This window comes from Herpailurus yagouaroundi, unplaced genomic scaffold (genome assembly GCF_014898765.1).
Source record: "Herpailurus yagouaroundi ecotype Mexico unplaced genomic scaffold, PumYag 210, whole genome shotgun sequence".
NCBI classification, from domain to species: domain Eukaryota; kingdom Metazoa; phylum Chordata; class Mammalia; order Carnivora; family Felidae; genus Herpailurus; species Herpailurus yagouaroundi.
Genome location: NW_024412441.1, coordinates 22,225,148 through 22,369,326, shown reverse-complemented (window position 1 = coordinate 22,369,326; position 144,179 = coordinate 22,225,148). Strand labels below are relative to the sequence as shown.

At 41.7% G+C, this 144,179-nt stretch overlaps 1 protein-coding gene, 2 long non-coding RNA genes and 1 other non-coding gene across 4 annotated transcripts; 2 read left to right on the top strand and 2 right to left on the bottom strand.

The window, feature by feature from the left end:
- Nucleotides 1-771: 771 nt before the first annotated feature.
- LOC121016448 (uncharacterized) lies at nt 772-35,326 on the bottom strand. Its single transcript, XR_005784275.1, has 4 exons — nt 35,272-35,326; nt 28,992-29,074; nt 28,183-28,265; nt 772-1,224 (listed from the first exon to the last, which is right to left on the bottom strand). It is a non-coding gene; the product is annotated as an uncharacterized LOC121016448 (long non-coding RNA).
- Nucleotides 18,749-18,853, top strand: LOC121016514 (U6 spliceosomal RNA). Its single transcript, XR_005784327.1, has one exon. It is a non-coding gene; the product is annotated as a U6 spliceosomal RNA (small nuclear RNA).
- Nucleotides 35,327-57,128: 21,802 nt separating the features above from the next.
- On the bottom strand, nt 57,129-128,750 carry SLC9A4 (solute carrier family 9 member A4). The gene is made up of 12 exons (XM_040454113.1): nt 128,006-128,750; nt 122,591-123,054; nt 94,945-95,204; nt 93,306-93,523; nt 90,156-90,358; nt 89,461-89,547; nt 86,002-86,072; nt 81,836-81,997; nt 76,281-76,377; nt 71,579-71,710; nt 69,790-69,877; nt 57,129-62,023 (listed from the first exon to the last, which is right to left on the bottom strand). The coding sequence occupies exons 1-12, from the start codon at nt 128,289-128,291 to the stop codon at nt 61,668-61,670; spliced, it is 2,424 nt and encodes an 807-aa protein (XP_040310047.1). The 5' UTR covers nt 128,292-128,750; the 3' UTR covers nt 57,129-61,667.
- LOC121016449 (uncharacterized) lies at nt 61,798-66,179 on the top strand. Its single transcript, XR_005784276.1, has 3 exons — nt 61,798-61,909; nt 62,028-62,260; nt 66,117-66,179. It is a non-coding gene; the product is annotated as an uncharacterized LOC121016449 (long non-coding RNA).
- Nucleotides 128,751-144,179: the final 15,429 nt, after the last annotated feature.

Below are 144,179 nucleotides of genomic sequence, written 5' to 3'. Positions count from 1 at the left end.
TTTTCTCACACTAGACCAAAAGCTCTGTGAAGGTAAGGGGGATCGCTTTGATTAACTTGCTTATCCTTAGCTCCTAGCACAGTGCCTAGAATAAATACCACTTAGTATGTATCCGATGAAGGCCAGCTCTCCTGCCTTAGGTGTATAGGCTGCAGTCCTTTTCCTGACTGTATCAGTCACAGGAAGGATATGAAGGGTTCCACATGAAATGTTTCCCTTCAATGATCCCTGGTTCATATTTTGGGATCTCACATCTCCTTTTTTTCTTTCTACCCAAATGATGTGAAAATCTGATCACACGGCAGGATATGTAAATATTTTCATACTTTGGGGTGCCTGGGTGGCTCAGTGGGTTAAATGTCTGACTATTGATTTCAGCTCAGGTAGGTCATGACCTCACGGTTTGCGAGTTCGAGCGCCAAATGGGGCTCTGCACTGAGAGTGCAGAGCCTGTTTGGGATTCTCTCTCTGCCCTTCCCCTGCTCACTCTCTCTCTCTCTCTCAAAATAAATGAATAAACATTTAAACAATATTTTCATGCAGGGTAACTCCCTGATTTGAGACTGACCTTCACATAGGAGCATATGAATCCTCCCCGAGAAACCGGTGAGGCTTTTTCTCTGCCCTTTGATCCGACGCGGTCGATTGGAATATTATAATCCTGTAACAGAAATAACTCCTGAACCATCCAGTCATCAAACTGGACAGTACCTCTGGCATCACTAACACTCACAAAGGACTTTGGAATTTAGCTCAAGAGAAAGTGCACCTTAAAAAATAGAAATGTGAGCCCTGCAGGGAAGATGAGGATCATCCTAGTGCAAGGCTGCTCTTAAATCCCCGCCTCGCCCTGGAAAGCTCGGGAGGATCTGGGATTTAACTGGCTGCCTTGCTACCCAGAGTTTGGAGCTCGGTGAAGTCGGTAAGAGTTGAACCCCAGGAACTTCTGTGTGAAGGAGAAGGCGGGGATCTCTATAGCCTAGCAGACAACTCCAGAAAGCCTGTGTATCACCCCGATTTTTCAGAGGTAGAGTGGAGGCTGACCAGAGGAAGGGATCCGTCTGCAGGTGGCAGTGGCTCCCCTGCACCACAGCGTGGCGCCCGTTCTCTCCCCACTGGCAAACTGGCGACAGCAACGTGGGCTGCAGTCTGCTGCGCATGCGTGCTCCGTGCTCCGGGGACAGGGGGCGGCGAAAGGCTCCGCTCTAGGGTGCCGCAGAGTCCCTAGTAAGAGAAAAGAGTTAGTACTGACATTTCACACTATTTTTTTTTACATATTTTTATAATATTCATATTTTAACTTCTCCTTCTTTGAAATCTGCATTGTACAACTTCAAACCCTTAATGTTGTAATGATATTTCAATTCCAAATCTTTGATTATAAAGTCAGCCCTCATAAGAGTGTTGACTTGATAATTTTATTATTATATTTGCAAGTCTTGAAGCCTGCACTAGCTTTGTTTGTTTGTTTAAAGACAGTTCTCAGCAAAAACCTAAAGCCCACTCCTTAAAGAGCCACCCTAGCAAGGATCATGCAGTAGTGTGAATGTTTTATTATGTGCACAGAATTAAATGCTTCTCCCTCTCTCTTTTTAGCCAGAGATACTTGTTTCATTTCAGCAGAGAAATGTTTTGGTGTCTGAAAAGCTGCAAATTGAAGGTAAATAAACAAGCGTGGTACTTTTCATATTGAAATCTCCTAGTGTATTTAAAAAGAAGATTCTGTCTTCAGATATTCAACCACTAAGCTTTGCAGAGCCTTGTTTTTCTTTAAAAAAAAAAAAAGACTTGTAATAATAAACTTTACGTTTCTTTCTAGAAGGCTTAAATAAAATCTAGGGTTTGAATCCAACACATTTGTGTAAAAGAGATACACACCTACATCCTATGTCACCCTCCTCGGCCCTGTGATGTCAGGTGTGGGGGGAGAGCCTCCTTCTCCTTTATCTTGCTATATCTTGGTTCTGAGGTGCAGAGCAATCAAAAAACCAAAGACAACCCACAGAAACCTCTCAGTAGTATCCCATGATTACATATAAGGCACACCCACTCACCAATTCAACAAATATTTATAAAGTAAACCTCTGAAGTTGCTAGGCACCTGCTACTAAAAGTCGTTTTGTACCTTTTTTTTTTTTGGTACCCTTCTGAGTTTTCAGCTGAGATTAACGAGAGAAAAACAGAAGCTTATTAACATGTGTGCCTATTATGTGCATACATGAGAGCTCTCCAGGGAAAAATGAGTATCTCTCCAGGGTGGCTTAGAATCCAGGATGAAATGCCATCTTTGTAGGGAAAGTAGAGGGAAGATGTAACCTCTTAGGGGAGGGTAAGGGAATAGATGGGAGAGGATAATGATGAGTGAGCAAAAGGCAAGCTGAGCACAAAGTACAAGCTGGCACCGACCCCTCCCCAGGTGGGATATGTATGATATTCCTCAGGCACTCCTGGCTGCCCAAGAACAAAGGAAAGGAAAGAAAACAAATGGTGGTTAACTGATAGAGAACACGGGTCTCCATCAGTTACAAATGTCTTAGTAAATGACAAGAAAAAGGCAATCTTATCAATAACCTAATCTCCAGAAACCTATAGGTTCACTTTTCTGGAGCCCCTAATATCCACCCTCCCCTCCGCAGTGATGTGGGGAACACAGGCAAGAGGAAATAGCAGGTGAAGTTAAATTTCTTTATAACCTGCAGCCCATTGACAAATACTTGAGGCATATGCGGAGTATAACCTTAGTCCAGGAACCCCCAACTGTCTTCATGTTAATGCCTTCCTGGAGGGAAAACTACCTTAGCGTGACTAATAGCAAGGCCTCAGTTATTTTAGGAATCCTCTTTAGCGTATCAAAGTCCTTCTGGAAACCTGCATTTGCCTTTACCTCCCCAGCTCCATAACATATAACCAGCCACTCTTCCTAACCCCAGTGCAGCCTTTCTGGGCGTGTCCTGTCCCCGTGCTCCAAAAAAATCACCTTTTTTGCACCAAAAACATCTTCAAGAATTCCTTCTTGGCTGTCAGCTTCGAGCCCCCACCATTCCAAAACACCGATAGTTCATGACACAGTGTGTCTCCTGTCAATTTCCTGTGACCAGTCCATCTTTCCTGGTTGCTGAAACTCCTAGGAAGATGTATAGCAGCCAACTTCCTTCTGGAGAATCTGTCTTTAGGCAGATAAAGGGAGTTCGGAGAAAGCCTCCCCCTGCGTCTGCTGTTTTTCAAATGTCCATGGCTCAAAATAATCAACATACCAAAGTGGCATGTTTTGGGGTAGTATATACCACTACTCTTCAGGATCATGGCGAAAATGCTTGTAGAAGCAGCTGGGAATGAGGAATCCCCTTGCAAATGTATATTTCGTTTAGCATTCTGGAAGTGAATCAACTGCTACCCTACTGGAGATGGAAATCTGCCCAAACCCTAACCTGGAAATAGAGGAAGCAGACTTTAAAACACCCATCTTCATCCCAGCGTCTTCAGTCACTTCCTCTTGCTCTTTGATCTGAAATAAGTCCTCAAAGCTTTTTGAGTTTTAATTTATCTCTCCAAAGGTCACTGTAAAGGCATGCTTGTGCAGATCTTATTTAATGAGAGTTCACTCTGAGAAAATCTCATCAGCTGCAACCAATGTGAACTCTGGCCCAGTCAGTTCACCAAGGGCTGTTTCTCTGGATTCTCGGTGCTTCTCCAAGGCGAAATCCAGTGTGTGTACCTCTGAATCTCCCTTCTCCCAACAGTCCCTGGCTTCTATAATTCTCTTTATCAGCCTTAAAACCTGAAAACATCTTGGGGTGCCTTGGTGGCTCAGTTGGTTGAGCGTCTGACTCCGGCTCAAGTCATGATCCCACAGCTTGTGGGGTTGAGCCCCGCGTCAGGCTCTGTGCTGACCACTTGGAGCCTGGAGTCTGCTTCAATTCTGTGCCTCCCTCTCTCTCTGTCCCTACCCTGCTTGTGCTCTCTGTCTCTCATAAATGAATAAATGTTGGGAAAAAAAATTAAAAAAAAAACAAACCTGAAAACATCTCAAGGAGATAACATTAGTTTAAAATTTAATGTGTGCTACATTATGCCCTGCCTATCTTTGACTTCTGTTTTTATTCATCCATCCATCCATTTATTTATTTATTTATACAACCAAACCTCTAGTATTTATTTAACTTTTTGCGACTCTACTGTGTGCTAAGTGTTCGTTCCTACAGGAAATACAGAGATAGACCATATGAATCTTTCCCTTGAGAATTATATACCCATGACAGAATAGATAGAATACCAATAGCTAACATTTACTGATCACATGAGGTGAGACAGACTCTTTTTCAAAGACTGCATCTATCATCTCATGGGTAAGATGAGAAGGAAGACAGGGCTTTTGGTTTAGAAACGTAGAGGTTTGGGGACCTGGAAAAGAACAATTTTTGTACAGCAGTGCCTGTGAAATTCTGACAGGTTGAAGAAGCGGGAGTTGGAGACAGTGAGTACAAACATCAATTTCAAGGATTTTACTGTATGGGGAAGAAAATAAATGGGACAATAGCTAGACGGAAACAGGTTCAAAGAAAAAAACATTTGTAAAGCCTGGAGAACCAACAGCATGTTTTCCTAGTAATGAGCATGATCCCATGAGATGGGGGAAAAAAGAGAAACAGAAAAATCGCTGATGCACTATCCTGGTTAGATGTGAGGGATGGTATCCGGTGTGCAGATGGAAGGATCCGGTGTGGCTAGGAGCAAGGGCAGTCTATCTGCGGCAACAGGAAAGAAGGCACAGACAGGTCGGTGAGCAGTTGTGATGACAGCACAAATTAACGCGTTCTGGTCTCACTGCTTCAATTCTTCAGTGAGAATGAGGTTAGGGAGTGAAGCATTGAGGATTTAAGGAGAAAAGTGAAAATATAAAATATTGGTTCAAGGACATTGGAAGAGTGAATGGCATGTAGGCATATAAATTATGAGTTACAAGCAGAATTAGAGCTCCTTTGAAGCTTATAACCAGGCATATAAAAAGGGACCAGTCATATAAATTGTGTCTTTTCTGTACGTACATTCTCTTGCATAGGTGCGGGCATGCAGTGGGCAGAGATCGGATTCACCTACGTTGCGGTTTCACCAGGCATGTAGGACAGAGGGAGGTGATTGAGTGCATACGCAAGGGAGTGGTACAATGGTCTAACGGCATTTAAGTCAGGTAGGACTGAGGGACTACAGGTGCCAGTGAAGGCAAGGATTGATAGCATTGGGGGTATTTGAAAGAGTGAACCAGAAAGATGTGGAGGGCACCAAAGTGTGGAGTGTTTAATATTTGAATTTATTAATGAATTTGTTTATTTTCATGTATACTTTGATTTATGAAAAAGGGCTGCAAAAGGTGAATGTAATTTGCGAAATGTGTTCAGATATTGATTTATTCATTCAACAAATGATTATTCAACTGAATTATTTTAGACTTTGTAACAGACTTTCATCATTGTACAATAGGAGATATTTTAACTAACGAAGCTCATTTTCTCGTGGATTGGCACAAATCTTAAACGGTAATTCAAGTTTAAAGACAGTCCTGCCTCGGGGCGCCTGGGTGGCTCAGTGGGTTAAGCATCCCACTCTTGATCTCAGCTCAGGTCATGATCTCACAGTTCATGAGTTCGAGCTCCACATGGGGCTTGGCACTGATGGTGTGGAGCTTGTTTGGGATTTTCTCTCTCCCTCTGTCTCTGAACCTCCCCAGCTTGTGCTCGCGCGCGCTCTCTCTCTCTCTCAAAATAAATAAATAAACTTAAAAAATTAAAAAAAAAAAAAAGGCAGTTCCTCCTCTAGAAGCAAATGAATAGCCCATGAGATACCGTCCTTATAGATTCAAGTTTACAAACCAATATAGATCACAATTGATTTTTGCACGGGGACATGGCCTGGAATTTCTTCAGAATTCTGTATTTGACTAAAATGGGCTATTTTGCGGGGCGCCTGGGTGGCGCAGTCGGTTAAGCGTCCGACTTCAGCCAGGTCACGATCTCGCGGTCCGTGAGTTCCAGCCCCGCGTCGGGCTCTGGGCTGGCTCAGAGCCTGGAGCCTGTTTCCGATTCTGTGTCTCCCTCTTTCTCTGCCCCTCTCCCGTTCATGCTCTGTCTCTCTCTGTCCCCAAAAAAATAAATAAAAAACGTTGAAAAAAAAAATTTAAAAAAATAAATAAATAAATAAAATGGGCTATTTTGTATTAAATAACAACTTATCCCTAATATGAGCATATAGATGTATGGTAAGAACTGTACAAATTTAGAGCAAGATTTAAATACCATAAAGTATTTCCAAATAATTTCCAATGCTTAATCTGAGCTAGAATTTACCCAGGCTGTTAAAAAAAATCAAAAGCCCTGATTTGTTCTGGGAGCCTACTTCCTTCTTGGTCAGAGAAATTACTTAGAGGTAGTTTTGTCAATTCTGGAATTCTGAGAATATTATACAGAGAAAAATCCTTACAGAAGACTTTATATGCCCCTTAATTAGTTGCTTATGTGATCATCTATGGTTCTCTTCCCTGTATTCATTTATTCCTGTCCCATTCTCCCCCTCTAGGAATGTGAGTTTCTAGTGAGCAGACCCCATGTAGATGCTCAGCCAGTGGTTGAAAGAGTGGGAAAAAATCAGCGAATGGCCTTGATTTGCTGCCTGGTCCTGTCCTACTTAATTCTTACAGAATTCTTTTTCATTCTGTCTGTCATTCTGTCAACTGTGTGCTCCTTGCGATTTCATCTAAACTCTCCCTCGGTCTTTCTTACATGCTTTTCTCATCCTTGTAAAGAGATGAGCCCCAAGATATGCAAGTCCTCGCTTGCAACTGGCTTTTTCTACTCAAGAGTCTGGGTAGCATCCTCCCAGATTGTAACATTCACTCATGGCTTCCTCCTGAGGTGAAAATGACTGTGTGGAATGCCAAGGACAGCTCACCCTGGTAGTTGACTTCTGGAGTTGTGGAACCAGTCTGCTTCGGAGCAATTGATGAGTTTTCCACAGTATCCTTTTTTTTTTTTTTTTCTTTTTCATATGGTTAGCAAATAATGGAAGTTTACAACATCTCATAGAATATGTTCCTCAAAGCAACACTGCTTGGTATGTCAGACTTGTCTGCAGTCGAAATCTATTGTTGGGCAAATGAACAGAATCATCTTGAGTAAAGGCTGAAGGCAAGCATACATTCAAGTCGGGTCCCTGCAGTCCTGATTCTCTGAATATGCTCTTCTGATCCCAAAATCAGTGCCTCAGCAGAGCACTGCTCTACTTAACCTCCTGAGGGAAACTTACCCTCAGCTCACTCCTGGGAGGGACAATGCTAAGGCATTGGTTTGAGATACCAATTAACAGGTCGCCTGGGTGGCTCAGTTGGTTGGGTATCTGGCTTTGGCTCAGGTCATGATCTCCTGGTTCATGGGTTCCGGCCCCAGGTTGGGATCTGTCCTGACAGCTCAGAGCCTGGAGCCTGCTTTGGATTCTGTGTCTCCCTCTCTCTGCCCCTCCCCCCCTCCTCAAAAATGAAGATTTTTTTTAAAAATAAAAAAAAGAAAAGATATCAGTTGACTAACTTGAAAGGAAATTAAAGAATCCATTTATGTGAAAACCTCAATGAAAAGTATAAAAGTAATTAGGTACAACAGATCAGGTGGATAGCAATGTGTTTGCTTCTCTGTATAGGTCACTCTTTCCAAAGGAGTTCTTGCAAATCCTCCTTCAACAAATGAAACATTTTCAATTCAAAATGTAGCCTTTCCTCTCCTTCTAAAATGAAACTGATAGCACAATCATCTCAACCCTACCTGAGTTCCAGAACTGAGCACTGCTGATCTCTGAGGCTAGGACATGGGAAGTCCTCTAAACGTTTCCAAATGAGTCAAAGCCTTGTATTTTATTTTATTTATTTTTTTAAATAGAGATTAACACATCTCTTTCTTTTTTTAATTTTTTTTTTAACATTTATTTATTTTTGGGACACAGAGAGACAGAGCATGAACGGGGGAGGGGCAGAGAGAGAGGGAGGCACAGAATCGGAAGCAGGCTCCAGGCTCTGAGCCATCAGCCCAGAGCCCGACGCGGGGCTTGAACTCACGGGCCGCGAGATCGTGACCTGAGCTGAAGTCGGACCCTTAACCGACTGAGCCACCCAGGCGCCCCAAAGCCTTGTATTTTAAACCTTAAATATACAACAACTCGATATCAAATTTGTTGTGACAGTGGGAGGTACAAAATGGATGAACCTGGTAAATAAGAATGATAAGAAACCAGGACAAAGACATTTCCTACCATCTCATTTAAGGGGGTTCCTTGTATCCCTTCTTGGAAAGAAAACTGGAAATTCATGCAGAACCAGACAGCGCTTCACTTCTAAGTTGATTAATACACTATTTGCCTTTCAAGTTTTACAATTTTAGAAAACAGTGTATATTTCCTGTTTATGCCACAATGTCAGAGAGAGAACATTTTCCTCCTTCTGGGTTTAGAGCATTGAGATTATCCAGATACACTGTTTGCAAAGATACTTGACATGGCTTCCACAGAAACCAAGTTTCCAATATCAAGAAAGTTTTACTCCCTGACACTAATTTTAAATGCATATTTTATGATATGCATCTAGTATACTGAATGCTCTTCTAGGTTAGAATAATTTTATGAAAAATAATGTAATAGCTTTAAAGAGATAAGTATAACTTAGGCCAACTAACAGGTATATATAAAAACATATACACTAAGTAGTTTCCTATATTAAAATAATGATGATAGTGGTAACAATAGAACTCTCTTATGTATTGTAACAATGTGTGACCGATAAAATAGACTAAAAACATGCAAAGAGAGATTCACTGATGAAGGGCAGTATGACTTCATCAATATGACTCACATGTGCATAATCACTATGCAAATTCCTAAAAATGGAATGCCATGTTGCATTGAGATTTCCTAAGAACTCTTTTTTTTTATTATTTATTTTTATATATTTACTATTTATTTAGAGAGCAGGGGGAGGGGGCAGAGGGAGAGAAGGAGATAATTTCAAGAATCTCTGCTGAGCACAGAGCCTGATGAGGGGCTCAATCCCAGGACCCTGGGATCATGACCTGAGCCAAAATCAAGAGTTGGACACTCATCCAAATGAGCCAATCAGGTGCCCCTCCTAAGAATTCTATTGAGGAAGTAAAATTACCCTTCTATAAATATTCCCTTCTCTAGAGTAGTTGACCAAATACTAGATTTAATTGTTTTTCAGTGTTTATTACTGTTGACATTCCTGTGATGGTTTCACATAAATTTTATACCCTTACTGATCATATGTCTATCTTGAATTGTTCTTTCATTTTATAAGTGTGAATACCTTTTCTATCCTAGAGTTAGTTGAAAAAAAGTGATATACACATGCAAATGTGTGAGTGGCAAAAAAAAAAACCCAAAAACCCACACTAATCATGAATGTGTTTGATACTTATGACAGGCCCTATGTAGGTACATTTTTACAACTTCACAGACCTCCATTTCTTTATTTCTTCATATATGAAATTAGAGTAATGGTGTCTACTTTGGAGAGCTGCTGTCAGGATTGATTGCAAAAATGGATGGTTAAGTACCCAGTGCAGTCTGAATAGAGCACACTCTAAATAAATATCAACTCTCTTCCCTACATAGTCCCTGGAGGGCCCTGGAAGCTCCAGTATCACATGGCATAGTGCCTGATGACCATTGATACTGCTAAATAACACTTGGGTCCTATCTGAATTCCAATGAATCCTAAGAATATATATATATATATATATATATATATATATATATACACACACACACACACACACACAGATATGTATACATTTACATATATATACATATATGTACATATATATGTACGTATATATGAATATACAAATACATATACGTATATATGTATGTATATATGAATATATATACACATATATATGTATGTATATATGTGTGTATATATACGTACATATATAGGTACATATATATGTATATACACACATATATATGCATACACACATATATGTACATATATATGTATATATACACACATATATATGTATATTCTTAGGATTCATTGGAATCCATATATATATATATATAATTTTAAATGTTTTATTTTGAGAGAGAAAGTATGCAAGTGGAGAAAAGGGCAGAGAGAGAGGAGAGACAGAATCTCAAGCAGTCTCTACGCTGTCACAGGGGAACCTGATGTTGGGCTCAGTCCCACAAACTGTACCTGAGCTAAAATCAAGAGCCAGATAGTCAACCAACCGAGCCAACCAGGCACTACAAGAATATATATTTAGACTTGGTATCATTTCACATACATAAATTATGCTGGTCTGAAATGGTGAAAATATAACCTCTTCACAGATGTGGTGAAGAAATGAAATTCTTTGCCTTTATAGATTTAAGGGACTTAAATTTTCAATGATTCAAAATCAGCTTGTGCTCTTACTTCCATTTTTCTAATTACTTAGGCACTTATGGAAATAACCAGAAGGAAATAAAAATAATGGGGTGAAGGGTGATTGGCCAAAGCACCAGTTTATATTGTGTTCTGAACCTACCATTTTCCTTTGAATGTACAGATACATTGGACATCGGGGTGCCTGGGTGGCTCAGTCAGTTAAGCATCTGACTTTCACCCAGGTCATGATCTCGCAGTTCATGGGTTCAAGCCCCACATGGGGCTCTGTGCTGACACGTTGGAGCCTGGAGCCTGCTTTGAGTTGATTCTGTGTCTCCCTTTCTCTCTGCCCCTCCCCTGCTCATGCTTTCTCTCTCTCTGTCTCTCTGTCTCTCTCTCTGTCTCTCTCTCTGTCTCTCTCTCTCTCTCTCTCTCACACACACACACACACACACACACACACACACACAAATAAATAAACATTAAAAGATACATTGGATATCAAGAATCACAAACTCGAGGGGCACCTGGGTGGCTCAGGCAGTTAAGCTTCTGACTCTTGGTTTCAGCACAGGTCATGATCTCAAGGTTGGTAAGATCAAGCCTCATGTGGGGCTGTGCGCTGACAGAGCAGAACCTGCTTGAGCCTTTCTCTCTCCCCTCTCTGTTCCTTCCCTGCTCTCTCTCTCTCAAAATAAATAAATAAACATTAAAAAAAAAAAAGAAGAATCGCTAACTTCAATTAGATCTGCAAATAAAATAGTTTAAGTTTTACTAAACTAAATTTTAGGCCTATTTAGATTTAAATTCAGGCCTATGCAGGTTTGAGTTTTAGATTAAATTCGTGCCTAATCGGATTCATTTCCAACTACTCAAAAACATGGACGCGGTTACCACGCTAAGGAGTTAACAGTTCAATTATTCAGGAACCCTGTGTAGTCCTTGAAACCAAACGTTAGCAGAAAGGACTTCCAACAAACATTTAATAGGAAAACATACATATGGCCACCAAAGCAGCTGCCTGTGCAAAGTTACACTGGCCTGGACCCTGTTTTCCCAGATGTTTGTGTTTAGTTGTTACATCACAGGTATGAGCCAGATGAATAAACTGAAGCCAGTCGAATCACTGAAACGGAAGGGGTCAGGTGCCTTTTCAGTAATGCTTGCAATGGGGGGGTGACAGTCCCCACAATGCTAAATAGTAGAAGGAGACACATAAGTGAAATGTCCATATGTCCATTCTTTTTTTTTTTTTTTTAATTTAAGTTTATTTATTTTTGAGAGAGTCAGAGAGAGCAAGCGGGACAGGGGTAAACAGAGAGGGAGAAAGAGAATCCCAAGCAGGCTTTGCGCTATGAGCTCAAAGCCTGACCTATGGCTCGAACTCACAAATCATGAGATCATGACCTGAGCCAAAACTAAGAGTCAGACGCTTACCCAACTGAGCCACCCCGGTTCCCCAATATGTCAGTTCTAAGGAATAGTATCTCCAATTTCCCTTCTTTCACTGACAAGTCTCTGGGTATCTGACCAGAAAAGGAAGGGTCTGAAAAAGAAAGAGCTGGGTCTTCCTCTTATGGGAAAAAAACTACACACACACATATAAACACACACACACACACACACACACACACACACACACACACACAGAGTCCAACGCCTGCATTTACAGAAGAGAATGAGTTCTTAAAAAAATGCACTGAATTAATAAAAAAAAAAAATCAGTGCCACATCCAAAAAAAGAATTCTGACCTCCTGACTTGTAGCTTCATCACTTCCCATTCAGCTTAATAATCCTGGTAGCATGATGGTCCAAGCAGTTTAACATACCTTGAACATTTCTGGGTATCTATCTGGGATTAACTGGAAATTTTCCTTATGAATGTGTCATCTAAATAAAGATATTACAGGGGCGCCTGGGTGGCGCAGTCGGTTAAGCGTCCGACTTCAGCCAGGTCACGATCTCGCGGTCCGTGAGTTCGAGCCCCGCGTCGGGCTCTGGGCTGATGGCTCAGAGCCTGGAGCCTGTTTCCGATTCTGTGTCTCCCTCTCTCTCTGCCCCTCCCCTGTTCATGCTCTGTCTCTCTCTGTCCCAAAAATAAATAAACGTTGAAAAAAAAAATTTAAATAAAGATATTACATGAATAAAACATAATCACAGATGTTGTTGAGACATAATGGGACTCCATACTACTGGACTGTCACTATGAAATATTATGTTTTTATCAAAGAGGGTGAGATTTCAGAGGACAGAATTAGCTAAGGACAGAGGAGAAGGTAGAATGAATTTTCTGATCCCAAAGAATACAGAACAGCCTGGTCTACCCTTCTACCTGCAGAGAAAGAATTGTGAAGTTATTGCTGATCTGCCGTGAAAATACAGGCTCACTCAGAAGTTGAAATCAAATCTGGCTAAATCCAAGAACTTGATTTCGTGACACATACACACACCCCTACATCAGCCATGGCCTGGATTCTCAGCAGGGAAAGCCAATAAGGGCCTGTATGGACCGCAGCACCTGCTGCCTTCTGTGCCCTATTTTCAAGACCCATAACCTTGCCTGCACCTCTTAGGGAAAACAGCTGTAGAATGGAGGCTTCAGTGCCCAAGGACGAGCGTTCCCACTTGGTAAAAGCATTGGAACAAAGGTCAGCTGGGATAAGAATCTCCATAGTTGTTGATAGGGAGGAAATAAAGTCAGAAAAGAAATCTCAACCCAGTTTTTTCCCCCATTCTGTATTTACTCACTTAATGATGTCCTTACTCTTTCTCAAACTTCAGGTAGCTGTCTCTTGACAAGTGGAAAATTTTGTAGTCATCTGGATGAATGAAGTAGGGCAGTCATGCTCCCATTTCTGTACGACTCTCTACTTGTATGTAAAGTCCATATTATGAATTGTATTTGCGTGTGTAATACACATGCTTAAATACAAGTCTATATGTTTATGTGTTTTGTCCTCCTCTTTATATCTCTGCAAAAGAGAGTGAGGAAACCAAAATCATGCCTTAGGACTGGCAGGGACTCTGCCATGTGCTTTTCATAGATTTTTCTCCTGATATATCTCTATTTTCCTTCTCTTTTCTCCTCCTTCTGTTTTTCCTTCTTTTCCTTTCCTTCTCCTCTTCCTTCTTCATCGTCCTTCTGCCTCTTCCCCTTCCCTCTTTCTAATCTGTCTTTCCTCTCAGATACACAGGTACACACATGCACACATATATGAAGCCATGTGTAAGAATTAAATGGCAATCCAGGGGTGCCTGGGTGGTTCAGTCGGTTAAGCATCCGACTTCCACTCGGGTCATGATCTCACGGTTCATGAGTTCGAGCCCCGCATGGGGTCTGCACTGAGGAGGAGCCTGCTTAGGATTCTCTCTTCCTCTCTTTCTCTCTGCCCCTCCCTGGCTCATGCTTTCTCTCTCAAAATAAATAAACAAACTTAAAACATTTCAATGACAATCTGATGACAACAAAACTTTATCTAACTTCTCTCTCTCTCTCTCTCTCTCTCCAGCCGCATAACTTTTCTGCATCTAAACAAAGGAGGCGTTGCTTTCCTTTATAATTTTCTTTATAATCCACTCCACATCCCCTGGCTCCAAGCTTTTATTGTATTTCATCTGGTCAGGAAGTGCCCTTGGATTCTTCTCAGCTTCTTCCTATCATAAGGCTCCCTTGCCACAGTCCTAGAGATATAATAGGATCCAGGCTTGTAAAAATGACAAGGAAAACCTGGAACTTAGCCATCAAAGGGGAAAAAAGGACATGTCCATTTACCTGAAACGAGTGGTCAAGCTGCGTTCACAAGAACACACTTTTTGGTTTATATCTAAATCATCCTTAACAATTGCCATGACTCACTGCCTGAGTCATAGATAAGTTGTGAAGCCAACCAAAATATATGAAATGGTCTGGCTCATTCCCCTTGTGTATATTCAACTCAAGGTGAGAGGTAGGTTACTCTTCAAGAATGCCTACGGTGCAATCCGGCTTTCACTGTTTAAGAACCAGTTTTTATAAACCTGTTTTTAAGACCTGTTGTTTAATTCATAGATGTCAAACAAAGCTGTAAAACCCGTTCCTCTATTCGGGCTGTACCAAGAGGAGCCTTCTGGTATACATCTTTTCATCAGATGATGTAGTTTCTCTGTAAGTAGACCTACATTCCTCTAGTGGTACTTGGGTTCTACCTTTTATACTTAAATTGCTGCCTGTGTAAATAACTCATGACTGTGGTTGATAAAGATGCTTTATCATAACTTATTAATTTAAAGGAATGCTCCTGTTTTCCACCAACATCTCAGTGTGTTTCTGTACTGAGATGTATTACACTCTACAAAGTGGGAATATCGGCTTGATCGTCAGGCATGGTTGTGCCTTGATCCAAAAGGCTGTGGTTGAAAGGACACCCATTTGAAGGTGTATCTCTTAATTAGATGACTTAACATAGTAAACATTGATCCATATGATTTTTTTTTTCAAAAATTTTTGCAGTATCACGGTAAATTAGCATATACACAGGATATGTCCCTAGGTATCAGACATAGAGAATAAGATCAGCAAATAAATTCACCATGGCCATTGAAGTCACCTGGACACAAACATAAGAATATCAACAAGAGACAGCAACTGAACATGCATTGTTATGGGAAACCCATTTTTTTCTTTCTTTACTATTGACCAAAGAGTTGATTATTTGGGGGAAGCTGATCAAAAATAACTAGAATTCTGGGGCTTCCTGAGTGGCTCAGTCAGTTCAGCATCTGACTTCAGCTCAGGTCATGGTCTCACGGTTCGCAGGTTCGAGCCCCGCATCGGGCGCTGTGCTGACAGCTCAGAGCCTGGAGCCTGCTTCGGATTCTGCGTCTCCCTCTCTCTCTCTGCTCCTTCCCTTGCTCATGCTCTCTCTTTCTCTCTCTCAAAAATAAATAAAACATTTAAAAAAGTAACTAAAATTCTGGTTTTTTTTCAATCGATTCCAAGAAAAATTTCAAAAATACAAAATAGGGAGTTGGTTTTGAGCAAAAGAAATCCAATATCCTCAAATCTCTTCTGGCAGGCACTGCACTTCACAGAGGGAGGCAAGGTAAGTACATTTTTTGTTCTGCGTGCTTAATGTTTAAAGTATCCCGGGCGCCTGGGTGGCGCAGTCGGTTAAGCATCCGACTTCAGCCAGGTCACGATCTCGCGGTCCGGGAGTTCAAGCCCCGCGTCGGGCTCTGGGCGGACGGCTCGGAGCCTGGAGCCGGTTTCCGATTCTGTGTCTCCCTCTCTCTCTCTGCCCCTCCCCGGTTCATGCTCTGTCTCTCTCTGTCCCCAAAATAAATAAACGTTGAAAAAAAAATTAAAAAAAAAAAAAGTATCCCCACTTCCCTCAGGAAACAGTATCATATCTAAAACACTTTGATGAACACTGAATATTAAAACATTATATGACACTACAGAAATCGAAAGAAGCAGACACAAATGCATGCTCTTCAATTTCTCAATATGTTCAGAATATACCACAGCATTGATAATATGAAGACAAATGTTTGGATTTTATTTTTAAACTGAAAATTCTTCTGGTTGTTCTTCACTGAGGGGCGTTAGCGGTGACGAGGAGATCAGCTTGCCGCTGAACGAAATGTGTCTGGCACGTTCTTGGTGTCTCCCCTCCACCTGAGTAAATCAAGCCGAATGTCTGCTTTTTCTTTGTGTGTTCCCAAGTTTGGTGGAAAACGGCAAAGGCATTAAGACGTGACACATGACAAATTCACAGTCCCCCACCATTCCTGGGACCTTAACCCTGCCGGGAGAACAATGAGGTTTTCTTCATTTTCTCTCCCAATTTTTGTTTTTGTTTTTGTTTTCAAACCTTTACTTTCCTAAAGAATAATGCTTCACCTCCTTCCCATACCACTCTATCCTCCTTAAAGAGAGAGAGAGAGAGAGAGAGAGAGAGAGAGAGAGAGAGAGAAACCATCAAGAACCCTCTCACCCACACCGTATCAATCATTCATTTGTTTCCATACTGTCTCTTTATCTTGTCTTACTGGGAGGTGGGGGTGGGGGGCAATTCCTACCCAAATTTTATTCTTGTATCTGAGCTTCAAATTTCCTTCCCTTGGGTCTTATCAGGACCATCACCATATTGATTTTTCTCTTGTTCTTTGCCATTTAGTCTCTCCCTCCCTGAAAGCAGGCATACACTCTTCCTCCATGATCTTCCTTCCTATGGCTTTGGCTGCACATTCTTAGCTTCCCTGGCAAGATCCCTTCTCCTGCCCACCCTTTCCTTGTTGAGCTGTTGGCGGATATCACTCCTCATTCCGCCCTCTTCGTGTATTCTCCATGAGCATTTTCACCTTCTCTGCTGGTGTCCAAGTCCGATATACCCGTGACACATAAATCTACCACCAGCCCTAAATTCTCTACTAAACTTCAGGCTCATGTTTACCTCTAACTGCAAGACAGTGCCTCCTGGATATCTCACAAGTGTGAAAAATAAGACAATAGGCCCCAAACAGAGGCACTTCTGCTAAATCCCATGTCACGGAAGCAAGACTTAATTTAATTACAGTCTCAGCTCTCCCAGAAATGGAATCTTAAACCAGTCCATCAGGAATCACCTAACCGGCACTAATCAGGTAATCTGCCAGAGAAAGCCCTGTCATCCCCCAAAGGAAAGTAACCCTGCCATAACTTTGCACACGCTAATGTGCCTCTTTCCCACCTTCCTTGTTCCAACTCCTTTCTGCCCATGTAAGTCTTCCATTTTGTAAGGTTCCTCAGAGCTTCTGTCTTTTAGATTGGATGCCACCTGATTTGAATTGACTTTTGCTTAAATAAGCTCTGAAAATATTTAACATACCTCAGCTTATCTTTTAACATAGGTAACTCAATATTTTAGAATAAAATTTGTTATCTATTCCCCCTGTCAATCCAACATGACCCTTTCCTCTAATTCTGATTTCATTAAGTGTAAAACCATCTGTTGGATTAGTCATGAGACTTGGGCACTATTCTTGATTTCTCACTCTCCCTCATCCTAGACAGAGTAAAACTCCAAGCCCTTCCCCTGGGGCTCCAAAATGTCACTGGAATCTATCCACATATCTCCACCTCTGCTGCGTCTACGCTGGTTGATGCCCTGCTTCCTCCGGCTTAGACATTGCAGTAGCCTCCCTGCCTCCTGTTTCCCTACATCTTCCATCCACTCTTCATTCTGGGCCACGGTCACCTCTCCACTGAAACTCCACTCAAACTGCATCTACCTACTGTCAGTTCTAAGTCAGCTTGCCCTCCATTTGTTGGTTAGGCTTTAGCTTAGATCTCATTTTCTTTGTAAAACCTTCACACCATGACTCTGGGTAAGGCTGTCCTTCCGATGGCCCCCTAAACCATCCTATTGAACTGAGATTTCCTACTCAGTTGTCTGTATCCAATGCTGAATTTCATAAGTTCTGCCTGTCTTGATCACTCTTGTGGTTCTAGAACCTGGCACCCAGTACCTGGCATAGAGGAAATATTCTAAATAATTATTGAATAAATTCCTGAATTCGCAAATAAATGGTTTTAGGACTAGTTGAATACTAAATGGAATAAGTTGGGCTGAGGGAGGGAAATCAAATACTCAGCAAGGCAGTTATGAGGGCAAAATGGTCGATGGATTATTCCTAATGTCTCTTTTCCATCATAAATTCTTTAAAAATGTGTTTACACACTTCTGACTTTTACATGTTTGCAACAGATTTCACTGAGTCTTATTCTTCACTTTTCCCTGTATCTATGCCACTTGTCAAGTAATTTTGCAAAGCTTACTAACCATGGGCAGGGCACGTTTCCCACCTCAGCTCTGATTTCAAGCATCTGTCATGGTTGAAATGTCACAGGTAGATGTGAAAGTAACACAGTGTTGGTCTAAGACCCAAGAGGTCTTGCGTGTTTCTGCTGGTCTCTTTGTGCCTCAGCCACCGCCATGAAAAGAATATGGCTGTGCCAATGCACTGGTCCCAGGAGGAGAGTATGAGACCCAGGGAGCAAAATGATGCAGCCAAGGTGCTGCAGCTGACCCCAGCCTAGGTCAGCTGACCCCAACTGACTTGTAGCCTTGGTTTCTATATAAATGCTTATTGTTTGAAGTCACTATGTTCTAGAATAGTTTTTTATACCAAACTTTTGTGGTGGCAGTAACTGCCTGGTCTATCTGCTACTTGAATGTTTGGGTATTCCAGAGATGGTTATGAAATGTACTTGCCATTGTCCATTAAAAAATAATCGTTTTGGAAAAAATATTTACGGTACATACATCTAACGAAAGAGTTGAATCCAAAATACATAAAGAACTGTGCTCACTTTGGCAGCACATCTACTAAATTGGAATGACGCAGAGTAGATTAGCATGACCCTGTACACGGATGACATGCAAATTTGCAAAACACATTAAAAAAACCCCTCATAATAAAAAGTACAAACAACCCAATTTAAAATGACACTCCCCCCACACTTGAACAAATATTTCACAAAACACGGTATGCAAATAGCCAGTAAGCAAATGAAAACGTGCTCAATGTCATTAACCGTAAGAGGATGCAAATTAAAACCATGGTGAGATACCTTTCACAGGTGCTAGTGGGCTATTCTCAAAACACCTAACAAAACAGACATTTGTGAGTATCTGAAGTGACTAGAAGTCTCATCTATTGTGGGTAGATGTCGAGGAATGTCCAACCACACGGAAGAACTCCTTTGCAATTTCTCGTAAAGTTAAACAGTTACTTTACGTAAAGTAAACAGTAAAGAAGTAAGGACGATGTGTACACAAAAAGACGTAGAGAAGAATGTTCATAGTAGCCTTACTCATAATTGCCTCAAACTCAAAATGGCCCAAATAACCATCAACAGGTGAATGGACAAACACATTGTGGTAAACTCATAGAGTAGAATGCTTCTTAGTAAAAAGAAATGAACTACTGACACACACAACAATTTGGATCAACTTCAGAAACATTATATCAAGCCCCCTCCACCAAAAAAGCACAAATTGTGTGATTCAATTCATATGACTTTCAGCATAAGCGAAACAAATCTATGTGCTAGAAACTAGAGTTGTTGTTGTTGTTGTTGTTGTTGTTGTTGTTGTTTTCCCTGACAGGAAATAGTGCAGAACTGACCAGAAAGAAGTTTGAGAGGATTTTCTGGGGCTTTGGAAATGTTTTCTATTTCCATAGGTTGTGGTTAAATGGGTGTATGCCATCAACAAAACTCTTCAGAATGAGTCCTTAAGATCTATGTATTGTACGTAAATTATACAGCTACATCCGTAAAAGATTGTTCTGGCCAAAGGGGATGGCGAAAATATATACATAGATGAGAAAGAAAGAGACACACATACAGAGAAACAAAGAGAAATAATCAAAACTCAAACTACACTTCAAGAGGGAAGTTGCAGTGTTTTGTAACCATTTGATAAGGGAAGGTGCTCTCCATACACACCGTTTAATAACAAAAGGAAACGGTGCTTTTTATGGAGGGCACGTAGTATTTGTGAAATGACGGCTGCTACAGATGGTCCTGAGGCCGCCACAGTGAGATCTCCTGGAGTAAGAAGAACGCTGAAGCCCACAGAGGATACAGGAGACTACAGTTTTGGTGGCAAGACATTGCTGTACAAGCTGGCGTGCCATAGGTAGACTCTTGAGACTCACTCGACGCTTTCCTGCCCAACCGGGTACACACTTAGAACTCTCGAGACTTCAGGTTTCCTTGAATCGAATGGCTTTCACCTGGGCTCTGCACCGGGGCTCAGAACATCGGACCATGGGCAGCTGCATCTACTCACGAGGCGCAGATATTTTTGTTTGGTACTGTCTTTGGTGCTAGTGTAAGCAAGGGAAAAAAAAGCCTCTTCCCCATCCCCTCCGAGGGTCTCCAGCTGGAGCCCGAAAATAGACTGACAAAGGACCGATGAACGAGAGAAGAACAGAGCTTGTTAACGTGGGCAGCATGCACGCATGTGGGAGAAACTCAGTGATGGGTAATTCAAAGAGGTGGTTTGAACTTGCACCTAAATGGCATCTTAACAAAGAAGGACAAATTTGTAGGGAAGTGAAAAGACACAGGGAAAGGGTTTCTGGCTTCTAGGGACTTCCAACTGTGGGAAGGCAACGTGGGAGAAACCAGTGGAAAGGAAGGGCCACTTTAGCAAGGTTTGGTTGCACAGGTCCACTTCGGTGCTGATTTTCCTTCTTCTGCGTGACCATAGAGCTTCTCCGGGAGAGGGGATTTGGGGCAGTTTTCATTTTCAGAAATTTCTGCTTTGAGTCAGATAAGAGAAGTTCTGAAAAGGCTTCTTTCTGCATCTCTTGATTCTCCGTCGTACCAAAGCTGCACATTTGGGGATGGCACGTTCTGATCCTCCGCACTAGCTAATCAACTGAAATGAAAAGTATTCCTATGCCACTGACCTTGGAACCCGGAGATCGACAAGCTTCAGTTCTCCTTCCTATGTTCCAGAGTGGAAAGAGGGAATCCCAAGCAGGCTCCTTGCTGTCAGCACAAAGCATGATGCAGGGCTGGACCCCACAAACCGTGAGATTATGACCTGAGCCGAAGTCAGACGCTTAACCGACAGAGCCACCCAGGAGCCCCCTTAACGAGAGCCGATACTACTGCCTTCTAGATGGGTCCACTTTGATCATTCTCCTTTTGTAATTTAGATTGAGTACTTTGCGTAATACCATAGGTGAATTCCTGAGGAAATTGTACATAAGCCATGATCAAATCATTTTCATGCACTGGGAAGACTCACTATTTAACAGATTCACTATTTAGAGGAAAATTAGATGGAACCTGTCTCTACAATTGTGCCAGCGTTCCTGGTTTCAAGCAGAAGGAATACATTGATTTCCTCAAAGAGGAAATGGATGCATTGGAGAGACAGCTGGCGCTCGAGTGGTTAACAGCTTATATTCCAAACTGGACCATGGCCACCAAGCTCTGAGGTGCTGTGTGGTAAGAACCACAGTCAGAGTCACAGCATAGGTATGGGACACTGACACAGCAGCTGCCCCCATGATGGCTATGGCTTCAACCAGCGCTCTTGCTCGTGGGTCATTCTCCCAAGTATTAGCATCCCCCAGAGGGTCCAAATGTCCCAAGGACTGTCCCCTGCATGGGACCCCCCCAGCTTTTCTGAGTGGGGAGTTGGGTGATTTGGACCCCACAGTTTCCATAGGAAGACTTACACTCTACATCCTAACCCAAAGATGCAGGGAGGTGCAGTTCTCCAAAGGATAATCCTTGGGTGTCTGGGAAGGATGAAAAGGACTGACAGTGGGAGCTGGCAGCCCAAAATTGACAAGTGTCAACCAGAACTTCATTCTTAATTGAGGAATATCAAATTGATTCGGCGAGGAGATGTAGTTTCTTTTAGGTATAGGACTGGCAAAAAAAAGTTACAGCATCCATAGTGAGTATTGTTACTAAGGGTGTGGAAAGCATTCTCCTATCTGTGGGTTAGCATGTAAACTGATATAATGTATTTAGGGGACAATTTGGCAATTTCTATCAAAATTAAAAAAAAATGTAATGTTTTTTATTTATTTTGAGATAGACAGAGCACGAGCCGTGGAGGGGCAGAGAGAGAGGGAGACATAGAATCTGAAGCAGGCTCCAGGTTCTGAGCTGTCAGCATGGAGCCTAACGCAGGGCTCAGATTTGTGAACCGTGAGATCATGACCTGGGCTGAGGTTGGACACTCAACCAGCTGAGCCATCCAGGTGCCCCTACAATTTCTATCAAATTTAAGACTAAGTAATCTCTTTGAACCCACAATTGACCTTCCAAGACTGAAAAGCAGTCTTAATGCATACCTGCAAAAGGGATTTACGGTGTTGGCAAAGTTGTTTATAAAGAAGATAGAGAAGAAACAACTTAAATTAAGTGTTCATCAATAGAAACATTGTCGGGGAGCCTGGGTGGCTCAGTGGCTTGAGCGTCTGACTTCGGCTCAGGTCATGACCTCACGGTTCCTGGGTTCAAGCCCTGTGTGGGACACTGTGCTGACAGCTCAGAGCCTGGAGCCTGCTTCAGATGCTGTGTCTCCCTCTCTCTGTCCCTCTCCCTCTCACACTCTGTCTCTCTCTCAAAAATAAATAAACATCAAAAAAAATTATTTTTAAATAGAAACATTGTCAAATAAATTATGGTACCTCCAAACAGTTAAACAATGCATAGCTTTTAAAAACTTTGTAGATATGAAAAGACTGCATTCGTTAAAGTAAAAATGTTAAAAACAAGGGGCGCCTGGGTGGCTCAGTCGGTTAAGCAGCTGACTTCGGCTCAGGTCACGATCTCGCGCTCCGTGATCTAGCCCCGCGTCGGGCTCTGTGCTGACAGCTCAGAGCCTGGAGCCTGTTTCAGATTCTGTGTCTCCCTCTCTCTCTGACCCTCCCCTGTTCGTGCTCTGTCTCTCTCTGTCTCAAAAATAAATAAACGTTAAAAAAAAATTAAAAATGTTAAAAACAAAAGGTTTAATAAAAGGGACGCATATGTAACATCTATGCTTGTATACATGAGTAGAATTTCCTTACAGGATTCACAAGAACCTGAGTTGGGTGAGTTAAATTTGAATCACAGACAAACAATGAGTAATTGTTTAGTGAGAGTATGTCTGACTTGTTTATCTGAAATTCAAATTAAACTGGGCACCCTATCCAGAGGAGTATTTTAAGGAAAAGTTCCATGAAACTTTGTGTCAAGGTATTGCTGAGGACAGGGATGCCTGTGTGGCTCAGTCAGTTAAGCGTCTGACTCTTGGTTTCAGCTCAGGTCGCGATCTCACAGTTCTTGAGTTTGAGCCCCTCATCGGGCTCTGTGCAGTTAGCTTGGGATCCTCTCTCTCCTCTCTGCCCCTCCCCTGCCAGTGTTCTCTCTCTCTCTGTCTCTGTCTGTTTCTCTCTCTCTCTCTCAAAATAAATAAACTTAAAAAAAAAAAAAAGATATTGTTGAGGACATTGTTTATTCTATCATGTAGCTTCTTTTTCAAAAAGAGACCAAACATAAGCGTTTTGGTTTTTTTGGTTGTTGTTCGGGTCTAAATGCCAGGAAGAATCTTCTGTGAAATGCGTTTATTTCTATCTTAGAGTCTGAGCGGGAGCACATGACCAGGTTACTGTCTTCACTGTGGCTGCTGGCAGGTTCCAGCCACATTTGTCGCCCAGACACGTGGAAGAGAGCACATCAATACTTGGTTTATGCAAACGTTTAGGCTTTTTTATGGCTCCATTTTCTGGCCCTCTCTTTAGTCTCCTTTATTCTGTTGCTTCTGCTTTATGATTGTTATCCTCTTGGGTTTTGTATCATTTTTAGCACTTTTTAAAAGTCTTGGAGACAGGGTGTGTGAAGAAAAATAAATACGCTAACCCTGAAGTCTTACAAAAATAGTTTGGTAATTTGATAGGGAATTCTTTGTGTTGGGTTCCATCTACAATGGTTTTGTGGCTAAAGGTTTATTTACCATTATTAGGGGATCTACAACATAGGCCCATTTTGAAGGTGGTCCCATGGTCGAATCCCCCAGACCCTCAATGGAGTGAGAATCCAGCACGTTTTCATTCTTCATTCGGGGAAGAAAATGTTCTCTTTCTTCACCTGGCTGCTGTATACCCTTTCCTCTATTGCCACCACTAAAATTATCTTTTTGTTTAAAGAACATTTGTGCTAATATCATATTTCTATTCAAATAAACACTCTACCTCCTGTTTCTTCTTTAACCTCTAAGTTATCAGTATGCAGATAAACAACTTTATACCTTGTTGTTAGAGGGGGAAATGGGGCCACTGTCCATATGGGATGCTTTACATGGAGCCCCATCTGAGAGCCGAGTTAATTAGGCAGAATGTTAATTGATTCGGTCGGTGCAAAGGTTGAAAGTGAACACTTAGTTTAGCGCTAGTCTCCAAGTTAACTCTTAGCCTGCTGCTCCCCTGTAGCATAAGTGTTTATGATTTGGTGACAGTAATCCCATTTGTACTTGCTTCATGGGATCAAGTTTTCTCACCTCTAATTTCTTAAGTAGTTGTCACCTTGACTGTGGCATTAAAGGCAGTGTCTTTCATTTCTTCTTCCCTCTGAGTTTACACCAAGCGTGCATCAGGACATAAACAATAAGAACAAATACAAACTAAAAGTGAGAAGAGGTTTTTTTTTTAAGTTTGTTTTTTTGAGAGAGAGAAGGGGGGGTGGGAAGGGCAGAGAGAGAGGGAGACACAGAATCCGAAGCAGGCTCCAGGCTCTGAGCTGTCAGCACAGAGCCCGATGCAGGGCTCAAACTAATGTGCCATGAGATCATGACCTGAGCCAAAGTCAGACACTTAACCGACTGAGCCACTCAAGCACCCCAAGAAGGGTTTTTAAAATCTACCCTAAAGCCCTGTGACTTTGTCTTCTAAAATGCAGTGTGGGGTTCTTTTTAATTGCCTTGATTGGAACGCCTTGGTGGCTCCTGAAAAATCCATCTGTAGCATAAAACATTGCAATCTTTGCATGTTGAAAAACTAGTAAAATCATTCAAAAGAGTGAATTTAAGCTTATGTCTCTGGTCTCTGGACACGAAGAACCAAAAGAATCAGAGGAGTTAACGAAAGTGCCGGGACGGGCTCCTCGCAGAGACAGACCCATAGTGCTGTTCTGCTTCCCATTTGCCCCAAGCTCCTCTGACATTATTTCCTCCTCGGTTTCGTCCGAGCCTGGGACCGGCTCACATTCCACCCCCAACGTGACTGTTGTTCCAAGAGCTCCTTCTGGAATTCCCCGCTGCACTTTCTGGTTTCATCGAGAGAGGTCACTGTGGCACTGCTACTGATAGAGTAGCCTCCCCAGCTGGCAGAACAAGGGGAAAATGCAGTCAGTCAACAACCACGTATTGGATGTTATCAGGCACCACTGCCAGGCGGCAGGAACGAAGAGGCGCAGAAAGGAGGCGATCCGCGTGGCCCCGGAAGGGAGGGGAGTCGGAAAAGAGGACGCGTGGAAATACGCTCCAACAACGGATATGTGCCCGGCCTCAGTGGCAAAAACATCCATGTCCTGTTTACATTTGGTAGGTTTTGCCTTGAACTGCATTCCGGCAAAGTCTTATGCACGAAGAACTGCTTTTAAGAGGTTCGATAACTTGCGTCATGTTAATTCTGTATCGCAAAATACCTTGGAGTCGTGTCTTCAAAGAAGCAAGTCAGCCACAGCAACAAAAATCCCACAGATCTCTTTTTTTGAGAAATACACTAGGCTGGGTTAGTATTACCTTTCACCATCGGTGGTTTGTAAGCAGGTGACAGCGAAACTCTCTATCCATTGCTTTCCCCTGAGCAGTGAGGTGGAGGCTCTTTTAAAAATCCCCATCCCTAGGCTTCATCTTAGGCCAATTACATCAGAACTTTTGGCACAGGGGGCAACACTGGGGTCTTTGAAAGCTCCAGGAGACTCCAGTGCACAGCCACGACTGAGAGCCAGGGCCCTAGGAGGTCCTCAGCTCTGGTCATCAAACTAGGTTCTTGTCCAACACTGAGAAGGAGATTTTAGAAATGATTTTTTAAAGTCTATTTCATGGAAACTGCTTGACAAATGAAGGGTCGTTTGGTTCTAAAATGTTATAAAATTGCACAAACTAAAAGTAGGGCTGTGGCCACAGTTAGTTTCAAGGAAACGATGGAGTTGTGAGCGGGTAACCCTTCTGAAGGTTGCCAATGATTATCTGTGGGTCATGTGAAATGAGTTTTATGTCAATACAGTAGAAGCTGTTTTGTGTGGTTAAGTACTTTTGCCTGGTTAAATAAGCAAACAAAGGTGGAATCAGGAAAGGAACAGAGTCTGATTTGCTTTGTGCTACCCAGATAAGTGGCCTCCCTTTCTCTGGGTTTGGTCTAGAATAGAAACTGTCTCTCCTGCCTCCGCCCCTGGTCTGTAATGAACAGATGCTGATTGTTAGACAGAACTTAAGATCTAGCGTATTAGTTTGTGTCACAAGTACGGGTCCATGGCTTGACTTTTATGACTTCTCTCTTGAGCAGTGGCTATCCTTCTCACTGAAGTGAGCTTTGAGCTCTGCAAACACTGCCTGATTAGAATTGGTATCATTAAAAAAGATTGTTTTAAACATTTGTTTATTGAAATCTGTAGTGATTTATTTTTTCATATTTTTTAATGTTTATTTATTTTTGAGACAGAGAGAGACAGAGCATGAGTGGGGGAGGGGCAGAAAGAGGGGGAGACACAGAATCCGAAGCAGGCTTCAGGTCCGTAGCTGTCAGCACAGAGCCCAACACAGGTCTCAAACTCACAAGCTGTGATATCATGACCTGAGCCGAAGTCGGACGCTTAACCGACTCAGTCACCCAGACGCCCCTGTAGTGATTATTTTTAATGCATAAAAGTTGCTAAAATATTTTTCCACTACATTATGGACACAGTATGTGAAGAGTAAGAGGAAGTAAGGATGTCTGAGTAAATTGAAAATTGTTCAATTCCATTCATAGTGAAAGATCTCAAGTGAAAGCAGTAATGAAGTTCATTTCCTCTATTAAGTTGTTTTTAAAGTTACAGTATGTAGTACAGGTGAAAATATAAATGGAACTGGTATATCTGTCTAATCCTGAAGACCATATAGTGTGGCAGAAAATGTTTGAAAAATAATTTGACAATACTTATAACAGCTTTAAAATAATTTGACATTACTTATAACAGCTTTAAAAATAGCTATACCTGGGGCGCCTGGGTGGCGCAGTCGGTTAAGCGTCCGACTTCAGCCAGGTCACGATCTCGCGGTCCATGAGTTCGAGCCCCGCGTCAGGCTCTGGGCTGATGGCTCAGAGCCTGGAGCCTGTTTCCGATTCTGTGTCTCCCTCTCTCTCTGCCCCTCCCCCGTTCATGCTCTGTCTCTCTCTGTCCCAAAAATAAATAAACGTTGAAAAAAAAAAAAGCTATACGTAAGTAATAGGAATCAAATAATATTAATATAATATACAATTTTTTTTAAAGATTACAAACAAATTTTTTAAATTTATTTTTAGAGAGAGAGAGAAAGCATGAGTTGGGGAGCAGCACAGAGAGGGAGAGATAGAGAGGGAGACAGAGAATCCCAAGCAGGCTCCGTGCTGTCAGTAACAGAGCCCAGCACGAGGCTTGATCTCACAAACCATGAGTATGGATAGTTAACCAACTGAGCCATCCGGGTGCCCCTCCCCACACTGTTTTTAATATTGTGGTTAAATACTATGGAGGAATAGTAAATTTTATGACATACGTGATGTTCACTGACGGGAAACTACCTTATAAACTGGAAAACGGTAAGTTAAAAAAAAATTAAAAAAAAAAAAAGGTGGGTGCCTGGGTGGCTCAGTCAGTTGAGCGTCAGACTTCAGCTCAGGTCATGATCTCACAGTTTGTGAGTTTGAGCCCCGCCTCGGGCTCTGTGCTGACAGCTCAGAGCCTGGAGCGTGCTTCGGGTTCTGTGTCTCCCTCTCTCTCTGCCCCACCCCCGCCCCATTCATGCTCTGTCTCTCTCTGTCTCAAACATAAATAAACATTAAAGAAAAAAAAAATTTTAACTGGAAAATGGAGAATAAGGGAAGTAAACTAAGTGAAACATCAGAACCAGTTCAAATTATAGAACCACTTTAAAACATAATAAATACAAAAATACATAAGGTAATATGTAATATGTAAATTATAATATAAATATAAAAAATAAAAAGTCATTTTAAAATTCACACAAAGTAATACCTTTTCTGGTGACAGATGGTAACTACACTCCCTGTGTGAACACTGTGTAATGTATGTAATTGTTGCATCACTGTGTTGTGAACCTAAAGGGAAAAAATTAAAATTAGGAAATAGAGAAAGGGTGTATTTTTATTTAAGTATCCACCAATGAAAATATTTGGAAAATAATTGAATCTAAATGCCTACCAATATATTATGTAAGTCATATCTACATATAAGTCATATCTACATATTAACATCTACATCTAGATATGTAGATGTTATGTATTAACATTTACATCTACATCTAGATATGTAAGTCATATCTACATATTATTGAGATATATTGATATGTGAAAGCCATTACTTTTATAATGTAAAAATTCTCTGTGAAGCAACAGAGCAAAAGCTCGTGCCGTATGTGTGATCGAGAATGAGTTGACACAAAGCTCAAGGAACAAAAATGAGTTACTTGAGATCCGGATAAGGGTGAGAAAAAGTCAAGCAGCATGCAAGCTTTGCTATAAAAGAGGTGACAATTATTACCGGACTTGAGTTGCAGAGGCAATAATTTATATTGGGGGATCGATAAAGTTCTGGAATGAAGGAGGAAGCATCTCAAATGAATTCTGAGAGGATGCTATCAAGCAGGTGGATATTTGCGTATGTAAAGTTTGTTAACAAGCTGTAGAACATAGGTCAGTCGAAGGGAGAAATATCTGTGTGCAGAAGGCACATGGGAGAAGAGTAAACTATTTTATTGAGGAAGAAAGTTCATTCCATCTTATTCATTCATTCAATCAATCTACCAATATTTATTGAGCAGTTACTTGGAAATCACACTTTCAGGTGTTCTGGTTACAATGGTGAAAGAGACACAGTCCTTGCATTTCATGGGGTTATATTCCAGAGCCTGAGACAGGAAAGAAGTGTTGGATTAACAAAAGTGCTATGAATGTATATTGGGTACACTAATATTGGGTAACTCTGCTTCCAAACATTTATTATTACATTTAATGGCAATAATAACCTTACAAAGTGGAAATTCTATGTCCAGCTCCTTTAAATTAGCTTGATGAAGGAGTTACAATCTAGATATCAACACCCAAACTAAAACTGCATCCTGTAAGTAAATTTCCAACAGAAGAATAAGGACCCGCAGGATGAGGGGATTATAACCTCTTTGCAGATGCATATAAACAAATGGTTTTTCAGTCATGAGACTTTGGACCCCTCCTGTGTCTGACCTTTAGGAATTTACCTGGACTTTGAGAGTTAGTATGAAGTCCTGCCTTCCCTATTTAAGAAAAACCATTTCATTTAATGAAGAACTATTTTTTGGTACCAACAATAGGTTGAGCATGTTGTTAAGCCCCGGAAACACCAGTAAAATAAATCCTGCTCTGTCTTCAAAGAGCATGGAGTCTAGTGGAGAAGACCCAAGACTGAGTGGTCAGTGCTGATAACAGTGCTCTCCAAAACCAAATCAGGGAACCAGAGCCAGCTTCCTGAGGAGGTATGATTTGAATAGGGTTTTGAGGGGTGAGTAAGAGTTAGCCAGATTAAAACAAAGTGTGGCGTGGTATAAAACATCACAGAGCCTGAAGCAGGGCTCGAACCCAGGAATGATGAGATCATGACCTTAGCTGAAATCAAGAGTCAGACCCTTAACGGAGCCACCCAGGCACCCTGAGTGATTTTTTTAAGAAAAGCAAAGTGGGGCCCCTGGGTGGCTCAGTGGGTTGAGCATCTGGCTCTTGGTTTTGGCTCAGGTCATAATGTCACAGTCAGCGGGTTCAAGTCTGGTGTCAGGCTCTGTGCTGACAGCACGGAGTCTGCTTGGGATTTTCTCTCTCTCCCTCTCTCTCTGCCCATCCCCTGCTCATGCACAAGCTCTCTCTCTCTCTTTCTCTGTCTCTTTCTTTCTCTGTCTCTCTCTCTCTCAAAATAAGTAAATACACTTTTTAAAAAATTTAAAAATTAAAAGAAAAAGAAATGTCTTTGGATGAGATTATACTGGTCTCTTTCAAATGTTAGAGAGAGGTTAATGATGTTAGTGTCTGAACATTTAATTTTCTTTAATTATTTCTTCATATAGCCAACATGCATCAATGTCTCAAGAATGTTCTTTTGCATGAATTACTTGCTAATAATAAATCGTCTATATTTAATCTATAACTTGTTAGGTAATATATTTACTTTACCTTGCAATATGATCTCCTCCAAGTTATGATAGGTCTTTTTTTCTTTAGGAGATAAGGTCACGTTGTTTTGCTTTTATGCACATGTTTTTCAGTGACTCTGAATCGAGAAGCTAGCACTCAGTGATCCCTATGGTGCCAACTGGCTCTCAGACTATGGCCCTACTGGGGAATTTTTGACTTTCCAGATATATAGAATCTAATTATTTATTGTGCCTTCTGTGAAACCTTCTGAACTGTTTTAATTTCTGCAGTTTCTTTTCCAGATCTGCTATGTTTTCCTTAAAGTGTGGTAACCAGCTCCACATGACATACTTCTAGAGGGCCATTTCCCCAAGGGTACAAAGCCTATCTTTGAGAAACGAAGGCAGAACAAGTGAGAGTTTGTTTGCCGTGTGACCAACACTCTCCCAAAGGATCTAAGTCACCACCAGGGATTCAGTGCATGGTGCCCCAGAGCTTAGCTTCCCTCGGGAGGTGGGGGAGGAGGCAGCACAGGCAAAGGGGAGAAAGAAAGAAAGAAAAAGGGGGCTGAGCACAGGCAAGGCCAGGAAAGAGGGTGAGCATCCAAATCAGAATTAGCTATGTAGTCCTGCAGGTTACACAGAACCCTCCGGTTTACCCAAGATCAGATTTATCGTATACTTCTCAAAACGTAGATTACTGGGCCCCAGCACAGACCTGTTGGATCATCTGGGGAGAAGTGAGAGAGAATGTGCAGAAATCTGTGCTTTAGACAAATTCCCCAGGTAATTTTCATGCACAGTCAAGACTGAGAATCATTAAGACAAAATGGTGGTACATTTTACAGGTGATCACCCTTGCTCTTAAGAAAACATTTAGAATGTGCAAATGTCCAGAAAATGACCTTTAAACTTTTCTATGTGTCCAATCGCTTCTATTTGAAAGACCTTCCTGAGAAAAAAGGCGATTTAAAATGGCATGGCCAAGGGGCGCCTGGGTGGCGCAGTCGGTTAAGCGTCCGACTTCAGCCAGGTCACGATCTCACGGTCCGTGAGTTCGAGCCCCGCGTCAGGCTCTGGGCTGATGGCTCGGAGCCTGGAGCCTGTTTCCGATTCTGTGTCTCCCTGTCTCTCTGCCCCTCCCCCGTTCATGCTCTGTCTCTCTCTGTCCCAAAAATAAATAAACATTGAAAAAAAAAAATTTAAAATGGCATGGCCAAAACAAGATGGCACATTATCACATTCCTTTCAACTAAGCTTAAAGATACACTTGTAAGTGCTTTCTAGTTTTCATTTCAGAAGATTGCGCTCAACGTGGTTGCTTCAAGTCAGTTCAAGTTCAGCTAACGCACCAGTGCAGACCAATCTTTTTTTTTTTTTTGGTCTGGAGTCCTACACAGATCTTAGCACATCACATTTCTGTTTCAGAAGTCCTCCTTTCTTATAAAGTGAGAGGGAAGTCCCCTTTTTCCCTAAAAACCCTTTGCAACCACTTTGATGCCTGAAATTCGTTTTCCTTAAATGAGGCTCCAAACTAGGTCTCTGAGAGATCTAACACACCAAAATGTAAGGTGCTTATCCTGAACTTTGCCTAAGAAGGCATTTTGATAAAGTAGGGGTTGGTGGGGCGGGGGGGAGGGGTGGTTGGTGGGCAGCATGAGGGCCTGGAGGGGAGGGACGAGCACAGCAACAAGGGGCTGGATTGGAAGACCTTGACCTCATCATCACTTTCCAGGACCATCCCTGCCCTGTTATACTTATCTTCCTTAGAGTAGGGAACAGCCATTTGAAGACAATGGCTGGTGCTCCCAGAAGCATAGCTATTTGGAGCTAAAGGACCCACTAGCTCAAAATCTGGCCCCTTGTCTACAAGGAACAGAGGAAAGATTGTTTCACTTTACCCAGATAATAGATCAAACCAGGGAAAACTGATTAGTCCATAAAAGCCTTTCAGCCAGACTATATTTGCTATACAGAAAAAAGAAAGGAGTTCTATTTTAGCTACTCTGTGCCTCCTCCCTGAGCTGCCTTAATTAAGGGTCACTCCAGGATTTTCAGAGTTTTCTTTGGTGGCTTCAGAAGAGAAAGATAGGAGGTGGCTTTGAACAAACAGGAACCTCACCCATAAAGCCAATCTCAAATTTCAACCTCAGTTCTTTTGCCAGCTAAAGCATCCACATAGAGAAGGGAGGGGGCCATTGTGCCAGGGAATTCACCCTCAGGGAAAGACAAAACCCCAACAAGCAAGGACTAACAAAAGATAATCTCAGACACAACCCTTCACCCTGGCTTTCAGAGAGAAAACACACTGTGGGTCTTAATTCCTTTATCGTTGGAGATAACAAGGCCAAACATTGGGACCTGGATCCCTATGGTGGAAGGGTACAGCACGTACTTCCGGTCTAAAACTTAGTGTTCTCCAAATTGTGGTCAATGGGTCAGCTGAAGTCTCTTGAAAACTTTCTGATGACTCCCCACATCTCCTCTGGTTCTCTTAGTTTACAGCCTGGCAATGCTTCCCCATCAGACAACTCTTCGTGATCCTGGTGGTCACCTAGTGACTCTGTCCCCAGCTCCCACGCTGCCATTCCTCAGCCTGAAGGCATTTTCCAGGAAGATTTGAAGAAGAGCCAAATGGAAAGTCAAACAGGCAGAAACCTTACCGAGAGATTAACTCACAATAGGTATGTGTGTTTTGGTGCCCTGTAGGGCAGTATTGTGCATGGAAAAGCTATTCAGAGGTTTACTTTGGTTTTAAAAAAAGTTAATACAGGTATCCCCTGATTTTCAAAGGTGACATTGCATCACTTTGCCATGCAAAAAGACCTTCACTAGTACCTGCTTCCGCTAACCAAAAGAAACCCAAAAAGGATTTTCACTTTTATGAAATAAGTTGAGAAGCAAAAATGGCATTCATTGTTGGTTTTGCAGTGAGCCACTGGAGAGGTTGGGGGGCCCGTGAGTCCCTTCCCCGGAGCTACACTCCTGCCAGAGCTCTGACCTGTGTCTGTGACCTGGGCTTCATCTTGATTTGTTCTGTGCATCTGTTGGCAAGATGTGTCCTCATGTATCAGAAAAATATAAGAGAGGTTATTTTGGGGGTCTACGAAAGCTCAAAACTTTTTCCATGTAAATGAAATTGCTCTTTACTTTATGCCACTTTATGCCGGCTCAGGAAAGATTTCACGGGAACACTCTTGGGTGGCAGAAGAAACCTATAATAAATTTACTGAAGTTATAAATTTAAAATTCATACCCTCAGCTGTTTCTCTAACCTTTTAAAGTCAGTTCACATTTGATGAATCAGACTTATAATTCCATTGCTATTTGTAATCTTACTAAGATGGCTAGTTAAAAATCATGGGACTATTTCAAATGCTTAAATATTCATCTTATACTGCATTTGTAAGGCTAATCTTGTCTCTATCAGTTGAAAGTCTGGAACAATACAAATACATAAAGTATCAATCATATACAGATTTCTTAACTCAAAGACATCAATACCAATGATTAGATCTCACCAAATATTTCCTACATTAACTTTTAAGTCTTCTCATCATTGAAAGACAGGTATCCATTAAGGAAAGAATTATGGTAGCAGCGCTTGGGTGGCTCTATCGGTTAAGCGTCTGACTTTGGCTCAGGTCATGATCTTGTGGTTCGTGAGTTTGAGCCCCATGTCGGGCTCTGTGCTGACAGCTTAGAGCCTGGAGCCTGCTTTGGATTCTGTGTCTCCCTCTGTCTCTGTTCCTCCCCTGCTTGCACTCTCTCTTTCTCTCAAAAATAGATAAAGATTTAAAAAAAATTATTTTTAAAGAAAGGAATTATGGCATTTCACACAATTCAGGAATTATTTTCCTGTACAATTTTAGGGAGTGCCTTCTCAACCTGGTAAGCTTCTTAAGGTCCAGAGATTTCAAGCAGGACATGACTGATCCTTGTCTCTGACCCTGAGGGTTATTATACCTGACTGTATTTGTGGTGGCTAGTTGGATGACTCCATTACTCAGAAAGAAGCAGTCAGGTAGTCCCAGAGCTAGAATTAGTTACACAGGGACTAATTATTTGGGAATGACCCCCCCCCCCCCGGGAAATTGCAACACAATGCAGAGGGCTCATTAGTGTGCTTCTTTAGGTCTTAATATATATAATATCTTTCCATTTTACTCTGAAGATCTATGGACCTGATGAAATCTTCTATTCTTTTTTTCAAATACTTCTCTCTTACTGATATTAAATGATACCTGCTTGAATAGTGACTCTCCTCTGGCGATTTTGAGTACCTGATCACAATTTTCAGTCATTCTGTTAACTGAGATCAGCTTCAGAATGGTATTGAGAGGCTGTCTGGAGGGCTATTTGAGTCTGATTCTTGGGAACATATGTGGACCATAAACTAGGCAGTTCCTTTGCTATGAGCTGAACAAGTTTCCCATGTACCTTAACTGGGGATTTCCACCCTCATTCTTCCTCCCTACAATCCTTGCTATTGCCAGAAATAACCGTAATAAGGCCAGTGATAATGCAGACCATATAATAATGAAGCTCAAAACAGAAGAGTCCATTGTTTGGTTTCACGGGGAGGATTTGCGATATATTGAAAAGCCAGGTAGGTAATGGGATGTGTCCATTGGGAGCCAAAATGTACTGCTCATATAATCAGAGAAGAGTTTGGGAGATGTCCAAAGATGGGGTAGAACTCGATGGTAGGATGTACTTGCCATATAAAATGGAAGGAAACAACACTAAGCAAGCAACCAACCAACCAACCAAAATTCTAGCACAAAATGAAAAATAAAGTAAAACACTAATGAGCTTCATCTCAAATGACTGAATTACCTGGGCTCCAGTTCTTACTCTGCCACTTACCAACTGTGTGATGTTAGACAGGTGATAACTGCTCTGATCCTTAGTTAATTTATTTGTTAAATGGAAACAAAACCTACCTCCCAGACAGAGATGTGTATTCCAATAGGAAGACTTGTTCCATGCTTAGAGCACCAGTATTAAAAAAAAAAAAAAAAAATGCTTCATTAATGTGACAATTGCTACTTCAGAAGAAAAATGATCAGTATTTTATTAAGGAATCATAATTCTGCTGCATTTCCTTACATATATTTTGCAATGAGTATTATTTTAATTTTCGTCTTGTGTTCACCAGAATTTTTTTTAGCCCATAAGGCCATTAAACGCCATTACGTGGCTCCGTTTCCAGAGTTATTATGAGAATTACATATATGTGAAAATGAAAAGTTTGGTAAATATAACAGGTGGCTGATGATTTTTAGTGTGAGAGGGACAAAAATTTAAAATAAAACAAGTTTCATAGGCAGTCCCTCCCTGCTATGGAAAATTTTCTTTGGCTGGTGGCATTCAAGCCTCCCTCAGCTATACCAGCCTTATCCAATTGATTGCTGGGAAGAAAACCTTAAAAAGGGAAACAGATCCCTTCTTGCGGAGAAAGAAGATTGCATGTGAAAAGAAAAGAGAGAAAGCATGAAAAAAGAATCTAGACCTTGCATGGTGACTGCTTTTGAAAACTTCCCGGAGCCTTGAATAAAAAGATGACTTCGGACACCAGCACACTGTGGTGGGCCCTCGGAGCAAGAGAGATGTGAAATTTATTTTTAAGGAGTTTAGGACATTTGTCTCTGAATATTCTTCATATCTGGCCTTTTCACAAGAGAAAAGTAAAGAACTAATTTTTTTTCTTTTTTTTTTTAGTTCTTTGTTTTACTGATGGTCTTTCACTCCATGTCTGTGAAGTGTTGAGTTTTGAGGTCAGAAGAAGTCATTTTGCTTTTGTGCCGATTATATTATTGTCATCATCATCACCATCGTTACTCTCATTATTGAATTCCAGCTACAGAGAGAAAAGCAAGAGGGTATCAAGGAGTCCATCCGGCAAAGAAAGTGAGTTCAGCCAGTGAAGAACAGAGCATCTGAATGAAAAGCACGCAAAACAAGGCACAAACCAGTTCATCACACATGTATTGAGCGCCTTCTTTGTTCCAGGCATGGTGATAGCGCTTGCCAAGTTTATGAACAAAGGTCGCTCCTTTAAGAGGATCGCAGTCTTGTGGACGAAATATTTAAACATCCTGGGCATGCTAGAAGTGCCACAACACAGAAAAAGCATAACAAAGTTAAACTGTTATATAAAGGATGGAATGATTCATTGTGGATAGTAGAATTGAGATCAAATTCATGAAAGAGATAGAACAGTTCGACTGAACCTTGAGGTAGACATTGGATTTAGGCTGGTGTTGCTGGAGAGAAGGGGAAAGGACACAACTTCATTTTGAAGCATAATATACTTGTGATAATGTTCTGCTATATATGAGTGAGTTATAATTATATGTATCATATATCATACGTCTGTGGTGAACACAGATGTAAAATTTCTACGGACGTAGAATTTCTATCATACGTCTGTGGTGAACACAGATGAGTTCATACTTGTGATAATATCTTGTGATATAATATACTTGTGATATAATATACTATAATATACTTGTGATATATACACACATATACTTGTGATATAATAATATACTTGTGATAATGTTCTGCTACATATGAGTGAGTTATAATTATATGTATCATATATCATACGTCTGTGGTGAACACAGATGTAAAATTTCTACGGACGTAAAATTTCTATCATATGTCTGTGGTGAACACAGATGTAAAAATTCTAACAAAATAAACAAAAATAAAAATTCATCAACAATTAAAAGATAATATGTAACAACAAGTTTGGTTTATGAGCAACATGCAAGGTTGGCTTAATATTAGGAAATCAATCAATATAATTGATCAATATCCTTTAATCTCCTTTAAAGATAAATAAATATTAAAAATTTTTTATAAAAAAAGAAGTGGAAATTATAGAAGTGAAAAATACATTCACAGGGAAAAAAATTATAAAATTGACTGAAGGGGAGATAAGACACTGTATAAGGAAGGATCACTAAGCTCTAAAACAAGTCAACAATCATCCAAACTGAACTTCAAGAGGAAAAAAGAATGACACACACACACACACACACACACACACACACACACACAAACAGACCCTGGGTGGTCAATGGGAAAATATGAGGCAGTCTAATATTTGTGTAATTGAAGACTCTGAAGAAGAAGGGGGTGAGGGAAGTGCAGAGAAAATATCTGAATAAATATGGCTAGAAGTTTCTTGAATTTGGGTAAAAAATGAATATACAGGTCCAAAAATCTCAGTGAAACTAAGCAGCATAAAAATAAAGAGAAACATACACAGTGGATAAACCATAGTAAAATTGCTGCAAATCAGTAGTAAAGGGAAATTCTTAAAAGAGAATATAGAAAAAAAGACATATTAAATACAAAGATGCAACAATAAAAGTATGGCTGACTTTTTATTAGAAACCTCCAGAAAACAATTGAATTGTGTCTTTAAAGTGCTGAAAAGAAAAAAAAATGTCAACCTAGAATTCTTTGTTCAATGAAAATGTCCTTACACAATGGAGGCAAATGATGACTTTTTTTTTTTTCCAGTTAAACTAAAATTAGAGAATTTGACTTCAGAGACCCTGAGTATATTGAAAAATATTAAAAGTTCTTTAAGTTGAGAGGAACTGATGTCCGATGGAATCTTGGGTCCTTATAAAGGAATCAAGAGGACAGGAAATTAAGACAGTGATATTGGCAATAGGGTAGATAATAATTCAGTGCAGCAGAAGGGAAGTTCCAGGGATAGACTCACATATCTAGTCAGTGATTTGTGATTTCCCTATTCAAGATCAAGTAGGTCAAAGTGGAATCTGAAAGTCCGAACTTACAAATTCAAAGTTACAGAGTTATGGAAGCCCCACCCAAACCGTGAGCGCTTGACATTTGGAAGTGTGAAAATGTGTTTAAGTGACAGGCAACAATGTCATTACATGGGATGGGTAGAAGGTAAGGAGCCAAGAAAAGTCTGGGTTTTTAGAGTTTGCCCAACAGAAAACTACTTTCTGACCGAACTGTACTGCATCTTTTACTGAAAGTGGTTCTATCATTCTCTTGGACGAAAGGAGTCCATTGCATTTCACTTTAGATTGGAGAATACTTTTAAAAATGACAGTGTACTAGTTATCAGTATTATTGAAAGGCCGAAGGATGTTTGAATGAGGTTCATATTTTGCTTGGAAATAAACATAGCAATTAACATGTGCTGAGCTGCCACCATTGACAAGCAGTATTTTAAATACTTTCCAAGAATTCTGTTTCCATGTCCTAATAGCTCACATGACCATTATCATCGTATTTGAGATGAGAAAATGAAGATCACTTGCCCAGCATCATAAATCTAATCAATGTAAAAAACCCAGGTAGTTGGGCTCCAAAGCCCACACTCTTAACCACTAGTCTGTGCCTCCCCGCCAAACAAACACGTTGGCACCTTCTTTTCTTGGGACCTATTTACCTACATCTGGTCATTACAATTTCTGTTACATTTCCTACCTGGCATACCACTTTCAGATAAGCCCCAGCAGCCATAATGTTTATGTGTTTATGTATCTGAGGCAGCTTTCATCAGATTCTGTCCAAATGTATTCTGCATTCATACTCTACAAAGGGTGTGTGTAACTGGACTATTTGCAAAATACTGAGGCACAAGTTCTCTTGACATCACACTAATACTACAAACAGCGTTCTCATTTTTTTCCAATCTCCTTTAACAAACACTTCCCCACCCTGTAACCCAACGTATATGCTTTCCTTGTTACAGGTCTGTGCAGGGACGGCTTGCTCCATTCTCTGAATATGGGTTGTTGCCTCTCTTTCCGAGTCATGTTTGTCATTACTATTTTTTGGTTTCCTTATTCCCCTTTGTATGAGATATCTAAGTTTCAGAGAAACTCATGCTCGTTTCCTTATCTTACACCAAACCAAACACTCTCAGAAAACCCACAAAACTCTTATAGTTAACCAACACTGTTGAAGCAAGAACTTGATATGTGTGACTCCATTATTTGAGTATGTTTAAGGTAAAGATGAAAATCATTTTGCTAAGTGTGTTAGATACGTACCAGGCTTTAGAGAAATAAAGATGAATTAAGACTTGGTAACTGCCCTCAAAAGCTGATGACTCAGTGGCAGACCTGTTAATGGACCTTTGTTTATTCCGTGGATATAGAGAAATCCTAGAGAAGAAAACCCAGCCAGAGGGACACCTGGGTGGCTCAGTCGGTTAAGCGTCTGACTTCAGCTCAGGTCATGATCTCACACTCCATGAGTTCAAGCCGCGTGTCAGGCGCTGTGCTGACAGCTCAGAGCCTGGAGCTGCTTCAGATTCTGTGTCTCCCTCTCTCTCTGCCCCTCCCCCTGCTTGCACTCTGTCTCTCTCAAAATAAAATAAAGACATAAAAAAATATTAAAAACAAAAAAAAAAAAAGAAAGAAAAGAAAACCCAGAGAAGCAAGATCCCTGACATCCAGAGATCCTACAGCTGCAGAAATAACATCTCTATACATGATGATTGAATGAATTGGCTATTTGTAAAAATAATAAATAGCCTTTGAATACCCACTATATGACAGATATTGTTTTAGTATATTTTTTTAAATACGCCACAGTCTTGGGGCGCCTGGGAGGCTCGGTTGGTTAAGCGTCTGACTCTTGATTTTGGCTCAGGTCACGACCTCACGGTACATGAATTCAAGTCCATGTCGGGCTTTGAGCTGACAGTGCAGACCCTGCTTGGGATCCTGTCTCCGTCTCTTTCTGCCCCCCCTCCCCCACTCATACTCTCTCCCCCTCTCCTTTTCTAAATAAATAAATTGAAAAACATTAAAAAAATCCCCACAATCTTATGAAGTTGATTTCTATTATTACTCTCCTTTCATAGATAAGGAAATTGAGGCACAGAGAAATAGAGTAACTTGCCGAAGGTCACCCAGATGTCAGGAGCGGAATTTGCATTTTTAACACGAAAACCACGTCTCTACTAACTGGTTAGTCTCGGGCAAGTTATTTCCTTAAACGTCAAACAATAGTATTTGTTCAACTTCAAAATATTGAGTGCAATTAACTGAGTGGCTATTATATTTCAAACACCATTTTAGACTCTAAACAACAATAGTAAGCCTTATATTCATTGGTGTGCAACATTCAGGCCATATATTGAGAAGCCTAGCTAGATAGAAACATATCTATTTATTTCTTAATCCATTCAGTAATTGTTCACTGTCTATTTATTCTGGTTTAGACTCTTGTCCTAGCTCAAGCCGGCACATACATCCATGTACAGGAAACTTTTAGGCCTCAAGAGGTTTACACTACCGACAGAAGAAACAACCAATAAATACATAAATAAGCACACGAATGAAGCCAACTTCTTACAGTATACTCTGCTTTTCTACAACTATCACCAGTTTTTTTTTCATGCTGTAAAGATGTAATGGATCTTTTTATTTTATTTTTTTAATACTTGAGGATATACATCACCCTTTGAAAATCCTTTGTATACTGGAGTACATTCCCTTATTATGGTATCTTCCCTCCTGTGTCATAGATACAATTCAATCTGCACTTCTTGCTGTAACCCAGGTGCATGTGGGCTCTTCCAAACAGGTGTACTGCCATTGGATTGGAGTTGGAAGGGGCAAAGGAAGTTGGTTCTGCGCACCCTCCTGTTTGCTAGTCAGGGTGGAGGTAAGGCACCTGTCTTAGGGATTGTCAAGGCCAGTCCCTGATACAGAAGCAACAGCAGGGCCAATAGAGTTTCTGGCATTACAATGGAGTTTCTGGCATCCGGTGCTGCTGTCCATGAAGGCAGCAAGTAGGAACAGCAACTTTTAATTTTTTTTTTTTTCAACGTTTATTTATTTTTGGGACAGAGAGAGAGACAGAGCATGAACGGGGGAGGGGCAGAGAGAGAGGGAGACACAGAATCGGAAACAGGCTCCAGGCTCTGAGCCATCAGCCCAGAGCCCGACGCGGGGCTCGAACTCACGGACCGTGAGATCGTGACCTGGCTGAAGTTGGACGCTTAACCGACTGCGCCACCCAGGCGCCCCTTTTTTTTTTTTTTAATTTTTTTTTTCTTTTTTTTTTTTTTTTGGAACAGCAACTTTTAAACAGGCCAGCTCTTGGGGCTCCTGGGTGGCTCTGTCCATTAAGCGTCCAACTTCTGCTCAGGCCATGATCTCGCGGTCCGTGAGTTCGAGCCCCGGGTCGGGCTCTGTGCTGATGGTTCGGAGCCTGGAGCCTGCTTTGGATTCTGTGTCTCCCTCTCTCTCTCTGCCCTTCCCCCACTTATGCTCTCTCTCTCTCTCTCTCTCTCTCTCTCTCTCTCTCTGTCAAAAATAAATAAACATTAAAAAAAATTTAAAAAACAAAAACAAAAAAACAGGCCAGCTCTGTGGTGACTTTAGGCATTCTATGTGGACATTTAACACCAGACCCATTTCTCCTTCTCTCCCAATGATACTATGAGCTGCTGAATGTCAGTTAATATATTTCCTGGAAACTAGATAGTGGATTCTGTTGCTTATGACTGAGATCCTAAACCTATTCAGTAATTGTTACCAGCGCTGGGTGCAGGGACAAGCCTTGCTTAAATAAGAAACTTGTCTGGCCTGGTCTGAAACAGAAAGTAAGAAAATGGGGTTCTGGTAGTCCATTTCACTCAATGCTGGAAACATTTTTTTAAGAAAAAAATTTTTAATGTTTATTTATTTTTGAGAGAGAGAGAGACAGACAGAGAATGAGCGGGTGAAGGGCAGAGAGAGAGAGAGAGAGAGAGAGACATAGAATCCAAAGCAGGCTCCAGGCTCCAAGTTGTCAGCACAGAGCCCGAAGTGAGGTTCAAAACACAAACCATGAGATCATGACCTGAACCGAAGTCAGATGCTTCACTGACTGAGCCACCCAGGTGTCCCTGGAAGAATTTCTTCTAAGGCCATCAGTGCTCACCCTGAATAACATGCCCATTACAGACAGGCCTTGGAGGACTAAGTGGGCCCTGCCTTAGGGCAGAGAGGAAGGCCTGAGGAAGGCCATAATAGGTGGGCTGCTACTTCCAACTGTGCTGGAGAATGTAAAGGAAAACAAGGTTAGGTTTACATTTTAAATTTTCTGAATACAGCATATTCTGTCCTAAGAAAATGTTTTGGACATAAAGACCTACAACAGTAAACACAGCTGAAAACTACAAACTCCTTGACCATGTTAAGATGCAAAATTCAAGTGAGTAAATTTTTAAAATCTTATTGGCTTTATTCAATGATTCATGAATCAGGTGGCATCCAGTCGAGCTGATAGAGAGGTGTTTCCAAGGAATTGTACAAAGGAACACTTCCACAGGCAGAAGGGAACAGGAACAAAGAAGTTATATTAGGCAAAAAATTAAATTGGTTCTAGTAAGGTCATTTTGCTTTACATGAGAGCAGGGGTCTGTCAGGCAAATTACCTAATTAGTGCTGATCAAGGGATTCCTGATTAAGTGATATAAGATTCCATTTCTGGGAGAGCTGAAAGTGTAATTTAGCTAAGTCTCAGTTTGGTGATGTGGGGCTTAGCATGAGCGGCTCTACATGGGGCCTATTGTCTTATTTTTAACAACTATATGAATTATTTAATGAACACGTCACTTGAATTCACAACTCACAAGTTTTATTATGTGAGACCGTAGACTTTGCTTGGGAAAGAGTGAGATGCAGAAAATTTAAATGGGCATAGCAAGGAATATTTGAGTCATTCAAAATGCCCCAAACTACAAAACTCCATTGAATCTCCTAGACAGAAGAGGCAATTCCTTCCATTCTGCATGATAAAGGCCTACTAGGTTTGAAGATCATACAATGATCTAACTGGGGTAGGTGTTTTGCAAAGGAGAGCCACCTTTATCACCACAGGATTTTATCATGTCCTAGCATCGCACAGGGGGCCAATCTTAAGAGATTTCCTCCCTAAGTAATCACAAGATATATTCTAGTTTACATTGATTAAATGTGAAAAGTATTTCCATGGCCATAAATTCACAGGGTTCCAGATTAGGGAGGAAGAAATACAATTTTAGATCAAGATGACTTTGATACAGATGCACTTTTCCAGAGATTCTAGATTCAATGTACTTGCTTGAGCGCTATTTGCTCATTGCATTGGCTGACATCTGAATTCATTCATGGTCTACACTGAATGAAGTTCGGAGGACAGAAATTCACTGGTACCTACGAAAGGATTCCAAAGACAGTCAGTGTTGTGGACGTACCTGTGTTACTTTTTACCCCATCCATAGCTCTGTCCCTGAAAGAAAACTCTGAAGTTCTTCTCTTCACCATGATGAAGGGAACACCAGCATCCTTAAAAAGCAGTGCAATGGCCATTTCCATAGGCCATAGATATGTTTGGGAGATATTGGCTTTCAGATGGGCTTCCAGAGGTCAAAGTGGGTGATGAACTCTTGAAATGACAGAGACCAAAGAGCAGTGCTTACTAACCACACACAGGGTAGCTGCTGTTACCGTGATCATCAGATTGGTTGGTGTCGTTATGAGAACAGTCCGATCTTCAGAGGTCTTTGGCAGTCATTGATTGATGATTGGGTTCCTAGGTTGAATTAGTAGGGAAACCTGCTAATTTCCTTTGTGATCCCTTCAAACTCTGAGTCTATTAGATCACCACAGTAGATTCATGGCCACTTACGAATTTTCAGAGTTAACTCAGTTCACAAACCCAGAGGCCCTTGAATAAAGGGGAGACCAGGTACACTTGAGTGTCCTGTGAGAAATCGAAGCCACACACACATTAAACTTCCACCTAATATTTCCCAAAGAAAGTTGTAGGTATTCTTCTTATGATTGTGTCGGAGAGAAAGAAAAATGTAGGGAATTGTTGGACATGGGTCCTTGAGACAACTTTCATTCCTGCAAATTTCAAATTCCACAGTGGAAAACTAGTCAAAATAGGGGCTTATGAGGTAAAGCAAGACGTGGAATTTTTGTCAGACTCCAATGATTGATGACCCACTAGATCTATGAATCTATCGTGGTTAGTTTTCCAGATCCTGAATGAACAATTAAAATACTGGGGCGCCTGGGTGGCGCAGTCGGTTAAGCGTCCGACTTCAGCCAGGTCACGATCTCGCGGTCCGTGAGTTCGAGCCCCGTGTCAGGCTCTGGGCTGATGGCTCAGAGCCTGGAGCCTGTTTCCGATTCTGTGTCTCCCTCTCTCTCTGCCCCTCCCCCGTTCATGCTCTGTCTCTCTCTGTCCCAAAAAAAATAAATAAACGTTGGGAAAAAAAAATTAAAAAAAAAATACAATTGGCTCCTTGATTCATCAAGTGGGGGCCACTACATCATGAGAGAGCATGATAGGTGCTTCTCCTCCTGTCCAAAATTGTCAACTGATATTAACACTATATTCCTAGGGGAAATCACAAATATTAGTGCCATTTTCAAAGCTTAAAACGTGCAAGGATGGTGATTTCTTTCATTTCCCCATTTCGCTCGTCTTCTTAGACTGTTTGAGAGCTTTGTGGACATGGTAGGCACTGTGTGCACCCTTCAGAACCTCCTTCAGGACAGAGGCATGGCTATCACCTGCTGAAGGTTTGCAGTTATTCCTTCCAGAGAAACACCCTTAGTTAAGAAAGTTGCCTCCTCCAAGGTTATGACCTCTTTTCAGGGCAGCCCACCTCTAGTGATGGGTCTTAGCGGAGATATAACAGCCTGGCCCTCTTGCTTTAGTTCAGGTCATCTCTCAAGAGCTATCTCAGCTTAAGACTCCCTCGTGACTTTGGCAAAGGCCCTGGTTGCAATTCTATCACAGTTAAATGTCTCCTTCTGCCCAATCCCTATCTTTTCTTACTCCTTCACAGGTGTTCCTGGGAACACTCTATTAAGATTCCTCTATGCAAATCTGCTTTTCAGAGTCCATTTCTTAGGGAACCAGGCATATGACAGTTGGTGCCAGGATTGGTCCTAGGAATTAGACTCAAAATGAGACTTTGGAGCTGTATCACCCATCAGTTGGCAATAAAGTCCTCATACATGATGGTGGCATAGCCCTTGGCATGCTGTTATTGTGTAGCTATTAAAACTTTCAATGGTCATGTACTGGGACTGTATACCAGTGGAAGGAGACACACAGGCAGGGGCAATAGTTTAGGTATTTCAGGGGCATAGGGAAGTAGTAATTATAAGGAAAATGAGATTAGATGGCAATTTCTGAATGCCATTTGTGAATTAGGAAGAAGTAGTGAAATTCCGAGGGTAATTACCAATTTAATACAAAATATGAAACCAGAAGCCTCCTTGGAAGGCTCTAAAGACATTCTTACCTCCTGCAGCTAGACAGCAGAAAAAGCTGAGGCTCAGACTCAGAATTTAATAATAGAAATAGCAGAACTCCACAGAGTTTGAATTCTCAATCCCAGGAATCCCCAAGATCGGGGTCCCGATAAAGAAATGTTGGCTCTGAGACATCAGGGTTTGTGAACCTGAACGTCTTGAGTGGCAGATTCTCTGAATTCTGAGCCTATTGGAATGGCCCACTATTCTCTCCCAAATGCCAGTGCCACCCCGCCCCACCTTTGGTTGAAGATGGTATTGAGGCCTCTGCTTTGTAAGACTACATGTGCTCCCTCATGAGCTACCTTCATCTCTCCTTCTGGCCACCGCACCAGTAGGTAGTATTAGTTCTCAACACTGCCCAGCTGGGGAAGTGCTAGACCTGAGAAAGCGGAAAGCGAGCACACCCCAAGTGAGCAGCAGGACCTAGACCTCATGCACTGGTAGGAGCCAGTGGAGTATGCATGGGACCAGGTCCCGAGGGTGCTGCATCAGGGAGGTGAGGGGTGCATAAAGTTTGATCAAAGAGGTTTATAAATATAGGAGCACTCTCCTGTCATTCAGGATTTAACATCCTAGCAAGAGTTTGGGAGATGGTGCTAAGAAGCAAGCAGGTTAGCTCCTAAAATCCTAGAGAAAGTGATGTTCCATATTAAGTCAAGTAAAAATGCCCAAACTTCTATGGCAAGTGATAAAAGCCCAGGGGGGTTGGGGGCGGGGATCAAAAGGCTCAAAGAATTGGCAATGTTTGAATGGATCGATCATGAAAAGCCAGAAACCAACCACCAGCCAACTTGGTTCTCTGTTGGAGCTTCTGCAAGACACTCCATCTACTCAACAATAAAGAATGTCCTGTTGAGAGGGCAACAGCACCACTGAGAAGCTCAGTGGTCATTATCCTTTACAGGGAAGCCTGATGAGAGAAGACTCATGAATGACAATGAGGAGGAAACGATCCCAAACCAGGAGAGACAAGTGGAAGAAATGTGATGAGCATGAAGACTGGAGTGGCAGGCTGTGGGTCTGGCCTGCAGAGAGCTACAGAGAAGGCATTTAGAAGGGAATCTATCTTGCTTTGGGGTCTGATGGGGGGGGGAGGGGGGCAATGAACAAAGGTACCGTTCAATATCTCTAACCAAATATTAAGGATGAATGATTCAGGAGTCTGATGGAAGCTGCTCGTATTAGATTCTTACTGCTGCTGTAACAGATTACCACCAATTTAATGGATTGAACAAATGTTAATTCATTCTCCTATAATTTTAAAAGTCAGAAGTCTGAAATGGGTCTCACTGAGTCAAAATCAAGGTGTTGGCAGTGGTAGTTCTCTCTGGAGGCTCTAAGGGAGAATCATTTCCTTGCCTTTTCCAATTTCTAGAGGCCACATGCATCCCTTGGCTCATGGTCCCTTCTATCTTCAAAGCCAGCACCATAGCATCCTCAAATCTCTCTCTGATTTTGATCCTCCAGCCTCTCATCTGTTCCTCTGAGTCTGACCCTCCTGCCTCCCTCTATAAAGACCCTTGTGATTATATTAGGTCCACTTGAACAATCCAGGATAATCTCCCAGTATCAATATCCTTAACTTGATCATATTGGCAAAAAGGGTAACACATTCACAGGTTTTGGGGATCAGGATGTGGACACCTTTGGGAGTCATTACTCAGTTTATCACACTACCCAAATAAACATGACCATTACTTGCCAGTTTTCAGAACTGAGCCAGATTTCAGAACAAGAACCCAAGGACTAAAGTAGAGGTCAGATCCCCCAAATCAATTATTTTGTAACCCTGGAGCAAGTATACATGGGATGATTTCCTAGTCCTTCTGTAAAGGGACCTATAGTCGTTTACTCAGGGAACCATCCACTGGGAACAGAAGGGTACCCAGATATTTCAAGGACTGTTGGACACAGGCAGGGTCTGATTTGACCTTAATACCCAGAGATCTGAAGGATCATCATGACTTACCTGTTAAAGTGGGGATATACAGGAGCAAAGTAATAAATTGATTCCTAACCCATGTTCATCTTCCTATGGGTCCATTGTCTCCATAGACCCACCCAGTGGCCATTTCCATAATCGCCTAATCTATAATTAAAGCATATGTGTTGGAGGTTGGCAGAACCCCACACTTTTTCCTGGACCCATGCTAGCATAGCTTGGAAATCCAAGCTGAAGCTTCTAACACCCCCCTCTGTGGCCAAGATATTAAATTAAAAACCCATGGTACATGGCAGAGATTAATTCCACCCTTAAACACCTAAGTGATATGGTGAGTGTGGTCCCAATAATATTCCACTTAATTCACCAATCTGGTTCCTATAAAAAGCATATAAATACTGGAGGTTAATAGTGGATTATTGCAAATTCACACAAAGAGTTGCCCCAATTGCAACTGCTACTTGTATGTGGTACTATCTGTTAGAGCTGATAACATGGACTCAGGTACAATATAGGCAGCCATCCACTGTTGGATGTGTATATTTTCAACCCTACTCGGAAGGAGAACCAAAAACCAGTTTGTATTCTCATGGGATGGACATCAGTATATCTATATGGTCTTGCCCCAAGACTATGTTAACTATTCCTCTGTCATAATCTGAAGAGAGCTGGGTCTTATAATCTTATGATTATGGGTCTTATGTATAAAACATCATAATGACATCGTTCTAATTGGTTGGATGAGCAAGAAGTGGCATGTTTTTGGAAGCCTCGATAAGATGCATGGACAGCAGAAGTTGGGAGATGAAACAATACGAAGGTTCAGGGATCTGCCACATCAGTGAAGTATTTATGCCCCAAAGATCTGGGGCATACCGAGACAATCCCTTCCAACTGAAAGGACAGAATGTTTTGTTTTGTACCTCTCATCACTAAGAAGCCACCTCAAGGTCTGGTAGGCTTCTCTGGGTTTCCGAGGCAGTGTATTCCACACTTGGGAATGTGTCTCTGATCCAGTTATCAAGTAACACAGAAGGCTGCCAGCTTTGAGTGGGACTCAGGTCAGAAGGGCTCTTCAACAGCTCCAGGCAGTGGGATAAGCAGCCTTGCTACATCAGCAGACCCTGTGGCATTAGAGATACCTAGTGATAAAAGATGCTCTATAGGTTTTACGGCAGGATGGTGTAGAAGAATCACACCATGTGCCACACAAAACGACACATCGTTTTAAAAACAGCTTTTAAAAATGTTGGCGTGCTGCTGGGACCTCATAGCTTCTCACCACAAGACATCAAGTGACTATGTTGCCAAATTGTCTATCATGAGCTGAGTTCTTTCTGACCCCATTGAACCAGAAGTTTAGGTAGGCCAAGCAACGAGCAAAATATCGGATTGGTACATCTGGGATCAGGCAGGACAGGGCCAAAGAGCATAAGTAAACTGCACAAGCAGGTGGCATGGACCCTTTATTTCTAGAAGCCTTTAGTCTAGGGATAGAGAAGACTTCCGTCCTTTGGTAGCCCAAGGGTACTTCACCATCCCTTGTTGATATTCCTAACTTTGTCTTCACCTTTCTAAATAGATTCCTCATTAAGAAATCCTTACTTACCAATATTTGAGGATTTCGTGGTTTCTTGATAGGACCCTGATGAATGTAAGAACGAATAACCTGCCTGAGACTACTGACCTGAGAAACTGCACTGGCCTGTAGGACCCTTAAATTTTCATTGCTTGAGTCACCTGTTCTCTTACACATGTATGTCTTAACAAGACATCAATGTTCCTTGATATTTTCTGGTCACCTAACCTTATCAGCATGCCATGTAATCGCCAACGTATCCAGTCAAATGGCAAAATAACCAAAATCCTTGTAGTTACAATACATGTGTTTGATGACTCAAGCTTTCAATGCTCAGGCAGTTTATAAGTCTGCCTTACACTTTATTTCCTGCTTGTGTAGGTATTTAAAGATAGCTGGCGGTAACCAGGACTGTCTCGTGTCTATTCTGCACATGTGTGAGGACTTGTAAATCCCCAGGAATAGGTCATAGCCTTTTTAAGTTTCTATGGATATCTCATTTCCCAGATTTTCCTTTCAAATTGTTGGCTAGTAATTGCTTACTGTGGCTGGTATCTCAGAGCCTTAGGAAGCTGTGATATTGAACAATTCCTGCTGATTGTATTTGACAAACACACTGAAAATAGAGTTTTTCCCACTGAACAAGGACTGAATCAGGCCAAATAACACAAGCCCTATGAATCGGACTTTTCCAAGGAGCTGTCAGACAATTCTCTGGTCATGGAGCTTTTTGAGAATGGGAGTAAGCCCTATGAAACCCCACAAAATCTGCTATTCTTGCCAAGAACTAGTAGTTTTTCTTGGATAAACAAATGATCGTCAGATTGTTGTAAGCTTTCAGCCCATTGTCAGAGCTCTGAAGATAATTTTGATAATTTTGCCAGTATTTTCATTGTTTTTTATGAAGGGAAAGATTTATGCAGCTTCTCCCTCGGCCATTCCCTAGTCATTTATCCTGGAATGAATTTATTTACCTTGATTTGCATCCTTCTAGAAGCCATGCTATTTATTTATAGTCATGGTATTTACTTATTTATAATCACAATATTTCACAAAACACTGTCCTGACAAAACTCATTAGAGTAAAATAAATGATACAGTATGCTGAAACCAACAGAATTCACCAATTTTATCATATATCCCACTACCCAGAAGCAGAATAGTGGAATAGTCAATTGAAGACTCAGTTATGGAGCCAGCTGGGAGAAACCACTTTGCGAATTTGGGTTACTTAATAGTCTTAAGATTGTGTGGTACAGAGGCTGAACTAATCATCAATATGTGACTTTGTGATAATTGTTACTTGAATACATGGATCCAGGAATCAGAGATAGGAGTGGGAGTGGTTCCTTGTCTCTCTTTTTTTAATGTTTATTCATTTTTGAGAGAGAGAGAGAGAGAGAGCATGCACGAGTGGGGGGAGGGGAGAGGAGGGAGGGAGACACAGAATCTGAAGCAGGCTCCAGGCTCTGAGCTGTCAGCACAGAACCTGATGTAAGGCTTGAACCCATGAACCATGAGAGTCTCAAACCAGGCCATATTTACCCTGGGCTGCTCTCAATGAGTGAGCACAGCAGATGTATTTGAAAAGTCATTTTCACATATGATGAAAGATGGCAGTTATCTCAGGATCATTTATTGATAGTATGTTTCCAAGTATGTGTGAGTTCATTTCTGGAGTCTTTTGGTGTTGTCCTAGTGGTCAGTGTATCTATCCCTTCACTAATACTCCCTTAATTGCTACAGATTTATAAAAAGATTTGAGACATGATTTGACTAGTCCTTCAAATCTTCTCCTCCATCCTCCTCCTTTACAAAAAAAAAAAAATAAAAATAAAAATAAATAAATAAAAATTAAGTTTATTTATTTTGAGAGAGTGAGCAAGTGGGATGGGGCAGAGAGAAAGGGGAGAGAAAGAATCCCAAGCAGGCTCCACAGTGTCAGCGTCGAGCCCCATGCAGGGCTTGAACTCATGAGCCACGAGATCATGACCTGATCTGAAGCCAAGAGTTGGATGCTTCCCTGACTGAGCCACTCAGGCACCCCTCCTTCTACTTCTTCTTTGTCTTCGTCTTTGTCTGGTCTATCCTGAGACTGCACTTCTATATACATTTATAAATAGTCTTTTAAATTTAAAATTTTTAAGTCTTGAGAAATTCCACATTAGGACATGTTCATATTTTAATTTAAATTTTATTAAATATAGATACATTCAGGGAGAATTACTGTATGATGTTGGGTCTTCCTATCTATCCTCTCACCTTAATTGTTGTCTTCATTAATATCTTCCCCAAAACTTAGTAATTTTCTCCCAAATGGTCTGGAATGCTACTTTTTAAAGGAAAAAAAAAAATCCAACGATGCCAAATCATGGTGTAAGTATGGAATAACCACGCACACATTCTTCCTGGATAAATGGAGGATAGGGGAGCTCTTTTTTTTTTTCTTTTCTTCTTTTTTTTTTCATTAGGGCCTGCTATATACTCTTTGCCTGGGGTTTTACATGCATTATTTTATTTATTTCTCACCTCAGTGGAAATATTTTTGCTTCCATTTTGTATATCAATAAACAAGGTTCAAAGAGTTATGGTAGTGTGTCTAAGTTCCCACAGTTGGAATGTTACACAGCTGTAATTGGATACAACATTAACACACCCTACACCGATGCTTTTTCCAACATACCAAATGAAACGAACAGTCAATAATGAAATAGGAGAAAACTTTGTAATCTTAGGACAGTTTTGCAAAAGCTGGGAGTAGCTTAAAAACAAACATAGAGATAACTCATGGGGTGAGAAAGTTTTAAACAGGCAATAAGACAAACTATAGCCTAAGACATTGGCTGTCACAATCAGGAATAATCACATGAAGGCCACTGAGCTGGATCAGTATACCACATGGGTTCGTTAAGTGTCAAATCTATTGAAAGCATAAGATGGGGGCACCTGGGTGGCTCAGTCGGTTAAGCGTCCAACTTCCACTCAGGTCGTGATCTCGCGGTCCGTGGGTTCGAGCCCCACACTGGGCTCTGTGCTGACAGCTCAGAGCCTGCAGCCTGCTTCGGATTCTGTGTCTCCTTCTCTTTCTGTCTCTCCCCTGCTGGTGCTCTGTCTCTCTCTCCTTCAAAAATAAATAAACATTAACATTTTTTTTTAAAAGCCTAAGACAAAGGAGTCAGATTTGAATTAGTTGCAAATCTGAACGGTAGGCAGTAATGTAGATGAGGCTTATCAAGAAACTGGAATTTTCTCGGTTATAGCGTTTCCCGTGAGTTTTTAGCAAATGGGAATTTAAGTTCACAATATTCAGGTGCAAAAAAATATGTCATTTTGTTTCTAGATTAACTTCAACCTGCTCCAAGCACTACCGTTTTAGGCTTTCATTGTCTTTGAATTATTTTGTTGTCTGTCAGCTCATCTCAATTCTGTGAACTGTAGAAAACTGATAGCATTGAAAATAATTCGTGTCTGTAGACATGCAAGTGCATTCTGTCAGGTGAAAAGATGACTGATTTTTCTTCCCACCATGTCAAAAACTTATTTTGCATCTAGCCGTTCATTTTTGTATTCCTGACTGCCTCTTAAATGTGTGGTGTTTGGAATTCTTTAGAGACATTGTATTGGTTCCCTCATGAACTAAGGAGTTAAATATATCTTTAACAAGTGTGCATTTTATTTCTGAGAGTTGTGACGTTACTTCTTAAAAAAACATTTGCCCCTTTCCAGGGTCTAGGTCATCTGACTCCAGCGCCTACATGTTTCACCATAAAACTATGCTAACTCCTTCGTTATGGTAACAGGTAAAGTTTTTAGTGCAGTAACTGCATCAGACACTCCGCTAACAGCTTGGAGAACATAAGCATGTTGCCTAAGTAAAGTTTTGCAAAACCACAGGAAAGGATTCAGATTCGTTTTACTCCTGCACTCCAGCTCTTTTTTCTTTTTAAAAAAATTTTTTTAAAGGTTTATTTATTATTGAGAGACAGAGCATGTGCATGGGAGGAGCAGAGAGAGGGGAGGCACAACATCCAAAGCAGGCTCCAGGCTCTGAGCTGTCAGCACAGAGCCAGACCAGGGGCTCGAACTCACAAACCGTGAGATCAAGACCTGAGCCGAAGTCGGACACTTAACCGACTGAGCCACCTAGACGCCCTTCCTATACTCCAGCTCTTAAACATGGTCTTAGATTTCCTCCTCCAGCTCTTTCATAACCCCCCAGATTTTCTGCTTGATCAAGACTGATGCAGGGATCCATATTTCAGAGTTGGCCTCATTCCAGAGTCGCACTGCCTTCACGGGGTAGGTAGAGTAGATGTCTTTGCTCTTTATTTAGTGATGTGGAACTAACTGGGGAAGTTAAAGGGCTTGATCAGCATCACGTAAGTACTGAGGGAAGCAATCCGAACCTTCCAATTCTGAGATTCTGAATCTATGTTGCTCTGTTGGAGGAGGAGGCTGTCAGGTCAGGTGGTACCCCAGGCAGGTGGTAATGCCCAGCACGAGAGCCGACTTCCGGGTGACCCGTCTCAACGTAACAATCCTGGAGTGTTCAGCAGCCCTGGAAGGACTGATCCTGTGGTGTTAAGCCAACATTTGACCACTGCTCTAAGATTTTTATATCTTACCATTTATTAGGGACACATCGATGCAGCAACATTTCCCAAGGCTCTCTTTATATCTGACATCCAAAGAGTTTATGGTCTAGAAGAGAACAGTGGGCGGTACACCAAGCCTTGCAAATAATCTATCAAATTCAAAGTTACCTTTCTGTGAATGAAAGTTTCCTGAGTCTACCCTAAATGCGAGGAAGGGTCTAATGTGATACAACCATAATCCTATCTTTTTTTCCCCCGACAAATTCATCCTACCTCTTCAAGCCATTGTGAAACTTCTAGCCTGCTTGAAGGTACTCTCCAAATAACTATTTCCTTTCATCCTGCCTGGAAGAATTCCTGCCAACTCACCGTAGATGTCTTTTCCTTTTCAAATATTCATTTTCGTTCTTGCAATGTGTGTCCAGATATTTTTAACAAGAGCTGCCCGGAGCTGCCCGGAGCCCCGAGTGTCACGGAGTGACACTGCAGAAATTCCAGCTGTATTGTCTAAATTCAGAACTTGAAATTCAGCTCCAGCGGCGTGGGTGGAGTACAGCAACCATTGTTTGCTAAGCCTCGTGCTCTCACGACTGCTGGTTTGGACCGCCCTGCTCTGTGTGCCTTTCCCGTGGGCGTGGGCGTAGCCCTGGTGAGGACCTGTCCTTTGTCCTCCTGTTTTAAGACTCTCTCTATTTTGGAGGACAGAACATTTAGCCTCCCTTTCCTTTTTCAGATTGGTGTTTTTACTTCTGCATTCGTAACACTGGGACATCCCCCCTGCCCATACACACAACCCCTTTGGAAGATGGCACAGTTAGATAATAGGGCTGCCTCCTGAGCCAGGTCTAGGACAAGCACAAACTCCAAACAAGGGCAGCCTTCACCGGTGAAACAGTATGCCAGTGAAACCCAGAGTCCGAGTTTCACTCGCTCTTAGTTACCCAGAGAAATTCCTGTGAGGAAACAAAATAAATGAACCACTGTGGGGCCCTTCCTTCCCTTTCCACGGGTCCAGGGCCACGGTGCTAGGTGACCCCTTATTTTGAAAGTTTCTATCTGGCTCGATTGGATAAAGTCCAATAGGAATAAAAATATTGGAATTATAAAAATCAGCTAAAAGATAATTCGCGTTCTCATGTCATTAGACTTAATCTAAGATACAGACTCCCGGAAGCAACGATTTGGCCACAGGCACTGTTAGCTTCAATTAGCACTTGAACAGCAAGCCAAACAGCAAGGAAACTTGTGGTTGTGGAAGCAGTGCGTAAACAAGACCAGAACCATTACCCGATATAGTGAAGTGACCTTAAGAATTCAAATGATGGTGGCCAACAGCGAATTCATTTTTTAGGTTACTCAGTGTTTTAGGTTACCCAATGCTGTTGCAAGCTATGAAGGTGCTACTATAGTTTAGTGGATAAAATTAGTGCCTTTGGGGGGCGCCTGGGAGGCTCAGTCGGTTAAGCCTCCGACTTCAGCTCAGGTCAAGGTTCGTGAGTTCGAGCCCCGTGTCGGGCTTTGTGCTGACAGCTCAGAGCCTGGAGCCTGCTTCAGATTCTGTGTCTCCCTCTCTCTCTCAAAAATAAACATTAAAAAAAAAAAATTAGTGGCTTTGGAGTCAGACAGCTCTAAGTGCCATTTGTGTCTTTGATGAACACTCGGATCAGCTGTGTGCCCTTGATGAAAGAAAGCTTTTCTGAGACTCTGTTTCTTCACCTGTAAAATGGGGGTAATAATCATAATACTTATTTCATAAGACTGTTATGAGAATTAAATTTTTAAAAATGTATATGAAAAGTTCCTAGTAAAAGCCAGACACATAATTTGTTTCCAATCAATGGTATGCTTACCAAGCATATGTGTACCTCTTTAACTACTAAAGTTGTTTAGCAGTTTAACAGTAGTTGGTCATTCTCCCAACCCCTTCCCACCCTCTCAGTGGGTTGCTGGTTTGTATTTCCATCACGGGTAAGCAGCATGTGGAGACTGCTTGGTTGGGACCTCATTTGGGAATCAAGAACAAAGTTCTTTGGAAACAACTTATAATTGATATTCAAAAAAGCTCAATGTAAAATCAGACACAAAACATTTTAATTGTTATCAGAAAACAATCTCAATGCCAAAAATGATCAATTCTTCTCATGATATAATCATCCATTAAGTTTGTAAAAACAGATTTTCAAACACATCACCTTCCACTGTATTTATTTGTCCATTTTAAAGCCAAGTTCTTTTTTGGTAGGATGAAGTGAAAGGGCGGGCCTACGCCAGCCGACTCCATCTTGTTCTGTGTCCTTCACCTTGACCACACCTCCTCCCCTTGAGTAACCCCCCTCACCTGCCTAACAGGACTCGGACCCTTCCCCAGGACCCTTCCCCAGCCAATCGGCTGAGGCCATAGCCATTACCTCACCAACTGCCCCCAGGCCCCAATAAAACCTTTGTCCTTTTGAAACTCGCTCTCTTGGGGCGCCTGGGTGGCGCAGTCGTTTGAGCCTCCGACTTCAGCCAGGTCACGATCTTGCGATCCGTGAGTTCGAGCCCTGCGTCAGGCTCTGGGCTGATGGCTCAGAGCCTGGAGCCTGTTTCCGATTCTGTGTCTCCCTCTCTCTCTGCCCCTCCCCCGTTCATGCTCTGTCTCTCTCTGTCCCAAAAATAAATAAACGTTGAAAAAAAAATTAAAAAAAAAAAAAAAAAGAAACTCGCTCTCTTTCCCTGGTATCTCACCACTGCGTCGGTGCAGGTAGGGGATTGAGCTGGAGCTAGCTCGAATAAAGGCTCTTTGCTTTTGCATCGGACTCGGCTCCCTAGTGGTCTTTGGGGATCACGAATTCTGGGCATAACAGAAGGTCCTCTGTTTCTTTCCATTGGATCTTTCCCCAGTGAGAAAAAGTTAAATTCTTAATTCTCCTCAGGGAGAAAGTTTAGGTCAATGGTTACAAACCAAATAGACCTGGTTCCCAAGGTCTTTGTTGGAAGCAGGGAGACCTTGGACCTGTTACTCTATCTCTCTGAACCTTGTTTTAAGATGGGACGACACTGCATCTATGTAGGTAAAGTACTTTGAATACTACCTGAAGTACAGTAAGCACTCTATGAATATAGGCTATTATTACTGTTCTATTCAAGACTGATCTCTTAGAACACAGGGTATATACCTTGATTTTAGGACCACCCATTTTAATTCAAGATCTGTATCACTATGTCTGGAAACAGAGTAGTGACTGTCTTGGTTCAGTTTACAACGTGGCTCCGATTACTTTGTTGAATAAGCCCTAACCGGAAGAAGGTTGGGCAATGGAAATTTCGATTTCAAACCCATCATACTCACTTTGAGCACCCTGGGCTCAGAAGCTGGTTAGACTCTCAGAAAGAAAAAGAATTTATTCAATCAAATATCGTGCGCAGAGAAACAACATATCACTTGTTAATTACAGAAGTGACTAGCGCTGATCCAGGCATCTCTTTTATTCCCTTCGGCTTATGGCCCAATTAACAATTAGCAGTGACTGATGTCCTAAAAGGAAGCTTTCTGTCTGCACTACTGGCTTTTCTCAGGAGGAGTTACAAATAGGAAACTTGACAGAGTTTAGTCATGAAAAAAAAAAAAAAATTAAAACTACAAGAAACCACCTGTATTACTCATACATGAAATATATTTGCAAAAATTCTAGATAACACCAACACACTCACTGACTTTATTTATAAAGAGAAAAACAAAACAACTACTCTCCCTAATTTCAGAAAGTTATCAAACGTAACAGAAACTACTTTTTTCCATGCTGAAAATCCTTAAACACTTATTTAACTAGTTAATATTTATAAGTTCAAATAATCACTCCTTCGGAGAGGAGGTCTCTTATGGAAAAGACTCCAAGCTGAGGAATTAAACCGCATTGAATGTTTCCCCGACAAAGAGCAATTTTTCCTTTTTGCACAGGGTGCCTGTCATGATAAACAGAGGTAGGTCTTCTAAATTCACTGTCTCTTTGAGGATAAACCGCGATTTGGATTGGACACCATGGTAACCATCCTCCAAACAAGAAAACACAATAATTTTGAGGTAATGACAAAAAAATTCAATAAGCTTTGCCGGAAAACCATGAATCCATATCCAGATCTGATCTCTGGTTTTGCTCTTGATTGATGGATAGCCCCAAATATCCTCTATAATGTCATTCAAACTACTTCTCAGAAAAGTCTCAGGTGTCCATTATTTATACCTCTTTATGTAATTAATTGAATGTATGTCCCCTGTCACGCACGAGTACATACATTTTGGCCTAAATTAGCATAGCTGTTAGTGATCAAGCTCTTCCTACAAAACAAGCACTAAGCTAAGAATTTTACAAATACTATCTCATTTGACCCTCATGATCATTCTCTGAGGTAGATAAGATTATCACCTTATTTATCAATCAGTACATTTCAGCTTAGGGAAGATAACCAGGCTGCCCACAGCCCCACAGCTAAAAGTGGTCTGACTTCAGAGCCTGAGCTCTGAACTACACTGATTTAAAAATCGAAATGATCTCAGTGGCAGGCATCCAGATAGGCAAGGAAGTGTTCTAGAAGCTTCCCTGCAGGCTGAAACCAAAATGGTAGGCTAAAGAGCCGAGCAGTAGTAGTCACTTCTTACATATAGGAATGATAATTCTATCACTGAATTCCGGTGGCATTTCCAGACCTACTTCCCATGACCCTTTAACTTTTTCTAAGAAGAGAAGCACAAAAGTATATGGCCTTCATGAAAGAGAGGCAAAAGCATGCAGGGAAGCACGACAAAGTGTCTGGAATGTCATCACTACTCGACCATGGCGCATTCCCATCTACAGCCAATGTTTGTTTCTCTGGTAGGAGGCTGATAAAGACCGGGGAGGTCCCATGGCATCATGTCAGGTTTGGGCAGGGTGAATAAACATATCTGCCACATCCCAAACACCAGCAAACATGTGGAAAACCTTTCAGGTAGAAAGCTGCCATATAGGATACATGAAAGGAAATGCGACTTTACCCTATTTCGGAAGTTACTGAAACCTAAAGACCACTGAGGCACACAATAGGAGCAGGTTTGAGAAAGTAAGAAAAAAAAGAAAAAAAAAAAAACTTATGGAGGGAAAATAGGATTCTGGGGTTGTGTGTTGGCTTCTCCGAGGTTGAAGATAAGAGGGCAAACTGCGAGGCTCAGTGGACCAGCGGCCAGGCCCAGGAGAGCCCCTCTGAGGGACTCCAACCTCTCCCCGAGCTGAGTCGGGAGTAAGCAGCAGAGCTCCCTCAGCACTCCAGAGGGAACTTTCTCTGCTGCGCGGCTTGGTGCCTGTTGGAAAAATTCATGATGTGAAACTGATACCCAAGAGCATTTTTGGGGCACCTATCACACGCTCAACCAAACCCCAGCATGGGCTGTCGCCAGGAAATGAAGATCAGATCACACTGCATTTTGAAACGATCCTGGGTGACTAAGCAAAGAGGCCATGTCCACCATGAGCTCTCCAAGCTACCAGAGCCACCAGGACCACAAGGGCCCTCAACCTACGATACGTTTCGGGAAGGCGTTCCAGGGCCAATTTCTAGACTCAGGCAGCGAGGGCCAGATGCTGTCTAGATGAACTGACGGCCTCGGGGCAAATGACTCATTTTGGCTTCTACCAATTAAAAGGGCAAGTTCCCTTCTATTCACTAAGTCCCACCATCCCTCTCCCACAGGGCACCAGCATCTCAGAGAAAAACGGAAGAATCAGATAATTCCACTAATCCTTAGACTTTGCTGTCTGCTCTGGGAAGGGGCCTTCACAGTTTGGATTTCTTTTGTTATATGGAGAATCCAGCAAGGAATACAGTGTTCTCTACCTCGCAGGAATTGGCTTTGCACATGGCTTTGTAAAGGTGATTTCTGACGCCACCGTTCTGTCACTGTATCTTCATCTATAGTGTGAGGATAACGACTCCATGACTCCCTCTCATGGGTCATAAGGTTTTTCCGTTGCTTTGCCTGCTTGTTTGTTTAAGCAATAATGGGAAAACAAAAACGAAAAACAAAAACAAGAAACAAAAAACCAAACCCAGCGATCCCTGAGTTTTATAAATACTTCTGTCCCTTTGGGCGGATTACTACTATCTGGTAGTAGATAATTTAAAACATTGAGACAACTTAGAAGCAGGCTTATATTTCAGATTCAGAAAAGGAGAAACAAGTGGGCTCTTTTGAATGGCATTTCTACCACTACAGCAGTGACCACTGGCAGTTAAATGCCCTTCACAAACTATAAGTCCAGGGAAGGCCGTATATCCTTTGTCAGGCAATGGTGTCCACGGATTACACTAGAGAATAAGCCCACACCCTTTAAACCCCTGAAGCGGCACCAGCCAGTTTCTCAACACTTCATCTTTGTAACCTGGAAAATAAGAACGTCTGACCATATCTTCTCCGACCTCCTTTTCAGCTGTAAAAAAAGGGCACTGTTGCCCCAACATTTATAGACGATCTACCATGAACAAGGCACTGTAACAACTAAGACAAAAAATGGATAAAAGCTAAAAAAAAAAAAAACCCGCAAAAAAACAAAAAACAAAACTTGAAAAAGGGTAAGGCCAAGAGATAAGAAACACAACTGATGAATGGATAAAGTTTAAAATGGACAGACTATCCTCCCTGTCCTGCAGACCTGGGTAGTTACACACACGTGTATAAGTGTAATTACCAGATAAGTTCTGTGACACACCCAGTGCGGTGTGGGCACAGCCAGGAGGAAGGGGATCACTTCATTGCTTCTGATTAAGGGGATCAAAGCTGGTCTAGGCAGCCGGGTGCATTGGAAAACAACCTTGAAAGATGCATGGGATTGAATCAGTTGGGGATGGCTAGAGAAGTCAAAAATAGTAATGATAAAGGATATTATGGTTAATTGTTATAGATCAGCCACTTGGCACAATAAATAGCACTTAATAAATATGTGTTCATCTATCGGTGGCCACCAGAGAGAAAAGAGGAAGAGAGGGCAAGAAGGGAAGAAAGATAAAGTCATCTAGCAAAGTCAGTGAGCTGGAGTGTGAGAGGTTCAAGGTCAAGTCTGGGGGAATGATTTAATTTCCTGATGGAAATTAAACGGGGAAAGAGTTTCAAAATCTAGGGCACAGTACCGCAGCCTACAAATGCACATTTAATAAATACCTGTTGTTCGTGTCGTTGCTATTACATCCTGTTTATGGCTATTTTGTTTTTAAAATAAATATTCCAGGTATAAAATAGATTACAAGCCCATTGTTCACAAATTAATCCACTACTACATATCACATCTGTCTATTATTGCTACTGATTAAATATAGCATCGTTATGGCAAATTTTACCTTTCCCCAGAAAAATAATTATCGCATAGTGCATATCAAAATCAAAACTGAATACATTCTCTTGGGAGGGAGGACAACCAGCTTGTGAAAGCAGCAACTCACCACACGACCTTGGGAAAGGTGTCCTTAGGTCCTTATTTGTAAACACAGAGGGTTGGGCCAGATGATTTCCCAGGCCTTTCCCAGTTATAACTTGATTATAAGCTGCACAGGCATACAGTTAAGGTGAATTACTGACCAGTCATACTTGTATCACAATACAGTTCATGGATCACAGACTTTTAGGAATTTTAGTATTAATTCCTGTGATGATTAACATTTATCACCCTTGGGGACTTCATCTACAAAGTACACCAGCTAAGAATACAGCAGAGCCTGCAAGTTTGTTCCACGTTTTTCTCCAAAAAAAAATCTCCGTGCCTCTTATAGATGTATGGCTCATAGGCTCCAAAAAATAAACTCAGTAGCTCTCTTCGTAACTCTGAAACTCCTTCTTCCACAACAATAGGAAAATGGACTCTTGAAATACATGGAGACTACTGTGTGGATGATGAAACTATTTTCTTTGGAGCAAAGGACTGTGGGACCTGTGATGTTGCCTAGTGGGTCTGTGCTCCCCCGACCATCTGGATCTGATTGCTGAGGTCTCCTCTCCACTCTCCTCTCCAGATTCAAACTCCTCATCTACCGCGTGGAACAGCGGTTTGGGCCGTAGCGCCTCCCTTCTGCCCCTGCCATCATGCTCTTCTTGGCTGGTGTTTCTCTGATAACCGAAGTGGGATGGTTTCCCTCCTCTGGGTAAGCTCTTCATTGGGATTATCTCTTGCGTCAGCCGTCTTTCCTGAAGTATCCCTGCTCGAGAGTGTGCCTTGAACATGATGGATGGGAGTTCTGAATCGCTGCTGTCATTGTCTAGGAAAATATGACAAGAGGAGGAAAGAACACAACTTAAGATCCGAGAGAAGACTTCATATCTGCATGGCAAGAACTCAGAGTGAAGAAGAGTCCTTCTTGATGTTCTAACTCTCACATTCACCTGGCTGATCTTCTCTGCCCCAAGGAGGGCACCCAAAAGAAGCCCTGTTGTGGGCCGTGTTATAAATAAATAGAAATGCCTGGAAACCTGTGTATCAGGCTAGACTCCTGCAGGTAAGTAAGAGAGTTTTTTTTTTTTTTTTTACAAAAGCAGATCAAGTGGCCAGTAGGCGCAAAGATGCATTGCACTGTCAAAGACCAACACTAAACCGAAGGTTCCATGGCTAACAATGATATGAAAAATTTTTTTAAGTTTATTTCTTTATTTCTAGAGACACAGAGAGAGAGAGTGAGAGATCGAGCAGGGGCAGGGGCAGGGAGAGAGAGAATCCCAACCAGGCTCTGCACTGTCAGCACGGAGGCTCAAACTCATGAACCATGAGATTATGATCTGAGCCCAAACCAAGAGACAGCCACCTAACCAACTGAGTCACCCATGAGCTTCTAAACGGTTGGTTTGTTTTTTAATCAGTGCTTACCGGAAAGCATGAGATCTGAGTTTCATCCCTTTGACCTTGAAATAGCCAATCATGGAACAGGGAGAGCAGAGAGCCACAGCAGAGAGTCATGTGTGGCACAACAAGAGTGATTAGATGTCCTCCTTTCAAGAGAGGTAAGAGGGTGCACAGATTTCCACTGGCACGTGACAGCAACGACAGTGGTAGGAATGTCCATGTATTGAGAACTCATCATGCACCTGTCATTGTGCTAACCACTTTACATCTGTTGTGCCATTTAGTCCTTATCGTATTTGTTGGAGATGAGTGAATTTAGCATCCTTATTTCAGAGGTAAAGCGGCTGAGGTTTCGCGATGTTAAATGACTTTCAGTATCACACAGTGAAGAAGATGGGACTGCCGTGTGCACAGAGTCTGTCCCACTGTGCATCTGCTCTCTGCCAGGCTGTGCCTGGCTCCCTGATACATGCCCTATGCGGGTCGGAAGGGTACACCAAGAGCGGAGGGAAGCCATTGGGTATCTACATGACATCCCCTCTCCGATGACCTTCCGAAGGGCCTCCTCGATGCCTAGGACATTGCCTTTTCCCTATTTCCCTGTGCACCCATCTTCAAGGGAGTATTTTTCACAAATCTCGTTGATTCTCATTTCCTCAAGTTGTAACCTTATAAACTTGTCTTTCCTTTATTTTTTTTTTTTAATTTTTTTTTCAACGTTTTTTATTTATTTTTGGGACAGAGAGAGACAGAGCATGAACGGGCGAGGGGCAGAGAGAGAGGGAGACACAGAATCGGAAACAGGCTCCAGGCTCTGAGCCATAGGCCCAGAGTCCGACGCGGGGCTCGAACTCACGGACCGCGAGATCGTGACCTGGCCGAAGTCGGACGCTTAACCGACTGCGCCACCCAGGCGCCCCTGTCTTTCCTTTAAATATTCTCTCGAGACTCTAAGTATTTTAAGAACTTTAAATCTGAAAGCAGGGTTCTTTGCCCCACTCTCCATTCCCTCCTAAAAAAACAAAACACAACACAAAAGAAGAACCCCACAGTAATATGCTCAGAGGTTTACACATGACAAAAGGTATTTAGTCATCGGAAAAATTTAAAAAAACCTGTTCAATTGATGTTTTTCTAAATGTGATTGAATTATCCTGAGAAGGTAGCCTGGAAGTTGAGGGGGATAGGGGACAGGAATCAACTGCTTTGAATTAAAAAAAAAAAAAAAATTAGTTAAGTGTATTTGTCCATTTTTTTTATTACTTCCCTTTAATTTGTGCTCTACCATCTGGCCTGGAACACGAGTTCCTCTTGATTCTTTGCTGCTTGGAATATTACTTAAGAAAACAATGGCCTGGATGCTTCTGCCCTCAAGAGCAGTTCTTTGGCTCACTTTCATCTGCCCTGTCCTGGTTTCCAACCCCTCCTTCTGAGTGTATGCTCCCCTCAGCCCAAAGATCATAGCCGATGCTTCCTGACCACCTCTGCTTATTGAAAAGTGGGTTCCAGGGTGCCTGGGTGGCGCAGTCGGTTAAGCGGCCGACTTCGGCTCAGGTCATGATCTCGCGGTCCGTGAATTCGAGCCCCGCGTCGGGCTCTGTGCTGACAGCTCAGAGCCTGGAGCCTGTTTCAGATTCTGTGTCTCCCTCTCTCTGACCCTCCCCCATTCATGCTCTGTCTCTCTCTGTCTCAAAAGTAAATAAATGTTGAAAAAAATTAAAAAAAAAAAAAAAAAAGAAAAGTGGGTTCCAAGCACTGAGAAGGGTTTTGAGCAGGTGACTTGCAAGATTCCACTCATCTCAAGTCAGTAGATCTGTCCAAAAGGGGAGGAAGAGGGCAGCTGAAAGTGGAAGAGGAAGGAGGAAGAGTGGGGGCTGGGCTCTGTCCCAACTGCACAACCTCCCACAGGTCAGCACTCAGGCCGGCAGTTCCAGGGAGAGATCAATGGAGACCTTGCAGCAAAATCTGCGTATCTGTTATTTTATCTTGCATTTTAACATTTGGACTTGGGCACCCGGGGGCAAGGTGAAGGAGAAGCAGAACAGTGCTTCTGCATAGGGCAAGGCAGAGCCTGATACCCAGGGGTTGACACTGGACTACCTCATACAATGTGTGCTCTTTAGAGACCCGGATCTGGGGTATAGCCCCCTCTCTTGCCTCTCCTCATGGTTTTGTTTTAATTCTGTTTAATTAATAATGGTACTTTAGGGGCGCCTGGGTGGTGCAGTCGGTTGAGCGTCCGACTTCAGCCAGGTCACGATCTCGCGGTCCGTGAGTTCGAGCCCCGCGTCAGGCTCTGGGCTGATGGCTCGGAGCCTGGAGCCTGTTTCCGATTCTGTGTCTCCCTCTCTCTCTGCCCCTCCCCCGTTCATGCTCTGTCTCTCTCTGTCCCAAAAATAAATAAAAACGTTGGAAAAAAAAAATAATAATGGTACTTTACAATTTACCATTTTAATCTTTCCCCCCCATTGTAACCATTTTGAAGCATCCAGTTCTGTGGCATCAAGTACATTCACAGAGTTATGCAGTCAATACCACCGTCTTCATTTTTTCCCAATCCACATGGATTGTAAGCTGTCTCAGAGCAGAGGAGGGGTGTCTAGGAAGGCCATCTCTGCTTATAACACCAAGTGAGCCTCGGCTCCTTGAAAAAGAGCATTGCAAGAGTATGTGGAGCCCCCAGACATTTAGAGTAAGGAATGCTCCAACACTGGAGAGCAGGGGACAGTGAGGAAGGCAAATGCTCCCCAAGTCACAGCCTGGTTAGTCAGGGACTGCCTGCTGGATGCCAACACTCCCTCCGTGTTCTCCCCTAGAGGCCCTCTGGCCATTCCTTGACTTGTCCAGGTGCAGAAGGACTTCAAATTTGGGGAGAATGTGGATTCAAATAATTGTGCCCGGAGACACATTAAGAACTATCTCAGTCTAACCCTGATTATTATAATTCTTGAAAACTTATTAGGGATAAGTGATCAAATAAGTGCCACTTTGAAAGGATGTACGCACCCCTATGTTTACTGCAATGTTATTTACAATAGCCAAACTATGGAAGCAGCCCAAGTGACCATCGATTGATGAATGGATAAAGAAGATGTGGTGTATATACACGCAATGGAATATTCAAATCCTTTATGATTCACTCGTATGTGGAAATTGAGAAACAAAACAAATTAACAAAGGAAAAAAAGAGAGAGAAACCAAGAAGCAGACTCTTAGTTATAGAGAACAAACTGATGGGTACCAGAAGGGAGGTGGGTGGAAGAATGGGTGAAAAAGGTGAAAAGGATTAAGAGTACACATATCTTAAAGAGCACTGAGTCATGTATAGACTTATTGAATCACTATATCATGCACTTGAAACTAATAATAGTGTATGTTAGTTATACTGGAATTAAAATTAAAAACTTAATGAAATAAAAAAATAAGTTTGACTTCATTACTTACTCTTCTCATATCTCTAGGTGAACAACTATTTAAAAAAATTTTTTTTTAAATCTTTATTATTTATTTTTGAGAGAGAGACAGCGTGTGAGCAGGGGAGGACCACAGAGAGAGGGAGACACAGAATCTGAAGCAGGCTCCAGGCTCCGAGATGTCAGCACAGATCCTGACGCGGGGCTCGAACCCATGAACCGTGAGATCATGACCTGAGCCGAAGTTGGATGCTTAACCGACTGAGCCACCCAGGCACCCCTGTTAACAACTATTTTTTGATAACCTAATAAAATTTTGAACCAGTTATGCACATTTGAAAGAAAAAAAGTGCATTGGGACTAAGACTTCATTCCATGCCTAGTTTAATTCACGTAGAACCAACGTTTCTGAAGTGTTGTCTTTTCTTTCCAAGAATACCTCTATCTACCCATGTCAAGCCTTCTTTGATGTTCTTCAATAGTATTAATTGTCAATGGCTAATATTTCCTGAATATTTACTTGGTTCCAGGCACTGTTCTAAGAGTTTTGCATGCATTGTCTGGCTTCAGCTTGAAGCAGAACTGTTGTATGTGGGAGGTACCAATATTCACCCCTTTACAGAGAGGAAATGGAGAAGTGGACTTTTATGTTTTCTTCATATAAGTCCTATATATATTTTCCTAGGGTTTTATTATGTTTACAGAAAATAAGAGTGAGATGCCTTTTAAGGCATCTATCTGAAGAATAGAATCCTTTGACCTAGTCATTTGATGAGTAACGTAAACACATTTCCAAATGTTAAACAGCCTCCACTTCTGGAATGAATCCCACTTTGTAAGGTGTAGTATTTCTTTAATGTCCTGCCATATTTTATTTATAATGCTTTACTTAAGATTTGCACATGTGTGCTCATGTGAGTTTGCTATGTGGTAATCTCCTGCTATGGGAGCATGTGATATTGAAACGACATCATAAGAAATGACCATGAGAATTTCACATTTTCTATTCATTCAAGCAATGTAAATAGCAGCAGATTACTTGTAGCAGGAAGGTTTTTAGAAATTAATTATTATAGGGGCGCCTGGGTGGCGCAGTCGGTTAAGCGTCCGACTTCAGCCAGGTCACGATCTCGCGGTCCGTGAGTTCGAGCCCTGCGTCAGGCTCTGGGCTGATGGCTCAGAGCCTGGAGCCTGTTTCCGATTCTGTGTCTCCCACTCTCTCTGCTCCTCCCCCGTTCATGCTCTGTCTCTCTCTGTCCCAAAAATAAATAAACGTTGAAAAAAAAAATTAAAAAAAAAAAAGAAATTAATTATTATAAACCCTACAATGGTGCTCTTTTGTTTGTTCATTTGCTTTTGTTTGTGGATTAGCTCTTTTATGACATAAAATGACACTAGTTCCAAGAGTGTGATCTAGGAATAGATGGCTAGATCAATGAAACACAACTGGAGTCCAAAACTCTCTCAAGATAAATGACTGTAGCACAGCAAAGGTAGCATCTCCTCTTGGAGGAAAAGATGGGTTTGGGACAGGTGCATGGCCACTGAAAAACAATCTGAAGTGTGTGTGTGTCTAAATCTATGCAAAGAGAAGTCTCAGAGGGTTTGAGATATAAAGGGGATAATTAAACTATTAAAGTTCTAGGGAAAAACATTGGGTAAATCGTATTCTAATTTTTCTGTGGAAGACTGAGCAGGCTTGACTAATCAGAATGCATATCTGATGGCAAGTATATCTAAAAACTAAAAGATAAATGTGAAACTGGAAGAGAAACCATTAGCAAAAATATGAGACAATGGATGATATCCTTGTTATACAGTGTTCTTCCAGTTCATTGTAAGAAAACAAACAACGGAATAGACCAAAAAAAAAAAAAAAAAAAAAAAAGTGGCCAAAGGCAGAAACAGAAACTTCCCAAGAAGTAATAGCTGCTTCCAAGAATGTGAAAGATGTTCAACCTCACTAAAAATCAGACTCAGATTAAAATTAATATGATATAAAAATGTTATCTTATTCCATCATAGATTACTCAAAAGTTTGACAATAGCCCAGTGATGGTTAAAATGATTGAAAGCAACCTTTCTCACAGACTGTTGTGAGAGTAAATTTAAATGTATTTCATTTTTGACCCCCAAATCTTGGTTCCAAGAAAACACACTAAGGGAATAATCATTTGTGCAAAAATCACAAAGTGATTCACAAGTGAGCCAAGGTGCTTATTAAATAAATATCATTGCTTACATTCTATAAAAAGTCATAATACCTTAATATTTGTTAATAAGCATTTAGCGAAATAAGCTAAGATTATTTTATATAATTAGCTATTATTCAATCATAAAAGTGATTATTAACATTATATATATTGACATGGAAATATGTCCACAGTAGATGGTTGAATAAACTAGACAATTTATAAAAATTCCAAAACAATGATGATACTATGATTTTGATGATGCTGGGTGTTTTTTTTTTTTCTTTCTTATATCAGATACAGGTGGGATAGGGATTAGGATAGTGCAGAGAGAATTATAGAAGAATGTTTACCAAAATGTTCTATAGTAATTATATCTTGGTATTGGGGTTTCACGTGCTTTTAACTTTCTTATTTTATGCTTTTTATCTACTGATTAGTTTTTATTTTATATCTAATATTAGTTTTTATTTTATGTTATTTTATATCTACTGATTTAGTTATTTTATTTTATTAGTTTTATTTTATTTTATTTTTTTTTTACATTTTTAAATCAGAAGTAAATAAAGTTCCATTTTAAAGAATAATTATATTCACTCTTCAAAGATTTAATTCCAAAATCCTGAGTTTAGTTTATTTGAATTTCCAATGTATTTTTGTCTTAAAAATTTGAAAAAAATTAAAATAGATAATATGGCATATTATATATTACATATCACCTTTTGCTAATAGAAAAATTATTTTATATATACATTTGAAAAATAATAATGGCTTTTACTAGAACAAAAGGCAGTTTCAATAAATCTAAGAATTCTACTTAAGAATTAGATATTAAATTGGAAACATTTAATCAGTAAATTTGGTAAATCATTTTATTTATTTATTTATTTATTTATTTATGAAATCATTTTAGTAAAATCTAACCAACTTTGGAGAATCTTGCTAACTTTTAAACCTTGGGTGAACCCCAAATATTTCAAAAAAGTGCCCATTTACATCAGCAAATTATGACCCCTAAGCTATACCCAGCCTGTAACTCTTTTCCTATGGCCTGTGAGCTAAGAATAGTTGCTACATTTTTATTTTTTTTATTTTTTATTTTTTATTATTATTTTTTTTTTTCAACGTTCATCCATTTTTGGGACAGAGAGAGACAGAGCATGAACAGGGGAGGGGCAGAGAGAGAGGGAGACACAGAATCTGAAACAGGCTCCAGGCTCCGAGCCATCAGCCCAGAGCCTGACGCGGGGCTCGAACTCACGGACCGCGAGATCGTGACCTGGCTGAAGTCGGACGCTTAACCGACTGCGCCACCCAGGCGCCCCAGTTGCTACATTTTTAAATGGCTGAAAAAAAATTAAAAGAATATATTATGTCAGGGAAAAATTACGTGAAATTCAAATTTCAATGTTCATACATCAAGTTCTGAATTAGATTTAATGAAAACGTTGTTTTCTCTTTTTCTCGTCATGTAAGTACCTACGTGATATTCTCGGGTTTGCTTTTGGGCCCACAAGCCCCCAAATATCTGCCCTCTGACCCTTTACAGGAAAAGAGGAAGAAGAGCCAGGCAGGCAGATTACCTGTGAGTTCAGCAACCCTCGTGTCTCTTCCTGCCGGCTGAGGGTGGCCATAGGGAAAGGAGAGGTAACGAATGTTTTTGGTACCAGCCTGTGGGCAGCAAGTGGAAAGAAAAAGCAGAATTAGGCCTGTGGTCCCGAGTGTGACGTGGAAAACAAAGTAACGGGTTAAGACTCACACCGGGCACCTCATTTGGATCACAGGTTCTCCTGTACTCCTACTACTCTGGTTTAAACAACGTAGAATGCTATAGCCTTCAATATGTGTTTCCTTCCCCTCTCATGATCAAAGAGACCATTATGAACCCCTCAAAGTGACTTTTTGTTTTGAGAAAAGCATTTGTTTTTTAATTTTTTTTTTAGTTTTTAGTTTACATGTTTATTTTTTTAGGGCAAGAGAGAGAGAGGGAGAGACAGAATCCCAAGCAGGCTCTGCCCCATCAATGCAGAGCCCGATGTGGAGCTCCAACCCACAAGACCACGAGATCGCGACCGGAGCTGAAAAGACGCTTAAGCGACTGAGCCACCCAGGCCCCCAAGCATTTGTTTTTTAATAAGGAATCCAGAATTATGGATTGTTGACATATATATTTTTACAGGAAAAAAAAATATTTAGTCCATGGTCAGGAGATGGTCTGCGTTCTATTCACTGATAACGGGGATAATTATAATTAAGGGGGATAAGCCAATTAGCCTTTTTGTGTGAGTTTCACTGTCTAGAAAAAGGGGATAAAATGCCTGTGCTACACTGTTCACAGGAATAGTTTGAGGACAAAGTAAAACACTAGAGAGCACTTTTATTCTTTGAAAACACGATATGAATGCTATGCCATGATATTGTTAATAATTTCCCAGGTACCTTTTAAATTTTTTTTTTTTCAACGTTTATTTATTTTTGGGACAGAGAGAGACAGAGCATGAACGGGGGAGGAGCAGAGAGAGAGGGAGACACAGAATCGGAAACAGGCTCCAGGCTCTGAGCCATCAGCCCAGAGCCCGACGCAGGGCTCGAACTCCCGGACCGCGAGATCGTGACCTGGCTGAAGTCGGACGCTTAACCGACTGCGCCACCCAGGCGCCCCTCCCAGGTACCTTTTAATGTGACCCAGTCAGATGCATACCTGAGGTAGGCTTCACTACAAGACCACAGGTCGACTATTTAGTTTGATTTTATTTTGAAAGTAACAAATCGCAAAACTAAAATCTTTGAACAAGGTCACTTAACCCATCTCCTCAGGTGGTTGTTTACTATTATTACTACTGGCATTGTTATTATTACATTTGAGCCACTGAGGTTAGGGTAGAAATTAGAATCTGCTCCAGACCTACCCTTCGTCCAGACGTTCCAGTGAGATTGGTGGGATATGGCCTCAAAGAGAATAGTTCAGATGCACAGTGGGTGATACGAAAGATGAGGCCCACGCGTCTTGGCAAGAACATATTCTTCCCTATATCTTCCTGGGAGAGAACTAAGCTTCCTAGAGCCCGGTGCCCCAGTCCAGGGAGGTTTCCCTGGACTGCTCAGTACCTGGCCGCCATGGCATCTGGTCTAGACGCACAGTCCAGTGAGCATGTTCCAGTCACTGACCCATCCTGGAGGCTCAACCTGACCAACCGACCCCGAGGCTCTGGCCCCAGAGGCAGGTTGTCTAGTGTCCGACAGCCTCTTAGTTTTGTATTCCTCTGGCCACAAGGTGGTGGTTTTGTCTCACTGCCGCTGGCAGTCACCCGAGGAGGAGGCCCTGTGAGGGGCTGGCCCAGCTCCCAGAGCGATTCTACAGACCCCACTTACCGGCTTTCCCCATGGCAGGCTGTGGCCTTTCCTCATGCTCTCCCTTAAGGTATTCTGGCGACGGATCAGAATCTCTTTAGCCTGCTTCTCGCTCGTTTGGGGTTTGAGGTTGTATTTGTTGTAGGACAAGGTCTGCAGAGAGAAGGGCATGTCAAATACGTAAGGACATCTGCGTACAACCTTCAGCTTTAGGAGGCCATGGAAATGTCGCAGAATAAGATGACCCAAAAAAGAAGACACCGAAGACGCCACCTGAGCGTCCGCCTCAATTACAGAGGAGCGAGCTGCGGCCCCGAGAAGAAAGGTCTGTGAGCGAGGCCACCCTCATCAGGATGGAACTGTGGTTGGAGCCTGTGCTTTCCCAGCTCGCGGAGCATTGTCCACCTGCACTGCCCCTCTGGTGTCCTTGCAGGAGTCCCGCCCCGACGGGCTCATGGACTTTGGCTGCTCCATACCCACCCTCTTTCGCAGGTTGTGTTCTTTATGCTCGGACGGTGGTGTCTGCGTGTTTGGATCGAAGGGATCAGAAAAATGTCAAAACTCCATTGGAAATCTCATTAAGTTTGCTATTCTTAAATTTTGCCGATGGAAGATGCATTCAAGATGTCAGCCAATGACCATCACCATTACCAGTTCAGAAAGGAAGAGGTCTTTTAACCAAACTGTAGGAAGGACGTAATCCATAAGCTCTGATAAAGAGCAGTCCTTTAAATGGAATCAATTATCTTTATAAAAAATTTCTTCCTTATTGCTTTTTTTTTTTTTCAAGAAAGAGAGAGACAGGGCACAAGTGAGTGAGAGGCAGAGAGAGAGAGAGAGAGAGAGAGAGAGAGAATCCTATGAGGGGGAGAGAGAGAGAGAGAGAAGAGAAGCAGGGCTCACCCATAACAGGGATCCTGTTTTTAACCTAAGTGGGGCCCATGTTCAACTGAAGAGGGGCTCGAGCTCACCCCAAGCAGGGCATGAGTTCCCCCAAAGCAGAGCATGAGCTCACCCAAAGTGGGCCTGTGCTCACCAGACGCAGGGCTCGAACTCACCAACCTTGAGATCATGACCTGAGCCAAAGTCAGATGCTTAACCGACCCAGCCACCCAGACACCTCATCTTCTTTACTGTTATCAGGCCACTGAAAACCTGTCTTGAACCACAGACCAACCTTGGTCCTCAGATGTTTACAAAGTGCTTAGCTGGAGTTTCGTCTCTCCTTTCTTTTCAGTCAAAGTGCAGCAGTGAATATACTGTTTCCCCTGGGTCAGTGGGTCCCACTGGATAACAGAGTCAGGGCTACAGGCATTACCACTCCTGGTTAATGGATGCTGTAATAAGCATTTTCAATTCAACAGCAAAACAGCAGATGCTCTACGTGCCAGGTGCCATGGTAGGTGCAGGGTTTTAAAAAAATGGATACATTTGAATTATGGTCTTCAAAAGGCTCATGGTCTACTTGGGGAGTCCGACAAGCATATACTGTTTTGTGCTCAGGAAGTAAGATTTTGGAGTCTGCAGGGACTTAAAGAGTATAGGCAAAGGACACTCATCCAGTCTTGGGGGGTGGGGGAAGGTGCATTGCACTGAGCTGTGTCTTGAAAGACAAGTGGATGTTTCCTCCAAGAAGAGGGAACACATGAAACAATACATAGCTATAAAAAATATGTGACGGGAGGTAGGAGGACTTGCTGGAGACAAGCTGGGAATTTATTTTCTACCTCAAGAGAATTTAGTATTTTATTCAAAGTATGGTGAGAAGTGAGACAGGTACAGGAAGGGGCTGGGGACAATTTGCCAAGGAGATATTAAAAAATGACATACGACACTATCAAAACATATTTTAAAATTAGGCATCTATAACACCAGGACAGACTTACAATTTTTCATCAATATGCAAAAGTGAATTCGGGGTGCATGGATGTTTGTATACACACACTCATATACGTGTATCTGTACATATATATGTATATGTATACGTTGCTGTTAGGAATTTCCCACACCTTGACTTGAGGGCTGTACTTTAAGGAACACTTGGACACTTTTTGTTCTATTTTGTCTCATATCACATCACCCATGTGCTTATTCTTGCCTATCTGCAGGGACCGTAGTTGGTCCTATGCATATAATGTATATGCAAGCTTCTTCCCTCTGTTCCTTCCATTTCAGCCTTTTAATGAAGGAGCTGGTGATTGTTTAAAGACCGTATTTCCCCCTAAAACTTGAGCTCTATGGGACAAAGTGCTAGAAGTGCATTAAATATTTGCGGAAGGGAACTCAAGTTGCATAAATGGTTTTCCTCCTTTGAAAGTGTGTGGGAATTCTGCGTGTGACCTGATCATTTAGGCCACATCAGGGGACTGCCCATCAATCTCTAAGTTATCTTTAGAGTCTGAGCTGAGGTCAGTCTCTTCCCTTGTAGGTTTAAAGAGAACTTTTCTGGGGCGCCTGGGTGGCGCAGTCGGTTAAGCGTCCGGCTTCAGCCAGGTCACGATCTCGCGGTCCGTGAGTTCGAGCCCCGCGTCAGGCTCTGGGCTGATGGCTCGGAGCCTGGAGCCTGTTTCAGATTCTGTGTCTCCCTCTCTCTCTGCCCCTCCCCCGTTCATGCTCTGTCTCTCTCTGTCCCCAAAATAAATAAAAACGTTGAAAAAAAATTAAAAAAAAAAAAAAAAAAAGAGAACTTTTCTCAATTCCCATCCCCACTGTGTTCCAGAGGGCTTCTGTGTCCCAGAGGGCTGTCTCATTGGAAACCTCTAGAAGCTAGTTCTTCAGCTTGCTCAGCAGTGACAATCTGCTGAGGGGAGTGGCTTCAAACAGGAGTGGCTGGAGCCCTCCCAGGTGCAATAGACCCGGCAGGACCAGCTCAGCTTCAGATCAACTATATATCAGGATCCCCTAGAGTCAAACTGTGCACTCATTCCAGCCTTGCTCTGAAATGACTCCTGACTCCCAAGATGGCCTCTTCTGAGGTGTGGACTGTGAGAAATGTTCCAGCCACCAGCCCCACACCACATGAGGCCCACTGACCTATCACCCAGGCTAGAGACTACAGCCGTCACCTTTTGTGACAATCTTCAAAACCGTAGATTGCCCACTAGAAACAAAGGAGACAAACAGCTGTCCTGCATTGCATCTCTAGAGCAGCTTTTCCTTCAAGAGGGCAAGAGGACCACAGGGAAAAGAGGAGTCACAAGACCTACGTAAAAGATGGTGAAGAAAGGAGACAGGAAGGGGAAGGACTGGTGAATTTCACTCTCTCAAAGGAACAAAAGTGGAGGCAAAAGCCATCTCAGGAGCTTGAAACTCCCTTTCATTTATTATTTACGTTCTCCCCATGTAACCTTCATGACCTACAGACTGAATAAGCACCCTTATAAAAGAAGAAAGGTGGCTATCTGGGAACCTGCATAAAAGGGAATAAAGACAGAATGGGTATTTGGCCTCATTTTAAGCTGGGTTGGAGTCCCAGGATCTCCATCTCCATTTCTGGGCCTTTCCTTAAATTCAACCTTCATAAACACGGGGAAAAGGCTGCTTTAGTCAGCCTTCATCGAGCTCTGGCCCTCACTAAGCTAGCCGACCTTCTTCAAACCAGGAAGTTCTTAACAATTTATCTATTTATCAGAATGTGATAGTCTTACTGAAACAGTTTCGCTTGGAATGATTTGAAAGCTCTTGCATTTACTCTAAGCTTGCTATGATTGATGCTGACCTATATTCCCTCAGCAGGTGCAGAGTCTTTGCTGACACATTCCCCTTAATCACTGACCTTTCCAAAACGGGAAGCCAGAAAACATTCCCTTTAACTGGATCGCATAAGTCTGGAGTCATGGAAAGAGCACTGGGTAGACTGCTGGAAGACCTAGGTTCTTAACTCGGATTTTGTGTGTGTGGCCTTCAACAGGTCAGATAAACAACTCTCCTAACCTCAGCATCTTTTACTTGAAAACGAGGGGCTTTCACCTGATGGCTTTTTTGGTCCCATCAAGACTATGATCTATAACCAAGGGCTTCACAATGACTTTACTTATAATCATATCGTAAGAATTGGGATAGTCAAACTTAAAAAAAAATTAAAAACAAACAAACAACAACAACAACTCCTAAGTAGAGTTCACAGGCTTAAATGTCATTTGACTAAATCAAAATTTCAGAAGGACTCACCCACCGCCCCCGGGAATGTTCTGACTATACACTTGGCACCAGTTCCCAAGTGGTAGTATAGACTCCATACCTTTATCCAGAATTGAAAAATAATATGCCAAGTACATCTGCTTTGATGTAGGCGTTCAGCATTGTAGTTGCAACAACCACCTCAATTTTCTAAGCTCTATTACAGTCAATCAGATCAGGACAACTTGACTACCATTGGCATCCCGCTGCCATCTTTCTCTGTGGGGCGGTGAGTGAGATCCACTGCTTGTTCATCTCCGGAGGCAGAGGGAGGCCTGTTGCTTCTGGAAAGTACCAGGCTGCAGGGCTAGGGCAGCCTGACCCCTAGGGCCAGCAGTTGGATTTGCATTCTTTTCTACACCACACGTGCCAATTTTTTTTTTTAGCAGAAAAGTAACAATTAACTTTCTGTTCTTGCAATTAAGCAGAAAGAAGTCGTTTAGCAAGAAGGCTGCTGCAGAGGAGATAATGTGAATAAGAACTGATTCTTCAATGACCGGTTCCAAGGACAGGCCCGGGAACAAGGCAGATAGTTTATACACACCCTTTGTCGAACTTGGTACATATTGCGCGTCAGGATGTCCCTCATGGATTCCACGTCTTCAGGGGAAAGCCTTTTGATTCTGTGTATCCTCTGGGCCCTGCAAACATCATTGGAGGGAAGCCAAGCATTATTCTTGCATCTTGGCAAGAGTGCCACAGAAGTATCAACACACGTGTGGGCATTCTAAGTTCCAGAACCCCTATTTTTACATCATTTTTTTCTATTGTTTTAGTCAATTCATGTGAAATGTCGGTACGTGTGTCATGACTTACATTTTGAAGATAAGGTTTCCTCCCTATAGCTTTTATGTGGGAATTATTCTAATCCCTTTATTTAAAAGGGGTTTAAGGTGGTTACAAATCTGTTATTTTTTCCTCCATATTCATTACAAAGAGATATGTTGGTTAAATACAACGGTCAATTGTTAGAATATAAATTTTTAAAAAGATACTATAAAATTAAAATCGAATGTTTTACTGTTAGAGTCCACAGCAATAAGATTACTCAGTCAAGGCTGTACTTCTCTCATTTCAAACAGGTGACAAACAGCTCACGGACATCATCTGCACACCACGTTTTGGATAGCTCTGATCTAAGGGAGTGTTAAAATTTGGAATTGGCCCTTCAGAGATTTTATATTTGGTTAAAGAACAGTTGTAAGAAACTAGAATCATATTTAGGCCATTTATATTCTGAAAGCCAGGCGAGCTCTGAGACACTGGGCACTCTGTGAGACTCTAGAAGCAGTTGACCGCTCCCGGCCTCCGCATGAACAGCTCCCCAGGGCTTCCTTCACCATGAGCCCTCCCCCTGCCGCACCCCCGAAAGGATTTAAAAATCAAGTCATGTCCAGGTTATCAGTCAATGCACAATTGTCTTCTGAGGATGTCAAAGGCATGACATCGCTATGTGTGGAATTCTCATGTGACAAATATATTTGATTTCAATCATTTCAATCCGCTGGCAGGAATTTCTAAAAAATGTTTCAGCGAATAAATAATGTATGTTCACTATAGAAAGTAAGAACAAAAAAGAGAAAACTGAGGAAAATTAAATCTGTCTTTTAATACTATCCCTTCCATTAATATCTTGGTATAAAACCTTACAGACTATTGATTTCTTTTTCGTTCCTTACCGCAGCTCTTCTCAGTGCATAAGGGCGCTGAGATGCCACTATCACCATGCAGAGGTCTTAGGATAATTGATCATGAAGATAAGTAGTTATTGGTTTCAATACAAGCCACTTTTAAAGTATTTTTTCCCAAACGTTAGTAGCAATAGAGCCATAAATAGCAAGGACATTTTGCAAGTAAGTATTTTGGTACACTTTGTAAGTACATTTTGTAAGAACATTTTAAAAGTACAATTGGTAAAATGTCTTTAAGGACTTGGATACCAGATATCACAGTATGCCAGAATTTATTTAGCAATACTATTTGTAGACTGACTAATGCCCTTTCTACAAAATCCTTGAAATCAGAGTTTCTGTATCTCAGAGCTGCAAATGTCAACACTATTGATATTCGGTTACCACCCTTGGTGATCTAAACAGTCTTATCAGGGCATTTCAACCTAACTGTTTAAAAGTCCTTGAAATAAAATCTATTCTGATTGAGGTACACCTACACATTCCCACAATCTGGGCACATTCTTTTGTTATAATGGAAGCAATCTCTTGCCAAGCAGAAACAACAGCTAATCAAAAAGTTACATTCCTATGTTCATAATGAGATTCACAACCAACTAGGAAAAAGTCATAAGATGGTCAAATTAAAGTTGAGATAGCAGGAGATCTAACTTGGCACTCTCCCCGGTTTGTAATTGCCCACTTTGGGAAAGACCAGACTTAATTAAGGTCCATTCAGGCTGTTGGCTGGTGTGTAATACAGGTATCCCAAAACCACTATCTTTCATTGACCCACACTGGGAAGTTACAGATATGAAATTATACAGAGGAATTATTAATTTAGGCAAGGGGATACCTGGAGTTTTCTACATGCCACTCATTAGCAAAATCATCCCTGAAATGATCTTATTATGAGTACAGGAAAGGAACAATCCTTAGAAAAACAGAATGTTAATAATCTCTAGATCAAATAAGTTAAATTATAAGCTGAAAGACTTGTCACTGGAACATTTATTCATTATCCATAAAGGAAATTTCCATCATCTTAAATGAAAGCCCGGTGGTAATTTCATAGCTATTGAATCAAACTGGGAAAATCTGAACCTAAGTGTATTTCAATAAAAGCTTCATAATTCTCTTAACTTTTAAGTTTATTTATTTATTTTGAGAAAGAGTGTATGTGCGCATGCAGGAGAGGGGCTGAGAGAGAGAGAGAGAGGGAGAGCGAGAATCCCAGGCAGGCTCTACGCTCAGCTTGGAGCCTGACACGGGGCTAAATCCCATGACCATGAGATCACCACGTGGGCCAAAATCAAAGAGTCGGATGCTCAACCAACTGAGCCACCCAGGCACCCTTCTCTTAACTTTTCTAAATCAGATGCTATAATAATGTAAAAAGAGGCTTCAGTTCTAAACACAGCAATATAGATATGAACTCGTAGATGTTCTTATTCATGCCATAATATGAATTCGTAAAAGATCAAATATTATCCCCTGATTCGTTTGTAAGAACCCATTCTCTTGTGATAGCTTTACACGTGAAATCCATGAGAAACATATGCTAAGGTGACTGGAGAATGTGCCCACTGATCAACTAATGGCACCTAACTGCTCTTCTCTAGTGTGGGTTCCTTGTGTCTTTGTAGAAAGGTCACGAAGATGACCAACATTTAGAATGAGTGAAGAGTGGCACAGAAGAGGGCCCAGCTCTGCACAACACCATGTTCCATTATGGAGGTGAAAATGGCACCATTATCGTCATCCCAGAATCTTTGGTATAAGAACGCAGAAATGCAAACCTATACCTGTCAGCGTGTGATCGATTCAAAAATCCTTAAACTACAATAAATTAATTTGTGCTTTTTTGCAGACGACATGTTAGAATTATTTGGGAGTTTTTAAGTATGATGTTTTGAAGTTGTACAGTTGTAGTGTGCTATGCCTATAAATGTATTTACTTTAATATCTCTTTAATATTGACCACATATTTTTGAAAGCTTTGACACTTTCAAGAGGTTGAGCCTTTATCGTCTGATATTTCTAAAAGCTTACCACTCCTTGGTAAAACGAGGTGCCTCGTATTGAAGCCAATAATCCCAGTACATACTCTACCTATCCCATGGGGTTGTTTTGAGGGTCAAATAACATAATGCACGTAAAAGTAAGGGCATTTCGTAGAGTTAACACCATCTGCACCATGCTATTGACAGCTTCTGGTGGCGGTGTTCTCCTGAAGACTTTGCAAAGCTAAACCTCTTGCAGAACAATTGCTTCAACTTCTAAAGACACAAATGTATCTGCGTTTTGTTGTTATCGTCTAATACAGAATAATAAAAAGTGAGCTGGGTACACACTTCTTTTTCCTATTATTGTACGAAGGTTTGTTTTGAAGAAATTGGCTGCTTTGATCTCAGGAGAGGAATTCCTTCTGCTTGATGTCGTCCAGATTTCTGATGAGATCAAATAAATGCGATTTAAATACAGTTTAACTTGCATTAAATATCAGTTAAAAGAATCTCCTCTCCTACCCCAGTTTACTAACTGGTTTGGGCAACAGGAGGAAAAAAAAAGTCTCTAACTTATAAGTCTCTCTTCCTAATCTTGAATCAGTGTCTAAAAAATAAGTGACTCGACAGACAGGATCCCTCCCAATAAAACTGGCTTGAAAACTGTCTTGAGGTTAGAAACAGGGGCAATTGCTTGCAACCGGTGCAGTGTAATACAGAGATTCAAAATATGGTTTAACACATGATAGATTGCATTTGAGATAAGTGCCCCTACATTCTTAGACCGAGAGCTCACATAACTAGTAAGCAAACCAACTGAGGAAGTCCCTAATGGTCTAAAGCACCTGAACTTATCCAGGCCTCCTGCAATGCATTAACTCCCATTAGAGCAAGCCAAATGCCTGGACACCAGAGGGTCACCTCTTATACTCTCATAGCTTCCTAGCTTTTATGATTATGTGTTTGTAAGGCCTTTAAAAGAAAAAAAGTTTATTTATTTATTTTGAGAGACAGCAAGCACACTCGGGGGAGGGGCAGAGAGCAAGACGGACAGAGGACCCTAAGCAAGGCTGCCAAGAGATGTCATGACCTGTCAAATCATGACCTGGGCCCAAATCAAGAATCGGATGCTTAACCAACTGAGCTACCCAGGTGGCCCAGACCTTTTTTATTAATGCCATGACCCTGCTAGGGTATGAGCTCCGTGACGTGTTTGTTTTACAGTCCCTGGCCCATAATAAGTGCCCAAGGAACAGGTTTGGGCCTAAGGTGATGCCAAAAATGTTCAGTCAAGTTAAGTAGGATTGAAATGCAATCATTTAGAAAACAAAGGTCAATGCAAAGAGGAAAAAAGTCACGATGAATTAAATGTCAGCACTTTAAATAAAGACAGAATCAATATTCCTGATTTTTTCCTCTGCCTTAGGCTCTAATACGGCTCCGCATGGCATTGCTGATAAATATTGTTAGCCCACGGCCGTTTTAATATCAGAAGTTTCCTTAAAGCAAGCCACGCAGTGGGCAGCACCGAAACCAACCAACCAACCACAAAAAGAGTCTCACTGAGAAATAAGGCAGAAAGCTTTCTGTTCATACCAAGATGCCTTCCAGGATGCTACTTTAGATTTTTTCCAGGCCATGGAAGAAAGGTGAGGGTGTTTCTGATTCATTAGCAAGTAAGGGATGTGAGATAACACTCAGGCATGAGTGAAAATTTTATTGCTACCTGTTCTTCACCTGCTTTTCAAACATGAAGATACAGTTGAAGCTCACGATCAAGTGACTTTACCTACAGAAGATGACAGAATGCAGGTGTTCCTTATCTTAAATATGTTGTGAGTAGTTTACTCAATTCATAAACTGCTTCTTGGAAGAAACCTGGAGATCCTTGACGGGGTGGGGGAGGGTGGTAAATTTAAGTAGCCCACCAACCACCACACCTCCGGTTTCCACCGCTCATCCCCGAATCCCAGCTAGCGTCACAAGGTGCTGACCAGGTCTCTCCTCATACGAGGATGGAAGAGAAATGACTTATGAGAGAAATGCATATAATTTTTACTATAGGATTAGCAGAATCAAAAGAACAGCAGCTAAAGGGTAGCAATTAATCAAAAAGAGAAAGAAAGAGTCTTGTAAACCATGCCATAATTCTGTAAGTTCACTTGCCCCTCCTTCCCAAAGAAAGGTGTCATACAACCGTCGCACACAACTTTTGCTAGAAAGTACTTTTCAAAAACTGGGTGACGTAGGTTGAGCGTGGGCCAGACTACAAGCTGCCAAGACTCAGGTCATCCTTTTTTCACAATTCCTTTCTTTCAATTTCTGCCTCTCTGATCCTAGTATTATCTCTCAGCTGAACAATGAATGTGTGCCCTTGGAATTCTGACATGTAAAGTCCAGATCAAAGGGCATAGAGAACTTACTGGCACGGTACGGAAAAGGCTGTGGTACTGAGGATCCCAGTTTCTACCATCTCAATAGCTTGCTTCATTTCCAGCTTCTTGTACAAAGAGACAATGCTTGATTTGGGCTGGTTCTTTCGGATCAGGATTTTCCGTAAATATCTGTGATCAAACTTCTTAAACCTAAAAACAAAGACCAACAGTTTGACGATCTTTGATCTCTGTATGTGTTATGGAAGTATATATTTTTCTTAAAACAGACTAACTGTATTCTGAACACGAGGACAGGGCTGAGAATTCAGTCTTTGGACATATTAAAAAAAATCATAGAATATATATATATATATATGTACATATATATATATATATTTTTTTTTTTTTTTTTTAAGTAAAGGAAGAATAGCCTACTGGCCTGAATACATTGAAAATCAACTAAACAAAAGGAGGGGACAAGCTGCAATCAGGGCAGAAAAGTATGCATAAGTGGGGAGCGGGGGAGGCCCAGCCCAGCCCAGCTCCAATTGTAAAAGAAGAAATGAGGGGTTGAGGCTTTTGAACAAATGTTTCATTCTAATAGCCTCCTAACAGTGGCAGCTGCTCTTACAGTAATACTGGCCTATTCAACCAGAACCCAATAAATTTAAATGGCCTGGTAGTTACAGTAGTTTTGCCCATTATGCTGCAGATCATTTTGAATCCTGACAATTAAGGAGGGGCTGGGGGGAGACCCCACATCTATCCTGACAGTCTGAATGATGGAGAATCTTGAATAGGCTAGGCGCTGATGGCCGCCGACTATTGTAGCAAACCTCTGGCTGGCCCATTAGACTGAGCTGCACGTATGCATATGGTGCCTTCAGAGTTGGCCATTTGTTTGGGGTAGACATTGTCAACACTTCCAATCATTTTACATTCAAAGAGTAATTTGTCTGCCTGCTTTATTTTCTGGAAGGGAACATAACTCCCTGAGCTGCTGGCTTATTATCTGGTGATTGGTTTCCTGGCCTGTGAGGCGGATGGATGCTTTATCACTCAAGTCTCCTCCGGGGTTAGCAGGCTGTGATACCTTATGATCTGTGTTTAGCTCGTGCCTGCTCTTGCTCCAAATGGGTCAAACCCTCAGCCTTCTTGTTTTCTCTCTTTCGTCACAAGAGGCTGTTGTTCCTATTTATTGCTCAATCTACCGACATTGCTCCCCACCCATCAGGACTTCTCTGACACTCTTCACACTGAGCTCACCTTGACGTTTACTGTTCAATGCTGGTTGGTGCTGTTGCCCTTGCCTTACTTGCCCCATGGCTTCTCCTGATGTGCCACGGGGTCATTTCCTCTGTGCCTTCCACTTCCTGATTCACACACGCTTCCCTTCCAGCCTCCCTAAAGACTTCTTCCAAATCTCTTCCTCTTCCTTACCTGCTCCAGAGGAATGGAAACTTCTCAGAGTCCTGTCCTCAGCTTCCCCTCTTCACACCCATGTCGTTACCTCACCTAGCTATTATTTAATTAAACATTCTTCTATGGTCTATACATTTAACCATGGCATTGTTAGTCCCCTAGACTCGCTATCTGGAAATCTGAAAGTCATTCTTATTGCCTCTTTCCTAGCCCTCCTGGTTATATCCATAGCCAGTCACCATTTCCACCTCAGAAATATTTCAGTGCTCTTTCTGCTAATTCCTCATCCTTATGATTCTGAAAGCTCTATGGTTCATTGAAATCAGAAGAGGTCCTAAGGCCAGACCTGAATTCAATCAAGGTTCCACTGTAGAATAGGTTAGTTGATCTCTTGGAGTTGGTTTCTTTATCTTCAAGGAGAAAAATAGCGCTAACGCAGGAGATTCAGGATGTCAGGTAAGATACCATATATGAAACAGATAGCACAGTACCTGAGGCTTATTTTATGCTTGCAAGATGAAACTCTTACATCCACGTGAACATCCCTTACAGGTCTCCCTCCCCACAGGATCTGTTTCAAACCCAGCTTCCATATCTCTGTTGTTGTTTGCCTCCCCAAAGCCAAGTATGGTCATGTTATTCTCATATTTAAAAGCCTTTTGATCTGACTATTAAAGGTCAAATAGAATTGTATAGGATTAATGGCTCTCTAGGACTCCTTAGCATTGTGCCACAGAAGCGTAACTCTGCCTTTCCAAGCTCTTGTCTTACCATGTTCCTTTCTCGGACTGTGTCCAAACCATGCTATGCTCTTTGTTGCCTTTACATTTGGAAATACTCTGCTGTTACTGCTATTGCTTGGCATTTTTTCCATTCTTCTTTGCCTGTAGAACACCTCATTTATTTTCAAAATGCACTCTTGTTTCTGTATTATAGTAATTCCGTGCATTTACCTCCGTTATAGTGTTTCTTATACAGATCATCAGTATCTGTTGGAGCTCTTTCTCTCTTTGTTCCCCCAGGATCCTGTCTACCAAGATGTGAGGCTCTTGAGTGCATTGGGTGCATCTTACTGCTCTCAATATCTGCCTTGGGGTCTAGAAAATTTGGTACCGATTTGGCTAAATAGAATAATATTAAATGATTTTTCACTGGAAGAACTATAGGATTTAAACTTAAAAAATCCATGACCTAGGTTCTAGATTGGTGAACATTCCCATGACTTAAGTTCTATTTTAACACTAGGAGGACTGCTAAAACTATAGTTTTTATCTCATAAAGAAAGCCCACTCAGAATGCAAACTGGTGCAGCCACTGTGGAAAACAGCATGGAGGTTCCTTTAAAAGTTAAAAATAGAACTATGCTCTGATCGCAGAATTGCACTAACTTACCCCCAAAACACAAAAACACTAATTCAAAGGGATACATGCACCCCGGTTTATAGCAGCATTATTTGCAATAGTCAAACTATAGAAGCAGCCCCACTGTCTATCGAATGATGAATGGATAAAGAAGATGTGGCATATATACGTGTATATATAATGGAATATTCATCCACCATAAAAAAGAAAGAAATCTTTCCATTTGAAACAACATCGATGGAGCTAGAGAGTATAATGCTAAGCGAAATAAAAAAGAGAAAAACAAATATCCTATGATTTCCCTCATATGTGGAATTTAAGAAACAAAACAAATGAGCAAAGGAAAAAAAAGAGAAAGAGAGACAAACCAAGAGACTCTTAACTATAGAGAACTAACAGATGGTTACCAGAGGAGGGGGGGGAAGGGCGAAATTGGTGATGGTCATTAAAGAGTACACTTGTTGTGATGAGCACAGGGTATTATTGTATGGAAGTGTTGAAATCACTATATTGTGCACCTGAAACTAATAATAACACTGTATGCTAACTGGAATTAAAATTAAAAAGTAGATTAACCACACACACACACACACACACACACACACACACACAATAAATAAATAAATAATAAAATAAAATGTAAAAAGCCCACCCATAAGCTCCCAGTTTCTCATGTAGGTGCCACTACTCCTTGACAGCCAGAACTTTCAAGGTCTAGTTTCTCTTGGAATCACCAACATTAATATGTTGGCAATCCCTAGAAAGAAGACATCTACCATTCGGTTAATTCAACTACTGCTAACTCCTACGTTTGCTGAATAGCTATGTTTAACTTACAAACTCTTATTTTCCTTATCCTGAGTGAAATTCTCCTCGGGGCCACAGAAGAAATATGCTGTAGACTAAATCCAGGGAGAGAATGTGTTCTGAAATGTGAGATGGTGGCAGAGGAGAGGGACATTTAACATTCTTACGGAATCATATGTGGAAAGGACCCTTGAAGGTCTTCCTCCAACACCTCCCTCCCCAGGGGAGGACTCTCCTTCCCAGGACCCTGACGATTCACCAAACTCCCTTTATAGCCTTATGAAGTCATGGTTGAGCTTCTCTTCTCACTGGGGAACTTCTTGTTTTAAACTTAGATTCGACTTGTCTCCTTTCAATCTGAAAGTTGTTCTCTAGTCTAGTTCTGACACAGCCTCGGCTAAGTCAGCAGCCCCTTCCCCCTGAGCGCTCTCCTTTTTACAGGCTGGGCATTCCCAGTGCCCCCACCTGCCCCTTCTGTGCCATGGCTCCCAGGCCCTTCATATTCTTGGTCCCATTCCTCTGGATTCTTTCTAGTCAACTGCTCAGTTTTCAGTGTAACGTTTTGAGGTTCCCCAGGCCACAAATAATCCTTCCTAAGTCAGCGAAACTGCCGGCCTCCTTACTTGTCTCTCACTTGGTAGTGGCTCCAGTGCCCACACACATCTTCAATTCCAGCTTTCAGGTGATCCATCAGCTGCCAAGCCAAATACAGGAAAATGATTGCTAGTGAAACGTTAACCCTAAAAGACACACAAGGAAAGCTAACACACTTCAGAAAACAAAGGAGGCTTTAATTTCCTGGAGTGTAGCCTCTTTTCTATCACCCCATTCATGTAACTGAAACTTATAGTGCCTTCCATCGTAATTCAACTGAGTTTCAGGATTCACAGATCCCGTCGATAAGCTCCTTAATAATGTGCCTAACTTTCAATGAAAACAGGATACCTGCCATTTGCTTTGAATAATATTTTTCTAGAATGATTTAGAAAATGTTTCATTACTGAAATCACATGAATGTCATAACTAATTGTTCCTTTTAATTTCACCGCAAACATTGTCAGTATCCAATTTATAGTTTCTGAAGATATAATTCTACAGATATCTTATAATAATAAAAATAATAATAATAATAATAATATATAACAACAAAATTTATCTATCTGCCTCATTTTTACCTGATTATTTTGCCTCAGTATTTATATTTCACCATGCAAGCCAATTGTACTAAATTTGCTTTACCCAAATTGCTTATAGGAATTTCATAAAAAAAAGATAATCTCTTCAAAACTTATGAATTAGTCTTTATAATTTAAATTTGCAATCAATGAAATTTATGCTGACTTCTAAAATTTGTTTTGCAAAGCACATTAAAATACTAAATTAATTCTGAAATACTTAATTGATGTACTCTCAACCAATAATTGTAACTTTATTTGAGAAAAAATAAGAAAAGAGGGAATATCTATGTTCTATTGTCTTAGGTATACTATTTAATTTCTAAAAATAACGAACAGAAGGGATAAAGACAGAAACAAAAATCTTCAATCAAGTTAAATCATTTCTTATTTTAAAACACTCACTCCCTATCCCTTCTGTCGAGTATTTTCAAATGGTCTTGAAAATTTTGGGTTTAGATTTGGATGACTTTGGCCATAAAATTCAGGGCTGATTTTGAAAGGCTTCATCAGTTTCTCCAGCATTAGAACCATGAACTTTCAGGGATAAAAGAAACCTAAAGATTATCTGGGTCAATAATCCCCTAAAAGCCTGAATCTCCTGTTCAGCAGCTATGCCAAGCGTTCCCAGTCATTGTTTGTACACATCCATTTCACCTTTGGGTACGCCATAGCTATTTCCAGGATGCTCTTCATTAACTGAGCTGAAGTCTCTTTCCTTCTGTCTTCCATGTATTCCCTCTCATTTTTATTCCCTGGAGCCATACAAAATGGCAGGCCTCCAACATTGTGTTGAACTTAAACCAATAGGTAGAAGCTGTGCCCAACTTCATTTTCATCTTTGTCAGGGTTGAATGTTTTCATTGAAAACTGCCACTAGGCTGTTCCTGCAGAAGTAGTAGAAGCCTTTACCCTTTCGTAATTAAAAATTCCGAAAGAGCAGAGGATCCCATATTCCATTGGAACAATTATTTCAGAAGTACATAGGACAATTCATAATATTAGTCACCATGATAGTTTTTTGAGGTGTCACTTTGGCAAGGCTTGTCCCCAAGTATTATTAACAGTAATCTAGATGTTGGTGTAACAATATTTAGTAGATATGATTAAAGTCCATAATCAGTTATCTAAAAGTGAGGAAAACTATCCTAGATGATCTTGGTGGGTCTAATTTGCTCAGTTATAAGGCCTGAAGAGTAGAGCTGAAGCTTCTCCGATAAAGAACATTCACAACTGCATAGCAGTTGTGGCTCATGCCTGAAGGTTCTGGTCTACCCTCCTTGAAGGCTTGTCCTACAGATTCTGGACTTGCCTAGTGAGCCAATTCCTTACAACAAAGCTCTTAACATCTATATCTATATCTATATCTATATCTATATCTATATCTATGTATATGTGTATGTATATTGATATCTATATCTATATAATCTATCTACATCTACATCTATATGTATGTGTATATGTATGTGTATATGTATATGTATATGTATATCTATATTTATATCTATATCTATGTATATGTGTATGTATATTGATATCTATATCTATATAATCTACCTACATCTACATCTATATGTATGTGTATATGTATATGTTTATGTATATGTATATGTATATGTATATGTATATGTATATCTATATCTATATCTATCTCCTACTTGTTCTGCTTCCCTGTTGAAACCAGACAGAAACACTGCTAACTTGGATGAAAAGGGACAGAGAAAAGACAAAATGAAAGGGGATGGTTGGACCCCAACATTCTGCAGGCAAGAAACAAGCTGATCAAAGGAATGAGCTGAAAACGTAGGCTATAGGCTATAGGGTGGAAGCTGAGAACCCAAAGAGTGGAACCCAGATTGGACTTCTAATCTGGTGGAACAGAGGTTATTCCTAGCCCTTGAAACCAAGTGGACTTAGAAATTTGGATATGAATCCTTTTTCCCTTTAATTTCCCCCTTTTTTTGAAAAGGAATATCTATAACCATTACTCTGTGAGTGCTCAACCAGTGTATTTTGGGAGCAGACAACTTGTTTCTCGAGTTCCACAGGTTTGGCATTAAAGAGGAGCTGTGCTTCTGGATGGATTATACCCAGAGGATCACTCCTCTTCCCTCATTTAGATGACTGGGATGCTGAGATTTGGGGCTTTTGAACTGATAAAATTTAGATGAGATTGTGGCCTTTGAGGTGACACTATAATGGGTTGAGACTTTGGGGATGTCAGGATAGAGTTCATGTATTTTGCATGTGGAATAGATGTGAATCTTTGAGGGGCAGAAGATGTGATAGGCAGAATAATTGTTCCCAAAGATGTCCATGTTCTAATCCCCAGAACCTGTGAATATGTTAGTTTATATGCAAAGAAAAATTAAGATAGTAGGTAGATTAAGGGTTGCTAACCTTAAGACAGAAAGAATATCCTAAATTATCCACATGGGCCTAATATAATCATAAAGGTCTTTAATGTGGGCATGGAAGGCAGAAAAGTCAGTATCAGAGTGATGCAGCATGAGAAAAGACCTGACCGGCCATTGCTAGCTTTGAAGATGGAAGGAGTCCATGAACCAAGGAATTGTAGAAGCCTCTAGAAGCTGGAGGATGCAAGAAAACAGATTCTTGCCTAGGACCTCCAGAAAGACATGCAGCCCTGCAACATCTTGATTTTAGCCTACTGAGACCATTTTGAATTTGTGATCTCCAGAACTATAAGATAATAACTTTGTGGGTTTTTTTTAAGCCACTAAATTTATGGTAATTTCCTACAGCAGCAATCAGAAACTAGCACAAGCAAGGAAAGAGGCTATGTTCAGCGACATGGACACAACACTGCACCAAAGCTCTAGATTACTCCTACCAGTGGCAAAGGAAAACATCCTATTAAGTTGCTAATTATGATAGAAAACTTACACGAATATGAAGCTCTTCGTTGATGGATTCTTTTTTATTGGTCTTTTTAACATCCAGGTACCTGACCAGTGGGCCAATTGTAATTCCCTAGATCACAAATGGCAAAATAAACAATATTATTGTAGTGAAGATTCTCATTAAAGAGAGCAAATCTATTAGCAAAACTATTAGAGCTTCTAATGTTCATATCTGTGTTTTGTACTACCTGCTACTAGATAAATGCTCTACTGTTTACTTTAATTCTTATTTAATTAGTTCTGATTTAATTTTTTCAGTGAAGCAATGAAAAAAAGCAATGAAAATGGGCATTGCTTTAAAACAGGAATTTAGTGCCATCCCTTAAAATAACCTCTCGCTAGTTTACTCAGAGATATCTCCACCTAAAACAAAAACTTGTACTATCTAGTACTAATTGGAATCTTGTTTTCAGCAAAATACAGTAGAATAACTATCATTTGCCCGTTACCCAGGAATACTTTGATTAATATGTTTTATTGATTAAAAAGAAACATATTTTAGAGGTTAAAAGATGAACAAACATGATCTAGAAATATTTAAGAATTTAGCTGGAGTAATTGAGCACACGTTGAAAATTAGAGTGTCCCTTTTTTGGGACACTATACTATTACTATACTAATTTAATGCATAATCCTGAAAGAATCTACTTATTTCAAATATGAAAGAAGTCTACCAACCTGAATAAATACAGTAAAATATATAACTACAAGAGTAGCAGTGACAAACATTTTCTTCCTAGGAAAAAGAGACAGAGGCAGCAAAAATGCAAGTGAAAAACTTCCAGCTCCTCGGACACCACTGTAGAAAATTATGCACTGGTCCTTGATGGAGAAGGGGAAAGTCCGAAACTGGTTACTGACATAGAAGAGAGCAAATACGCCTAGAAAGGGAGAAATATATATTAGAGCAGAAGGTTATGAATACGTAGATATTCAGTACTAGGGAACCCAAGTCTTGTGCGTGCGCCCACAAAACAAGGCAACCTAATTCCATCATACCCATGACTGTCCATCCCAAATAGAATATCTTACAAAAGTTTTCACTTTTTGAGTAGTTGTGAACAATAGTGCTTCAGAGTGTTACTTTCCTACCTTGTGTGTGTGTGTGTGTGTGTGTGTGTGTGTGTGTTTAACGAAATAAAATCTTGATACTTTCTCATATAAGAAATATCATATATTTTCTAATCTATACTCATAGATTTTGCTCTGCCTTTCAAAACTAGGTAAAGCAAGGGTATTGCTTTGGGGACAGAAACATTTTTATCATCTCGTGTTCTCAATGAGTAACCAAAGGAGGTGTATAATTTTAAACATAAGAAGACTCTCTTAGTGATTGTGGTCTCTTCCGGGTAAGCAAAACTTTTGTGGTTGGTTTGGTTCTTCCTGAGGTTCAGTGCAAACAAGAAAGTTGGCAAGGGCTCAAAGGGGGGTTCTTACTGTCATTAAGTGGAAGGTGGAGGATGGCAGAGCTTGTTTAAAACACAGAGGTGTTTTCTACCACACTGACTTTCCATCCCCTTGTGGCCACATGTCCTAGCTTACCACCAACACAGCGCTTCCTGGTGGGAAAGGTCCCTTCACTAAAGCTCTGGCTAAAGAGGAGGTTTTACTGTGGAACAAAGCTCTCGGTATCCTCCCATGACTTCTAATCACACATGCCTCACAGCAAGCAAAACTTTTTGAATTTTTTTAAAAAATTCATTTATTATTTGAGAGAGAGAATGAACAGGGGGAGGGCTGGGGGGGGGGGGCAGGGGCGAAGGGGAGAGAGAGAATCCCAAGCAGCCTCCTTGCTGTCAGCATGGAGCCCAACAGGAGCTCAATCTCACGAACCCTGAGATCATGACCAGAGCCGAAATCAAGAGTCAGACGCTTAAGTGACTGAGCCACCCAGGTGCCCCACAGCAAGCAACCTGTGATACCCAGCACATGGACAGTGTGAGAGACAGTAGAATTTAACATCTTTCACTGTGTTTTGTTTGTCCGGGCTTCTCCACAGACTAGTCATGTGACCTTGGCTAAGGTTCTTATCTTTTGATGTGCTGAGTCTCTTTATCTGCTCAACAGAGGTAATGGTAGTATTCCTCTCAGAAGATAGATGGAAGATTTAGATAAATTTACTATCTGTAAACCATAGGAAACAGGGACTTACAATGTTATAAGCCTTCCTGAGTGTGAACTACTATTAGCCACAAGGAGTCAGGCTGGGATGCTGGGAGGGGGAATTAGGTTCTGACAGCTGGCTTTGTCCCTCACTGTGTCATGGCCAAGTCAGCCATTCTCTCGATGACTCTTCCACCAGCTAGAACATGAAGGAATTGGGTTGGATTGTCACCAAAGGCCAACAATATTGAGGTATCCATAATATTAACACTCTCTCAGATGGTTTATATTCCCGTAGGCTGGGCTGAAGCTTGGTGGTGTTACTTCTCTTGACATTAGAGAGTATTAGAGTATTAGAACTGAAGGGAACTCAAGAAATTTGTTCATGCCTACCATTTTGTGGCTGAGGAAGAAGATTTGGAGCAGTTAAATGTCCATCCAAGGTCAAATAGCTAGTTAGTAACAGTGCCATGATTTGATTTGAAATTATAAGTTTACCTAATTACATAACATAGTTTTCTTAATTCTTTCTCCCCTGGCACTCTAACAGGCATATATATTCAGAGTAAGTTTTATGACTATTTTAATATTTCTGCATTCTTGTTATTCTTTCCTAGATTCTAAAACCCACCTGGGATTAATTTAAAATTGATATGTTCAAGGTAAGTTCTCAGTCATTTCCCATAATTTATCTTTCATTATAATTGGTTTGAAAATGTTAGTCAAAGTCAATTAAGAAAATGCTTCAAATCCTGGTCAAAATCATTTTAAAATCAAACTGCTTCTAATCAAAAGGCAGCACATATAATGTGGTCCCGAACTTAATGTTCTTGCTAGCCCCAGAAACATGAATGTTCAAGGTAAATAAGTAGCCTTTGGTCAAGAGATCTCATTTTGGGGGGCACCTGGGTGGCTCAGTTGGTTAAGCATCTCATTTTGGCTCAGGTCATTATCTCATGGGTGGTGAGTTCGAGCCCCACATCAGGCTCCACACTGACAGCACAGAGACTGCTTGGGATTCTCTCCCTCCCCCTTTTTCTCTGCCTCTCCCCACTCATGCTTTCTTTCTCTCTCAAAATAAATAAATAAACTTAAAAAAAAGATTTTTTAAAATTAGGCATATTTCATAGGGGTGATGCCAGTTACACGACAGAGTTGCCTTCATTAGTTAAAGTAAACACTTTTAAAAATAAAGATTTACTTTCTGATCCTTGCGTTTTTCTACATCAAACACAACCTTCAACCAAAACCACCTGTATTATTTAGGGGAAGGTTTCCTAACAGTACCTGCCTTCCATAAAATACACTTAGTGAGATCTCACTTTTCCTGTAATAAAAGTGTAAATGCTCACAGTTTATAATCTATATCTGATTGAAGGTGCAAGAGGGGAAAATTGACAAAGCAGTGAAGAGCAAGGGAGAAATTCATTGAGTTATATTTAAACGTGTAGATGCGAAAGTTCTCTCCTCAAATAAGCAAGAAAAACAAATTCCTTGCTCCAGCCTTGCTGCAGTGCACAACCTTATCAGCCACTAATTGCTCTAAACTGATTGGGGGAGCAAACAGACACCATTCCAGGTCCCTACAAGGTGCCTATACTCCCTTAACCAGTAAAACCAGTTCGCTTCACCTCACTCCTTAGGCCATTACACTGCATAAAGCAAGAAGAGAAATAAACAAAAAGCAGCAGGCAGGAGCCCCTTGGGGGCCCTACTGCCTCTTACTAATGGCTCTCCAGATCTGGCAGAAGACCAGGGTGAAACAGATGAAGGCCCAGTTCCACTCGTGGTTCTTTCCAACGGTGGATACGCCCATGAAGATGAAGATCAGGGTCTCGCTGACGCTGCTCAGCATCTTCATGAAATACTTGATGGTCGTGTAGGACGTCTGAGACACGTTTTCCTCTACATACTTCTTCATTGTTACCGCGCAGGCCGTGATCCTGCAGAAGGAGCAGAGTCTTAGGAGCAGCCACAAGATTTTGCCCCTCCACGAATAACTCCCTACTGGTAATGCCACAGATACACTCTTCCCGTTTTTACCCAGAGAAAGCATCTTCTCCATTCCCCTTTCTGGGTGCATTTTCCCCATGGGGTTTTCTTTCTTACTCTTCTCCCCCCCCCAAGGGGCTTGCGCCAGTGGAGGGTGTTGGCGAAGGTGGGCGTGGCACGACTTCCTCACAAGAGCACGGCATCAACCATGCACCAACCCGAAGCAGAACTGTTTCTGGTATAAGAAATGATCCAGCGAGGCTGTCGTTTCCTCCACCTGAGCAACGTTTCTTACAAGAATTTAATGAGAAATTTTTCATTTAAAATGTTTTTGTTGGGGCGCCTGGGTGGCTCAGTCGGTTAAGCGGCCAACTTCGGCTCAGGTCACGATCTCACACTCCGTGAGTTCGAGCCCCGCGTCGGGCTCTGTGCTGACTGCTCAGAGCCTGGAGCCTGTTTCCGATTCTGTGTCTCCCTCTCTCTGACCCTCCCCCATTCACGCTCTGTCTCTCTCTGTCTCAAAAATAAATAAACGTTAAAAAAAAATTAAAAAATAAATAAATAAATAAAATGTTTTTGTTCTAGAGCCACTAAGAAGTCCGGGGTGGGCGGCAGTTGGGGGCGGGAGAGGAGATACAACTTTGCCTTGTCTAAGTAGTAGGTGGGGCAATAGTGAATCTAGATTTTACACTATTATACTTAATTGAAATAGATATTTCTATACACTAAAATTAAATATTTCTGCCTGAGTAGCTGGGTATGAGGATAATGCCATAGAGAAAACAACATGACCAGATGTGGCGAGCCAAGTTAAGAAGCCTCATTCCGAGATCTACGGAAGGATAAACATTTACAAATATTTTCATTAGGAAAAAGAAATCTGGACTTCTGGTCTTATCCCATCTACCTAGTTTCATTCCACACTGATAAGTCCTGGAGCTGTGGTGTGATTTAAGGGAAACAGCAGAAGGCAGAGCTCAGGAATGACAGTCCTTCATGGCATGCTTCCCTCTACCCTTTAAAATAATGAATTTTTCAAGGAAAAAAGAAAAAGAACTATTGAAATAAGACTTTAACCTTGAACTTCTAGTTCTTCCCTGGATCAGCTCTTCTGAGCCTTTGAAATTGACCTTATAATTGCCATGCTCTGCTATGCTAAGGTAATTCAGGAAAAGAGCAAGTACAAATGCTCAGAGAACATATTTGTTTGGCAAAGGACCTGAATCCGATTGTACAAAAGCTAAAAAAGCCTGAATCCAGCAATACCTTTAAGGATGTGCCCAAAGCCCTGCCTTTTCAGATGCAAGTGCACACAATGTGGTCCTAAATTCTCTTTTATTGCTGTGAGAGTCGGTCCTTGGTTTATACTCACGCCAGGATGCCAGAGAGGTAGAGTGTCTCGGCGGCTAAGTAAGACAGGTAGCTGAACATGAAGACGATGAGTGGTTCGATTGCAGAGATATTCTGAGTGAAACGTGTGATAAACGCAGAAATGAACCCAAAAATGACGCCAAAAAAGACTCCCCCAACCCCCACAATAACGAATCGGGCACATCCAGCCAAAATGTCGACAGGCTCAATGTCTTCAAATTTATGCATCTTTGTGAAGGCAATTAATATATTGTATAAGACCTAGGCAAAAAGAAAATTAAAGAAAAGAAACAAATTAGAAATGAGAAATACTTGACACAGATTCTTAACTTCGTGTCTACTTAAATAACACATAGCAATGAGTTACACAGCCATGAATATCAACAGGGCTAAAAGCTAACTTTTAAATGTATTCCAAATAATTTAAATGTATTCGGTGACACTGGATAATTGTCTAACACAGCTTTCAATCACTGAACACCCACTCTGTGCCAGTCTCTTCGCTCAACACTCTGTGTCAGTTACCAGTTTATTCCCTCCCCGCTCCGAGGGCACCTTTCTATACGGGCTCTGTGACAAACAATGGAATTCCTTCAGCAAAATTTCTTTCTCCTTTCAAGAGAGCACCATGTCACAGGTTTCTCAGTAGAGGGCGCTGAAGGGACCCTGCGGGAGGTAGGAGCTTCCAGCAACTTCCGGTGGGAGGGGCAAGAGTCTGTCATGTGACTGGGAGGACTTCCTGTGGGTCCTGTCGGGGCCAAAGGGCATGGAAGCGGTTCCTCTGTCATCTTACACCGCTGGCTGAAGACAATCTGGCATGGCCCTCCTGCGGCATGGCTGTGGTCACGGGTCCGTGTGAGCAGCCCTCTGTCTGTAAACCCTCTCCCGGACCCCTGTCCACACAGCTTGCTCCTCTGACCTCCCTGTGCCCCGGCCTGAGCCCAGCTCGCACTGCATGCCGTGCGCCACCCACTGCTGATGCCTGCTCCCTGCCTGCCCTCCTGATGGTGACTTGTTGTTTGCCCAGCAGCTCCATACCACCTCCCCTGGCGAAACCACCCAGCTTCTCTGCTGCCCAGTGGCCCATCCACACCTTCCCCGGTGAGAACTGAACCCCTTCCGAGTCTGTCCTTCCTTAGGGAAGCCATCCCTCAGTCCTAGCATGCCAGGGAGCGTCCCCTTATATCTTACAGCTATTCCTTTATTAGCGTTAACATGTTGATATTAAAATCTCTGCTTAACCTACTGTGTGGTTTCTATTTCTCAGTCGGGCCTCACCTGCTACACTTTCTGTACATGGCGTCTCACTGAATCCTCCAAAGGACTTGAGCGCCCATGTGATACACGCTTCCAATTTGCCTGCTAGGTCTCTACTCACGTCAACACTTATTTGAAATTACAGTGATCTAGGGATCACTAATTCATGTACTTGACAGCCCAGAAGTTAGACTGAGCTTCTGAAAAGAGGCGGCTGCCACACAGTTAATGAGACACACAGAACAGATAAAGTAAGATCTCTGCAGAAAACGAAGGCCTTTGAGACTATCAGGCCCTGAAGAGTCCTGATAAACCATAGCACCTACCTATACTAGAAAAAAAAATAAAATAAAATAAAATAAAAAATATATATATATATATATATATGTATATCAGAGCAGGAGCAGAAGGTATAACTCAAGGAAACAGGGTCAGTGATTATATTCTGTGTGCAGAATCACAGGAGTGGGCAGTCCCTCAGTCTATATCCCATTCATTTCCCAGCTCACACTCTGTTCTCGCCTGACCTCTGGAATGATCCCCCACTCTGCAAATTGCAAGACTTGCCCAAGCTTGTGCCTTCTGCTTCACTCTGACCTGTCCATCCCCCCAATTGGTCTTGGTCTGTCCTTACTGAAACACTCAGTGTCCTTCAAGGTTCCCCGACAGCTTTTGCATTCTGGCTTTGGCTTCACCCACAGGGCTTACCAGAACTCCTGGCTGCTTTGTGTACACGCTGACCCCCTGCCCGTGGTCTTCACTCTGCCGTTCCTTCCCCAGCCCTTTTCCCAGTCCCGGCCCTTCCAGGTCTGCTTTGCCCCCCACCCCAGTGACATCACCTTTATGATAAAAGATTGTTGTTATCTGACAGAGATGGGCAATGAAGAAGCCTAGGCTGGCTTCTTGTTAGGTTCACAATCATAAACCATCAAGGTATATTTAAAGCAAAGCCCCATTTCATCTTATTTGCATTTTTTTTTTCTAAGGAGTGCCTCACATTTGTTTGAGTGAGGTCATTCTCCAGTAGCAGAAACAGAAGGAGCAGCTGGACTACAACGAGTATCTCTGTCCATGGGCACCCTAGGGTCACCATGTAAACTGCTAATACATTTTGTTGTCCATTTCTGTGTGGAGATAAAACATCTTATCCAGATTTACTTGACAGTATATGTCAATTATATCTCAATAAAGTTGGAAGGAGAAAGAAAAAAAAATGGGATCGACAAACAGGTTTTTTAATTTTTTTTTTTAACATTTATTTATTTTTGAGAGAGAGAGAGACAGAGCATGAACAGGGGAGGCGCAGAGAGAGAGGAAGACACAGAAGCTGAAACAGGCTCCAGGCTCTGAGCTGTCAGCACAGAGCCCGACTCGGGGCTCGAACTCACCGACTGTGAGATCATGACCTGAGCTGAAGTCAGACGCTTAACCGACCAAGCCACCCAGGCACCCCGACAAACAGGTTTTAAATTTCGGTTGATATATCTGAAAACTTTTGCAGCAGAATTGTTTAAAAATGTGTGGCCTGTGGGGCACCTGGGTGGTTCAGTCGGTTAAACATCCGACTCAGTTTTTGGCTCAGGTCACAATTTCACGGTTCGTGGGTTTTGGCCCTGAGTCGGGCTCTGCAATGGCAGCACAGAGCCTGCTTGGGATTCTCTCTCTCTCCCTCTCTCTCTGCCCCTCCCCTGTTTGCATACATGCTCTCTCTTTCAAAATGGTGTAGACACTATTCTTCTCTGGAGTCCAGTTGTTAACAAGTAATTTCTCCTACTTTTATACTTAAGTCTATTTCTTGAGATAAGAGGTAGGAGTTGGGGCGGGAGCCAATGACACCTGGGGTAGGGTGGGTCCTTGTGCCCATATCATGTCCTTTCCTGGAAGTCTATAAAATGTACCATTGTACTACATCTCTGAATGATGAATTGGTGTTCTTTATCTAAGAAGAGTTTAATTATTCCATTCTTTCAAGTTTTACATATTTAGCTGATTACTGCGATAACTATGGGCATTCCACAGAACACCACACAACTTGCTTATGCTGTAACCAGTACTTAAATACTGTTCTCTGGATGCTGCCCATCCCCCCTTCCAGGTCCCCTCCCCTGGCAAAAAAAAACCACACACAGGGTGCACCTCATTGGACCAAGTGTGGAGAGATTCCTTCCTACAATGATACCTCAGATCTTGCTCCCTGCCTACTTCTCTTGGAAATCCATTCCATTCTTCCTTAACCTGGTTTGGACCTTTGGGTGCCAAATATAGCTGTTCACTGCAAAAGTGCTCTTGTCTGGCCCTACTTTTTCCCTATAGAATCTCTGGACTTGAATTTCCTTTCTGAACCACAGACTGTATATTATCTTCTTTAAGATAAGAGGGTTTTGCTACAAGATATGGCAGGAGTGGTGACTTTTCACATTTAGTCTTTGTATACTGAGTTATGAAGGAGGAGAGTTAAACAGAAAAAAATCAATTCAAAAGATAACAAACGGAAAAAACCCACAAGTAGTTCTCTGTTTTTTCTGGAAATTTGTGAGTTGAAAGCTGAAAGTCATTTGTTGTTTTGGGGTTTTCCTAATAATGGGTCTTAAAATATGATGGTGCTTCTGTGTATAAGGAATTCTCATGCACTCTGCCATTTTACAGCCTCCAATTTTGTTCCATTTAATCTTCCCTTAAAGATCCTTTTGGACCTTTTTTTTTTTTTTTTTTTTTTTGACTCTTTTATACTGCCCTGATGTTACGGAAATGACAATGGGTTGTGTGGTTTCCTGTTCCTGCATGGCCCTCACAGCTGTGAGCACTTACCTTTAAATAGAAATTTCAGCCTCGACATCCTCTATCCCTGGGAACAATAATACCTTTAATAAAGAGAATTTCAAGAAGAAAACAATATTATCCAGTACAGAATGGCTTTTGGCTTTGGAATGTGAGTTGGCAGAGAGGACAGTCCTCAAAGTAGCTCTGTCGTCACTAATCCTCACATAGGGTGCTAGATATAGCACTAATGGACTTCGTTGAATGGGGACAAGGGACATGAGGAGGGTGTGCAGTGTCCCTTCTGCTCACAGGTTCACAGGCACCTTCCCTTCCCAGTACAGCTTTGACACATCCCCCCGAGTAAGAGTTTTCTAGAGTGGCTGCACCAAAATACCACAAGCTTGGATGGCTTCCGTCAACAGAAACTTATTCTGTTAAATAAGATTAAGTGCCCCGGAGGCCAGAAGTCTGCTGTCAAGGTGTTGACAGGGCCACACTCCTTGTCAAGGCTCTAGGAGAGGATATGTCTTTGCTTCTTCTTGGTTTCTGGTGGGTTGTTGGCAAGCCTCGGTGTTCCTTGACTTGTGGAAACACCATTCCAGTCTCTGCCATTGTCTACCTATGGCCTTCCCTTCTCCTCCATGCCTTCACATTGTCTTCTTACAAGGAGACTAGTCACTGGACTTAGGGCCTCCCTTAGCCCAGTGTAGCTCATCTTTACTAATTGTATCTGCAAAGAACTATTTCCAGATAAGATCCCATCTTGGGATTCTGGGTGGAACATGAATTTTGGGGGGGCACTATTCAATGCAGTACAGCTTCTATAAGCAAAATGACCTTCCAATGAAATTAACTTGTGTTATGGACTAGCAGATTTTCATTGTAAATTTCTCAGGGTGCAACTTCATTTTGAATTTCATGAGGTCCTAATCTGTGGCCTGTCTTCTCTTGATCCACTCTATTTCTTTAGAGAGCTTAGGGCACACGTTTTCAGGGTCTGGATTAGTTCCTGCCTTTTAATGCAATTAGTAGCCAGTAACCGACAAGCTTGCTTGGAGTGTGGGCAGAAGATTATAAATAGGCTTGCTTCCTCTCCCAAAGAGATGCTTCTAGTGTATCATCTGCTAGAAGAGAAGAAGATGCGGAAGGTGAAAGAGAAGAAGCAAAAAGCTTGGTGCAAATTGGCTCAAGCGAGGACACACATACCCACCACGAGCCCTGTATATCTCTACAATTAGGAAAGGAATTGCCTTAAAAAGAGAGAGGGAGAGTCTTGCTCAAATTTCAAACCAGATTTGCTTAAGAATACGCATGCTGCTGGGGCACCTGGCTAGTGCAGTCACTTAAGCATCTGACTCTTGATCTCAGCTCAGGTCATGATCTCGAGGTTTGTTAGTTCGAGCCTCACATCGGGCTCTGCACTGATGGTGCAGAGCCTACCTGGGGTTCTGTCTCTCTTTCTTTCTGCCCCTCCCCCACTTGTGCATGTGCACTTTCTCTCTGTCTCGAAATAAATAAATAAACTTAAAAAAAAAGAATATGCATGCTGATGTGCAGAAATTTTAGAAAATATAAAAGTTCAGAGGAAAATCCCCACAAACCCAGTCCTTCCCAGAGAAAGCCACTCTAAATATTACATATATATATATTATAGTGTATATGTAAATATATTTATAAATACATATGTAAATGTGTAACATTATATAAACACGCATGTATATATCCTTTCTAATCCTGCTTGTCTGTCTGCCTGTCTATCTATCTATCTATCTATCATCTGTCTATCCATCCAACCATCTGTCCATCCATCCATCCATCCATCCATCGTCTATCTATCTGCCTGGCATCTACCATCTACTTCTCTATTTTGGGCAGTCAGGACCCCTCAGGTGTCCGACTTCAGGGAATGAAACTGAGCAACCAGCCACTGTACCTTGATTTCCCCTGCTGCCCTTAGCCAAGGACCTGGCGTGGCAGGGCACTGTGGCAGACCTAATCTTGGAAGGTGCAGGATTCCTCTGATGGGTGTTCTTAGCCCTGAAGACTCCCGCTGGGCTTGATAAACTCTCTCAGAAATACAGTCAGACATTCCCACCCAGTTTCCTGGGGTCATTCTGCACAGTGGTCTGAGGCTCCCTGTCTCTCCGAGCTCCGTCCCCATCTTCTCTTACGGGAGTTTCCCCTATAAATCTTTTGTGCATCTGATGCCCTTTGAATGTCCGGTACGTGGCTGACCTGGACAATATCTAGCGATCTGTTTGTGTAACCACCATGTTTTTACCAAACAGTTATAACATTGGTCTCTTTTATTTAAGCGAAGGGAAGCCAGGTTCTAAGAAAAATCCTGGCTGAGTGAAAGAAAATTGTAACTTAAGTTCTCAAAATGCATGCAAAAGAAGCTTAGTGGTTGTATCCCAACTCAGTGAGTTTATTTAGTCCAGCTTTACCTTCTGTTTGACCTTGGAGCAACCCACGTGCAGGTCCTAGAAGCCCTGCATGTTGCACTTTGGAGATGCGTTCACATCCCAAGAAGTGGAGCCAAGTTGAGGAACCAGACATTCCACAAGGCCCCAAAAAGGCAGGTTTGAATGAGTGTTAGTGGGACTTGGGAGTTGATTTGACTCTCAAATCCAGAGGAAACACGGGGGATATGATTAAGACTCAAAGATTTGCATGTTGTTGCCACAAACAAAACTCCTCTGCGTAGCTCTCCAGGTTATAAGTAGCTACCCAGTCTGTTGCAAGGGTCTGGGAAAGTCAGTTGGGCCAGCCCTGTCTCTGGACACCAGTATGCCCAGCCAGAAAGATGCCATGGTAGTTTCAGAAGCTAAAGTAGTACATATAATTTAAGAAGACTACATTTACAGACACAATCCATATGACTACATGAAAAACAATTCTTGTCTTTCAAATTACACGGCTCTGGATGTCATTACAGTCATAAAAGATTTTCTTTGGACTCATTTCAATCACAGTCGTGTGTGTATTTTTCACATGTTGGAGAGGAAATCTCGGCCAATGCTAAATCTCAAACATGCCCATGGCATTCATGGAAACAAGATTAGATTTACCCTCTTCACTCAGGGTGGAGGTGCAATATTGTGATATAACAGGAAAAATATATATATATACACATATATATACATGTATATGTATATACATGTATATATGTTTGTGTCCCCAGTACTTGGTACAGAATTCCTAAAAAATCTTGTCATTTTCTGAGTGAGCCGAACATCCTTTGTTATTCATAGTGGACCATTTTCAACGACAGCTGAGTTTATGCTAATGAAGTAACTCTTGCCTGGGTCCCAGATAGGTTCTGGAGGTGCACTGGTTGCCAGAAGAAACAAGCAAGTGTTTAGAAGGCTGTACCTTCCATCCCCACCCCATGACTTACAGGGAGAGGAGAGGGGTTAGTGACTGAGTTCAATAACCAAAGGCCAGTGATTTAATTAACCACGCCTATGTAACGGAACCTCCGGAAAACCCTAAACGACCAGGGTGAGAAAGCGTCCAGGTGGGTCCTGGGAGGGTGGCATGCCTGGAGAGGACATGGAAGCCCTGCACCCCTCCCCCCCGTGCTTTGCTCTCTGTCTCTCTTCCATTTGGCTCTCCCTGAGTTACATCCGTTATAATGAACTGGTAACCAAATAAACTGCTTTCCTGAGTTCTGTGAGCTATTCTAGCAAATTACCAAACCTGAGGAGAGGGTTGTGGGAACCCCAATTTTACAGCCAGTCAGTCAGAAGTATGGGTGGCCCAGACTTGCAACTGATGTCTGTAATGGGGACAGACATCAATTAGGGGACCGTTGTATGGGACTGAGCCCTTAACCTGTAGGGTCTGTGTTAATTCAGAATTAGTGTCAGAATTGAATTAAATTGTAGAAAACCAGGTTGGTGTCTGGAGAGTTGGAGAATTGCCTGGAAGAGGGAAATGCACCCATACATTTGGTGTCAGAAACGATGTAAAACGAAACAGAGAAGGTGGCTCAGGAAATGGTCCTTGTATGTTGCCTTTAAGGAATTCACCAAAACCTCCCAAGGTCATAATTATGACGACCCTTTAACAAATACCACTGCGTAAGTTTGCAAAACCCTTTCAACACACAAAATAATGGCTAAAAGCACGAGCCCACCAACCAAGTCCTAGCAGAGATGGAGAACTATTTTCAAATGCGCTGATGTTTTTTTTTTTCTTTGTCAGATTTAATGAGGAGTAATTTATGTATGGTAAGTTTCATCTAAAATGAATATATTCTGACCATTGCATATACCTATAAAATCACCACCGCGGTCAAGAAATGGAAACAATTCCACGAACCCAGAGAGGTTCTTTATTACTCTTTTGAAGTCCTTCCTTCCCTCTATCCCTGACCCCAGGAAACCACTGATACACTATTGCCACTATAGATTAATTTGCGTTTGATATAAATTGAATAACAAAGTATGGTCTCTTATGTGGCTTCTTTAGCTCAGCAAAATGTTTTGGGGAGGTTGTTAGAGGTTTCAGGGGCTCATTCCTTTTTAGTACTGAGAAGTATTCCATTAGATGGTTACAGTACATTTTGCTCTTCCATTCACCTGTTGAAGGACACTTGTTCCCCGCTTCTCCCACCACCCAGTTCCTACTAATGGAATATATATTGCTGCTATGAACATTTACCTACAAGTCTTTTGTGTAGACTTATGTTTCCATTTCTCTTGGATATATACCTAAGAGTCAAATGACTAGGGAGTGTGGTACATACAAGTTACAATTTTAAGAAACTGCTTAGTCCATACAGTCTGCTGCAATAGAATATCATAATCTGGGTGGCTTGTAAACAACAGAAGTTTTTTTCTCACAGTTCTGGAGAAATTGGTGAGTCGAAGATCAACGCCCTGGTGTCTTGCAAGAGCTCATTTCCTGGTTCTTACACAGCTTTTCCTCCCTGTGCCCTCACATGGCAGAAAGGACAAGTTAGCTCTCTGGTGTCTCTTTTATAAAGGGCATTAACCCCGTTCATGAGGACTCCACACTCATGACCTTGTCACTTTCCAAAGGTCCCACTTTCTAATACTATCAAATTGGGAATTAGATTTCAACATATGAATTTGGGGGAGGGGCATGAACATTCAGTCTAGAGCTACTGCCAAATTGTCTTTCAAAGTCATTGGATCATTTTCCATTCCCACCGGAAATGTATGAGATTTCCAGTTGTTCCATATCCTTGTCAACACTTGATATTGTCAATCTTTATAATTCTAGAGACTCTAATGGGTGTGTAGTAGCATTTCATTGTGATTGTAATTTGCATTTTCTTGATTAATTTGCATTTAATTCGCATTTAATTTGCATTTAATTGCATTTAATTTGCATTTCTTGTATGAAAGATGTTGAACAAATTATGTACTTATTGACCACTTATATTTTATGCTTTATGATATATCTTTTCAAATCTTTTACCATTTTTGAGTTATTTATATTCTTATTATTAAGTTATAAAATTATTTATCTTGGATGTAAGTCTTTTCTGAGATATATGCATAGTGAACACTGACTCCTATTCTGTGGCTTACGTTTTTGTTTACCGAACTGTGTATTTTGAGTAGCAAAATTTTTTTTTGATAAAATCCAATTTATTATCTTTTTACTTCTGTTGCTTGTGTTTTTTTCTGCCTTTGTCTACTCCAAGATCATGAAGATTTTTTTTCTTCTGTGACATTTATAATTTCAAATTGTACATTTAGTCTACGATACAGTTTGTGCTAATTTTTGAATTTGGTTTGAGGTACAGGGTAATTCTCATATTTTTCTACCTGGATGCCCATAGTATCGGCACAATGTCTTTCTTTTTCATTGGTTCGTTTGCCAAAAATTAATTGATCATATATGTAAGTCTATTTCTGGACTCTCTATTTTCCCCCATGATGTCATATCTATTGTTTGATCAATATTGTGATTTTATTGCTTTATTATTATTGCGGCATTATAGTAAACTTCAAATAAATCTTTTGTCTTTGTTCTTCTTTTTAAAAATTGCTTTGTGCATTTAATATCATTTGAACTTGCAGTCAGATTTTAAGATCAGCTTGTCAATTTCTACAAAAAAAAATTTGGGATTTTGATTGGATTTTATTGAATTTACAGGTCAGTTAAGAGAAAACTGTCCTCTCTAATAATATTGAAGATTCCATTAACAAATATGATATTATTTAGGTCTTTAAATCGTGTCAGCAATGTTCCATAATATTCAGTGAAAAGTTCTTGTCTTGCACATCTTTGTTGAATTTGCTTCTATGAATTTTCATTTTGACAGTACTTATAAGTGGAATTTTGAAATATCCTTTTGCTGCTAGTATTTAAAGTCATTTGCCACTACTATATTAAAGTGCTGTTGATTTTTGTACATTAGCCCTATGTCCTGTGACCTTGCTAAATTTACCTATTAATTCTAGTAGTTGCTTTCATCTTGAGGATTTTCTACATAAGTCAGCATGTCTGCCACAAATAAAGAAATAACAGTATTCCACAAATACTGCTTCCTTAGTGATCTTGTATTAATGATTTTTTATTTCTTGCTTAATAAATAGAAGTGTTAAGAGTGAATATCCTTAAGTATGAGGTTAACTCTGGTTTTTCATAAATATGCTTTGTCAGATCGAAGAAGTTACTTACTCTTTCTATCTTGCTAGGAGTTTCTTATCATAAATGGGTGCTGAATTTTTGCCCAGTGGTTTTCTTCATCTAATGATACAATCATTAATCCTGTTTACAGCGTGGATTACATTCATAGATTTTTTTTTCCAATGTTAAACTTGCATTTTCTGGTCTGGTACATTTGGTCGTCTGGATTTACTATTCTTGTTATATATTGCTGAATTTGATTTGCTAATTTTTTCCTTAAGTATTTTTGGACTATATTCATGATGGATATTGGTGTGTTGTTTCTTTGCATTATCTTTGCCTCATTTTGGTATTAGGGTGGAATTGACCTTGCAATGTGAGTTAGAAAGTGATCATTCCTTGTGATATCTATTTTAGCTGATATTAACATGGCCACACCAGCATTCTTATGCTTCCTATTTGCCTGGTGCATCTTTTTCATTCATCTACTTTCAACTTATTTGACTCTTTATAATTATGTTGTGTTTCTTATAAATAGAATACATTTGAATCTTGTTTTATAATCAATTCTGGTAATCTCAGTTTTTCACTGGAGCATTGGTCCATTAATATTTAATGTAATTATTGTGACGAGAGGAAAAACTCTCTAAAAGCCTGATATACAAGGGAAACCATTTTAGATTTCTTTCTAATTGGTGTAAGCATGACTGTACAAAAGCTTTGTTCAAACCAAAAGCCTGATTTATGGCTGGCCATACATGCACTATACACTGGCTTTGTGAATGAGCAGCCTAAAGGAAAACCATCTTGTCTTGAGATATCTGTCAATGTTCTTACTCCCTGTATTTCTTTATGATAAAAAGTGTGATTCTCACTTATATGTTAATCTGTAATCTTTTGAGCTTTTACAAGATGTAAAAAAGTACACCCTGTAAAAATGGTTCATTCTCCAGAGTACTTTCTTCCCTGTGAAGAGCGTGTTTCCTGGGCAGCTGTCCTAACTTGGGCTTCAATAAAATTATTTCTTTTAGAGATTCTTTTTTTTTTTTTTTTTAATTTTTTTTTCAACGTTTATTTATTTTTGGGACAGAGAGAGACAGAGCATGAATGGGCGAGGGGCAGAGAGAGAGGGAGACACAGAATCGGAAACAGGCTCCAGGCTCTGAGCCATCAGCCCATAGCCCGACGCGGGGCTCGAACCCACGGACCACGAGATCGTGACCTGGCTGAAGTCGGACGCTTAACCGACTGCGCCACCCAGGCGCCCCTCTTTTAGAGATTCTAAAAGATTCAGTCAATTTGCATCCACCATTGTTATGATTAGATTTAAATCAACCACTTTATTACTTATTCTCTCTTTCCTTTCTCTGTTTTTCCCCTTTCCTGCATTCATTTTATTTGAATATTTTCTAGAATTCTATTTTAATTTTATTCTTGTCCATACTTCTTTGCATTATGTTTACTGCTCTACAATATAAATTTCCCACTCTTTTACATGATGCTTTGCATTAACATTATACCACTTCACATAAAATACAAAAATCTTATAACCATGTAGGTCCATTAAATGTACCAACTTTTAACCATCCTTGAGAACGAAAGTGAGAAAGCTATTTGTTTCCACAAGAAATCTCTGGATTCCTCTGATGCTGATAGTTGAGGCCTTAATGATCAGTTATTGCATATTTTGTGACTATGAACCCTCCTGGACATGAGAGCCATACTCCTGACCATGCTTATGGCTCCTTGTTAGGGTAACTTCTATGACATTGCATCTGAAGAAGAGGTAGCTTCATGTGACTTTCAGCATGAGACTTCCCATTCAAGAACAGGAGTAGACAGACCCCAGAGAAGCCCATTTATAGATGGGGACTGCCAGTGAAACCCTCTCCTAGTTATGAGCTACAGCAACTGCATTTTCTGAGATGTACAGGGAGACTTGACTAGGTGTTGATGAATAGATACCATGAAACTAATTAAGAGATGATAAAGGGCCACAAAGAAGTATGGGTTATGAGGGCCAGAAACTGAATAATGAACACTAAGGATTAGAGTTTGGAGTGAAACTGGAATGATCTATAAAAAGCAGCAGATTCTGAGCAACTGACCGAAGCTGCATTGGTGGTGGGGCTCTGGAATGACAACGTGATAGTTATTAGCACCCCATATTTCTTTTTCTTTTAGGCACCTGATAGGATTGCACTTCCAGCTCCACCATGTGTCTATGCCTGGCCAAGTTTTGAGTTTGAATAAGTTTGGGGAAGAGGTGATTTATATTATTTATGAGATGGGGCACTTGCTTGCCGAGATGAGATTCCATAAATCTTTTTTCCCTCTGGTGCAGTGCCCAGCAATGCTCAATATGGTGCCTGCTCTTTAAGCCCAAGGTCTTGAGCAACCATGATGCACAGAGCCTTCTTCTGGCAAGTAGTGTAAACAAGCAATACGTCTGTTGTTTTAGGCCAACAAAGGTTTAGAAGGATGTTTATTACCACAGCATAACCTGGCCCTTCCTGACTATCAGAAAAGATCTATGAACTCTTGCTTCTGTTAAAATCAAACACAAATGGAAACCAGACTTGAAAATTTCCTAAGCAGACAAAACCAGTCTAGCCATACTAGCAACACTTAATTTAGCTTATTTTGTAAGACATTCTCGGCTAGCCTGACCTGGGTCATTTTTGGCTATGCCTCTGAAAATCATTAGCAAAATTTAAATAATTCCCTAAAATTGATATGAAGTAACCACTAACCAATTTCCTTTCAATTTAAGAAAATTCTAATACTGTAACCAATCACTATAAAGAAAAGTATCTGCCTTTATGCTATATAAGCTGCTTTCTAACAACATACTTACGATCTTCATTCCATGTTTTGATTTGGGTGCTGCTGGTTTGTGAACTGTATTTTTGGGTGTATGCACTATAAACTTTTACTAATTACTAATTCAGTGATTCATTGGTTTTACTTCTGATTTTTCCCTCAGCTTTGGTGCTTCTGAAATCCTTAAAATGAGCTTGGTTCTAGTTATGGCTTTTATGAGACCTGGTTGTAAAGTAACCAAATTTATGTGTTGAAGTCTTAACTTCCAGTACTGGAGAATGTGACTAGATAAGAAGAGATAGGGTCTGTAAAGAGGGAATTAAGTTAAAATGAGGTCTTAAGAGTGGGGTTCTAATCCATTAGGACTGCTGTCCTTATAAGAAAAGGAAGGGACACCAAGAGGGTGCACAGAGGAAAGACCACCGAAGATACAGCAAGATGGCGGCCAGTTGCTAGTCAGGAGGAGAGGTCTCACCACAAACCAACCCTGCTGCACCTGGACCTCAGACTTCTCCAGGACTGTGAGAAAATACATTTCTTTTGTTTAAGTCTCTGAGTTTGTGCTATTTGTTATGGCAGCCCTAATGGACTAATATGGGATCCATGTCTTCCTGATTGCCTCGTGTATCTTTTTAATTCATCCTCATTACCTGAGCTTGCTGTAAGCTCAGTTTCATAAAAACAAAAGCCTAACTAATTACTCATTCTACACACATGTGAGAAGCACAGAAAGTTCAGAACACAACACAGTACAGTAAAAATGATCCTTACTATATGTCAGATACTGGAAAGGTATGGAGAATATCATAAGGAAATGTATCCATCGACCTTAGAGGAAATTAAATAATGAATCCAGCTAACTTTCTATTTTGTTTGAATAATGAATCCAGCTAATTTTCTATTTTGTTTGAAGGGCCATGGGCACATTAAACTCTATCATAGAGCATTTCCTTGACAACCACTTGCTCTGACTGGCAAAGGAAATCAACTAAGAAAACCAGCAATTACCTAGCAGGCACTGCATAATGACAGAAAAGACAGAAAGGAAGCTTTAACGTCACTCCTAAAAAAAAGAAATAGAAGATCTGCAACCATGGACAGGAGATTTAACATGAGATTTACCAACCCTCCTAGGGTAGATATCCCTGAATGTTTGTTACTTAGAACTTCAGAGAACAGAGACCAGGAAGTTGACCTGAATAGACGTCAGAAAATTTAATAGAGAGAAGTACAAGTGGCAGGATTTTACTGATTAAATTAAATTATTATCAAATTAAAAAATGCTTTTCAATGGTTTCTAGGTATCTCAAACTCAGAAGGTCAAAACTAACTTAATAGTAATCACCCAGGCCCCAGCAACACCTGTTCCTCATCCATAATCCCATCGAAGGAAATCCCCAGCCTAGTACCCCTGAGTCAATGTCATCTTGTCTCCCTCACCCTCCCATCAACTTAGAGCAACTTTATGAGATGGGGCACTCATCTCAGGACTATCTTTCACCAACATTGCAGGAAAAGCAATTTAAAGGCGATTTAGCCTCAAGACTTTTTTTTTTTTTTTTTAACTAGAAAAGCAAACATCAGCCTGGCCCAGTAGATTAAATAAGCTGAAGACTAGCTTAGAGAAACCAAACTTTCAGAAACTGAAAAATGGTTGCTCAATAATATTTTTCAATGAATGAATGAATGAATGATGAATAAATGAATGATTCAGATTCAGGTGAACTCTGGGTCAATCAAATAGGACTGAACTTTTACCTTTAACTTAAAGGAGCTGGATTTTTTTGATCTCTCTGTTTACTCTCAGGCTTAGTCTCATACTCACTAATGACCAAAGCTGATCCTGGGTGTTAAGGGGTGAAATCTGAATAACCTTCGCCCAGAACCAGAATCACTGGCCTCGTCTCTCCGACCCATCGCCTGGATATAACGTTACAGAGAAGGCCTGTACAACAGGTTCTGCTGGCTACTGTTCACTTTACATAATCATTGAGGAAGCTATAGGGAAACTATTTGCCATCTCATGGGGATTTTCACATGATACTGAGCATATTTTTTCCATACCACAGCCCAACACACCCAACTCGCCCTTGAGAATGCATGCATGCATGCGGTTGAGGAGGGTGGGATCTCTTGAAAACCACCGAGCTGGGAAACTCTCTTGGCTCTTTGTAATTCTAGGATTTTCTCCCAAGTCAGTGATTTCTATTAATGTATTATGTAATCGCCTAAGAAATCTCTGTGGCTTGAAAGGGCAACAAGAAAACACAGAGGAATAGGCAGATCCGTTCTTGTAGGGTAAGAAGAATAATTTACAGACAAAAAGAAATAAGGCCAATGTTGCCGGCTTGGGGCTCCTCAAAGGCAGGGACAAGACTTGTTTGTTTCCGCATCCCCGCACTTAGCACAGTTGGTGCGTGTGGTGCGTGGTTGTTAAGGTTTTGAAAGAACCGCTTTCACATGCTTTTCTGCGATCATGCTGATTGTTCTCTAAAGACTTAAAGAGTTTGCTTTTCCCCTAAGTGTTTCTTTTGCAAATCCATTTCCACAGCTTCTCAGCCCTACCTCCTGACAAAGGAAAGACAACTTGATCACTGGTGAGGCTTTGTTCTTTTTTTTCCTACCCTTGTGAACTGCAGGGAGTTCTAACCACCCACAAATGGCTCACAGCATAGGCAGGTTGAAAATAAATTTATACAATTCAAACTTCAGTCGTCGTTTCTTCAACCCAAAGAAAATGAACTAAACAGGTGTTTATGAATCGAATTTGAGGAATTCCAATGAGATAATGGTTGAAGTGTCCCTCTCTGACCCTGTCCTGCCTAAGCTACTGAGTTAACACATGGGTCCAGGGAACAGGTTTTTTTTTTTAAGTTTATTTATTTTTGAGAGAGACAGTGACAGCATGAATGAGGCAGGAGAAGAGAGAGAGGGAGAGAGAGAATCCCAGGCAGGCTCTGTACTGCCAGCACTGAGCCTGATGCAGGGCTTGAACTCACGAAACCGTGAGATCATGACCTGATCCGAAACCGAGAGTCAGACACTTAACCAACTGAACCATCCAGGTGCCCTTGGGGGACAGATGTTTCAGGCTGCTTGTTAACAGGAGTCTACAGCTTGGACCCTGGACACGTAGGAGGCAAAGGTATCATCCCTTGGGGGAAACGTAGAAGTCTGATTTGCCTCTTTCAGGTCAGTGAATCTCTGACCTCTCCAACATCCTGTTTGCATTGGAGTGTCCTCTGCCCTTCTTTTTTTCCAGTTCTTTCCATCTCCCCAGCCTGGTCAAGCATTATCCTAAGCTATTTGTGTGGTTGCATCACATATTCACATGCGCACACACGCACACCCTGAAAAGGCCCCCGCTGGGTGAGTCCCGGGCTGGGGGTGCACCAGACGCTTGCTGTCCCCCTATGGTGCGTTAGAAGCAGTTCTGGGGGGAACTTCCTTATAGCTCAGGTGCACTTGCTGAACCACTGTGGGGAGTGGAGTTCACTCCCCAGGCAACTAAAGCCAACCAGCCCAGTTTGTCTGAGGCTTGGGGCTTATCCCCATTTCGATGCCAACAGATGCCAAACAGGTTGTTTTTCTTGTGTGGAACCTCCTCTTGAATACAGGAAGGTCAATAGGAACTTTACTCATCACCTACTATGTGCCAGGCATCTATGTGTATTTTTTCACATCCTCCTCAAAACCACTGTCTGAGGTCAGATTAATCATCCCATTTTATACCTGAGAAAATGGAGACACAAATGAATTGAGTCACTTGCTCAAAAATTGTACAGCTTGTAAGGTTCACCTCCCCCTTACACACAGAGCTCCCTACATTCTTGGCCAGAGGAAACTGTCTACTTGTATCTGAAGCCTCTCACCTCCTATCCTAGGAAGCTGAATGAAATGAAAGGAAATAAAGAGCTCAAAAGAGGACAAGAAAAAGTTGCCTATCGCCGCTCCCCCTGCCCCCAAGAGTCTGTTTAAGTTTGTGCACAGCACTTCTCTGGGAAAAGCTGAGCCTACCAAGTCCAGCCCGATGGACTGCATGATGTGGCATCCCTTAGGATGTGAAGAGAGCTCTGTGGCTCAGAAGCGCTCATGTACGTGGACTTCTATTAATAACGCCCGACTCTGACACCAGCTTTGATGTGTGTGATTTATGCCACAATACCAAGCAATGAACTCCACTAGAGATAGCGTAAGATCCCATAGATTAAGGACTCAGTCCACAGGAATGTCCTCCCCACCCTCGCTTCAGATGCCAACTACACGTCCTGGTTGTCACCTCTGCCTCCCACAAATAGGCGATAGATCGGAGGTCCTGACACCCCCTCCTCAGATTCTATTAATTTGCTAGAGTGGTTCCCAAAACGCAGAGGAACATTTTACCGACTAGATTACCATCTTGTTACAGAAGGATATAACTCAGGAATAGCCAGATGTAAGAGATGCGTAGGTAAGATATGGAGACAGGATATGGAGCTTCCATAAAAATTAAAAATTTATTTTGAGAGAGAGAGAGAGACCAAACCCACGAAGGTGCACACATGTGGGGGAGGGGCAGAGACAGAATCCCAAGCAGGCTCCGTGCTCAGTGCAGAGCCCAACATGGGGCTTGATCTTACAACTGTGAGATCATGACCTGGGTCAAAACCAAGAGTCTGATGCTCAACCAGCTGGGCCACCCAAGTGCCCCAGTCCTTTTGGTTTTTCATGGAGGGTTCGTCACATAGGCATGCATGATTAAATCATTGGCCATTGGTGGTTGAACTCAATTTCCAGCCCTTCTCTGCTCCCTGGAGGTCTAGGAGTGAGGACTGAAAGTTTTAACCCTCTAATCACATGGTTGGCTCCCCAGGAGACCAGCCCCCAACATTAGGTGACTGGGGGGTTCCAAAATTTACCTCTTTAACATAAAAAGGCATACCCTGTTGCAAGTGCCGTCAATGGAAATTCTAAGGGTTTTATGAACTCCGTGCCCTGAGTGGGGATGGAGACCAAATATATATTTATCATAAGTCACAATATCACACACACCAAACATCCTTTACTTATTCCGTGGTAGACACCATTTTCATGGTTAGGTGTGTTAACTCACTTTAATTCCCGCACACAACCTGATCTCCATTTTAAAGAAAGGAAACTGAGGCCCAGAGGATAACTCACCTAAAGTCACACCGATGCAAGCTGTGTGGCCAGCAACTGAACTAAGGCATATGGCCTTGCTGTCCGTGCTCTTGGCCACACTTTACTCCTCTTGAATGTTGTCATTGGAGCTAAGACCCCTTTAAGGGAGGAAAGTCATAAACCAGAGAGAATCATGAAGGAAAATCCAACCCCACACAAATGTTTTCTCTCAGATCCAATGCAGCTTCCTCTGGCAAGCTGCTCCCTATTGTCCTAGTTTGGTTTAAACCTGTCATCTCGTCCTCACAACCAGCAAGGTTAATGGCTGTCCCTCCTCCATCAAGTGACTGCCCTAAGGGTTACCGGCCCACCGTTCATCTTCTCGTGCCCCGTGCCTAGGGAGCCCCAGCATGGAAAGGTGCTCCCTGAAGGTGTGAGAAGGAAGGACACTGGGACTCCTCCTTCCCACTGGTTTCATCCAACCTCTGGCAATTAGGGTCAGGGAGAAATTCTACTGTTGGGTGGTGGCAACGTGTCAGGAGAACACCCCTGTTTGCTCACAGCTTCCTTGACAAGTCGGAATTCAAACTGAGTGTCACTAGGGAGTCAGGGAAGGAGAGCTGTGGTCTCTGGAGATGGCCAGAGCTGCAGGTCCCAGGGTAAGCACAGCCTTTGCACAGTCTCTCCTAGTCCCCATCCTCCATTCATTTATTCGCTCTTTGTGCAGCATTCATTCCTGCGCATGACTTAGCACGCCTGCAAGGCTCAGTGCTACATGCTGGTCCTATGATGACAGCAGAAGCTGCTAGGAAAGAAATCATGGGGATCACCTGGAAACTGTTTGGCAAAGTTAGGCTGGCGATGGTATGACAAGATGAGATGAGATCAGAGGAGGGCAAGGAATTCCAGCATACAGCATCTGGAAATTTGGGATATAAGGCTAGCAACAAGCATTTGTAATAAATACAGGGGCTAACTGAATGAAAGGTAAAAGCTCTCCGTGAAAAACTGTTGCTGGGGATGGCTGGCTTGCAAAAGCAGTGGGAGGGGAACTTTTCACTCTACCTTTTGGATGCTGAGCCACGTAAAATAAGTTGTATTCAGGGGCACCTGGGTGGCTCAGTGGGTTAAGCACCTGACTTTGGCTCAGGTCATGATCTCGCAGTTTGCGGGTTCGAGCCCCACGTCGGGCTCTGTGCTGCCAGCTCGGAGCCTGGAGCCTGCTTCTGATTCTGTGTCTCCCTACCCCTCTGCTCCTCCCCTGTTCATGCTGTCTCCCTCAAAAATAAATAAACATTAAAAAAAAAAAAAACCTACACCATTCTGAAGGTTGTCCTCAAAACAAGTAATTAAAAAAAAAAGGTTGTATTCAATAAATGACTTCCTGACAATCTGTATCTTTGTAATAAAAATGACAATGAAGAACATTAAGCATGTGGAGATCTGATAATTCACCTACAAGTCTCAAAGGAGCAAGAAAAGTCAGTAGGAGATGTGAACCCAGATGTCTGGGTCTGGGGTGTGGCTATCTCTGCTTTTATTTAAATTTTTTGTTTAATGTTTATTTATTTTTGAGACAGAGAGAGACAGAGCACGAACGGGGGAGGGGCAGAGAGCGAGGGAGACACAGAATCGGAAGCAGGCTCCAAGCCATCAGCCCAGAGCCCAATGCGGGGCTCGAACTCACGGACCGCAAGATCGTGACCTGAGCCGAAGTCGGACGCTCAACCGACTGAGCCACCCAGGCGCCCCTGCTTTTAAACACTACATACAGTCCTTTCACACCATGAGTGATGAGGGAGCATGAGGTAAGCTGAGAGCAAAGTACAAGCTCTCCCTCCCCACCCCACCCCCCACCCCCGCCTCCTCAGGTGGGATATGTGTGACATTCCTCAGGCACTCCCGGTTGCCCAAGAACGAAGGAAAAGACAAAAAACAAATGGCTAAGCTGAGAGTCTCCATCAGTTTGTAAATACCTTGGTAATATTCCAAGAAAAATGCATTCTTATCAATAGCCTAAAGTCCAAGAACTCCCTACTGTCTTAATGTTAATGCTTTGCTAGAAGGAAAAACAACCTTAGCTCCATAATAGCTAGACCTCCAGTATCCTGTGAGTCTTCTTTAGCATATGAAAACCTCTTTGGAAACTTCCCCTTTGACTTTACCTCCCCCACCCCTGTAATATATAACCAGTCATTCTTCACAACCCCAGTTCAGCTCTTTCTGCCCACAGGTACTGTCCCCGTACTTTAATAAAATCACCTTTTTGTACCAAAGTTGTCTTCAAGATTTATTTCTAGGCTGTCACCTCCGAACAACCCCACCTCTCCAAAATCTCATCAACGGGGACAACAACCCCCCTCCACACTAGGCTGTTACGAAGCTTTAATAAGGAAAAGTATGTAAAGCACCATCAATGTGAATGGCCCAAGGTCTGGGCTCAGACATTTTCATTTGCCCCCCTTTACCACTCTCCCATTCACTGTGGTCCTAGAGGACAGATTCTAGCACAGCAAGATGCCAAATGAAGATACCACTGGGAAAGGAAAGGCAGAGGGAAAGAAAGCTGGAGGGAGAGAGGGAGAGGTGAGGGACAGCATGGAGTAGCAAGCAGTCAGGAGCAGATGTGCTCTGGGGCCATCTGCCTGGGTTCAGGTCTCAGGCCTGGCTTGTACTAGCCTTTTGGACCTCTCAGATGAGTTGGAGGAGGGAGCCGATGGGGAAAGATGGTACACAAAAGAAACCTTGGCAATATCGCCTTGTTGTTTATTCAGCAAATCGACCCAGGAGAACCAGGGAGGAACAATCTGCTTGCAGTAAGAACCATCTGCCTACAATAAATGAAGCAGTGCCATGTTTAAAACCAGGTACCTACGAACAGGGAGCCAACTACCATGCCGTGTCCATGAGCTTATATGATACAACAATAACAGCCAGGACTCACGGGGCACTCACTATACAAAAAGCTTAATATGAATTTTCCAGTGACTCTATGAGCTAAGTAATATTATCATCCCAATTTTACAGAAATGAGGCCCAGAGATAATCAGAATCTTTCCTGGAGTCACACCTTGGATTCGGCCAAATAAGGCAATTCTGTTTAGGAGGAAGAATGCTGGCTTCACTGCCAACTGGACCTGAGCCCAGAGTACTCATCGGTAACACATGGATTCTCTCCTATCCCTTCTGGCTCCATAAGTTGGAAAACTCAGAAGGATGGGGTGCCTGGCTGGTTCAGTCCAGTCAGTAGAGCAGGCAGCTCTTGACCTTGGTGTCATGAGTTCGAGCCCCATGTTGGGTGTAGAGATTACTTAAAAACAAAATCAGAAAGAAAGAGAAAGAAAAGAAAGAAAGAAAGAAAGAAAGAAAGAAAGAAAGAAGAAGAAGAAGAAGAAGAAGGAAGGAAGGAAGGAAGGAAGGAAACAAGAAAACTCAAGAGGCAAGAATAAAAGGAAAAATGTTGGAATGAGACAGTCCTGTGTGTCCATGTCCAGACTGTCCTTGGCCTGGCAGCATGCCCTTGTTCAATTTATTTTAACTTCCTTTGCTTTGTTTTCTTCATCCGTGAAATGTGTTTGTTAATTCATGCCTCATAGTAAAAAGCAACACTTTAATAAAATAGTAAGTGTCAAAGTGACCCCATGCAGGGCCTGGATATAATAGCGGCACCTCTCTTCCTGCTATGGGTTTGGCCCTGAGATTCAACTGGGGATACTAGTTATCATTTTAGAGCTATTTGGGTTTTGGCTCTGCTCCCTTTGCCTATCACGAAGGGTGTGCTCTGGTGAAATATTCAACAAGAGGGAGAAACACATGGGGCAAGAGACCTGGAGAATCAGATTCATTGGTATTTTGACAGTTCTGGAACAGCTTCTCTTTAGTAAGAAAGCAATTCTTTAGTGAATAAAGATCTGGAGAGTTGTCATATGTAACCCACAAATCACAGATCGTTTTCCAGATGACTCAGACTTTCTGCTGAAAGAGCATGCTTGTGACTGCTGCCCGCAGGAAGGCCCCTTCCTCAATGAAAGGGTGAGTTCAAGGCCCTTAGCTCAAAATACAACTGGACTGCATTAAATACCAGTTGCTTTCAAACTGCTTTCTAAATCTGGCCCTGGAGCTTCTCTGGTTTCACGTAGGGGCACAGAAGTGCCCGAGCACACACTTAATACTCACTGTGCTTTGGGTGACCACAGAGTGACCCAGGAGTGACGTGTGGGCAACCCCCCTGGAGCCAACACAACAGCAGCTTTGCCCATTGGAGGTCACAACAGTGCCCTCAGCAGATACTCTGGTCGGTTGAAAATTATAATTTTATTTTGAAATGATCATTTAAAAAAAAATGTCCAAGTGGAAACAATTTAACTTTGGGAAAATCAAACAACTGTCGCTGGCCAAGAAACCCCAACCAGAAACCGAGCTGTGATTGGCTTTAGATATAAATTCTAGAGAAATTTCAGGGTGAAGTCAGATTCTCAAGTTCAGAGGCAGCACCAAAGAAGCAACAGAGTCCAATGTTAGAAATAGGGTTTCCTGTGAGAATTACAAGAGGTGGGATTTAGAAAGTCATTTGTAGAGGAAAGTTTGAAGAATTACCCCAGAATGGACAGTCAAGAGGTGGCTTTGATGTTATCACAGATAAGCGCTCTCAGTGGCTCAGCCAGTGATGGGGGTTACAGTAAGCAAGTAATACCAAATAACTTAGATTTAAATGAAATCAGATTATCTTTAGGAGATGAAGTGTGAAATTAACACATCATGGTTCAGAGGGGCCACCTAGGAGTGGAATAGGGCCACTAACTCCATTATAACAAAACCAGAGGTATGAAAATATCTAAAGACCAAATGGTGGCGAAAGGTGATCTCAGAGCTTCATCCAGCCCAGTTGGAGGAGAGAACCACCCTTGTTCTAAACGTATTATTGTTTTAGGTCAAGATACATCAGCTGCTCTCAACCTAAAGGTGAGAAACCATTAGTTCTCAAACGTTGGTAATCACCTGAGGTGTCTGTTAAAGTACAGATTCCCAAGCTCCATTCCCAGAGAGTCTGAGATGGGGTTTGGACATCCAAATACTCATCAGTCCCACCTAAGTGATTCTGAAGCACATGGCAGGAGGTCATTCCCGTGGCAGTTCCATCGGCAGTCCCAGTCTCTCCTCCCAGACAACTTGGCTTCCTGTGGAACTTGTCCAGAAGGAAAGAATGTGTAGCCCTGATGAGTCTAGCATCTTGCTGAACAGTTAGAGATTCTCATTATGAATAAGTTAATTGATGTCTGACTTCGTGTATGGTTTTTTTCTCCTTCACTTGGTGAACCCATCCTAGATATCTTGGGTTACATTTTAAGAGCCTTTTGCTCCCTGCACTATCTATTTTTTGCATAAAGTCCTCACAATAAAATATTGTGTGCCTGATGAATTAAATAACTAATGGTGAAAGGGGAAAAAAAAATGTTTGCATGATCTCTGGTTGGGCATAATCTCTGAAAGCAAGATATGAAACCCAGAGTCAATAAAAGAGTACATTAGGTTTGAGCTCATAAAAATTTAAAAGTTTTATAGGACAAAAGATACCATAATCTAAGAAAAAAATCTTTTAAGTTTGTTTATTTTAAGAGAGAGAGAGAGAGAGAGAATGAGTAGAGGAGGGGCAGAGACAGAGGGGACAGAGGTTCTGAAGCTGGCCCCATGCTGACAGCAGATAGTCCGATGTGGGGCTTGAACCCACAAACCATGAGATCATGATCTGAGCTAAAGTCAAATGTTTAACCCACTGAGCCACCCAGGTGCCCCTTAAAACATTTAAGTGACACAATAAGAGAAAATATTTGATTTGTATGTAATACTCAAAAGTTTAAAATTTAGATAATTCAATGAGTTTCTACAAATCACTTGAAAATTAAAAAACAGCAAAGAAAAATGGACAAGATAATATACTTGCATACAATAACTGGGACATATAAAAAATTCATTGTTTTTTTTAAATTTTTTTTTTACCGTTTATTTATTTTTGAGACAGGGAGAGACAGACCATGAACGGGGGAGGGTCAGAGAGAGAGGGAGATGCAGAATCTGAAACAGGCTCCAGTCTCTGAGCTGTCAGCACAGAGCCCGACGCAGGGCTCGAACTCATGGACCGCGAGATCATGACCTGAGCTGAAGTCGGATGCTTAACCTACTGAGCCACCCAGGTGCCCCCCAAAATTCATTGTTTATAAGAAATTTCAGTTTAACTGAGCGTCCTTCATGTTTTTAAAGTCTGGCCACCCTAAGAGATTATGAACTTCCAATTTACAGAATGAGAAACACTAATGATCCAAGATCGTTGCAAAGATGCTTCATATCATCATACAAATTAAAACAAACAAGATTAACACTTTTGTGCTCATTCAATTGGAAAACATTAAGAAGAAATGACTCTTGTAGACATCGATAAAAGAAAACGTGCATTTAATGTACTACGGAAATGTAAGACCATATAGAGTTTCTGGAAAATTCTGGCAGCTATGGTATAACAACTAAAATTAAGGTCCAATATTGCGTACTACCTTGACATGTGGTAAAACGGGGAGGGTCCTGAGTGGCATAACTCCAAGTTCTGCTCCTCAGCCTGACCGCTCACTGGCCAAATAGCCCTTCCTATCAATGGGATCAGGCCCTATACTTGCTCATTCCTGAGTATCAGGCGTCAGTCTCCTGACAGCCTGTGGAATGATTTGAAACAAGCCAATCACATCATCCTGGGGGAACCAGGAGGTACCTCTCTTCTTGTTACCACAAAGCCTTACTCCCATATCCCTGATTGTTCTCTCTGTTCCCAAGTGCGGCACCCACGTGGCCTTGCATGGTGTGCAATGTCCTCCTCCCCTGGGCTATGAATGTATGTATCTAACTGTTGTCATCTGTTTATTGTTGGGTGTCACTCCTTATCCCTGGGGGAAGAATTCTTCCCTCACCAACTGGATGAGCAGCATCTTTTAAATTTTTTAAGGTACCCACTTTTTAACCCAGAAATTTCATTTCCAAGAATGTACCCTATAAAAATACTCATGCATAAACAATAATATTCATCGCAATGTTGTAGTTTTCAAAAGTGAAAACTTGGTCACAACCTGAATTTCTATCATCAGGAAACGGTTAAATAACTTATCATCAATATAGTCTGGGAAATACTCCATAACAAATGATATAGAATGAATTGTTATATTTAAGCAATGCATATAATATAACCTCACCCAGTTTATGCAAAATAATATATATCTAGACACACACACATGCACGCATGCGCTCACATATGCATATAATAAAGACAGGGAGGGTGCCTGGGTGACTTAGTTGGTTAAGCATCTGTCTCTGGATTTTGGCTGAGGTCACGATCTCACCATTCCTGAGATCAAACACAGCAGAGGGTTCTGCTCGGACAGCATGGAGACTGCTTGGGATTCTCTCTCTCCTTCTCTCCCTGCCCCTCCCCCCACCTTGCATTGCGTGTGCTTTCTCTCTCAAGATAAATAAATAAACATTAAAAAAAAGAAAAGACAGGGAAGGAAAATGCCAAACTGATCAAAGGGCTTGCTTAGAGAGTGAGGAGAGGGGAAAGTGGAAGCTTTTGTGTTTTTATGCTGTGTAATTTTGTACTGTTTGGAACTTCTACGATAAAAATGCATTCCTGTATCACTTACGTGGTGTGATGTAAATTTAAAGATAAGAAAAGTAGGGGAGCCTCGGTGGCTCAGTCAGTTGAGCTTCCGACTCTTGATATCTGCTCAGGACATGATCTCAGGGTCTGGCATCAAGCCCCCTATTAGTGCAAAGCCTGCTTAATATTCTCTCCCTCTGCTTCTCTCCACCACTCATACAGTCTCTCTAAAATAAGTTTTGGGGTGCCTGGGTGGCTCAGTCGGTTGGCCGTCCAGCTTCGGCTCAGGTCATGATCTCGTGGTTCGTGAGTTCAAGCCCCGCGTCAGGCTATGTGCTGACAGCTCAGAGCCTGGAGCCTGTTTCAGATTCTGTGTCTCCCTCTCTCTCTGACCCTCCCCCGTTCATGCTCTGACTCTCTCTGTCTCAAAAATAAATAAATGTTAAAAAAAATTAAAAAAATAAGTTTTTAAAAAAGATAAGAAAAGCAAAGCAAACTATATATAAAAGTTTCACAGTCTAGGGGAACCTGGGTGACTCAGTAGGTTAAGCATCCAACTTCGGCTCAGGTCATGATCTCACAGTTTGTGAGTTCGAGCCCCGCGTTGGGTTCTGTGCTGACAGCTCAGTGCCTGGAGCCTCCTTCAGATTCTGTCTCCCCTTCTCTCTGTCCCTCCCCTGCTCATGCTCTGTCTCTCAAAAATAAATAAACGATTTAAAAAAAAGTTTCACAGTCTAACACCTGGTAAAGGTTTGAGGTAATGTAATGAAACTAAGCAATGGGCTGACTTGCCTGAATATTCCAGCACCAAAGACGTCTTCTGGGCCTCAATGCCCTGTGTTGACAGCCTGTGAAGTTTTTCTCAGCTTCTCCCCTGAAGGAGTCCTTACGCAAAAATGCCTCATTCACATATTCTGTAGGAGTCATGCAACCAAGGCTGCTAACACAATTTTGCAAATCCTTTTCAACTCCCTTCCTACCTCATCTTTTATTTAAATTCATTATTGCATGCAACATGTTAAACACAAAACAAGCAAAAAGCATATGAAGGGAATGAGGGTGAGGTCCAGTGAATGAGAGAAAAGAAAAATGGTAAATTGCGGATTATCCTAGTGAAAAGACCAGAAGAGCCTTTGACAACAGTTTCTTCTGAGAACCTGATTTTAACTAAAAAATGATCTGTCCTCTCCTTTTCCTCTGTTTAAAGAAGCTATTTGGTTACTGAATGACGAGCAGCATTAGTGAGCAATTATTTATTTGTAGCAGATCCTAAGGGAAGTCACCAGAACTTGGCTACACTCTATTGACCAAAGCCTATTCCTGTCCTGCCCTGACGCAGTCATGCTCAGCCTTCTCCATTTGCCCAGAGGATGGACTGCTGTCTCCAGCTTCACCTGACTCCTCATCTCCCCGGGGACATGCTTTGACATCTCACCACACTAATGCCGTCATTGAGAAGGGCCTCCCCGAAGATCATCATGTAGAGCGGCTCGTTCACACGCGCCTCCTCGAACACAGCCAGCACGGCCACAGGGTCCACAGCCGAGATCAGGCTACCAAACAGCAGGTTCTGAAGCAGGTTGACATCACTGAGGCCAAAGGCTTTGATCTGGCAGATGAGGTAGAGGGAGAGGCCAATGCCAAAAGCATTGATCAGGGCCCCCAGGCCTGCCCACCACAAAATGGAGCCAATGTTCTCAAAGAAGGGCCGGGTGGGCATGAAGTAACCACCCTCCAGGACAATGGGTGGAAGGAGATACAGGAAGTAGATGCTTGAATCCATGACAGGAGGAGATTTATGGTCAGTGCCAAAGATGATGGCACCCACCAGAGCCCCAACGATGATGAGGAGGCAGCTTTCTGGCATAAGGCCTGGCAGTCTGTGGTAAAGATGGAAGCCTAGGGAAAAGCAGAGAACCACATTTAGATGTTTGCAAATAAGATGGCTCTGGCCGCTAAGCTACCAGGAGACTGGTATACAAGAGGCCATCTAAAACCAAGCAGAGGGGACCTTGGGTAGGCTGGTGTGCATCCCTGAGCCTCAGGTCCCCATGCATAGCAGGGACTGGAAGTGTTGTGGGGGCTTTAAACGAGATCCAGTACTTAACATGCCACGCCCAGAGCAGGTCCCAGAGTGGTCCTCAGCCAGTCGTCCCCTCTCCTGCCCCTCCCTGCTTCCCCACCTTACAGGATCCGGGAGGGCAGTGGGGGAAGAGGAGAGAAGAGAGTGGAGTTCCTTTGCATTCCTGCAAAACCCACCTTCAGGGCTCAGGCAGTCAATCACAGTCACCTAAACATCAGCTTCTTCCGAGCCTCCCTTCCCCAAACCAATAAACAAAAATTCAGTCCTTTATTTTATTTTCCTTATTTAACCTATGACCCTGCCAGCCGGTCAGCCACTTAAGTAGGAAATCGAGTCACAATCCCTGAAGCCCTGTCAACTTTGCCCCTCCTACAACCAGCTCCCTATTTCATCAGCTATGTCTCTCAGCCATGCCCCTAAAGACCAGCTCTTCCTCCCCATTTGTACAACCACCACCTTTTTTTGAAGGCTCCTCATTTCCCATCCTGACTACTGCATTAGCTTCTTCTCCTATCTCACCCTCAATTCCCCAGTCCACTCTATTTCCTGTTGCCAGATGACTTTTCCAAACCACATGTATCTGATCATCTCAGTCCCCACCTAAGTCTCTGAAGGTACATAAAGCAACTCACAGATTTTTAAACTGAGGGCATTTGGGAAGCATCCTTGGGCCAAGACCAACCCACTGGGAAGCACTGTGTATAAAGTGGAGAACCAAACATGTTTATTACAATTCCAGCTGTTGGTGGAATTTCAGAAATAAGACATTAACAAATAAGAAGACAAAAGCAAGGCAATGCGTAAGTATACAGCGAAGTGTACATTGACTATTTCCACAAATATAAGAAGAGATCAGAGCACAGCAGTTCACTCTGGGGTTCTCTCCAAGTCAATATCCCTCCCACCCAACGTTATCCTTATGTATCCATCCTACATCACAGCCAACTACACATCTTTTCCCTGCGGTACACCTGTCTAGTTTTTGTTTACCATTAATGCTGCCTGGGTTGTGTTTTCTTCAACCTGTTTAGGTCCATCTCAGTCTTCAAACCTTTCCCAACCACTTCCCAAGGAAACCATACGTCTTCCTCTGAATTACTGTATTATTTTATCAGTATCTAACAACAATGTTCTCTATCATTTTTTGTGCATGACTTATCTCCCCTGCTCACCTCCAGACTCTTCCAACTCAGACAGAATGACATACATTTCTATATCTCCCCAACGTGCTTAGCAAGGTGTCTTGCCCACAGCAGCTGGTCTATTTGCTGAAAGAATCTACAAGTGTGTAAATGAACGATTGATCAGGTTAAATGTTCACCAAAGAAGCTTTTATATGGGAAGCAGAAGTTGAACAGGCTGTTGGGGTATGACAAGGAGTTACATAGTTGGACAAAAGAATGGTAGAGATTTTAGGTGGGGAGAATTCCAGTGGAAAAGGAACAGAGGTGGGAATGGCCCAGTCAGATATGTCTAACATTTATCGAGGAGGTCACCTGGCTGGAGGAAATTATGAATTGGATGAATATTGGAAGAAGAGTTGGAAGATGATTTGAGCCATATAATAGGGGGTCTTGAGTTCAAGGCTAAAGAGTGAATATTTCTCCCATAGGCCACAGAGAGCCATTGACTGTCTCCTTAGGAATTTTAAGTCCAGCCATCCAAAGAGCATGTGGGTTTCTTTGATCACAGCTTTGAATTTCATTTATTATCAGCAGGCAGGTTATTATGATAGAATGTAATTAGTATCAAGGGACAATCCAAAACCACAAGCCTATCCACTGGCTTCAAGCCAGTGGCTTGAAGTAGGCTTTAAGGCCTCCTTCAAGAGTTTGAGAGTCCTGCTCTCTCCATTTGCTAATGATAACTTTCTCTTCCTCCTTCCCACCCTCCTCCTCCCTCTATTCTTCTTCTCCTTCTCTTTCTCCTCTTCCTCCTTCTTCTCTTCTTCCTCCCCCCTCCCCCTCCTTCCTCCTTCTTCTTGTCCTCCTTCTCCTCCTTCTCCTCTTACCCCTCTTCGTCTCCCTTCTTCTCCTTCCTCTTCTTCATCTCCTTCAGTTAGTGCTTATTTTAACTACACTGAACTTTTTAATATGTAAAAGAGGTGGAAGAGTCTATAGTGTGCTTTTCTCAGTCCCCGTGTCTTCCCAGTTTGGTCTTGCTTCCAGGAATTGAGTTTCCTGAAATGGATCCCACATGCAACTGCCTTAAGCTACACCTACGCAGTGGTAGCAGGAAGAGGTGCCATGCACTGTAAAGTAAGGCATTGTAAAGAGAACCATCGTGTGCATTTCACACTGTACAACTCTCCTCCCTTTCATGATGGACAATAGAGTCAGTCACTTTGAGAGAGTTTACAGTTCCAGGGCCCTAAATTTAAATGGCCACAAATAACAAAGTCCTGCCTGAAAGTCAAAGATGGCGCTACAATTCCATTCTGCCCAATGACTCAAGGAACACCCTTCTGTAGTGTTCCAAGAGGTGGATCTAAAATAAAAGACAAACAAAAAGTCTGAGGTGATTCTGTATTATCTTTGTTCTATAATTTTGTTCTTCTATAACACACATAGTTGGATGTTTTAAAACAGACTGGGGGAGAGCCGTGATATTCTTCTGTCAGAGTGCCTATCAGGCAGTGCTAAATTCATCTGTTTTCCCCATTCAACTAGTCCCTTGAGGCCAGGGACCATGGTCATTTCCACATATGGTATGGGCATTTAATAAATGTGTCTTGATAGAATGACTGAATGAAAGAATAAATGATAAATATAATGATTATCAATTATATTTTGATTCTAGTTTTATAATATAGAATCTAAGAAAATCTATATATATTTCTTGCATGTTATAGTTCTATGTCATATTTTTTTGCCCCAGACACATGAGCCACCATATATAAAACTACGAGTCCAGTACTTGACATGTAAGAAATAAAAATCAATAAATGTGACCTTCTTTTCTTATACAGTATAGAAGTAGTCTGAATCCTTAAAGACTAACAAGTTTGACATTGAACTTGAATAAGCATGATCCAACTGATAACCTACTGAAGTTATTTTTTTTTCCTAAAGTATGTTGCATTCCATCGACATGAAAATCAAGATCATTTAAGCCAGTAGTCCTGTGAACAATACTGTCTTCCCATCCTCTGAACTTCTAGGCATAGTGAGTGTGGACACATGAGATACTCTAAAAAACAATCTATGTTTTATGACAACATAAAACCAAGGTCAAATATATCCTTTCTGCATTGCCCTGTTTAGAGAATGTAAACCTCTTTGCCACTAGAAAATCCTTATTTGCACCCAAAGAGGTCTTAGAAATAATCTCACAGCTGGGCACACAGAGACCTAGAAAGTCAAGGTGACTAGCTCGTCAGTGTCAGCTGTCATTCCTTGATTCCCAGACCGACTTCACCCATTACTGTGAAGAGGAAAGGAGTTGGGGGGAGGCAGTGGGGCAGAATCTACAGCATTGTTCACAAAGGAAAACTCAAGATCCACATAAGGTCACTTTGAATGATCTCAGCGCCCATGTGGTTGCATGAAAGGTAGTAGAACCCTTGCTCTGAACTGAGAATGTTACCCTGTTAGAAAGCCGGTTTTACTTGAGCACTTTTTAGAAATAACATGAGACCCTTTGTGTAAGTTAATGATTTGACAAATCACACAAGAGTTCTTCACACTAGAAATTTCCATTCATTCTTCAGACTTTACTAGCTCATAATGATAAGCAGTTGTGAAGGAGCATCGAGTGAATACACCAGTAACCCCGTCATCCCCAGGGAGGAAGTTAGATGAATAGATGGAACCCACAGTCCTGATCCCAAGGAGTTAACTGCCAGATCCGGTGGTTGAACCCATATTTCATACCCATGCTAGAAGAAAAGGGTAAATAAACATAAAAATGTTTCATGGATTCTATCCCAGTAGGACAATGTATCTACCCAAATAACAAAGTTCATAACTGAGGCAAAGGAGATGTTATGCTTAATAAGTGAGATAACTGCATCAGTTTTCCACTTTGGAATAAGCTGGTATTAAGGAGACAAGGGGGTGGAGTTAAGGATTAAATGGTCACAGAGTGTAAAAGATCACTTTGGTTTTTGACACAGATAACCCTGGTTAGAAATTAATCCATGAATTCGAATTCCTTTATTTCACAAAGGAAACCAGAGGTGCCCCACCGGCTCCATTTGGCTCAGGCATAAACTTATATCTTACTGACATGTCATCTTCTATGCCCCCATATCCCACCACGGAGTGTGGTTGTCTTGCTCCTTGCTTTCTGTCAATCTGCAAGGAGCGCATGTCACGCTTTTAAAGAATAAACAATGGGAGTCATTTATGAAGCCCACAGTTACATGGCCAAGAATGAAGGAAGAGTATTTCACAGAAGAATCATTATGTGCTCCTAAAATTTCTAAGGAGCATCATTCCGAGACCTACAGGCCTTGCTCTATTTTTTAATGCACAGAACTCGAGATTTTCATGTGCCAAATAGTCACATGGTTGTCATCCTGAAACAAGAAGAAATCAAAACAACCCGGAACCCAGAAGTATGCTCAAATTTCAAAGCACAGTCCCGGAGGATTAAATGGCTTTACACAAAGCAGTTATGGCTTCCCCTTGACTCAAAGGAACAGATTTTTTTTGATGCAATAGCAGTAACAGTTAAAATCCACGTAGTTCACCAGGGGCAAGACATTTTCACATACATTATCTCATGGGGAGAACAACTCTCGCAGCCAGGTGTGCGGGGACTTACCTATTTTTGCAAGGGATGCTAGAAGTATCCAGAGGGTGACCTCATAAGGAATTTGCACATAGTCATAATCCAGTGCAAAAACAGATATCTTCTCATCTGGCTCTGAGCCTGCAGCAGCAAACCGAACGTTGGGTTCACGCTGGGCAGTGGAATTTGTGGATTCGTTCAAGTCAGAAGATGCTTCGGGACACTTGAGGGCCACCAGCAGTAGCAACCAGCTCCAGGGACTGAAAGGCACAAACACTTGAAAACCCATGCTGTGGGCTTCCCAGACCCTGTACGTCATGGTGTGCCACACATCAGTGAGGAGGGTTTCTGGAGAGCAGGGGCATCCACCTGGGTCAAGGGTAATATACGTACAGTCCGTGAGTCATTCCAAGAAGAGTCCGAGCATGTCATTGAGTTCTGAGTCCCTTAAAGGATTCGTGTTCAGATAACTCAGCTTCTGGCTCAAGTGCGTCAGTCATTCGGTAGACTCCTTAAAGCCCAGGTCGCCTATGTGACCTTCGTCCGATCATGATCTGAAGAGCAGCTTAGGAAGGGGAAAAACATGTCTTCATTCAAAGCTGTTTCTTCACGTCACTGCACACTGGCTTCATCTTGTGAGTGAAAATTAAAAAAAGACACCAGGGTGTCCATTCCAGATATCACTGGAGTCCTTTGGCTAAGAAAGGAGTCCTTCCCTCTCCACCAGATCCCAGTAAGGAGCTACCTGTCTGTCCTGCACCTGATCCCGCTCTCCTCCCCGAGCTCTCTCACTTGTTTTGAATGGACAGGCTGCAGGTAGCTCCTGCACTACACTTAATTATTTGCTCTGATATGACTTTTGTAATGAAATGCTTTCCTTGAGTGTTTTCCGGGGGTTACACTACTGACACCTAGTGGTCAGCGTCAATATGACACCTCGGCGTGTTTAATGATGAATGTTTAATAAAGGTGGTGGTGAAGTTGTCATCCACACCAGGGCATTTCTGAGAATAAAGAAGAGCTATTAATAATTATGCCAGACCATAGACGTCAGCCTGGATTGTCCTGGAGTCGTATGGTCTCTATAAATTAGGAATGAGGGGGCGCCTGGGTGGCGCAGTCGGTTAAGCGTCCGACTTCAGCCAGGTCACGATCTCGCAGTCCCTGAGTTCGAGCCCCGCGTCAGGCTCTGGGCTGATGGCTCAGAGCCTGGAGCCTGTTTCCGATTCTGTGTCTCCCTCTCTCTCTGCCCCTCTCCCGTTCATGCTCTGTCTCTCTCTGTCCCAAAAATAAATTAAAAAAACGTTGAAAAAAAATTTAAAAAATAAATAAATAAATAAATAAATAAATTAGGAATGAGGAAAAGGAGAAGGCAGCATACACATTACTGAACGCATGAGCAGTAATCCAAAGAAAGACAGAAGTTCCAGCTTTCCATGAATTGTATGCAGAAAAAAAAAAATGAACAGAAGAACAAGTTTCATGAAATACATCTAAAACCTAGTTTTAAAAAACTCCATGGCACATCCAAATTTTTCATTTTAAAGGATTTTTTTTTTTAATGGCCCCCTGGTTCAAAAAAAAGCGATACAACAGACTGTTTGACATTAACCTAATTAGTTACCTCTCAAAGCATCCTTATCTGAAAATGAGGAGGATAAAAATATCTAACTCATTGATTGCCTAGAAGCATTAAATAAGAGAGAACAAGCAAAGTATATGGCATATTAGTGGCACTTAATAAATGTTGGTTTTTATTATTTTTAATCACATTTCTTATTCTATATGGAAGTAAGAACTCTGTTGCAATGAGGAATAGCATTCAACAGAAAATGAGAATTATTGTTCATAAACAGTCTCAACGCGTCTTCCGTATCAGACTGCAGGATGAGTTATATATATTTTTGGTTCATGTTAGTGAGTGTCGATGACTCCCATCCCCCGCCCCATACTCAGCAAAGATCACTAGAAAACGGAGATAGGACATGTTGAGGAAGGCTGGCATCTAGATGCAACATCTTAAGAACGCACATGTGTATTTTTTTTTCTCTTTCCTTTGCAGTTTGGCTCTAAAAGAGATCAGATTTAGTCACTAAACTGAGACCACAAGCAGGTCACCATATCGGGTCAATATTTTTTTTCAGAAAAGATGATATGCATAGCCTTGTAATGAAAAACTTCCTTGGAATAGACACCTTATCTTCTTATTCACACTTTTACTTTTGTTTTCTAAAAAAGAAATGGGAGAGGGTTTCCCATGGTGCTCCCTGCCAAGACTGAAACTAAGACTCGGAACACCTCTGTTCCTAGGCATTAATTACCTGCTTCGCTCTAGGAAAGTCACTGTGCATATTTGAGCCTCAGGTTTTTTTTCTCATCTACAAGATGTAGATGCACAGGGCACCTGGGTGGCTCAGCCGGTTAAGTGTCCAACTCTTGGTTTGGGCTCAGGTCATGATCTTACAGTTTTTGAGTTCGACTCTCTCTCTCTCTCTCTCTCTCTCTCTCTTTCTCTCTGCCTGTCCCTCCCCTACTTGCTCTCTCTCTCTGTCTCACAATAAATAAATAAAAAATTTAAAAAATAAATAAAAATAATACTTGAAGATGCTGTCCGTATGAGGTGTTTTTTCCTGCTTTTCCTTTCAAGTCTTTGTGAATGTATTACCACATGTTTAGCCTTACATAGTAGTGGAGAGTGCAAGTACTGTCAGAGAAGTAAGGCCAATGTAGGGGACAGTGAGGGGCAATCTTGAGTTCTAGAGCAGCTGACCACTTTGCCTTCCAGGTCAAGGTTTGCTGTCTGCCTTGTCAATCCTTGGCACCACTTCCACCTGTTCAACAGCACTTTCACACAGCGCCCTGGATATTCTTTCTGAAACACCCTCTTCATCCCGGTTCTCTAGAAAACAGTGTGAGACAAAGCTTGCGTGAGTGGTGCAAACCAAAGGCAGCAAAAGTGCGAGGAAGAGGGAAACAAGAGAGAAACGTTTCCAGAATGGCAGTGTGGGGGACTCTCCAGACCCTCTCCCTAGTGGCAGGGAGACGACCATAACTGGGAACAACCAGTGGAAATAAAAAATAACAGCCATTTGGGGGTGCCTGGGCGGCAATAGGCTATGCATCCAACTCTTGATTTCAGCTCAGGTCAGATCTCACAGGTTGGGAGATCAAGCCCCACATCCAACTGTGCACTGACAGCGTGGAGCCTGCTTGGGATTCTCTCTCTCCCTCTCTCTCTCTGCCCCTCTCCTGCTCGTGTGCGTGCACGCACTCTCTCTCTCTCTCAAAATAAAGAAATAGACATGAGAAAAAAAAAAAAAAAAAGAACAACCATTCAGTCTGTGGAAATGGCCTGTGGGCATACAGAAATTAAAGACAACCTCCTAAATATTGGTAAAATCTGGGAGAGTCTATGGCATGACCTGGTTCCGGCCCCCGTTTCCCAGCCGAGTGTCAAGAAAACTCTACTCTGCGTGGGCACAGCCAAGAGGATGGGACTCCCTCTAACCCCAGCTCCCAGTCTAGGGCTACAATTTCTACTCAGAAAGTCAGGCTGTCGGTATTTGTCATCAGTCTCCAACCTCCACCCCAACGCCCCACGTCTTGTGTTGCACAAGCTGTGTTGCAGGCAAGCGTGCCTGAGAGATCCCTTTTTCTGTACAGGTCCACTCACTTACAGGCTTGAAATTCTACCACAAGTGAGGCAGGCCGCGAGTACTGGCCCCCAGTCACTCTCGCCTTTGCTTACTCAGAGGGCTGAGCTTCCACACCAGGGAAGACAAGCCAAGAAGACTAAGAGCTACTGTCCCCGTCCAGCACCTCCTTCATAAAGCAGGAGTGTCACTCGAAGAGAAGCAGAGTGCTGTCTCCGTGTCCCTTCCCAGAGTATTGGAGCTGAGTTTCTATTAAGGGGGGAGGCAGGCCATAGTAACAAAGAACTCCCTAAGAATCGCTAAGGGAACTGACTACTTGGAACAGAACGTAGGGAAGTTCAAGCCTAAGGGCATGGTCAACAACAATGGAGATGTAGATAGCACGAGTAAGAAGAGCTGGGAGCTCCATGATATCAACATGTGAAAAGTAGACCACTTAAAAGATAAGAGAAGAACTCTGGAGGGAAACAGATCAGAAGGCTCATCATGGGGTCAAAGGTCATCATGAGGTCAAAGAAGTGTCAAAGACTGGCTTCAAAGATGATCCTGCAAAGGGACCTGACTTTAATTGGATCCCACTGTGGAGCTAGTTAAGCCATGTTGAACACAATGTTGAACTCACTTGCAATTACAGGGGGCTAGCAGCTAGGTGCAATGTTAACAGAGACCACAGACCAGGTGAAAGCTGAACAGGGAGATCAGCAAAAGAGTCAGAGGACCCTCTTCAGGCCACTGTCATCCTGGGTGAGAGAGGAAGAGGTCAGGGGGATTATGAGTACGCCCAAGACCGTATAGACTCAAGGGCGATGGTAAAGTCTGCATAGGGAAATAGACGTTATTGAAATAGTCCAGTCAAGTCGCTAAACAAATAAACAGAAAACCAAACCACAGTAACACCTGGAGTTAGGGGAGGGGGCAGAATCAGTATCAGGTATCACTGTAAGGTGTTAAAATGCCCAGTTTTTAACAACAAAAATGTAAGACTCTATGCTGTCCCCAGAAGATCCACCCTTAGATTCAAAGATACAAGCAGACTGAAAGGAAAGGGATGGAAAAAATATACCATATGGCAGCACGGTAAGAAAGCTGGAGTGGCTATACAAATGACAAAACAAAACAGATGTTAAGACACAAAATTTTACTAGAGAGGAAGAGGGATATTTTATAAAAATAAAAGGGCCAGTTTACCAAGAAGACATAACAATTATAAACATACCTAAACCAAGTGGGATTTGTTCCAGGAATTGAAGGCCAGTTAACTATCCAAATGCCATTTAATATAACATCATATCAAAAGAATAAAGGACGAAACCACATGACCTTTTCAGTAGACTGAGAAGAAACATGTAACACAATGAAATACCCCTTCATTTTAAGAACACGCAACAGAGTAGGAATGGACAGGAACTTCCTCAACATGCTGTAGCCCATCTATAAAAGACCTACCGCCACCATCATGCCCAATGGTGAAGGTTAAATGCATTCCCATAAGATCGGGAACAAGACGAGGATGTTCACTTTTGCCATTTCCATTCAACATTTTACCGGAGGTTCTAGTAAGGGCAATGGACAAGAAAAATAGAATAAAAGATACATAGATTGGAAGGGGAAAGTAGAACCGTCTGTATGTACGCATGACATGTTCTTTTAGGTAGAAAATTCTAAATAATTGAATAAAATACTTTTAGATCTAATAATTTCAGCAAATTTGCAGGATATGACTCCAACATATACTGACATTGTATTTTACTGTAACAACGAATCAACCAAAATGAAATTAATAGCATCAAAAGCTAAATTTCTCAGGAATAAATCGAACCAAACGGTGTAAAACTTGCATTCTGAAAAACGCAATGCTGAAAGTAGCTAAAGAAGACTTAGATAAATGGAAAGATATCTCTGTTCGTGGATCAAAAGATTTAATACTGTTAAGATGGAAGTACTTCCCCAAAATTATCTATAGGTTCAACACAATCTCTATCAAAATCCTGTGCCTTTTTTCTTTTCAGAAATTGACAAACTGGTCCTGAGATTTATATGGAATGTGCCCAGAAATGCCCCTGTCCAAAAATGAACAAACCAAACAAACACATTCATTAATTTATTTATTAATTTATTTATTTGTTTTAGAGAGAGACCGTGTGGGTGTGTGAGCAAGTTGGGGAGGGGCAAAGAGAGACAGAGAGAATCTTATGTGGCCTTGATTTCAAGCCTCTGAGATGATCTGAGCAGAAATCAAGAGTCAGACACCTAACTGATTGAGCCACCCAGGCACCCCACTCAAAAAAAAAAAATCTTGAAACAAGAGAAACAAAGCTGGAAAACTTACACTTCCCAATTTCAAAACTTACTAAAAAGCTATAGTAATCAAACTAATGTAATCCTGGCATCTGAATGGGCATATAGATAAATAGAACAGAATTGAGAAATCAGAAATAAACCTTTTCATTTATCATCAATTGATTTCTGACAAGTGTTCCAACTCAATTAATTCAATAGGTGAACAATAACCATTTCAACACATGGTGCTAGGAAATCTGAATATCCACATGCAGAAGAATGAAAATGTACCCATCTTTACACCATACATAAAAGTTAATTCAAAATGGAGGCACCTGGGTGGCTCAGTCGGTTGAGTGTCCAATGTCAGCTCAGGTCATGATCTCACAGCTTATGAGTTCTAGCCCCGCGTTGGGCTCTATGCTGAAAGCTCAGAGCCTGGAGCCCACTTCAGATTCTATGTCTCCCTCTCTCTCTGCCCCTCCCCTGCTCACACTCTCTCTCTCCTTCAAAAATAAATAAGCATTTAAAAAAAAAGTTAATTCAAAATACAGTATGCATTAATGTAAGAGCTAAACACCAAAAGTTACCAAAAAAACAGGAGTAAGTTTGGGTGACCTTGAGTTAGGCAAAAATGTTCTTACATACACACCCCAAAACTACAACCAACAAAAGAAAAAAAAAACCCAACAGATTAAACTTCATCAAAATAAAAACGTTGTGCTCCAAACTATTCTATCAAAGAAGTGTAAAAGACCATTCACAGAATGGAAAAAAATACTTGTAAATCACATATCTGGTAAGGGACTTGTATCCTGAATATAAAAAGAGCTCTTACAACTCAATAATAAAAAGATAAATAACCCAATTACACAATGGGCAAAGGGATCTGAAAAGACATTTCTCCAAAAAAGATATGTAAATGGGCAATAAGCACATGAAAAGAGTCCCAATACCATTAGTCAAAAGGAAGATACAAATCAAAACCACAATGAGATATCATTTCATACTCACTAGAATGCTAGAATGTATAAATAATAATAATAATAAATAATAATAATAATAATTTAACACATGATAACCAATGCTGCCAAAGCTAGCAAGGATGTGGTGGGAAGGTAAAATGCTAATGGAAATAAAAAATGGGGCTGTTTGGCTGTTTCTCAAAATGTTAAACACAGGGTTACCACACAACTCAGCAAATGAAAACATATATCCACTCAAAACCTTGTCCATGAATATTTTTAGCAGCATCACTCACAAAAGCCAATAAGTGGAAACACCCCAAATGTCTATCAATTGTTTGAATGGATAAATGAAATGTAGAATATCTATACAAGGGCATGAAGTTCTGACATGTGCTACAAAATGAATGACATCAGAAAAACTATGCTAAGTGAGAGAAGCCAGTCACAAAAGACCATGTCTCACAAGGCTCTGTTTATATGATGTGTCCAAGATAGACAAGTCTTTTGGATGCACAGTCAGCACTTAGCTGGATGTGGGGCTCAAGCCCACAAACTGTGGGATCATGACCTCAGCTAAAATCAAGAGTTGGACACTTAACTGACTGAGCCACCCAGGCACCTGAAATTGTACACCTTAAATGGGCAAATTGTACAAAATCTGAATTACATCTCAAAAAACCTGTTTAAAAAATCTAGGAAATGAGACAGGGAAGGGAGCTCATTTGTTATTACTCAGCAGCTATAGCATCATAAGAAAACATGATCGGTTGCTTAGTCACATGAGACATCTGCCAGGACGCTTGTGGAATCACCATGCTTTGGAAAAGTCTATGGGACTGGGGGAAATAAGAAAGGATTTATCTGGAGTGTTCTTTTTATCCCCTATCTCTTATCGGTCCACACTTGCCCCGTTGGGTATCAATTCCTTATACGTTAGGATGTATTTACAGAGCACCCGTGAGAAAGCCAGACAATACACTTTGTACTGCAGGGCTTCGTATTGGCTTGGGATAGGAAGGGGCAAGGTCTGGAGGGTGAGCTACAGGTCATCGTAGCTGCTCATCCCTGGTTGTGAAAGCTGACCTCAAAGCACACAGAAAAGTTTCGGGCATCCTAGCTTCCTGAGACTATGATCCATCTGCTGGGTGAGAAGCTACCGTGCCGACAACAACTGCTCATGCACGGGCTCAAAGGGCATCCGCCCAACAAGACCAATCTGATGTGGGACCAGGGGAGCAAATGAGGTTACTGCAGCCAGAGCAAGTGGTCGAGACTCATACAGATGGAGCCCAGGAAATCCTGGAGGGGGGGGGGCGGGAGGAAGGGGGTAGAGGTCGTGGGACATAAACTGGCTCTGGTAAAAAGAAAAAAAAAAGCCTCTGTGGTCCATCTATTCCTTAGCATAATGTAAGTGGTTTGCAGGTTCTAACCCATGAGAACATCTCCAGCTCCTCTTATCCGAATTTCTTGCAGTTCCTTGGAGACAAAGCCCTACACACGCCCTTCACACCTGCATAATTGAAAATGCCCTTTGACTGGGCTACCTCAGTTCTACATCCCATCACTGCCCTTAATCTGAACGATGCATTCTGGTCCTTCAGGATTCAAGCCAGGAGCATCTCACTTTCTTCTACTCTGGAAGAGGTTTCTCTTGGGACTTCGTGAACCTGTCTCCTCCCACCAGATGATGAGCTCATCAGAGCAAGTACCTCCGTGTTTATCTTTGAGAGTTTGCGGTGCCCAGTGCCTTGTCTGGCACAAAGGGGCTGCGCTTGGTTGACAGATGTTAAAAATCCATGTTGAAATGAAAAGTTTTCCCCACTAATCTCAGTTATTCCACACTCTGATTCTCTCGATAAGGAAAAACTAAACTCTTCCTTCAAAGTTTCAGAGCAAACCCATTTCCTTCTAAAAGTCGCAACTAAGGAAGACAACACTAAGAGGCCTTGCTGGAAAAGCTGCACACTGAGAAAACTTCTTAGCGAAGCAGTACCATGGGGTGGTTAAGAACACGGGTTCTAGAGTAGATGATTTCAAATCCAAGCTCTCCTCTTTACTGGCTTGGAAAAGTGACCTGGGAAAGTTGCTTCATCATTTTTGTGCCTTGATTTCCTCATCTGTAATGTTAGGAGAATACTAAACATAACAGTGTTGTTTTTTTTTTTTTTTTTAAGTTTATTTATTTATTTTGTGAGAGAGAGAGAGATCAGGGGAAGGGCAGAGAAAGGGAGAGAGAGAGAATCTGAAGCAGGCTCTGTACTGTCAGAACTCATGAACTGTGAGATCATGACCTGAGCCAAAACCAAGAACCTGATGCTTAACCAACTGGGTCACCCAGGTGCCCCTAAACATAAAAGTGTTTGAGTATTGGAGTGCCTGGAGGGCTCAGTCGGTTAAGCGTCAGACTCTTGGTTTTGGCTCAGGTCATGATCTCACAATTCATGCCGTGAGCACAAAGCCTGCTTGGAATTCTCTCTTTCTTTCTGCCCTTCAGCTGCTTGTGTGCTCTCTCTCTCTCCCTCTCTCTCTCTCTCTCTCTCTCTCTCCAAAATAAATAAATAAACTTAAAAAGTGTTAGAGTATTATGTGGGTTGATATTTATAAAGTGCTTAGCACAGTGCTTGGCACATAAGAAACAGTAAGTAAGCTTTGCTTAAGAAAAGGGCAAGAAGAGGAGAGGAGGAGGAGGGCGTTTCTTCATTCAACAAACACGATGAATTTGTTGTCATATGTCCTGAGGATAAGGGGAAGGAAAAGACGCTGTTTAGGGGAAAGAATACGCGATGTGTCAAGAAACACATTTTGCATTGTGCAGGTTTCTCCAACTAGAACCAAGAGGATGCGGTCATTTAGGAAGGGTCCAGGCAATTGATAAGAAGGAGACTTCAGTTAGATCTGCATTGTTTAACTGAAACAAATTCTTCTTTAGGAGTCTACATTGTAATGCGATCTACGTGAAAATTACCAGTTAATTTAATTCCTTGAGAAAGATCAATTGAGAAGGCTCAGGGCACTGTAGGGTGCTAGGCACCTATCCATCCACAGTTGTATATGGAAAGAGAAATTTTAAAGGGAAAGAGAAAAGAACCAGCTTTAACCTGCCAGACAGAGAATTGAAGGAACTATTCTGGAATTTTAGGTCAGCAGCAAGCTACTGAATTATCCGATGCCTTTGGTCTGATTATCCAGATAATTGGATTGGCGGTAGAAACCGGGCCTGCTCTGACCTTTGGTGCCAGGTCCCAAGAATCCCTGTGATCCTTGTCATCTGCTCTTGGAAACCCATCTACTCATATGGCCCAGTGGTAGGGAAGGGATGACCTGATGTCCTCTCCCCAGTGGATCCCTTATAATTTAAGTGACCATATCCGGTCCACCCTCATGGGACTAATTAAGGGTGGTGCACCCAGCAGAAGCATTGCCCTTCACCCAGGGCTCCAGCTGCACACAGCTGGAAGCAGAGTTTTGGGAGTTTGGTCTTCTTCCCTTTTCACCCTCACTTTCCCCAAGGCAACCTTTGTTTTAGGAGAAGATCCAAAAGAAACAAGGGTAAAACTGACACCATATTCTGTGCCTGCACACGATGAGTTAGAAAATCCCTTCTCTCCAAGAGCAGTTTTAAACGAAATGATCAGCACATCTTTTCTTCCTTCCCAGTGTCTGGCAGTAATTGACTTTACCAGAAAGTATTTGTGCAGCACTTTTGGGACTGAAGGATATGTTGCTTGCCCCTGATCTCTTATTACCTTCTTATGGCTAAACTTTGTATTTTTTTTTTTTTTAAGAGAAGAAGAAAAAGAAAGCAGTGATAGACAACTGGTCAGTGCTGTCCAGAAACATGATTGTCTTTCCAAGCCCCTAGCTAGCAATTAAGCTGGATGGCCTTGGCTGGAGTTCTGGTGTATCATACCCCTAAATTGAAAGCCTGCATCCCACACTGGAGTGAAGTCAAGAGCTTTGACCCTGCTTTCAGGACAAGAGAGCTGAGCTCTGTCCCTGCTCACCAAAGGCGACCTACTACTGCTCAGAGAAACAGAGGGGGCTGCTTAAAGGTTTGATCAACTCTGGGAGATTCCCAAACACAATTCCCTCTTGAAAGCTGTAAGACAGGACCGTGTTTCTGGGATATTTATGAAACGCCTAGCTCAGGTATAAGAGAAAGGCTCTTACAGCTTTTTGATAATTGAAGCAATTTGAATGGGGTTATGTCTTTTTTAAAAACTTATTTTGTTTTATTGAGATATAATGAATCTATAATTAATTAAACATTATATTATTTCAGGTGTACAATGTAATGATCGAGATTTGTGTATATTGCAAATGATCACCACGATGTCTAGTTAGTATCCATCCATACATATAATTACAATTTTTTCTTGTGATGATAATTTTTAAGATTTCCTTTTTTAGCAACTTTCACATATATAATACAGTATTATTAACTACAGTCACTGTAGTTTATACCTTTTGACCATCTTCACTCATTTGTCCAGTCCCTGCCCTTTAACTCTGACAACCACAATCTATTCTCTGTATCTATGAGTTCATGTTTTTATTTTTGATTTTATATATAAGTGAGATTATACCGTATTTCTTTCTCTAAGTTATTTCACTTGGTACAATGTCCTCAACATGCATCTATATTGTTACAAATGACGAGATTTACTTCTTTCTTATGACTGAATAATCTATTCCTGCGTGTGTGTGTGTGCGTGTATGTGTGTGTGTGTGTGTGTGTGTGTGTGTGTAAGTGTGAACACACTACATCTATCCATCCATGTATTGATGGACACTTAGGTTGCTTCGTAAGCAACAGCTCAGAGCCTGGAGCCTGCTTCAGATTCTGTGTCTCCCTCTCTCTCTGTCCCTCCCACACCCTCTGTCTCTCTCTCTCTCTGTCAAAAATAAATAAACATTAAAAAAAGTTTAGGGGCACCTGGGTGGCGCAGTCGGTTAAGCGTCCGACTTCAACCAGGTCACGATCTCGCGGTCCGTGAGTTCGAGCCCCGCGTCCGGCTCTGGGCTGATGGCTCGGAGCCTGGAGCCTGTTTCCGATTCTGTGTCTCCCTCTCTCTCTGCCCCTCCCCCGTTCATGCTCTGTCTCTCTCTGTCCCAAAAATAAATAAACGTTGAAAAAAAAAATTAAAAAAAATATTAAAAAAAAAAGTTTAAACAACAATGTTGCAATAAATTAGGGTGCATATACCTTTTTGAGTTAGCATTTTCATTTCTTTCAGATAAATACCCAGAGTGGGATTGCTGGAGCATATGGTAGTTTTCTTTTTAATTTTTAAAGGAATCTCCATACTGTTTTCTGTGGTAGCTGTAACCAATTTATAGTCCCATCACCAGGGTACAGAAGTTCCCTGTTCTCCACATTCTTGCCAACACTTGTTGGTTCTTGTCTTTCGGATAATAACCATTTTAATGGGTGTGAGGTAATATCTCATTGTAGTTTTGATTTGCATTTTCCTGGTGATTAGTGATATACAATGTATCTTCACGTTCCTGTTGGTCATATGTATGTCTTCTTCGGAAAAATGTCTGTTTGGATCTTCTGCCCATTTTTTCATTGAATTGCTTTTGGGGTTTTTTTTGTTTGTTTATTTTTCGTTTTTGTTTTTGTTTTTTTCTGTTTTTTGCTATTGAGTTGTATGAATTCTCTCTCTATTTTGGATATTAACCCTTAGCAGATAGATGCCTTGAAAATATTTTCTCACATTCAGTGGGTTGGTTTTTCGTTTTGTTGATGGTTTCCTTTGCTGTACAGAAGATTTTTATTTTAGTATAGTCCCACCTATTTATTTTTGCTTCTGTTGCCTTTTCTTATGGTGTTAAATCCAAAATATCATCACCGAGACTGATGTCAAGGAGCTTATCATCTATGTTTTCTTCTAGAAGTTTTACGGTGTCAATTTTTATGATCAAGTCTTTGGGATCATGTCTTATTGTGGGCAAATGAATTTGTACACAAGATTCTTAGTACAAAGTCATTACAGAACCACCCAGGTAGGAGAGATTTTAATCAGAGTCAGGATGTTCTCTGTGAGAGAAAAGGTATCTGGGACACAAAAAAACAGGGCAGTGGTAAATTCAAGGGCCCAGGCATTATCTCTACCTTCTCCCCACTCATGGATGTGGCCTAACCAATGTTGAATTTGGTGTGAGACCTAAAGACGCATAAGGTTTCTAAATTCCTTAAACCAAAGTCACGGATCGTTAGGACAACTTCATGTAAGGTCTGAGGACCAAGACTAGTGGGGTCCCAAGAATGGTGCTATTTTGTCGAGTACTACTTTCTACTCTGCCAGGAATCTCATTGGATGGAGAAAGTGACTGGCTTCTTGTGATCAATAGAAAGCTAAAATTCTGGGGAAATCAGCCACATTTTAGGCTGCATCTGCTCCTTCTGGGGCAGCCAACTTCTTTCCACTGAGTTCAGTGTTCATGTGCAAGTACACACCGGGTGTGTGTGTGTGTGTGTGTGTGTTGCAAAAGAAAAAGACTGGAGATGTGACCTTTTCCCACCAATTACACCCACTTGCAATGGAGTACCCATATCCACACAATCATAGTGGATCCTATTTTACCGAGAAATATGCTAATTGATGTGATTCTGGTGTATTTGGATCCCTCTCAGGAATCTCTACGTTCTGCTTCCCCAACAAAAGAGAAGAGCCATTTAGTTAATTTTAAGAGGAGGAAAAAAGACATGGGAAAATTAAAAAGGGCTCCTGTCAGAATAAGTTGTAAATATCTCTGGGGCTAACGGCAACGGATTTCTTCATTAGCAGTGCATAAAGTAGAACCCCAGGGCTCAGTTTGATTCAATAATTACTGACTGACCTACTCCATCACAGGCACATTGTCCAGAACAAGAAGGCAAAAGGAAGAGGTCATAGAGGAGAAATGAAGTGAAAGAACATGGAGGGACATGATGATCCTCCCCACCAAAATAGAACTGTTTCCATATTATTTTCTTTAACTCTGAAGATCACGACAGTTTCAAACAGCAAAGCCTAGGGCGAGTTCTCTGAGATATTAAGAAGGCAAACAGAAAAGTCTTTGCCTTATATTAGTCAGGACAGTTTAGGCTTTGCTGTGGTAGTAAATAATCTTGGAATTTCAGGGGCTCAACATAGCAAGTCTATGTCCCACTTACACTGCAGTCAAAGTGGGTTGGGATGCCCTTCTTTTTTTTAAGTTTATTTATTTATTTTGAGAGAGAGAGTCGGGGGAGAGGCAGAGAGAGAGAGAGAGAGAGAGAGAGGGAGAATCCCAAGCAGTCTCCACATTGACAACGCGGAATCTGATTCAGGGTTCAGTCTCACAACCGTAAGATCATGGCCTGAGTCGAAATCAAGAGTCTGACGCTTAAGTGACTGAACCCCCCCAGGCACCCCAGGAAGCCCTTCTTTATCACAAGGAAATGCCATCTCAGGCTGTGGACTGCAAGGTCACAATGGCAGGGGGAGAGAGTATGGAAACATGATACCTGCACTTACCTACCTCAGTCTAGAGACCGCATATCATTTCCATTCACCTTCTAGAAAAAAATTGTCATGTGTCCTCATCGAACTGCAAAGGAGGCTGGACAAAGTGACCATCCCGTATGTTCAAAAAAACGAAATGGTCTCGGTGAACACATAGCAACGTTTACTACACCCCTGCAGTAGCTCTAATTAGACTCAAGGTGCAATTATGTAAGTGATCATCCACCCACAACTGAATGATGATTTGTAAATATCTTCCTTTGGAATCTGAGCAGGGGAAGTGAAAGGGACTCTAGGGAATACGGTCAGGCACCGGTCAGAGAAGAATAAAGACATTTCCTGCAGATATCTTAGTAAATTCAACCTGTTCAACAATCCACTTATAGTCGGAGAGGTTGTGAAAAACTTCCAGACATGAAATGAGCCAGATTCGAAAGGTAAGAATAACCAGTATGTGGTATTTAAATGTGCTATGGTCAGAAACTCGCTTTTGTATAGTTTTATGTTTTTAAATATTTATTTATTTATCTATTTATTTATTTATTTATTTTGAGAGAGGGTCAGTGAAGGAGGGGCAGAGAGAGAGAATCCCAAGCAGGCTCCACTCTGTCAGCACAGAGCCCAACACAGAACTCATTTCCACGACCACAAGATCACGACCTCAGCCGGTATCAGGCGTTGGATGCTCAACCGACTGAGCCACCCAGGTGTCCCTGTAGTTGGTTTTAAAGAGGTCACAGAGGGGCGCCTGGGTGGCGCAGTCGGTTAAGCGTCCGACTTCAGCCAGGTCACGATCTCGCGGTCCGTGAGTTCGAGCCCCGCGTCGGGCTCTGGGCTGATGGCTCAGAGCCTGGAGCCTGTTTCCGATTCTGTGTCTCCCTCTCTCTCTGCCCCTCCCCCGTTCATGCTCTGTCTCTCTCTGTCCCAAAAATAAATAAACGTTGAAAAAAAAAATTTAAAGAGGTCACAGAAACTCACCCAAGAGGGGTACAAGGAGAGGTTAGATGGGGCTTTTGCCCTGGACTTTGAATTTTGGCAGACATCACAAATTTAAGGACTGTGAGTGACAGGTGCCTTCCTGGTCCACACAGAGGTGTTAGACAAAGGTGTTAGCAAGTCCCCTGCAGGACTTTCTGAGGGCAGCTGAATTGCCAGATCATAACCCTCAGCCACCAACAGAAGGGGAGCCTCAGCCCTCCTGATGGGGTTCTTGAGCAAGCAGCTAAGAAAAAAATCTTGAGAATTCTTTGGTGCAGAAGGTGATTCTATTAGAGCATGGGGACAGGACCCGTGGGCAGAAAGAGCTGCACTGGGGTTGTGAGGAGTGACTGATTATATGCTTCTAAATCAGTGGGAGTTAGGGAGAGTGTAAGTCTGTAAGGAATTTGGAAGCAAGGCTTTCAGGACCTTGAGGGGCTGGCTACTGTTAAGATAAGGTTGCTTTTCGTCTGTAATAAAACAAAAACGTTAAGGAAGTAAGGCGGCCATGAGTTCCTTGAGCAAGGTCACACTCCGCATGTTTCAGGTGTCTATCATCAGGTTGCAAACTGTAAGGAGATTTCATTTAAGCTACATTTCTCTTGCCTTTGTTTCCCTCATCACTATCACCAGGGAGAGAGCCTTTAAGAGAAAACCAGAGGTGGGGCTTATCTGCCAGCTGGAAGACTGACATCTGACAATTCACCCCTACCACTCCTAGCTGAAGGTATGCAGAGCTGAAGAATTATCATTCTCACAGCATCCTTGGGGTTTGGATGTAGAAGAGTTCAAAACAATCTTGGGAGAATGTGGCATTTTTCCTTTGGGATTCAAA

Excerpts from the sequence above, each read along its gene's own strand:
- SLC9A4 (XM_040454113.1), bottom strand. The coding sequence starts at position 128,291 with ATGACGTACAGGGTCTGGGAAGCCCACAGCATGGGTTTTCAAGTGTTT. Across the intron at positions 123,055-128,005 it reads AGCATCCCTTGCAAAAATAG|GCTTCCATCTTTACCACAGA; the intron begins GTAAGTCCCCGC and ends GCTTTTCCCTAG. Across the intron at positions 89,548-90,155 it reads ATTTTACTGTATTTATTCAG|GGAATTACAATTGGCCCACT; the intron begins GTTGGTAGACTT and ends TTTGTGATCTAG.